This window comes from Pelobates fuscus, chromosome 2 (genome assembly GCF_036172605.1).
Source record: "Pelobates fuscus isolate aPelFus1 chromosome 2, aPelFus1.pri, whole genome shotgun sequence".
In the NCBI taxonomy this organism is placed as follows: Eukaryota; Metazoa; Chordata; class Amphibia; order Anura; family Pelobatidae; genus Pelobates; species Pelobates fuscus.
The window spans coordinates 30,783,377-30,927,555 of NC_086318.1; the positions used below are offsets into that span (position 1 = coordinate 30,783,377).

The 144,179-nt window shown below is 39.8% G+C and overlaps 1 protein-coding gene across 1 annotated transcript; it reads right to left on the bottom strand.

Moving 5' to 3' along the window:
• Window positions 1-3,504: 3,504 nt before the first annotated feature.
• OPN5 (opsin 5) lies at window positions 3,505-59,819 on the bottom strand. The gene is made up of 7 exons (XM_063442047.1): window positions 59,585-59,819; window positions 42,266-42,419; window positions 21,783-21,902; window positions 16,234-16,404; window positions 11,181-11,515; window positions 8,280-8,506; window positions 3,505-5,205 (listed from the first exon to the last, which is right to left on the bottom strand). The coding sequence occupies exons 2-7, from the start codon at window positions 42,411-42,413 to the stop codon at window positions 5,166-5,168; spliced, it is 1,041 nt and encodes a 346-aa protein (XP_063298117.1). The 5' UTR covers window positions 42,414-42,419; window positions 59,585-59,819; the 3' UTR covers window positions 3,505-5,165.
• Between the last annotated feature and the right edge of the window lie 84,360 nt (window positions 59,820-144,179).

Consider the following 144,179-nt stretch of genomic DNA (forward strand, 5'->3'; position numbering starts at 1 on the left):
TGGTGGGAAGATGTGTGCCCAGGTAGTGTATGCTTTGTGATTTGTAAGTGAATGGGTGGGTTAATTTTAAGTTGTCCAGGGATGCTTGTGGGATTCCCAGTGGGAGGGCCTCCATTTTCTCAAGGTTCAGTTTACAGCCTGAGAGTCGGGCGTAATCTTGTAGGAGTGCTATTAGTGGTGGCAGGGAGTGGTCCGGGTCAGTGATGTCGTCGGCATATGCCGTTATTTTATACTCATCATTTCTGACTTTCAGTCCCTTGATTGCTTGGGAGTTACGTATGTTCTGGAGTAGAGGTTCGAGTGAGAGATCAAATAGGAGCGGGGATAATGGTGTTTTTCAAACTTTCTTCCATTTCTCCATGTTTTTATATTTTTGAAGTTTTTTTGTTATACATAAGAATGGAACTACTTTATCTGATGAGGAGCGTAAACTTTGGCAATCTTTGGTAATAGTAAGCTTTAGTAAGGTTCCATCTTAGTTTCTAAACTAATTTACCCAAAGGCCAGTGAGAAAGCCAATAGAATCTGTTCAAACCGTGGGTGTCACAGGTTCAAATCCTGGCAGAGTTGTCTCAGCCCTTCATCTTTCCTAGATAGGTAAATGAGCACCATTACATTGGGTAATAGTAACATCCCCTGGATGTTGGGCTAAGGGAACATCCCCAGGATGTACTTGGAAATCTGAATGTACCTTTCCTGGTTAAATACTTTGAGATTATTATTATAATACATCAGACATCATGGATAAAATAGAACAAAACGGCTGTGCCTGAATATTGAGACTTGCCACAAGGAAAAAAATAATTGTAAATTAAAATTGAGCAAAGTTCAAGGGGAAGTACAATCATTAGGATACTGGGGTCATAAGAAAAGAAAACATTAAAACAAAATGACAGTGCCGCTTTAAAGTTTGGAAACCTTCTATTTGGTATCTGATTTTAGAATTAATGTAGACAAATCTGCCTCTATATCTGAAAGTTACATGAGACTAGGGGACTAGTTTTTCTTTTGGTGGACACAAACCATCTAATTTAAAGACCAAGGTTTTCTCATCAAGAGATGAAAGTAAAATCATTTCCTCCTATGACTCTCACCACCAAAAAGATATGGAGAAATTGACCCTATCATTCCCTAGCAGATGTAATCTGTTTGAGATTACATTATCTCTAAGACTCCTATATCCCATCCAGAAAACCCTTTTTTTTTTTTTTTTTTTTTTTAAAGATAAGACATAAAGACAAAAAGCAAATGCCTTCCAGCAGCTTATTTATTTCCATAAAAATATGAATGTTTTCCTTTTGCATCATACTGGAAAATGTATTTTAAGATATTGCATAGGGCCTATTTTACACCACCATTGAACTTTAAAGTTGGTTTGTCTTCGGATCATGTTTGCCGCGAGTGGAATCTAGAGGCAGATTTTATGTAATGATTCTGGACTACTGTGAGGTGATTCCCTTATGGAGAATGGTGGAGCTTGATTGGGTTTTGTTCGGCATGGTCCCCATCATTCTTCATGTCCTGAGATTGTTTTGTAAAAAAGTCCTTACAGTTTACATGCATTTATTTGGAGGTCCAGGTATAGGGATTGCAACATACTAAGGGGTGCTAGTCTGTTTGTTCTTACACTCTAGTGATTTAATACATTTAAAACAATTAATAATACAATCTCCCTGAAATGTTACATTAATGGGTCACTCCACCCACCATGACTACTTCAGTAAGTTCAGGAGTCTGGATGTGCAGTGTTTGTTGAATTGATTTTTGGGATTTCCTTTTAACCCCTTAAGGACCAAACTTCTGGAATAAAAGGGAATCATGACATGTCACACATGTCATGTGTCCTTAAGGGGTTAACTTCCTATATGTTATTTGAGGAGTTATTTTTGATTAGGACGATTAAATGGATTGTATGGGAATCCTTAGAACACAGAGACGTTGTGGAACACAAACGTGTTGTGATGTCTAATACATATCAGTATGCTGCATTGACCCATTTATGCTCTCTTTTGCTTCGTTCAAATATTTTTTTCTAAAATGATTGCACGGATGAAATTTGTCTTAATGGAAACACCATATGAGCGAAATTTAGATCACCTGAACCACAATGTTTCACCATGCACAGGTCAAGTAGATACCACAAAATTAAATTTAAGGGGAGACATTAAACACAAATTACACGCACAAACAGGTTTGCATTTATTAACACAATTCAGACATTGTACAAAAGAAGCAACAGGTTTCAAATATCTGAATAAAATAAATGTACGTGTATCCTTTCCCGACATTGTTTGTTGATGATATACATAACTGTTTTCTGCACGCATACACACAGACAAACATACAAACGCACTAAACGCAAGCACACCAATTACTTTTTTTTTTAGGATATCTGTTCCTGCTCTATGAGGAAAAGGGATCTTTAAATCAAAAAGTGGCATCGTCTGTATATTGTGATAGGTAAATTATCTACATGGTTTAAATGCTCTGTATACTCAAATGCAGCTCATAACACTGCATACCTTTCAACATATAAACATACCTTGAAGAGCACTATGATTTATATAGGGTACTCTTCCTTATTTAATTTAACAACACACTTTATTTAGTGTTAAGCTCTTTATTTTTTCATTTTTATTACATATACATGGTACCCTCTAGGTATTAAATCCTATAATATTCAGCAACGGAAACAATGTAACCACTGACTTAATTTCCTAAGTAACGAGTTAAGATGAATTAACCAAATGTAAAAAAAATAAAAAACACAAAATAAAAAAAATTAAATACAACAATATTCTGTAAAGGTATGTTCCCAGTGTGGAAAACACTTTACGTTATTTAACAGGATATAACATTGTGACACAATAAATCTATTAATTAAAAACACAGACATGTATTTTACCCCCAAGGCAGGTTATGATAAATTATTATAATTAGACATTTTATCTTGTTCTGAAGCACTGTATACCGGAAATTCTCTACATGAAAATGCATATATTTATTCTAGAATACCTGAGAGGAGGGGTGGATTATTTGGGGTTATAGCTTATCAAAAGAGTTCTATATTTAGAAAATAAAAGTGCAAATCGACTCCATAAGTAAGTCACTTACAGATTCTCTAACACCAAGTCCTATGTTAGTATTTATGTATGTATTTGTATATATGTTTGTAATGTAAGGGTTCGTCTTAAACTATGTAAGCTTTTTTATAATATGGATATGTTTTATGTTTCTGCTAACATGGTTTAAATAAAAAAAGAAAAGCAAAATAAAGATTAAATATAAAAAAGTGCAAATCGACATATTGCCACATATACATATAACTGTATTATCCAATGTTTATGATCCAATAGTATTTTTTTTACAAGATGGACATTTTGCAATATCGCAAATTATTTTTTTAAAAAAATCATTATCAACGACAAATAGCTCAAATCAATTCTTTACACTCTTTAAATACTACATGTGCAGAATGAAAGTGGTAGATATAATCGTGTCCGATCAGACCCATCACAAAAGCATAACTTAAAAGGTGACATTGGACTCTACACCATGTAAGAACCATAAATGTACATCACACTAATATTCAATTAGATTGTAATTTATTCAAGACCAGATTTATATCTTACCGTCCTCTAGGTACAAAACTTTAGTATTTATGTATAACTCCATTTATTAATTGTCTGGTTATAATAATATAAACTTAATAAACAAGAGAAACAAAGTAACTTTTCATTAGTTTTAGATATGTCATAGGGTCTAGATGCATCATCCCACTTATTAGTATTTATGTAATCACCTTGAAGAGGAAAGTGGGTTGAGTTGGACTTGCCGTACTCCGAACCTGTGATCCTGCAAAATTCTATTTATTATACTTATTACGGCAAGTCACATCCAGTAGGTTTTGCGATTGACTACAGAGTTAAGTGATGATGCAAGTGCATTTTGTTATCCACTAAACACTTGTAAGTTTTGTCCACTAATCAGTCCCTCTTTAACCTTGATCTTCACTCATCAATGGCCACCGCTAGTCTTAGGCTGGAAGGGTAGATGTCAAAACATGGTATCTTTGAATTTATTTTGACCTACACAAACGATCCCAAAATTGTCCTATAAGCTTAATAAAATAGCGACCTACAAAAGTCATTAACAGTATTAAAACAGAGATAGTTATACTTTATTGTAGAACTATTACCATATTACGCCCCAGTCAGCAAACAATCATGTTTTGTGTTGCCCTACAACAACTGTGGATGACTATTTGGCCACTCTAATACTGTATCCAAGATCCCATAACATGAAGAACCAGCTACATGGACTGATGCAGTCTTATTTATATGAAATACCCATTCCCAAAGCCCTAGAGTCCAGTCGTTAAAGATATCCCTGAAATTCAATTCTATAGGAAAAATCCTACCATCTAATCAGTTATGTTTTCTCATCGTAACATTCCATTTCAGTCTTCGATTCTGATTGCCTTCATTAACCACCTTTGATTCCTTTGTATATCACATGCGTATATTGTTTGAATGAGTCTACCTCTAGATGCATTGTATTTGTACTTTTAACTCATGTGTGATTGCAACCCACTTTTTAGATTTTAATTTTGTCTGAGCAAGGTCATTTTCACCCCTCGCCCATTTTGTAACGTTCTGAGAATATTTTATTCTTTTATAAATAATAACACAAATAGTGACAATAATCAGTTACAATGTGTAAACTGTTCACATTTAAAAGAAAATGAAAAAAATAAATAAAAAAAAGTTATCTTCGGTAAACAAAAATGAGAAATAGCATCAACAAGCCTTACTTGCCGCTCATTCATAAGGAAGTCATCGTTTGCCATCATAGCTCCTTCGCAAAGTGTTACTGTCATGAATAAAATAGTATGTGACAGCTCTCTATTCCCAACAGTAACTTAGTGCAAATTATTTTGCTATTGATATAAAACAATTTATACTAATATTGATCAGCAAATATTATATATATTATTATGGTGCTACTTTACCAGAATCTCTCTTATTTAACGTTTTTCTTTTTCCATAAAAATTTACAAACTTAGGAAAAATAAACACTTATATAAAATAAGCAGGATTTGTGTGATTGAAACTCCTTGAGAAACCAATCAGTCTTCTGGTTAAATCGTGTTTGTCATTGATGTTTCATTCTTCTGAATTGATTGGTTTTCCTATTGAGTAGACCCTGCAGGGGAAACAAAACAAATAATCAGCATTATACTCTAGAAAAGATAAAAAAAAAACCACAGATTATAATAATTCACATTTATTAAATTAATATCACCTCCCTCTAAGCATTATTTTATAAGTGTACCGGTCGTGTTAAAATTCCATGGTGCCTCATATATAAACTACATTGTATGACCTTATAGATAACCAACTATATGTTATCTATAAATTGTGCTTGGAAAATTACTGGCAAAGGTTTTGATTGCATTCTATTTATACAATTCTATTTTTATAAAAGACTGCAGATGATTTGTGTTGATATTAAACACAACAGCTATCATTTACAAACACAATGGCATGCCTAAAAAAAATTCAACAACATAACCTCAATAAGTGCACACACTGTCGATTGGCACAATGTCGACTAATGAAACTCAAGATATCATCCACCCCCTCTAACACTTGATTGACAGGCATCAATTGGTTGCCCACCATGTTTATTTTTAACATTCTGAAAAGGGAAGCAGAACGGAATGAAATAGAAAGGAGGTGGGCTGGGGGGGGGGGGGGGGGGGTTATGGGTAAAACATACCAAGGTCATTCTCTTTGACACTAGTAAAATAATAGGGGTCCAGGCACTCCTTGGTTCAAGACAGGCACTTTATTAAGAACCACAACAGCAACGTTTCGACCCCAAAAGGTCTTTGTCATTGTCCAATGAGTGCCTGGACTCCTATTATTTTACTAATGTTTGGAAATCTGGTGTTTGATTCCGGCTCAGAAAGCACCCTGGCTTAGATTTGTGGGAGTGAGTGCAGTTCCACATATACTATTCAATTCTCTTTGACACGTCAGACAAGAAAGCTACAGTATGCTAATATTTCACACCTACAATCGTTATCCATCTCAAAATGCATGTGTCTTAACAGATGGCATTTATCCTATTAGGATCTATTATTATGCCACACATGTTGAGCTTGGCCCATGTTTTATTTGGATCTGAATCCTTTCATGCGACCAACCAGTGGTTTTGCCTATGGCATGTAATCACACTTTATCCAGGGTCTTGGTTAAGTGAGCCTTAAAACGATATCTCTCAGCACCATCTCTAAATTAGTGTATTTGATAGAATTTGGCCTCACATTCAAGCCATTTTTTCCTTGATCTAGTTGCCTAACTGTGATAAAAAAAAATTAAGGACAAATTTAGTATTGCAGCTTCCAGTAGTTTAACTCCAATCCCTTACCCACACCTCCACTTTTCACAAAGCACCTTTACTGCAAGTACGGACATACTTTGACGTACCTTGAGTATGATGTACTCTGCTCAGCCAATGAGAGACCAATGTGAGCTGGTCCTGCCTCACAAATAATCACCGCTCTCCACTTAGCATTGCTACGCAGTTTTTTTTTGTTTGTTTTTTTAGCAAAACTTAAGACATTTGAATGTGGAGTAATCACAGCATGAATATGAGTCCATCCCTCTTCATCTCACAGGAATCACTGACTAGGACCTTATTTACAACCTTTTCCATGACTTTTAATTGGCCAGCCATTACTTGTTAAAGTGCCTCTTGTTAACGTCAGTGTGTAGATTAGCCAGCACGCTACCAAGTTAAACATAGGACGGGCCCACAATAAAACCCTGCGAGGGGCACTAACAGATTTGATGTCTCTTCATCAGTTTAACCATGATTATTGAAAAAAAAAAAAAAAAAACAGCGGTGAGATGGGTGGCCTACATTTTTTTTAAGGGGTGTAGCAGTAACTCTTGCACTTCCAGTTCTGGTGGATCTGAATCGTATAGGCAACCAGCACACCAATCAATAACTGAATACATGTTTAACATCATCATAGACACGTTTCTCCTTCAATTATTCAGAATGTTTCTCCCTCCCTCATTGTATCTACTAGCATTTTGTGATTCTCTTTACACTCTCCTACATAGGACTACCTCTTTGACAAGCTGTTTTTGCATATAGAAGTACTGTGAATCTCTCTCTACCTGATCTTATGGCAGACTTAGGTGTGAATGTTTTCAAGATTCTGCCAGTCATCAGTTACTAGCAAGGTCATTTTTGCGCTACAATCCCCAGACTTATTTTTCCTATTGAAAATATTTATTGTGTTGTGCGTAAGAGAACAAATGTGACAACAGCATATGCAAGCACATTAATAGCCAACAAAGGGTTACACATACATGGCAGTAAGTTATGAGCGCAATTTTTAGTTTATGACAGCATAGTTCAACAAGCTAGGCAAACATGTAAAAATGTGTGACGCATGGCTGATACTCAGACATAGAACATGCACAAGGCTAGATCATTATGATTTGTATTTTACACATGCTGTTAATGAGTGTATGCTCTACATTGTAAAATAGTAAAGTGAGCGAATATGGGGAACATACTGGGTAAAATATAATGGTAAGGTGAAATATAATGGTAATATCCTACTGGAGGGGGACACGCTGGTGTAGTGCACTGAAAAGCGAGATAAAGGTAGCCCTAGCAATCGAAAAAGAAAGAAAAGGAAGCAAATTAGAACCAAAAAATAAAATACAACACAGCTGATAATGCAGCCATCCAAGCCGCTTCAGAGAGCTATGGTGAAAGTCCCAGGCCACCCGGTGTGAAGTTGGAAGGATCTGCCCATTCCAGAGACAGGTAAGCTTGTAGCAGGCAGGAGAGTATCGGCATAGGTTATACAGAGAGGTTGCCTTCCCCCCCTCCCCAGCCTGTTTCTGGGCCATCACCTCTGAGCAAGGCCAAATCCATCCCCTGTGAGGGGCAACGGAAGCCCAAACTTATTTGTATGACCCAATGCTTGCATTACATCAGTTGCAAGCCTGGTGAATTAAACGTCTGTCCTTTTGCCCTAACCTAATATTTCCTTTATAAATTATATAAATATGCCATGCATATTGAGGCAGTTTGAAAGCATGTGTGAATCATTAATAGCCAGTTACAAATAAACATTTTAGCTGGATTTACCTCCCATAACTGTATTAAAAGGTATATAAAAATCTCAATGTTCAGATCTTTTATTAGCTTAAGTAAATTATGGCAATCGTGGTATTTGCCTACTATACCTGGAATTGGACTTCTGCAGGGATGTATCCTTTCTACAACAGGGACATTTGTAGTCTATGACTTGATAAATGATTGGATTGTACATAGCTGCAGATTTTGCAAGAAGAGTCGGAATCACCGAAATTGGAATGGGAATCGAATCCTCCTGTCCAAAAGCTGAAACCACAGACACCACTGCATAGGGAATCCAAGCAATAAGGAAGCCTGCACAGATCAACATTGCCACCTAGTGGAAGAAATACAACATGGCAACATCTAATTACTAAAGTAGTGATTTATTTAGCTTATTCTATAAAAGTAACACTCCACGCACCATAGCCACTACTTACTGTGTTTCACGATTTTTGTTTGAGATAAATATAAAGGATCTTTTTCATGAACTTACATTTTATTTCAAATTATTATACTTGGCATTCCAGCGATCTGGCAGCGATCTGACAGCGATCTGGTAGCAAAATGCTGCAAAATGTTTTGTTTGTGATACATTTCTAACTACATTCAGTGTATTGTACCATCAACAGAACTGCATCATCAACGTTGTAATTAATCAATGCTGTGATCATTCTTGTAGTGACTTAAAAAAGAATTTCTATTACAATAAAACGTGATAAGTCCCAGAATTCACTGCCTAATTATAAACAAAAGAGACAATACACATGTGATACGTTTTAAGCCGATCTGAAAGAGTCAATTAAACTTTCCACCACTGCATTATATTTGAATAATTATTGAACTGTTGTACCCTCTTACTTAAATTGTATCAGCATTCCCTTTTTATTTAGTCTTATATAAACAGGATGTTGTTATTGTACAAGCGGGAATACAGAATGTTCTTAAAAATAACTTTCTTGGTCTTCTAAATAGTTCCTTCAAAACTCATATTTTTCTTAATAACATATCACAATTTCAACAAACGTATGTTGATCAAGGGCATTTCTGGGGGGTCGGGGGTGGCGACAGGAGCTGAAGCCCAATGTAAGGTCCTGTAAAGCCCTGGGTCTAATCTTTACACCATTTCATTGCTAGCCCAGAGTCCCCTGTAACACAGAGAGAAATACCATCTTCAGATATATCAATTTGTGACAGTGTCACTTCAATGCACCACATTTGGAGTTAGTTATACAGTATTGTGAGCAGTGTTAATTTTATCGGAGAATTTAAATTCAGTTTTAGTCATAGTCTTTTGACTAAAAAGCCATTTTAGTTTTAGTCGTATTTTAGTCATCTGAATTGTTTTAGTTTAAGCCTTGTTTTAGTCGACTAAATCTGCAATAGATTTTAGCCAACACAACTAAAATCTTATGGGTTTAGTTAAAGCCTCTGTCTCCTTTGCCTTTTTACCAGCCCCTCTGTGTCTCTTTGTGTCCCCCCAGCCTCTGGGTGCCTCCCTCCCAAGTCCATGTCTGTCTCTTTTGCCCATTCCCCAGCCCCTCTGTGGCCCTTTGCCACTCATCCTAGCCCCTCTGTGTGTCTCTTTCTCTCCATAGCCCATTGAGTGTCTCTTCACTCCAGTCTCTTTCTCCCCCAGCCCATCTATGTCGCTTTGTGTGTCCTCCACCCATCCATGCATTTCTTCTCCTTCACATGTCTCATTCCCCCAGCCACCCATAGCTCTCAATTCCTTTCCAATCACCTCCCCATGTCTCCTTCACCCCAAGCCCCTCAACGTGTCTCATTTTTCCCAAGCCCTTCCATGTGCTTATTTCCTCCAATAGTCCCTCTATGTGTCTCATTCTTCAAGCCTCAACATGTGCCTCATTCCCCCAGCCCCCCCTCCTCCCCCCCATGTGTCTCATTCCCTCCCCTCCCTTCCCCATATGGTTAGTGCCAGTGTTAATTTTAACATCAAATTTCCATTTAGCTTTAGTCATAATTTTAGTTTTAGTCTAGTTTTAAATTACTAAATCTCAAACATCTTAGTCGACAAAGTTAAAGGGACACTATAGTCACCTGAACAACTTTAGCTTAATGAAGCAGTTTTGGTGTATAGAACATGCCCCTGCAGCCTCACTGCTCAATCCTCTGCCATTTAGGAGTTACATCCCTTTGTTTATGAACCCTAGTCACACCTCCCTGCATGTGACTTGCACAGCCTTCCATAAACACTTCCTGTAAAGAGAGCCCTATTTAGGCTTTCTTTATTGCAAGTTCTGTTTAATTAAGATTTTCTTATCCCCTGCTATGTTAATATGTATCCTGTATGTGATTAAAGTTCAATTTAGAGATTGAGATACAATTATTTAAGGTAAATTACATCTGTTTGAAAGTGAAACCAGTTTTTTGTTTTTTTTCATGCAGGCTCTGTCAATCATAGCCAGGGTAGGTGTGGCTAGGACTGCATAAACAGGAACAAAGTGATTTAACTCCTAAATGACAGTGAATTGAGCAGTGAAATTGCAGGGGAATGATCTCTACACTAAAACTGCTTTATTTAGCTAAAGTAATTTAGGTGACTATAGTGTACCTTTAACAATGATTGTGAGGGTATTGTCAAGGGTGCTGGATTTTAGGAGTGTGGAGAAGAGCTGGGGATTAATACGGCAGGTGTGTAGATTATAAATACAGGTCCATGTAATACTCTGATTTCAGTCAAAGATTTGGTGACACAATGTAATTCATCAAGCACATTAGGGTTTAGGACTGAACTTAAGGAAAAGCATTGGATATGTTTTAGAAGGGTGTTTAGTCAACATAACCATATAGCCGACTTAAACCCCTGTGCTGAAGACCTTATTTTTGTGCCACCTAAATCTACCCCATGTGCTGAAGACCTTGTTGTGCCACCTAAAAATGTTCCTGGCAATGCTGTAAAAACACAAATCATTAAATCAGACATGATAAACATCTAGAGAGACATCTAGATTCAATACAACCAATCAGTACAGCTATTTGTAACATACCTTGGTCAGTTTGATCTCCAGAGTCTGGTTTTTCTGATTCCTGGTATCAAAGTGAGCAATTTCTTTGGCAGAGGATTTAACTTTGGCAATGATTTTTGCATAAGAAAATACTATCACCGCAGTGGGGAAAATAAGGCAGAAGAAAAGGATTGTGATTACAAAAACCTTCCCACTTAGAGACTGCTGAGCAAGTGCCCAGTTCAAGGTACAGGATGTTCCGAAAGGTTCCGGGGCATAGTCCCCAATGCCAACTAATGGCAAGGTAGCCCATAAAGAGGCATAGGACCAGATGAATATTAAGCTGATAATAGCATGTCGTCTTTTCAGCCAAGTACCTACAGATAAAAGAGAGAGTATGCTTACACAAAAATAGCCCAAAACAACATTTTAGATTTTAAATACATACAATGTGCCATTTGAATGAAGCCAGTTATTGGATTTTGACAGGTATGCACCGTGGTTTTTATAGGCAAAGGTTTCTGAAAGTTGACATTTAATAGCTGATAGGGTCACTCCACTCCCAAAACATAAAAGTTTTTTGTTTTTTTTTAAATCACGTTTTAGTAGATATAACCCCCATGAAAACTTGGATGTATGTAATTATATAATTTATCATTGAGGTTAAATCTTAAAACAGCTTGCAAAACATGCAGATCTCTTGTCTGCAGTCCTTGCAAATCCTCCCCTTCTAGCCCCGCCCAGACTTTCTGTGGCTGTCCAATCACAGACTTTCCAATGCAGCTCAATGAGAGGTTTAGCAAGGCAGGTGCTCTGGGCAATTGCTGCCGCTTGAGTTTAGCTCCACTGAGCTAACGAAACCAGGAAGTAAAGGACCTGTTGTCTGATGACAGCCAGGGAGGTGTAACCAGGTAAATGAGAGAGTGTCAATTTCTATTTGAAATCTAAACCTTTTCCAAAATGAAAAAATAAAGAGGACACATTCTTCACACATAAATCTTTACAGCAAGTTAAAGTGCTTTATGGATCTGGAATGTCACTCCCTAAAATACAAAAATAAAGGGTTACCCAAATGGTAGAAGCAAATATATGACCATGATGTTTCCATCGTGGACTCTCCAGCAATGTGATTGGCTGGCTATGCAGCAAGCCAAGCAAAATACACCAAAGTTAAAACAGCCAATCGAAATACACTAAAGTTTGCTTTTGAGTTTTTGATGGATTTATTAGTTAAATCACTCATTCATTGACATCTAACGCAGCCAGCTGTTTACAATGCTTGGGGAGGTGAAGACAGAAGCTGCGAGGGCATATAAACTTTGCAGAGGATGTAGTGGATGCCTTCCAGCTGAAGTGGTAGAGGTTAACACAGTGAGGGAGTTTAAGCATGCGTGGGATAGGCATAAGGCTATCCTAACTGTAAGATAAGACCAAGGACTAATTAAAAGTATTTAGAAAATTGGGCAGACTAGATGGGCCGAATGGTTCTTATCTGCCGTCACATTCTTTGTTTCTATGTTATTTCCAAGAGCATTTAAAGACTTGGATGAAGGCACTGGATATTGAAAGTATGAAATTATGTTCAGCAATATTGTTTTAGTATTATCAATAAAACACATCACATCCTTAATAAATTATTATATCAATAAAACCCCTTTCATCCATAATACACATTTATTATAGGCAGTTTATTTCAAGGGGAGTGTAACATAGTGGCAGTACAGAGGGGTTATTTGGGGATTAAAGGGACACTATAGTCACCCAGACCACTTTAGCTCAATGAAGTGGTCTGGGTGCCAGGTCCCCCAGGTTTTAACCCTTCAGATGTAAACATAGCAGTTTCAGAGAAACTGCTATGTTTACATTGCAGGGTTAATTAAGCCTCTAGGCTGTCTTCCTGACAGCCACTAGACGTGCTTCTGCAACGCTGGATGCGAAAATCGCATTCAGCGTGCAGAACATCCATAGGAAAGCATTGAGAAATGCTTTCCTATGGACGGTTTGAATGCACGTGCGGTTCTGGCCGCGCATGCACACTCCACTCCACTCGGGAGCTGCTGTCGGCGGGGGAGGAGAGGCCACTAGTGCCGAGGGAGCCCGGCGGCTGGATTAAGGTAAGTAACTGAAGGGGTTTGGGAGGGGGCCCTGAGGGTGGGGGGGACCTAAGGGTTATATAGTGTCAGGAAAATTAGTTTGTTTTCCTGGCACTATAGTGATCCTTTAAGATGGGAAAGACCTTGGATGTAACTGGCTACATCATGGGCGTCCGTAGGGGGGTAAGAGGGGGCACTTGCCGCCCCTCCACCCCCTGGATTTTTCCGCTTGTACTGCTATTTTTGGTTTCAGTGTGAGAATACACTGCAATACCGGCGCCGGCCAGTAGGTGTGAATGGAGAAAGGCAGGAAGCTACAGCTTATCCCTGCCTCTCTCATGACTGAAACCCCAGGGGAGCAGCACAGAGGTAGCCTACAGATCAGGTAAGTGAGGGATGGGCGGCAGCCTACAGATCAGGTAAGTGAGGGATGGGGGGATAGGGTGGCAGCCTACAGACCAGGTAAATGAGGGAGACAGCATAGAGGAAGGTAAAGTAGAAGGAGCAGAAATGAGCAGAAAGGTTCTGCAAGGGGCAGGAGGGGTCAGCAAGGAATAGAAATGGGCAGCAAGAAGCAGGAAGGGGTAGGAAAGGTTTGCAAGAAGCAGGAAAGTATAGTAGAAGGAGCAGAAATTAGCAGGAAGGGGCAGCAAGGAGCAGGAGGGGTCAGCAAGGAGCAGGAGGGGTCAGCAAGGAGCAAGAGGAGTCAGCAAGGAGCAGGAAGGGTCAGCAAGGAGCAGGAAGGGTCAGCAAGGAGCAGGAGGGGTCAGCAAGAAGCAGGAGTGGTAGCAAGGGGCAGGAGGGGTCAGCAAGGGGCAGGAGGGGTCAGCAAGGGGCAGGAGGGGACAGCAGGGTTCAGCAAGGAGTAGGAAGGGGCAGCAGGAAGGGGAAGGGATGGTCTGCAAGGAGCAGGAGGGGTCACCAAGGAGTAGGAAGGGTCTGCAAGGAGCAAGAGGGGTCAGCAAGGAGTAGGAAGGGTCAGCAAGGAGCAGGAAGGGTCAGCAAGGAGCAGGAAGGGTCAGCAAGAAGCAGGAGTGGTAGCAAGGGGCAGGAGGGGTCAGCAAGGGGCAGGAGGGGTCAGCAAGGGGCAGGAGGGGACAGCAGGGTTCAGCAAGGAGTAGGAAGGGGCAGCAGGAAGGGTAAGGGATGGTCTGCAAGGAGCAGGAGGGGACACCAAGGAGTAGGAAGGGTCTGCAAGGAGCAAGAGGGGTCAGCAAGGAGTAGGAAGAGGCAGCAAGAAGCAGGAAGGGGCAGCAAGAAGAAAGAAGGTGCAGCAAGGAGCAGGGAGGGGCAGAACGAATCAGAACGAGCACAAAGGTAAAATAGGAGAAGGAACAGAAAGGGACAGAAAGGGGCAGCAAGGGGCTGCAAGAAGCTGGAAGGGGCAGAAAGAAGCAGGAAGGAGCAAGGGGGGGGGTCAGCAAGGAGTAGGAAGAGGCAGCAAGAAGCAGGAAGGGTCTGCAAGGAGTAGGAAGGGGCAGAAAGAATCAGAAGGAGCACAAAGGTAAAGTAGAAGAAGGGTCAGCAAGGGGCTGCATGAAGCTTGAAGGGGCAGAAAGAAGCAGGAAGGGTCTGCAAGGAGCAGGAAGGGTCTGCAAGGAGCAGGAAGATTCTGCAAGGAGCAGGAAGGGGCAGCAAGGAGAAGGAAGGGGCAGCAAGGAGAAGGAAGGGGCAGCAAGGAGAAGGAAGGGTCTGCAAGGAGCAGAAAGGGATCAGAAAGAGAAAAGAGCAGAAGAGCGCAAAATAAGCAGAATGTAGCAGAAAGGTAAAGGAGCAGAAGGAGCCCCAGAAGAAAAAGAAGACTGTGTCAAATGAAGGAGAAGAAAATGAGATTGGAGCACTTTATTATGGACAACACATCATAAGGCGTTGGTACCTGGGCCTGGCAGGGAAACTTTGGACCTTCTCATCTCCCCAAGTAAAAAAAAAAAATATCAGTGTTAATGTGTTCACTTTAATTTACTGAGTGTCAGGAAACACAGAGGGACGCTGGGTAGGGGAGCCGCTGATTGGCTAGAGGATCAGCTGGCACTCTAAGCCAATCAGTAGCTCCCCATTCATAAAAACGTAAAACATTTTTATGAATCTGGAACTAGCGATTGGCTTAGAGCTTCAGCTGACCACTCTAGCCAATCAGCGGCACCCATGCCTGATGTCAATCTGCACTTCCTGACACTCCGTTTAAGAAGCCGAATACCACTGAGCGACCTGCAGATCTGGAGCTGGAGGAAGCCTTTGGGGGTAAACCATTTGAGAGTGGTTTCACCCCTTAAAGGAAAGAGAGCACCCAGCGGCCTCCTTGCATCATAGCATTTCCATTTAGATGAAGTTGTTATGGTGACCAGAATGTTCCTTTAATTTGAATAAAGGAACACTATAGTGTCAGGAATACAAACATATATTCCTGACACCATAGTTGTGAAAACGCTGTTTACCCTGGCTTTATGTGAAAATGACTATGCTCCTTCCCTTTCATGACACTGTCAAAAAGGGGCCAAGCATGGATGTCATTACAATTATGCCCCTCCCCCCCCCCCTTTCCCTGGAAAAATTCCTGCGGACTCCCATGGGCTACATACAGCATGCAATCCAGCTTCAGACAACTAGGATGAGGAGACCCACACTTGTGTATCCTTTGGCAGCTGCTATTTTTTTTTTTTTATGTGTTTATTTATTGCAATACTAGACACACGTTTTGAAAAGTTATTATAGAAGGTCAAATCGAATTTTTTCAAACAAAAGAAGTTACGAAAAAAATAAAAATGGTCAAATGTCAGGTTAAACATATTTAGAAGGAATTTTACAGACTGGCAAATGCAAAAGAATGCAAACATTATTATGTACGAAGTGGGCATAATAGAGTAATACAGTAAACACAGTTGGTATGTCTTTAAATTGGGTATCAGTATTTAAATGATCACTATTGGCTAAAATGCAATTTATGTGATATAAACTTGTGTATAACAGAATCTTGGAAGTTATATTGAAATCATCGTACTCACCATATCTCAAATGACAAATTTTCAGGTACCTATCTAAACTGACGACAGTTAATGTAATAAGGCTACCACAGCCAAAAAGAAATCCGATAAATCCGTAGCATTTGCACATTGTCCAACCAAACACCCAGCGATGACTGAGAAAGGACACTATGCAGAAAGGTTTTCCAGTGACTACAATGAAATAACACATATTAACAGTTAATACACTAATACGTTACCAAAAATATGCAAACGCTTAAGGTATATAACTAGGTATATATATTCAGTGATAGCCTCAAAACCCTCATTTAGAACAATTTCTTCCTGAAAATGGAAAAAAAAAATATCACTTTAATGGTTTATCGGGAAGTCTTTGTAAGAGTACTTCACATCGGGGAAGAGGGGTTTGGCACCCACAGATATAGTGTATTACGGCGAGGCTTATTTACAACCTCACGTAGGGAAATTAGCAAAATAATGGTGGAGTGGATATCTCACAAAGCATGAAGTAGCCCCCCTAATGAAAGAATGGATAATTAAAGGTACACCCTACTGCCCAGATACAAAATGAATAAATATCACTATCAATCTTTTTTAATTGGGGGAATATATAAAGACAGCTTGTGAAAGCTGCAGGTCTCTTGTCTTCAGCCTTTGCAAGCCCTTCAATTCTGACCCCGACCGGACTTTCTGAGACTGTCCAATCACAGACTTCCTAATGGAGCTCAATGAGAAGTCTTTGCAGGGCAGGTGCTCTAAACGATCGTACGGGGATGCTGTATCCCTTGTGCAAAGAGAACTTGCCAGGATTTAGGTTCTGGACTGTCCTCATTGGTGGGATTAGTGCCTTGGAACTGGTTTTCTCTATAATGGCACAAGTGAGCAAAAAAAGTATTTTGAGACCTGAGCGTGAATTTACTGAAGGGCAAGCTACTGAGTTCCTCTAAGCTTTTGTCGGGTCTCAGAGTTTTCATATTCTTTGTTTTTGCTGCCTCTTGAGTTTAGCTTCACTGAACTATCTGAACCAGGAAGTAACAGGACCTATTTTCTGCTTGAAAGCCAAGGGGGTGTAAGAAGTTTGGTTAATAAAATCTAGAGGTTTTTTTTTAAAGTTTTAAATAAAACCAATTCAGTTTTTCTTTATTGAAGTTTCAAAACAAAAACCAATTCAGCTTTGTAGATCAATATAAGCTGTTAGGTACACACATACATTTACAAACTTGTTAGGGAACACATTTTAGTCATTACACAAATACAATGCCTCCCGCACATTCAAACACATATTTTTCTCTCTGGTCACATAACACACTTACACATATATTTCACTATTTTATATTTCTGTTTCATTCTTTCCCATCCTAATCCTTCTTCCCATTTAATTAATCCTCTGCTCCCCTTTTCCCAGATCCCTGTTCCCTTCCCTACCTCGATCCTGCACCTGTCCCCTTTCAACACTGCACTAACCCAGGGATAGGCAACCTTCGGCTCTCCAGATGTTGTGGACTACATCCCCCATAATGCTCTTGCATACATAATGCTGGCAAAGCATCATGGGAGGTGTAGTCCAAAACATCTGGAGAGCCGAAGGTTGCCTATCCCTGCACTAACCCATTTCATTCTGCAATTTCTTGTTTTGCATTCATTTCACCCATTTCAATTCCGTAGATCCATTCTGTTGATTTACTGTATGAGTTTTGTTGGGTGACGTAGCAGAGAAGAATCGTGTCATGGTAGTTATCTTAGGACAAGGAATTCAAAATATGTTTCCGAAACTCAACATTCCAACGAGAAAAGCAATATAAGGAGTTGGAGGAAAAGCCTCTCTTGATTTATCCATAGTTATATCCAAACATTAAATATATGCATGGCAAGTAGGTAATACGACAAAGATAAATGTACTGACTACATATGAATGGGGTGAGAAAGAAAAAAAGGACAACATTTCCACATGCCTGTCTCAAACACACGCTCTATAAACAGCTGCGGCAGTAACATATATTTGAATTATAGAAACAGACAAAAACCATTTTAACCCCATGAAGACCAATACCAAGGCCTTTTTGTCACTTGTGCCATGCATTTATTCTGCTACAATTCTACTACAACCCATAAATTCAAAACTGCTACACAAAAGTATGTATTGGAAAAAATACATCCCGCAGGCTGACTAAGAGCATTTTGACACTTTATTTAACCATTTTATCACAAACCTTGCAATTTAAAACAATTTCCACACATTTTATTTTGGGAAATTCACTGACCGCACATGTCCCGCCACTGTAAACATCCCGTATTTTATTTCCACTACTGTTCTCGAGTAAAATTATACACCACATATATATATATAAATATATTTTCCCCCTAATCCTACCGGTAACATTGTCCTTAATTCCACCCTTAATAAAACCCCTAATCCAACCCTTATTCCGACCCTTAATGCAAACTTTAAATCAACCTTTAACCCTAACCATAATCCAATCTTAACCATACCCTTAATAGTACCCAGTGGCATCACAAGGGGGGTGCGGACTGCACCAGGGTGCATCTCAGGTGGGTGACACCCCAACACCACGCAGGGCTGGTGCATACATAAGGCCGCCTTATGGTGCACGGGCCCGGGGGGCGCATGATTGGAGTGACCGGCAGAAGGTGGGCACACAGCGCTCCCTCCTACTAGTCACTCAGTGTAGCGTGGCCGGGCGGAGCAGACCGTGGTGCAGGAACTTCTGTTTCCTGTACCCGGACAGACTGAAAATAAGTGCTTATTGAGAGACCACTTCCTGTCAGTCCAGCCGAGTACAGCAAACTGAAGCTCCTGTACCGGTCTGCTCCGCCCGACCACGCTACCAGAAAGGTAGGAGATACACCAGGGATGGGGTGGGGAAAACACTATGGGACAGGGGAGGGGGGGAGAAAAGAACACTATGGGACAGGTGAGGGGGGAGAAAGAACACTATGGGACGGGGGGAGAACACTACTGGACAGGGGAGGGCAGGGGAGGGGAGAAAATACACAATGGGCAGGGGAGGGGGGCAAGAACACTATGGAACAGGGGAGAGGGGAGGGAGAAAGAACATTATGGGACAGGGGAGGGGGAGAGAAAACACTAGGGGGGAGAAAGAGGAATATTAAAGGGGGGCAATAAGGTACAGGGGAAGGAAGGGAAAAAGAAAACAGGTGGGGGGACACTAAAAGAGAAGGAGAGGAACATTAATAGAAATGAGGGGGCACTAAGAGACAGGTAAGGGGGGAACTAAGAGACAGGCAAGAGAGGAACACTGAGGGACAGGGGAGGGAGAGGAACACTAAGGGAAGGGAAGGAAGGGAGAGGAATACTAAGGGACAGGGGAAGGAGGGGAGAAGAACACTAAGGGACATGGAGGGGGTTGGGGTGACACCATGAGTTACCGCACCAGGTGACACCAACCCTAGTGACGCCACTGATAGTACCCATAACCCTATCCATAAGCCTATCTATAATCCCAAACCTACTATCACCCTCTAATCCAAGTCCTTATCCCACCCCATTGGGATTTTTCAGCTCACACAGTACAGAGGACTATGTACTGTGTGATTGCAGCATGAGAGAGAGAGCTCCCTCTAGTGATGCAGCTTCTGACATAGGGATCAGTGATGAGCAGCTGGCAAAGCTGCAGGGGGTAAGCAGGGTCTCCTGGACTCAGAGGTATATTACCTTGTGGGAATCTTATCATTTTTAAAATTATTCCGGAAGTGCGATCGTGCTACTGCGTCATTTAAAGGAAGGGCCTATGATCATGTCATAGTTTATTTTTGACTGAAGAAGCAGCAATTTATAGACATCTGATCTAAAGATGATATGTTGAATTTAATTATTTCACAGTCTATAAAAAGAGAGGCAGGAACTAAATGATGATAAAACCCTTTACCTCTTGCATGTGTGTGTGCCATATGTATGTAAAACCAGTAATGAAGGTACTCACATAACACACAAACATTTGTCATAAATATTTAAGCAAAATGTAAATGTATGGCACTTTTTATTTATTTTTTTGTTACATTTCCATTTATTTTTTTATAGTATGCCATATCAAAATGTGCTCATGATTCATCAAGCCTTTCTGAATTGTAATTGAATGATGTGTTTGAAAATCCAAAATATAGTCAGAGTTTGTTCAGGTATGTATTTAAAGGATTTTGATTTGGTTGAATCAATTCATTTATAGACTTGTGAATGGAAAAATTCCATTCGGTCGAACCCCATCGTTCAAAAATAAAATCATTTTCAGGACAACCAAATTTCGTGCATGTGACTATTCTGCTCGGCATATTATTTCCTTATCCATATTTGTGGATAAGATATATTTTCTTGATGCCAGTATGACTGTATGTAATGAATAATTCAATAGACAGTAAATCCCACAGCAGATATTTAAAGATTTCTCCAGCAGAAAGGTGAAGTAAACAGTGATTTGACAGAACTCCAGGGAATATAACAACCACAGAGAATATGGAAATTAATCAAGTGTTTTGAGATCTATTAGCAATATATCCATTAGGTGGCAGCAATACCATTATCAGACTCACAACTAGCTTATTTTAAGCCTGGTGAGAAATTTCTCCAAGTTAGCCAATCACTTAAGTTCTTTTTTTCTACTAGCAATAGAACGGAAATTCTGGGGGAATCATTGAAATGCCTACCACTTACGATTTCTTGCAAGATTTCTTCTAAAGTTGTTTTAAGTCAGGGATAGCTTAAACAGCTGATTTGCTATAAAATAACTTTGACTCACCTGTTCTATCCCCAATCTCCCACTGCCTGCTACCCTTACCACTAATATTGTCCATGCCGCTTCCTGACACACAAATGTAAGGTATCCACATGTCCTCCTACCATGTTTCCCAAAAAATAAGACATCGCCAAAAATAAGCCCTAGTCGCTAGCTTGCTAATCTATGTTCGGGGAAGTTTCCCTGAACATAGACTCACAGTATTCTATTAGCGAGTAAGCTAATCTATATTCAGGAAGGTTTCCCCAAATAGATTTGCAGGATTCCATGCCCTAGTGAACTGGTCTATGTTCGGGGGAATTGCTCTGAACGTAGACATGATTTCTAGCACACATTTTTCACCGAACTAAGACCTTCCCACGAAAATAAGCCTTGGTGCGTTTTTCGGGGGGGAAATTAATATAAGAGCCGGTCATATTATCGGGGAAAGACAGTCATTTTAAGGGGCAAGATGTCCAGATTACCTGGCACAGTGTTCTAAATAATAAACTAATCTTAAAATGGCCCTTAATGTCTGCTATTTAATTGTAATTAGCATATTCAGTGCAGTTGCCGATTCCCACGTGTCCCCCCTCCCATCTTCTATCCATCGAATTAGACATGGGTTAGGAAAATTCCTTTATACCATATCATACCTGGAGTATGTTTGGTCTTTAAATGGTTAAAAACATAGAAAAACAGCACATTAATTTCGCCCGACAGACCCCTGTAATATGTTTTATACAACAGGGCAGCACATACAGGTTTTCTTTCCATTATTTGAACATTTTGTGCACACGGTAGAATGGTCTATATCTTTACCTGAAATCCCCAGGTCACACACTGCTAAATTGATAGTCATTATTTCAGCAGGTCGCAATTTCTTTTTTCTGCTGAAAGCCATAAAAATGACATAACCGTTCCCAAAAGTAGAAAGTAGACCTGTAAAAAAAAATATATAGAAAGATAAAGAGACTAGAAAGGCCAAATGAACAGAAAATGAAAAAAAAAAGAGAGAGATAAAAAATAAATTGGTCATTGTGCCGTCAAAGTTTTATAGATCCACCAGGAATCCCCAACCTTTGTCTCCTACATTAAATGGCACAATGAGCCAGCCAACATCGAACCAACAATGATAAAAATACATTTGGGATTTACACAGGTTTGTCTGTTTGAATAATTCAGTTTAGCTTTATCGGATTCTTATTGTAAGTGTGTGCATAATGCATGGTTGGCCCTTTACTTGGCACACATTCCAATGCACATGATGCTTTGTCTAGCTAAGTATCTTGTGTAAGAGGAGCAGTCAAAATAAGCTGCAATGCAAATCAAAAACTGTCTTTATTAGTCTTGACCTCATCTGGACTTTTTTCACATACAAAATATAATAATCTCTTGTAGGAACACCTTAAGCATCAAACCCACTGCGGTTCTTTGCAGTGTTTAGAGTGCCATGACTCTATGAATGACATCTCCTGGTTTTCTAAAAAAAAACGAAAAAAAAACATTTGAGCAGTTTTATAAAAAAAAAATTCAATAAAAACAGTACTCTCTATGGAACCAACAGCAGCAACCCCCCTACCCTGCAGCTGTACTGTAAATGTGGAAATGACATTTAATTATCATGTGTGAATCCTACGAACCTTGAATAGCAATGAAAGGTTGAGAGCACTGGGTCAATTTAGGTCGATAGATGATAACTAGAACTGATACTAACAAACCATTTATAGAAGAACTATTTATTGTAGCTATTTATATGTTAACAAATACAAACATCCACTTAGAGAAGGAAAAGTTGTCTAAAACAGCAAACCCAGTTCTCCTATCCATTAATGGCTCCTGGGTTCGAGAGGGTAGATCGTGTAACATTGTGTCATGGAAACACTGCAGACAGGTTTGGCTTAAGTGGTTTTCTCCTCCATTCACAATGAAGAAGAGGAAAGGAAATATATATTAATACATGCCCGGTCACAGTGCACATATGACAATATACAGAGCTTGGGTAAATGATGTAATTTGGTGCCATTCCTTACTAAAATGACTTATTGGGTTTATCGCCGCTCTACCAATTCTTGTGTTATTCTGGTCCTGGATGGAAAGATAAAGCTGCAAGGGAGGAGATGTCATCTAAGGTTTACAAAATAATTGCATACAATTGGAAAAGAGAGATTGAGAGAGATGAACGGAGTACAAAATGAGAAATATAGAGACATATGGCTTTGGGAGATAAGGATATATTTAGATGTAAGACTGTATAAATATGTATAGAGGTGCCAGTGCTTGGGAAGCAAATGCTAAAGAAATCCAACATGCTTCTCCCCCTACATTTTCACATCTTTTTAACATTACCTAATATTGGACTGGACATTATTTTGTTCATTAAGTTTAATATTGTAAGTTCCACAGAGCTTTATAATGATAGAAGAGTGATAACTGACAAGTAATTGATAAACACAGACAAGAGGTTGGCCTTGCCCAGGACTCTTACTGGTGAGGTGGTCTAACAGGATGCAAACCAGGGTTTTTAGTTAAAAGTCAGGAATTAGCAGAACTCTAACCAGCTAATTTCATAGCCAGGCTGTCTACATGATTCATTGTATATTAAGTGCAATAAACGGCAGTGCTGGTGATGACCAGTTTGTTGGCACAGTGCAGCATCTGCCAATGCCATGTTCAACTTACCAATGATTTAATGCAGACTTTCTGGAAGGAATCCATGAGAATCCATCCATCCAAAATGCAGGTCTTAGATATGAATTGCAGAAATTGGAGTACTATAAACGAGGTGTGTGAATGCATATAAACTGATGCTCACATATTCTTCTTTTATTATTACTAAAAATAATTAATAAAAGTGAAATAAAATAACATTCTAAGCAAGCTAAAAAAAAACAACCTATATACAGTTATTAGAAAATGAGCCACGTGGTGCCTGTTTTATACACGCGCTCTTTAAATTTAATGCTAAAGAGCAATGTGACTGACCATTTCTAATCTTGGGACATTGTTATCAAAAGCTGCACATACAGAGTAAAAACCCTTCATTTCCAGAGTTGTAACTGCACCTCCAGGAAACTCATTGGCCAGCTTGGAATGAGTGTTAAATCTATGCATATTCACTGTTTGCCATCAGAATGCAAAACATACTTGCCCCTCGCCTACATCCCACCACATTCGTAGCTTCCACAATGAGTAGTTGCATCACTGGAAGAGAATGGAACTGCAGGGAAAACTTGACATCAAAGCTAGATCAAGGTGAGATTTACCATTACATCTTTACTATTTTTTTCTTTTAGGAGGACCATGCCAGCAAGGGTTACTTTAACCAAAAACCGTTTTCTTAAAACAGAGTAAAAATTCTTTGCTGCCAGACTTGTAACTGCACCTCCTTCTTGGTTGGAGTAATCCATTAAGACAATTACCGTCAGAGGGTCTATCTGGTATGGAGAGAGGCATGAAAAGGCCAGCATGTTTATGAGAGAGAGACTGCCTGAACATAGTCCTGAATATCTGACCTAGAGGACAGCCACCAGAACTGTCTAGAAATTTTTTAATACGTCTTTTATACCTGGGTGTCCAGCAATTTTAGAATCATGAAATAAAGATAAGACACATTTCCTATCCTCCTCCTGAACAAATAATAGATCAACAGGTCAATCAGGAGGTGCCCGAGTCTGATACGGTTTAATCCTGTCGAGTAATATAGAGGAAACAGCAAGACGAGTAGCAGCAATGATGTTAGCTGGTGGAACAATGGTCTCAGGAATAGTGGACTTAGATCCTAAAGGTTCAAATTGCCTAGAGATGGCGTCAGCCTTACCATTACGATAACCTGGTCTGTATGTAATGGTGTATTGAAATTGGGATAAAACCAAGATCCATCTAGCTTGTCTAGAGGATAGACGACTAGCTTCAGCTATATACAATAGATTATTGTGATCAGTATAGGATATTTAGAACTTTCCAACACTGTGACTAGAAGTTTCCTGTTCCCTACATCATAATTCTTTTCAGAATCAGAGAGAGTTTCTTTAAGAAGAAATAACAATGGTGAAGAGCTTCCTTAGGATATTTTCTCTGAGACAAGATTGTTCCTACACCAGTTTCAGATTCATCTACCTCTAAAATGAAAGGCAATGAAGGATCAGGATGAAGTAATATAGGTGTGTTAGAGAAAGCAGTTTTCAGAGTCAAAAGCATTGATAGCCTCTGAGTTCTAGATATGGGGATTAGCTCCTTTATTGGTCAATTTGGTTATGGGACTTATTATAGAAGAGATGTTTTTAAATAATAAAACCCAATAAATCTTTGGAAAGCCTTGAGACCCTGAGGATGTTGCCATGAGGAAATGGCTTCCAACGTGGAAGGGTCCATACTGAATTCTTTGTCGGATATGATATAGCCAAGAAATTGTACTGTGGACTTATCAAAAAGACACTTCTCTAGTTTACAGTACAACCCGTTTTGAAGTATTCTGTGTAACACCATCCTAACATGAGATTCTGATGAATGAATGAGGATGTCATCTAAGTAGACAACAGCACAAAAAGGCAAGACATCATGAAGATCCTTAATCAGATCTTGAAATACTGCAAGGGCATTACATAACCCAAAAGGCATTACCAGATATTCGTAATGCCCACTGCGAGTATTAACAGCCGTTTTCCACTCATGCCCTTCTTTGATTCTTACTAGGTTATAAGCACCCCTTAGGTCAAGTTTTCGTGGAAACCTTAGACCCCTTAACACGATTAAATAACTCTGTTATGAGTGGAATGGGGTAAGCATTACGAACAGTAATCCGATTGAGATCCCTGTAATTAATACAAGGTCTCAAGTGACCCTCTTTCTTGGAGACAAAAAAGAATCCCACCCTGGCAGGGGATGAGGATCGTCTAATGAAACCTTTCTTTAAAGATTCCTGAATATATTCCTCCATGATTCTATTTTCAATGTCTGAAAGAGGGTAGACTCAACTAGGGGGCACAGTACCCTTTAACAATTCTATAGCACAATCATATGTGTGATGTGGGGGTAGCTTATAAGCCTCCCATTTCTCAAATACTTCCGCAAGAGCAGCATATTGCGTAGGTACAGATACAGACAAAGGAGAGGCGGTTGGTACATTCAAAGTACAAATAGGACGTACTTGTTGAAGGCACTTAGCGTAACATTCCTTGCCTCAGTACATTATGCCTGCTTTTACCCAATAAATAACAGGGTTGTGTCTTAGTAACCAAGTGAAACCAAGTACAATTGGATAAAAGGGAGAATGCAATATCTGACATACATAGTTCCTGAGTTTCATGTGTGACCAGAGGTTTGTCTAATGGTCTACCATCTATGGCCATACCAGCCAAGGGTGTAACCTGTTTTATTAGAATCAAGTTAGCATTAGTGACAAAATCTTGGTCCATAAGATTGTCCGCTTCATCTGAATGTATCAAAGCTTCAGTGGTGATAGTGTTACCATTGGCATATAAAATGACAGTAATAGTAAGTTTGGTGTTGGTATTGGAAGTAGAAAAATATACCACGTAAGAGCACACAAATAAAGGATCAATAAACCTGTATTTAATAATCCAAAAAAATTTAATATAATAAAGCAAAAATAAAAAACAGATGATAAATACAAGAAATTAGGTTCTTCAATAAAGAAGTAAGGACAATACCAATCCGTTTAACAATCTACAACACAGAAGACAGTGTACATAATGAAAAATACAAGAGCAAAAACTAAAGCAGGATTACAATTCTCAAGGGACGATCCTTAACGTTTCTGCAAAAATGCCTTTCTCAAGGGAGAATCCTTGATTGACAGGGGCATTTTTGCCTAAAGGTTGGGGGCGGGGGCTGGTTTTTAGTATCAGGATCCTCTCTCGCTTTCTATAACATTGTACCATTGTGTGTGCATTGCTTCTGGTGTCCAATCCTGTTTTTTGGGGTTGATTTTTTGCTTTCGCATCTTTTATTACACTGTGCACGTTCTTCTGTGTTGTAGATTGTTAAACTGACAGGTATTGCCGTTACCCATTTATTGAAAAACAAATTTCTTGTATTTATTATCTGGTGTTTTTGATTTTGCATTATTATATTTTTTCTTTGGAATTATTAAATAGTTTATTGATCTTTTATACAGCGTGCTCCTATGTAGTATTTTTTGTTAATGTATTTATCTAGCCCTATTTTTTGCTTTTTGTTACTGTGTTACCCTTTTCTTGATATCCTATTCACACATTTTAACAGATGTATTTTGTCATTAACTTCCGAAACTTGGAAGTACAATGTTGTCCTTTTTCCTATTCATGGATATTTGTATTGAAACTGTTCTAGATCTGTCAAATACAAACAGCATAAAATGCCAGGAACCAAGAGTCGTGTTATGGCATTCTTATGCAAAGCCAACATTGTATCCTCCTACGGTGAGGTACGAGCTAAATCAATATATGTGGCCGGCAGGTATCTGTACACTGTGGATATAACATAATAGCAAAGTCAGTCACATACAGCCCAGCACGATCATTTCAATTTAAAACATCACAAAAATCATGCTGGCAATGGCATCTTTGTTACATCCAACCGTTTCAAGAGTCTATTGCTAAAGTGATGTTCTAAACACATCATGCAACATCTACCACCAGCAGTTAGATAAGGAAAAACACAAGTCTTTCCTTTTTTTTTCGTGGCAACATAATCATAATGTTTAATAAGCTTGTTTGCAATTTAGAAATAAAAAAGCAACGTATTGGTTTATCAAACAGAGTAAGTGTAAGATTCTAAGTAGATAATGATAACAAAGACATTGTGGTTAATTTTAATCATAGGCTTTAACCGGAACATAACAAACAAAAATTATAAATGTACATACTCAATCCCAATTTAGTGTGCATGACGTCTACAGCTGAACTCATTAGAACTGTAGTGATAAAGGTATATGTGTCATAGAATAGACATTTTCCTTAACACAGAATGTAATATTAATTGAGAAAATATGCCTCAATAGAATTTAATTTCCTTGCTTGAAGGCTGATTAGGATACTATTATTATTTATATATTGCCAGCAAATTCCATAGCGCTGTACTATCTAAGTATACTACACAATGCTAGTGACTGATCCTTAAAAGACAGAAGAAAAGAGGAGTGTAGTGGGGGGAGGAGGTGGGGGCATACGTGCCAAGTGTACCCAGGATATAGATCAAAACATAAAGGATGGCAGAAGAATATATAAAAGGTAACTTTTAATAGGTTATTATTAAAATAAACACCAATAGGACTAATACCACCACCTTAATATAAACAAAGGTGGCCAGTAGAACCACTCTTGTGAGTTAGGAAAGAGATCTCTGTATCAACTTATACTAACTAAAGACTTTAGTATATATATTCCAGTGATAAGTTTCGTATATAACTGGCCAAACCCCAGTACTGGTATCTGAAGTTTGGAATAGGTCTCTAGGCTAGTTTGCAAAAATGTTGAGCAGTTATGAATCCAAGGGGGGGAGGTAGACCTAAAATCATCAAATATGTCCAAGCTAGTGTTTAAATAAATAAATGGACAGAGAACTGGAAGGGTTACTGATGCTTCTATCTTACGTTCTAATATTGTAAAATAAAAGATAGAAATTAAAAGGGTAGAGGTTAATACTTATAACCTAAATTCCCTATCCTATGCCTTCGAAGGCACCCCTTAGTAAAATGCCTCAACACTAAAATAAGTAAAACTCCATTATCACCCACTTAAAGTTAAAATCTAATGGTCTAATGGAGTATAGTAGATAGATTAAGAGATGATTTTTAGAGATAGATCATAATAATGCCCTGGTAGCTATGGTAGTAAGAGCACTCTCGTTATTTGGTCATCAACAGAGTGTTCTTGTGGGAGCCCCTGACGCATTTCGCCTTGTGACTCATCAGAGTTACTTTGTTTTTATTAAGGTGGTGGTATTAGTCCTAGTGGTGTTTATTTTAATAATAATAATCTATTAAAAGTTACCTTTTATATATTCTTCAGTCATCCTTTATGTTTTGAACTATATCCTGGGTACACTTGGCACTTATCCCCCCCACTACACTCCTGTTTTCTTCAGTTTTTTTTGTAATTTAATCAATAAAGGGGTTACCCCCCACATTACAGGAGTCTTACTCATACACAATTCAACTACATTTTTTCTGAACCTTAAAGGAACCCTATAGATTTATTGAATCAAGGCATCTCTATGTTCAGCACCTCCATGCAGTGTGTGGAGACACTGTGCAGCACTGACACATGAAGCACTTTAGTGGCCGTCTGAGTGACTGTCCCTAGAGGTGTTACTGGGTAGCAATGCAAATTGTTCTCTGAAAAGGCAACATTTAAATTGAAAAGCCTGCAGGGACAGGATATAAACTCCAGAACAAGTACATTAACCTTTAAAGAAGGAAACTAATATTTTATGTAAATCTGTTGGCTTGCTACATTTATTTTTATGCACTGTATCAGTCAGTACTCATCTTACACACAATACTGATTTCTTTCTAGCCGAATATTAGGACTTCAGACACATTTACTTGTGTGAGTATTTGAATTGGTGTTTATTTTTCAATATTTAGAGGATTTAAAAAATTCTAAGCAAACATAATGGAACATACTTATCTCTATTAAATCTGTCCTGGAAGCTTGCTATTAACAGCAGATTGGGGGATGTCATTACTCCGTAGCAATCTGCATGTTTTATGGTCACTGACCTCGGTTTGAATTCAATCTGTAATCTCCTGTATTGTCTTTCTAAGCCTTCTTTCTCCTAGTCTATTTTTGCGAGGTCTTTCTAGTCCTCCATTACAGTATACTTATCTATGTTTCTAATTTTTTCACAGGCCTATCTCTGTTATTAAATGTGTCGTCTCCAAGAGGCCCCATTCCACCCCACCAAACTTCAATTATCCAGTTATTTCAAGAGAATGTCCAGTTTGCCTTACAGTACATCCACTTGCAATTCCGATTATATCCCTATTAGTAAATGAATGACATGCTTTGGATGAATGTATAGGGTTGCATGTAACATAAATATTGCTTGTTTCATAAAAAGAAAGTCCTACTGTTCAAACATGCCAATTCACAAAAGAAGCCATTGCTATCAAGATATTACCGACCCTTTAAATACTTTCTGTCGTAGGTCACTCCAATCATTTTCTTTTATTCTCGAGGGCTCGGTTTAATCTATACTAAGAGTCCATTAAGCACACTTTTATTAGGTTAATTAGTTTAATTAGTTAACTAATGTTATTAGAATGGTGAAAAGATTGCATGTTTGGTCTAAAGAACGTACAACCACTAAGAACAAGTTACAACATCCTATGATTTAAGAAAGATAAAGGAGACACAAACAAATATATATTAAAGCTCATCAATAGTAATGTCGCGAACACGAAATTTTAGGTTCGTGAACGGCGAACAGGAACTTCCGCACACGTTCGCGAACCGGCAAACCGGGCGAACCGCCATTGACTTCAATGGGCAGGCGAATTTTAAAACCCACAGGGACTCTTTCTGGCCACAAAAGTGATGGAAAAGTTGTTTCAAGGGGACTAACACCTGGACTGTGGCATGCCGGAGGGGGATCCATGGCAAAACTCCCATAGAAAATTACACAGTTGATGCAGAGTCTGGTTTTAAACCATAAAGGGCATAAATCACCTAACATTCCTAAATTACAATGGATATGGATTGACACCTGACATATGACATATTGACACCTTGACATATGGATTGACACCTGTCCTCAGAGACCCTGATACACACTGACACAGAGCAGAATAGGGACTGTTCACCTTACATAGGGTCACTTGGCAGGTATGGATTGACACCTGTCCTCAGAGACCATGATACACACTGACACAGAGCAGAATAGAGACTGTTCCCCCTACATAGGGTCACTAGGCAGATATTGATTGACACCTGTCCTCAGAGACCATGATACACACTGACACAGAGCAGAATAGAGACTGTTCCCCCTACATAGAGTCACTTGGCAGATATGGATTGACACCTATCCTCAGAGACCATGATACACACTGACACAGAGCAGAATAGAGACTGTTCCCCCTAAATAAGGTCACTTGGCAGATATGGATTGACACCTGTCCTCAGAGCCCCTGATACACACTGACAAAGAGCAGAATAGAGACTGTTCCCCCTACATAGGGTCACTTGGCAGATATGGATTGACACCTGTCCTCAGAGACCATGATACACACTGACAGAGCAGAATAGAGACTGTTCCCCCTACATAGGGTCACTTGGCAGATATGGATTGACACCTGTCCTCAGAGCCCCTGATACACACTGACACAGAGCAGAATAGGGACTGTTCCCCCTACATAGTGTCACTTGGCAGATATGGATTGACACTGTCCTCAGAGCCCCTGATACACATTGACACAGAGCAGAATAGAGACTGTTCCCCCTACATAGTGTCACTTGGCAGATATGGATTGACACTGTCCTCAGAGACCATGATACACACTGACACAGAGCAGAATAGGGACTGTTCCCCCTACATAGGGTCACTTGGCAGATATGGATTGACACCTGTCCTCAGAGCCCCTGATACACACTGACACAGAGCAGAATAGGGACTGTTCCCCCTACATAGTGTCACTTGGCAGATATGGATTGACACTGTCCTCAGAGCCCCTGATACACATTGACACAGAGCAGAATAGAGACTGTTCCCCCTACATAGTGTCACTTGGCAGATATGGATTGACACTGTCCTCAGAGACCATGATACACACTGACACAGAGCAGAATAGGGACTGTTCCCCCTACATAGGGTCACTTGGCAGATATGGATTGACACCTGTCCTCAGAGACCATGATACACACTGACACAGAGCAGAATAGAGACTGTCCCACCTACATATGGTCACTTGGCAGATATGGATTGACACCTGTCCTCAGAGCCCCTGATACACACTGACACAGAGCAGAATAGGGACTGTTCCCCCTACATAGTGTCACTTGGCAGATATGGATTGACACTGTCCTCAGAGCCCCTGATACACATTGACACAGAGCAGAATAGAGACTGTTCCCCCTACATAGTGTCACTTGGCAGATATGGATTGACACTGTCCTCAGAGACCATGATACACACTGACACAGAGCAGAATAGGGACTGTTCCCCCTACATAGGGTCACTTGGCAGATATGGATTGACACCTGTCCTCAGAGACCATGATACACACTGACACAGAGCAGAATAGAGACTGTCCCACCTACATATGGTCACTTGGCAGATATGGATTGACACCTGTCCTAAGGATCCCTGATAAACACTGACACAGAGCAGAATAGGGACTGTTCCCCCTACATAGGGTCACTTGGCAGATATGGATTGACACTTGTCCTCAGAGACCTAATTGTGTAATAATGGTAATAATATTACCTATTATATAATATTGGCAGGGGCAAGGAAATTCCCTCTAAATAGATGGGTATAGGCAGAGAGTATGGAGACCGGAGTGATAAAGTGTCAATAAGGTGATATAAAGTTAAATGTATCACAGACACACAGCCACCCTTTCTCTTAGCTAGTTTCCAGAAATGCTGGATAGGTAGAAGGGCTATAAAGACTCAGAGAGGTCTAAGAAGAATCCTCTAAACTAGCCCTAACCTCCTTAAACACCTTCAAGGGTGTTCTAAGCTAAAGCTCAATCTAAACGTTTAGATGACTGCCTGATTTCCCATCACAGATGCTGGTTAGGAATAACTGTGTGCAAGACAAAGAGTGGGTCTAAGTGCCCATAGTGCAGTAAAATTTACCTAGTGAAGTGAATAACGAGCTGGCGCCCAAGAGAATAACGAGCTGGCGCCCAAGAGAATAACAAGCTGGCGCCCTATCAGGGGACGTGTATATGGCATCGATTTTAGGAACCGGGAGATGGAAAAAGATGCTTGGTCGGTCCTCCTACTTTAAATTTGGGGCACTGCGCGTGCAATCTAATGTACCACGAGATAGGAGTGGTTTGTTAAGTAGTACTATTCCTATCAGTTTAATTTATGTGCCTTTTTTTTTGTTTGGTTTTTGAAGCCACAGTGCAGCACCAGAGGGCCGAAAAATTAGGCATGTACGCATGCCTGAAAAATGAGGTATTGTTGCAGCCGCTGCTGTAGCAGTGGCCATAAAAATTGATGTTTGTTTCCCAGGCAGAAAGTGCCCTAAAACATTGCGGCTTGAACCCTAGTTGGTGGCGGATAAGTCACGCAAGTCATCCGGCATTCAGAGCTAAAATACAGCAGCGTGTGGACCATTTTTAGCCCAAGGCAGCTCATCTCATCAGGCCTTTTTAAGTCAAATGTATCGCCCACTGTCAGTCCCTTCGGGATCCATCCCTCATTCATCTTAATAAAGGTGAGGTAATCTAGACTTTTTTGACCTAGGCGACTTCTCTTCTCAGTGACAATACTTCCTGCTGCACTGAAGGTCCTTTCTGACAGGACACTTGAAGCGGGGCAGGCCAGAAGTTCTATCGCAAATTGGGATAGCTCAGGCCACAGGTCAAGCCTGCACACCCAGTAGTCAAGGGGTTCATCGCTCCTCAGAGTGTCGATATCTGCAGTTAAGGCGAGGTAGTCTGCTACCTGTCGGTCGAGTCGTTCTCTGAGGGTGGATCCCGAAGGGCTGTGGCGATGCGTAGGACTTAAAAAGCTGCGCATGTCCTCCATCAACAACACATCTGTAAAGCGTCCTGTCCTTGCCGGCGTGGTCATGGGAGGAGGAGGATTACTTTCACCTCTTCCCCTGTTAGATTCCCGTTGTGCTGTGACATCACCCTTATACGCTGTGTAAAGCATACTTTTTAATTTATTTTGCAAATGCTGCATCGTTTCCGACTTGTTGTAATTTGGTAACATTTCAGCCACTTTCTGCTTATACCGGGGGTCTAGTACAGGTCGTTCTCCTTCAGCCTTTTTATACGAGGGTCCCTCAGCAGGCACATCAGCATGAAAGACCCGATTTGCACAAGGTTGGATGCCGAGCTACTCATTTCCCGTTCCTCCTCCTCAGTGATCTCAATGAAGATATGTTCTTCCCCCCAGCCACGTACAACACCACGGGTACCAGATAGTTGACAACGAGCACCCTGGGATGCCTGTTGTGGTTGGTCTTCCTCCTCCTCCTCAAAGCCACATTCCTCCTCTGACTCCTCTTCCTCACAATCCTCTTCCAGTGTTGCCGCAGGTCCAGCAAGCGATGCTGATAAGGCTGTTTCTGGTGGTGATCGTGACCACAACTCTTCCTCTTCCTCTTCACGCTCACCTTTGGCCTGATCCAGCACTCTTCGCAGGGCACGCTCAAGGAAGAAAACAAATGGTATGATGTTGCTGATGGTGCCTTCGGTGCGACTGACTAGGTTTGTCACCTCCTCAAAAGGACGCATGAGCCTACAGGCATTGCGAATGAGCGTCCAGTAATGTGGCAAAAAAATTCCCAGCTCCCCAGAGGCTGTCCTAGGACCCCGGTCATACAAATATTCATTAATGGCTTTTTCTTGTTGGAGTACGCGGTCGAACATTAGGAGTGTTGAATTCCAACGTGTCGGGCTGTCGCAAATCAAGCGCCTCACTGGCATGTTGTTTCGCCGCTGGATATCTGCAAAGTGCGCCATGGCCATGTAGGAACGCCTGAAATGGCCACACACCTTCCTGGCCTGCTTCAGGACGTTCTGTAGCCTGTGTACTTATGCACAAAGCGTTGTACGATCAGATTACACACATGTGCCATGCACAGCACATGTGTCAACTTGCCCAACTACAATGCCGCCAACAAATTTGTTCCGTTGTCACAAACCACTTTGCCGATATCCAGTTGCTGCGGAGTCCACTTTCCACCTTTGCTTTCAGGGCGGACAGGAGTGCTTGTCCAGTGTGACTCTCTGCTTTCAAGCAAGTCAAACCCAAGACAGCGTGACACTGCCGTATCCGGGATGTGGAAGAGTACCTGGGGTGCTGGGGGGGTGCCGTTGATGTGGAGCAAGACGCAGCAGCAGAAGAGGATTCAGCCGAGGTGGTTATGGAAGAGGATGGAGTAGGAGGAGTAGAGGAGGTGGCAGCAGGCCTGCCTAAAAGTCGTGGCGGTGTCACCAACTCCTCTGCAGAGCCACGCATTCCATGCTTGGCAGCCGTCAGTAGGTTTACCCAATGCGCAGTGTAGGTGATATACCTGCCCTGACCATGCATTGCAGACCAGGTTTCAGTGGTCAGATGGACCCTTGCCCCAACACTGTGTGCCAGACATGCCATTACTTCCTTTTGCACAATCGAGTACAGGTTGGGGATTGCCTTTTGTGCAAACAAATTTTGTCCGGGTACCTTCCACTGCGGTATCCCAATAGCCACAAATTTTTTGAACGCCTCAGACTCCACCAGCTTGTATGGTAAAAGCTGGCGGGCTAATAGTTCAGACAAGCCAGCTGTCAGACGCTGGGCAAGTGGGTGACTTTCTGACATTGGCTTCTTACGCTCAAACATGTCCTTGACAGACACCTGACTGTGGGCAGATGAGCGGGAACTGCTCAAGGCGAGAGACGGAGTGGCGGATGGTTGAGAGGGGACAAGGAGGACAGCAGTGGTTGACGTGGCTGAAGATGCTGGACCAGGAGTAGGATGGCGGCTTTGAGTTTGTGTGCTGCTTGTACGTGTTGTACCCATAGGCGTTTGTGATGTGCGATCATGTGCCTACGCAAAGCAGTTGTACCTAGGTGGGTGTTGGACTTCCCACGACTCTTTGGCACAGGTTGCAAATGGCATCGCTGTTGTCAGAGGCAGACACACAAAAAAAATGCCACATTGCTGAGCTCTGCATTGACGGCATTCTGGTGGTGGACACAGCATGCGTTGATTGGCGTGCTGTCGGGCTGACCCAGGGTGCCGATGCATGCTGTCTGACTGTGCCACTAGCTCCTTGCGATGACCTCCCCCTGCTTCCAACTCGTCTCCTCCTCCTCCTCTCTGTCTCCTCATCTGAACTTTCGCCCTGTTCTTCTTGCCGAGCGGGCACCCACGTGACATCCATGGACGCATCGTCATCATCAACCGCTTCACTTGTATCTGACAACTCTGCAAAGGAAGCAGCAGCGGGTACAACATCATCATCATCACACCGTACGTCCATGTGTGTAATGCTGCCTGCCTGAGACATATCCCTGTTATCCACATCCTCTGGCAATAATGGTTGCGCATCACTCATTTCTTCAAACGGATGTGTAAATAACTCCTCTGACATACCAAGTGAAGCGGCTGTGGTGCTAGTGTTGGTGGTGGCAGCAGGCTGGTGAGTGGTATCTTGAGAGGTGCCCGAAGCTAAGCTGGAGGAGGATGGTGCGTCAAGGTTCCAAGCGGAAGCTGTAGAAGATTGGATGTCCTGTGTTAGCCAGTCAACTATGTCCTCAGAACTTTTCAAGTTCATGGTACGTGGCTTCTGAAAACTGGCCATTATTCTAGGGCAAAAGGGAATCACAGCACCACGACCACGATGGCCCCTGTGGGGTGGCCTGCCTCTGCCTGTCATTTTTTTTTGATTAGTGGTACTATGCGTGCAAGCTACTGTGACACCAGATATGAGTGGCAATGTGCACTGGCAGAGGTTGGCAGTACACGCTGTAGGCCTGACACACCCGCTTGAAGACAACTAACTGCTATTCAATCTATAACATTGAAAAAAGTTTTTGGGTTTTAAATGCACGCTATTGTGACACCAGAAATAAGTGGCAATGTGCACTGGCAGAGGATGGCAGAGTACACGCTGTTGGCCTGACACACCCGCTTGAAGACAACTAACTGCTATTCAATCTATAACATTGAAAAACGTGTTTGCTTTTTAAAGGCACGCTATTGTGACACCAGATATGAGTGGCAGAGTACACGCTGAAGGAATGACGCCCACTTGAAAGACATTGACTGCCATTAGCTTACAGTGAAAAACTTTTTTGCTTTTTAAAGGCACTCTATAGTGACACCAGATATGAGTGGCAAAGTGCACTTGCAGAGGTTGGCAGAGTACACGCTGAAGGTCTGACACCCACTTGAAGGACACTGACTGCTATTAGCTTACAGTGAAAAACTTTTTTGCTTTTTAAAGGCACGCTATTGTGACACCAGATATGAGTGGCAAAGTGCACTTGCAGAGGTTGGCAGAGTACACGCTGAAGGCCTGACACCCAGACGCTTGCAGACAACTAACTGCTATTCAATCTATTACAGTGAAAACATGTTTTCGTTTTTAAATGCAAGCTTAAGCTATTGTGACATCAGATATGAGTGGTGGCACTGGGCAAGTGGGCACAGTATCCACTGTGAGCCTGACACAGAAGCTGGCAGACAACCAATTGCTATTCAATCTATTACAGTGAAAAAAAAGTTTGTGGGTTTTTAAATGCACACTATTGTGCCACCAGATATGAGTGGCACTGTGCACACTGGCAGAGTACACGCTGTTGGCCTGACACACAGACACTTGCAGACAACTAACTGCTAATTAATCTATTACAGTGAAAAAAAAAATTGTTTTTAAATGCAAGCTTAAGCTATTGTGACACCAGATATGAGTGGTGGCACTGGGCAAGTGGGCACAGTATCCACTGTGAGCCTGACACAGAAGCTGGCAGGCAGGCAACTGCAATTACATTACACAGCAAAAAAAAAAATGCAGACTGATGTTCTAGCCCTAAAAAGGGCTTTTTGGGGTGCTGTCCTTACGGCAGAGATCAGATGAGTCCTTCAGGACTGTAGTGGACACTGAATACCCTAGCCTAGCTATCAATTTCCCTATCAAATGAGCAGCAGCTACAGTTTCCCTCCTCTATCTAAGAATGCAGCTTCAGAATGAATCTAAAATGGATGCTGTACAGGAGGTGGGAGGGTCTGGAAGGGAGGGTCTGCTGCCAATTTGCTGGAATGTGTCTGCTGACCGTGAGGCTCAGGGTCAAAGTTTACTCACTGATGACGAATAGGGGGCGGATCGAACCGCGCGTGTGTTCGCCCGCCGTGGCGAACGCGAACACGCTATGTTCGCCGGGAACTATTTGCCAGCGAACAGTTCGGTACATCACTACTCATCAACCATGAAATACATTCTATGTGCATTATTTACTAACATGGGGTAAAATGGCTAAGGCACAGGGGCAAGTAATGATGCATGACGTACATTTCTCAGAGTTACTGGAGTTGACATCTAACAAATTGCCCAATGTGCATCAGTCACTTCTGCAAACCCACTGTGCTTTCTGATTGGACAGAGATACTTGGGGTCCGGGACAATATATGCAGTGTAATTGGAAAGACACTGACTGTTTTGCAAAAAAGCTGTCCTGTATCCATTTTACAAACCATTAGGGTGTCCTTCCCCTATGACAGACACGTACTGCAAAGCCAGATAGGGAGTAATGATTTGAAAAGTGCTTTATAAATGAGAATGTTTGAACAAGGACTCTTTCTGATCCCACACAGAGTAAGTATTCGTTCCATGTATTAAAAACCCTTGCCGATCACAAGGCGGTCATGGCTTTTTCCTGCAAGGCATTTTAGACTAATGAATGTTTTCAGATAGAGTTTGAAAATGCAATGTCTTTGTTAGTCTGTCTTAACAACAGGAAAAATGTTATTGAGAAACTCAACATTAATGGCTTTTTTGTTTTGTTTCTGTTTTCTCTTTCTACGTGTTTATGAATACTAGCTTTCTTTTGTGTAATATGTCAAGGAAAGATTACCAAACTGAATTATGGCATGACATTTCGCTGGAAGAAGAATTCTGTTGTGTGTTATATGCAGGAGACAAATAAGGACGCCATGGGTTCTCAAAATCAACAGCCAATAATGATAACATTCCGTAATTAATATGACATCAACTTAAGTTGCTAAATTCTAGATAATTGGCGTGCATTTTATTTTGCTGAAACCTTCACACAGTCTAACATAATCAAGACAATATTGTACTGTTTAATTATTTTAATCATAAAAAATGTGAGAATTGTAGTTAACTCTTTAAATTTTAATGCAAAAATGTAAAACTAGGATTGAAATTTCATTAAATAAAAAATATCATGGATTTTTTCTAAAACGAGTAGTCATGGAGTTTGAACAAAAATAGGCAAGTTAGGAAACAAAATGCTGCCTCTATATGTATGCAAATTGTACATTAATTCTCTTGTTATGCATTGCATTCCTCAAAATGCTGTCAACTCTAGAGGAGGCAGAAAATGAGAGTTGCAAGATTTGTGTTGAATTTAAAAATGTAAGCTGAAAAATTGTACACAGCGATACTTCCAATCATGATCAGAAAAACAATCTACTTAAATATTACTCTGATATTTTACTCCTTGTCTGATAGCAATTTAATTCTATTTAGTGTAAAAGAAAAAAAAAAAATCTAAAGTGAAAAATAATAAATTAAAAACATGTTCCATAAAGTTTTTATAGACATTAAAGCAGACATTTAACAGTTTTTATAAACTTGTTCTACAACCCTCCTTAGTTGCCCCAGTTTTCTGTTTGTTTTTTCAAAATTACATTTTATATTTTTTTTAGTTATACATTATAGAAAGTAGGACTACTACAGGTCCACACATGCCAAAGGAAGGACATAGCGTGAAATTTCATAACATCTTAGGAACACAAAGATGGCAGCACCATGAGAGAAGACAAGGCGTAACAGGAACAAGAAAGGAAACGTTAAAGGAACAATATAGGATAGGGAACACAAACATGTATTCCTGGCCCTATTGTGTTAAAAACACCACCTATCCCGCCTACCTCTCTTTTTTTCCCCCCTTTTTCCTCCTAAGTTTAGTAAAATCTTACTTTTATTCCAGTCTGCTGCTGCTGGCTCTGCCCCTGATCTGTCTGCTTTGCTGACATCATCAGAAGTGTTGATCAGACCAATCACAATGCTTTCGCATAGGAAAGCATTGGATTGGCTGAGACTATCAAGGAGGCAGATCAGGGACAGCGCCAACACAAGCCAAACACAGCCCTGGCCAATTAGCAACTCCTCATAGAGATGTATTGAATCTAAGCATCTCTATGAAGAAATTGCATCATCTCCTCAATTACTAGTAAATAAAATAATGACTCCTATATCTTTAATCGCTTACATTTCCATTGAATATTTGCTCACGCTGTCACATTTACATCTCACACTTATGGCTAAGGGCTCTAGAAACTTTCACTGGCCAGTAACTAACAGCAGTCAAAATCCAGTACGAAAAGAGAGCAAGGGATATTACTGAGAGATGTCTAACCCCAGGTCTATTCGTATAACATTTGTATATTGTGGATAATTACAGATGTGTGACTTAAATGATATCACAAGACTCAGTCATGCATCTGGCATGGTATCAACTATTTAAATTACCCTATGGAAAAAAAAATCAGAATATCCTGTTAGATACATGTTTATCTTCTTAAATTTCATTTAACTATTTAGTTATTTCTCAATAAAAAGTGGTAACGTTTAGAATAAATGTATTAGTATAATTATTAATATATGCTTTGTACTGCATGTTGGTGTGCTATGCCACTACTCCAAATTTTACATTTCAGCTCAATTACAGAACCCAAAATATTCTGATTTCAGTTACATAAAACTCCAGACAAACATTAAATCATATCCCAAACATGCCATTTGTTTTCCTAAAATCTGTCAATCTAAGCTTCCAATTAGACGATATATTTGGAGAAAACAATCAATGCTCTGAATAGACTATAAGATCTAGATACAATGTTGAAGATGGTGATGTACAGATAAGTGCCCGAAGGACACAATGCCCTGTACAATATTAAATGTCATTCATAAACCCACTGCTGCTTCCAGGGAGGCATGTGACGATTCCCTTAACAAATTCAAAAGGTTGTGTCAAATCATGTCTGTCGTATTCTATGTTGTAAATTTTAAGATTTTCCTCTTCAACACAGGTCACGTTTATACAGGTTAATGTAACCACAGGCATTTTAATAGACTATCTCTGATCTGTCTATAATTGTTTTTACGTTTATTAATGTAAGTGATCTGTGGGTTTAATACAATGATAATTACATTGTATCCCATTGTACAGCACTATGGAATATATTGGCGCTTTATAAATAATAAAATAATAATAATAATAATATTATTGTTATACCTTCAGTGGAATTGATTTTGACTTTTGGCTTATTAGGTCTAATGAAGAATGGTTCATCAACGCCAAAACCCTTACATTCTGTCAATGTGTATCAATAGAACTGCTACCTAGCCTTTGGGGATGGGGAACAAACTAATTAAAATAGTGCAATTGTGATGGAAATTGCTAAAAGAATTGGACAAGGCCATCCTGTTGATTTTCATTACTCCAAATGTAGTACTTTGTGACAGAATTTCACCAATTTGACATGGATATAACAGATACTATTATACCAGATAATAGTAACATGTCTTCATTATATTCCAATTTAATTAATGTTATTCCTTCTAAGAAAAAAAAGAACTAAAGAATAGTTAAATCCTGGGAGCATTATCTAAAAAAAATATTTCTGATCTACTTTAATGTGTTACGTCAGTGTTCATGGTGCAAGCAGCCTGTGTGTACAGCTTTTCAGTATTAAATTATATTTAGGCTAGCTGCAAGTGCCCCTTTGAAGGTACACTAAATCATAGTCACCAGAACAACTACAGGTTAAAGTAATTGTTCTGGTAAGTATATTGTCTCCCTTCAGGCATTTTCATGTAAACACTGTCTTTTCATAGAAAAGGCAGTGTTTACATTGCCCCTAGGGACACCTCCAAGTGGCCACTCCTCAAATGGCCACTGGAGGGGCTTCCTGGCTCAGGGCTGCACAGTAAGCAGCCCTGCCGTTCAGCGTCCCCACGCTCTACATGGGGACGCTGAATTTTCCTCACAGAGATGCATTGATTCAATGCATCTCTATCAGGAGGTCCTGATTGGCCAAAACGGCATTTGGCCCCGCTCCCATGACGATTTTAGCCAATCCAATTGAATTGGCTAAAAATTGGCCATTTTGATTATGTCACAAAGCGGGCGGGGCCAGCGCTGGCAGCCCCCTGAAGAACTGAAAATAAGGGGAGTTTTAAACTTTTATAGGGGTGCTAAGGGAGGGAAAGCCACCTAAATGGTGGGTTTAGCACTATCGGGTCAGGAATACATGTTTGTTTTCCTGACCCTATAGTGATCCTTTAACTTGTTTTGGAAGGATAAGCTGCTGAGTTGACCTCACTAGGAATTGACCTTGTGACTGTATCTAGTCGTGCTAGTTTCCCATCAGCATTCTTACCAATAAATAGTAGATAAATACCAGCAACTATATCAGCTCCCTGGGAAAGTTTGGATGTAAAGGGATCTCCATCAATTGAAGAGAGGGGAACATAATCTCTGCTCTCCAAAAAACTGTTGTTCAGTGCCATTCTGGTTTCTACTTTCATGAGTGCCTAAAAAGAAACAAAAATAATACATTATATTTCTAATTTATCAAAGAATGATGCACCAAGAATGTTTTTATTCTTTAAGGGACACTATGGTCACCAGAACATCTACAGCTTAATGTAGTTGTTCTGGTGAGCATAATCATCCCCTTCAGGCATTTACATGTAAACACTACCTTTCCAGAAAAAAGGCAGTGTTTACATGGTCCTTAGGGACACCTCCAAGTGGCCACTCCTCAGATGGCCACTGGAAGGGCTTCCTGGCTCAGGGCTGCACAATAAACAGCCCTGCCGCTCAGTGTCCCCACGCTGTGCATGTGGACGCTGAATTTTCCTCATAGAGATGCATTGATTCAATGTATCTCTATCATGAGGTCCTGATTGGCCAAAACGGCATTTGGAGCTGCCTCCTTGTCGAGTTTAGCCAATCGGGAAAGCATTGGATTGGCAAAAAATCGGCAAGTTTGATCATGTCACCAAGGGTGCGGAGCCAGCTCTGGCGGACCCATAGAGAGTTGAAATAAAGGTGAGTTTTAACCCATTCCAAGGGGGCAAGCCACCAAAATGGTGGATTTTCACTATAGGCTCAGGAATACATGTTTGTGTTCCTGAACCTATAGTGATCCTTTAAAATATGATGTTTTCAGTAATAACAGCTGCATATTCTCTTCTTTGAATTCCATCATTTCAATCTCTTACAATGATAAAAATGAATTAACTCCTTAAGGTCACAACTTCTGAAATAAAAGGGAATCGTGACGGAATACTTCTGTCATGTGTCCTTAAGCAGTTAAAAATATTACATTGCACAGATCAGTAAATTTAACATAAGGGTGTGCTTTTTTAAAATGTTTTATTAACAAGTAGATTTGTCAAAAAAATAAGTAAATTTGAAAATCTGTATTTAATATTTTTTTTTACCTAATCTTTTATCGTATTATTACCAAGTTATTTTCTTTAACCCCTTAAGGACACATGACATGCGTGACATGTCATGATTCTCTTTTATTCCAGAAGTTTGGTCCTTAAGGGGTTAAAGAATTATATTTGAAACATGGGAATCACAGCTAGTAGATAAACGCCTTGATTGAATATTGCTGGACAAGCTTTCTCATTGATTTAAGATTTTTGGATAAAGTTTATGAAAATGATTTATTAGCATGAAACAAAATGCATGAATTTTGTTAGGTTTTGGCATTTGTTAAGATATATAGTGTTATTTTTTTTATACATGATTTCTTCTTTGATATTTTAACATTTTGAGAAAATAATTTCAAAAAAAGTTTATAAAAATGATTAAATCATTTGCAACGCTTATCCAACAATATTAAATGACATGATGGCAATAATTAGGAAAATGTAATATGTGAAATGTTTATTCTGTAAATGAAAAACCATTTAATTTACTTGTTCATCTTTTGCACTAACCAGGTTATAGAATTAATCTTAAAATAAGTATATATAATCCCAGGATACCTGGCATATAGCTCTTTATCGGTCTTCAAAGCTATAAATCCCATAATCCTCAGCCAGGATTTTGTGTTGCACTAGCAAGCTAAGGGTCATGGAATTACAGTACAATGACAGATGGCTGTGGGTTGCCACCCTCTCCTGAGTTTATGTGTTAATATTTGAAAAGTTACACTTTTCCAGAATTTCTTAAAGTTGCAGTGGTAAATATATTATTAAAATGGCACCTGAAGCAGAATAACCTCATCAAAATCAGAGTGGCATTTACATCTGCCTGTCCAACTTCAGGCTGCAATGACTGGCTGAGCACATTGTTGGCAGGTCTTTGCCTACCAAAGTTAAGTGGGCAAACGCCAAAGTCCACTTCTGTTCTTACCGAGCAGCAGAGGGGCTAGACTGTAGATATACTCACAGAAAATGGCTTGACACAAACCAAGGTGAAATCACCCAGGGATTCTTAGAACCAAAACTGCTGTAATGAGCTGGACATGTTATTGTGATTAGTGTGACCCTACAAGGCTAATGGAAATATATTTATTACATATTGAGTCTACCTATCTGTTTATTTACCTATCTATCTATCCTGGGTTTAGTGTTAATTTGGTTGTCAGCTAAATTTAATTTACTGCTAAGTGAACAGACGAAAAATATATATATTTTTCGTAAAGACTATGTAAATATCCAAAACAAAATGAAAAAATCCACAACATATGCAAACAAAACATATCACTACCTTCATTTTAAGGTAAGATCTTGGGTGTTAAATAATTCTGGATCATTTATTGATTTGTTTGGCCAATAAATATGAATGCAGCACCCGTCCTCAACAAATTAAATGGAAAAGTCAGGAAATATAAGTGTGACTGTAGAAATGGCTATTAAATATACAAATCAGTATTAGAATATACTTTATAATTTAAAACTGGTATTTTAACAAACATGAACCACTTAATTATCACATAACCCTCATGGCTTTAACATATTAGCAGGGTTAGTTCTCCTCTGGTAAATTCCCCAAGATTCCCCTGGATGCTCTCTGTCAACCAGGATCACATTTAGTAGCCCCAGAGTATCAGATGAGCTGTGTGCAGAGTTCTAAGTGAGGGCTGCATACAAGCCATCAAATCTATTTAAATCCCTATAGCTGAGTGATTGTGCTCTGCTGTGGTAATTCACTCAGGATCCTGGAGAATGCTGATCTTTGTGGGATCAGAGAGATTTCCCCAAGAAAAAGATTTCATTCTGAAAAAAACATTTAGGTCTCCTTGCATGCCTTCCTGCTGACAGTGATCGACACCGGCTGTGCCTGCTACCCAGCACCAATCACTGTGTGATCAGCATAGACGGCAAGCATGAACGACCGCATGACAGGGAGATCTTCCTCTCATGCTGCAGTCTCACGGTACAGAATGCTCACGGAGTGCTCTGTACTGCGTGAGCTGGGAAATCCCTCTGCTTGATATCAGTATTGACATCAGAAGAGGGAATGCACTTTAGGGTAAGAGTTAAGGTTGGCATTAGAATTAGGGTTGTTGTTAGAGGTAGGATTAGAGGTGCCTTATTTTTAGAAATAGCACCAATGTTTGACACAGCTACTCTTATGCTATTAGTGAGATGTTGGCTTTTTCCAACAGCACAGAGTAAGGGTGTAGCTAGTGTGTAAAAAACCAATGTCAGATACCTCAGGGAGTATCACAAGTGGTACCCCTTAAATTAACACTTCATCTTATGAAGTTGTTATAGTGCCTTCAGTCATAGTATTCAATGATTTTCTATGGCTCTAAGATGATGAAACTCAAGGAGGATGCCCCTGCAGCACAAAGGGAGACTTTAATCTGGAGAAAAGGGGAGTAATTTATTTTATATCATTTTCTTTTCTAACAGATAGAGGGATGAAATAAATATTGATATCAAGATTGTAATGTTAGGAATACAGATTCCCTATCTGTTGTAAGCCTTTTGTAACGTTATCTATAAGTATCCGGTGTTCCCACAGCATCCTTTTTGCACCCTATTTTACATCTTGTTACATTTTTTACACTCAGTTACATCTGTTACTCTGCTATACCATGCTATACCATGCTTGAAGCCTCCACCTTGCCACTAATGTTATGCCTGATGTAACCCTATGTGTTAGCATTCGATATGCTAACATACAGTAAAAAAAAGACTTCAATTATATTGGGAAGCGGTTTGGAAACTGCAAATCTATGCCCAGACGGAGAGTCTGTGCTGAGTCTGCACCCGAAGAAAAAAACAAAACATATTTTAATATATAAAACGTATTTTATAACTAACTTCCCACCATCAACAGAATACGTCAACCTATGCACAAACCATAAATAGTTAAAGTGCTCGCAGTGCCTATTTAATCTAAAAAAAAAAAAAACACAAACACACACACACAGCTAAGAAAACTTTTTTGGCACTATCCCTTTAAAAACTTTTCACCAGTATCCCAGGAGGTTTAGCTATATTTGTGGAATTCTAATCACTACCAAATCACGACCAAAGGAAAGATTACAAGCTCAAATGAGACTAACGCTGTAGCTTTCGATTCCTTTTTGTCTCTGTAACTGGACGTAGCTGTAAATCTGTAACTAATTACCTTTTTCAAAGAATATATCCTTTAACCTAACTAATCTTTTATCCCCATCATTATCAAGTTATTCTCATTAAAAATAAACAAATAATAATAATTTATTTGAAACATGGGATTTACAGCTAGTACATAGAAGAAGGACAGTTTATTGTGTGAATTTTTCTTTTACGACAACTCTAAAATGTACATTGCAAAAACTTAAAACGTATATGATTTAATGCATGCATCTTTACAGGTCAGCCTCTTCGAGCCCCAGCATATAAATGTCCTTGCTCACGAAAGAATTTCATTTCAGAACACCTAGGCAAAGGATTATCATTTGTTTTTCCAGTGTATTCATTTGTAGGTTTGTTTGTGCTTAATTTTTGGGTATTACGTTATCCCGCTGGGTTAGGTCATTATGGTTTTTTATGCCAATGGATTTAAACATCTTTAATCACATCAAAAGGTAAGCAGCAAAATATTTGACATTTATTGTAAGGTGTATCACATGCAAAGATTATTACAGTGAGGATTGGAAGGGGCATGACTTGGAGGTAGTTGTTGTCAAATTCATCTCTCATCAACAATATTTCCAATTCATATCCCTTGAGAGTAATCCACTCTGCGTTGTATATTAATATTAAATGTAACGTCCCTTTGTCACTTTGTCAAAAACAACATATATATAAAATGTTATCCCCTTGTCCAGGTATGTTAGTCTAGTATTACTATTAAATAGTCAACACCACCGTTCTTACCAAAGATAACCGTTAATTAGCATCTGCTTAGATTATAGTGCATACAAGAACAAAGTAAAAGAGTTACAATATTATAGATCTACAATACATTTATAACACTCAATCATTCCACCTATCTAATAATATCAGATGTACTGTGTATGTGTTCCATGTAAGACTTACCAACCTAGTCTAATGTGTTATGATCTCTTCTATATTTAAGGGGATCTGTTCCCATATTGTAAATAGCTGGTCTAAATGATATGTAGATTAGATTGTATTTCCCAAGGCTAAAAGCGTTGTCCATCTTGTCGTTTTATTTTCCTAATAAAGTAGCTGTGCTCTTTAGGTGCTATTCCCTTCCCTCTATGCTAAGGTGTGATTCCTACGCAGACACCCATTGAAGACTAAATGGTAAGTAAATGTAAATTACTTTCCCAAGGCCCAAAGTGTTGTCCTTTGTGTCTCTTTATTTAATTATGCCTTCCAGATATTGTATCTTGCCCTCTATTTAGATAGAGACCACTTTGATGATGTAGGCTCCATCATATCCTGTAAACATTCACAAACTGAATCAAGAACATGCACTGATCAGCCACAACATTAAATCTACCTGACTGTTATAGTGTAGGACCCCTCCCTCATGATGCTAAAACAGCTCTTATGTGTCAAAGCATGGACTCCACAAGACCTCTGAACATATCCTGTGGTATCAGCACCAACACATTGATCCTTTAAGTCCTGCAAAATGCGATGTAGGATCTCCATGGATAGGATTTGTTGTTCCAGCACATTATTATTATTATTATTTTATTATTTACATAGCGCCAGCAAATTCCATAGCACTGTACAATGGGTGTACTAACATTAACAGACACGTAATTGTAACCAGACAAGTTGGACACACAGGAACAGAGGGGTTGATGGCCCTGCTCAATGAGATAACATGCTAGAGGGAGTGGGGTATAGTGACACAAAGAGTATAAGTATGCTCACTCTGATTGAGATCTGAGGAATTTGGAGGCCACGGCAACACTTTGAACTCTTTGTCATGTTCCTCAAACAATTTGTACCATTTGGCAGGGTGCATTATCCAGCTTAGAGATGCCACTGTCATCAGGGAACTCCATTGCCATGAGTGGTCTGTAAGTGTAAGTGGTCTGCAAAAATCTCTAGGTTGATGGTACATGTCAACATGACATCCACATTGCCCAGACACAACAATGCCTCTGCCAGCTTGCCTTCTTTCCATATTGCATCCTGCTGCCATCTCTTCCCTAGGTAAATGATGCACACAACCAGCCATCCACTTGATCGAAAAGAAAACGTGATTCATCCCTCTAGGCAACCTTCTTCCATTTCTCCATGGTCCAGTTCTGATGCTCATGTCCCAATTGAAGGCAGTTTCGCAGTGGACAGGGATCATCATTGGCACTCTGGGGGCTATGCAGGCTCATACGCAGCAAACTGCAATGCATTGTATATTCTGACATCTTTCTATCATGGCCAGAATTTAAATTTTTTAGCAATTTGAGCTACAGTGTGATCGGATGAGGCAGGCTAGCCTTTGCTCCCCATGTGCCTCAATGAACAGTGGGAGCCCATGACCATGACATCGGGATCACCTGGCAAGATTTGTGATAGATGCACTCACCGGAACATGCATACTTCTAAGTATACTTCTAAAGGTGCTGGGGCCAATTCATACAGCATACAAGATCCAGCCGACTCGCTCATTCACTAAACATCAATTGCAAGTCTCACAGAAAGCAATTATTTTATTTAAAAATCACCCCACTTGACCAAAAAATTATGGATGTATAGTTACAGTATTTGATCATACATTGCATGAGCCTGCAGGGCAAATTTGTCCTGCAGAGTGTCCCAGGAGGAAGCATTTCCCAAGTAAGTGGATTAATCTCATGAGAGCAGGCATTAGGCAGCTAGAGTAGGACCTGCCAAGAATGGGGTACGTGGACGTTGTGGCAGGCTTATGCAACGTGTGATCATTAACCCTGTTAATCATAAATTATTGTTTAAATGTTAGTACAATACACACAGCGCCAATGTTTTACTAAATAAAAAGGCCTCATTCATTTTCATATCACTTCTTTACGTCCAAAGTGATATGACTTACAGACAGATATAAATCTGTTAAAAAGGTTCCATGGAGTTGTGTGTTAATACATAAAGAGATGTATACATTATATTAAAACGTTTTATAGGTTCTAATGAAAGAAAGTATTCAAGAGGTTTTTGTTTCTAATAGGATACAGTGATCTGCTCCCTGTATTGCGTGCAAAATGAAGTTCTGGGAAACATCGTATTTATTGAACAAAATTAGTGAGATCCACTCTGTACGTGGCATAGGTATCTACATTCACTCATTAGGAATTAGTGAGAACGTTTCTAAAAAATAAAAATCTAGAGGATGGAGGTAGACAGTATGATTTTTTTCCCCTTTTTTTGCTTTCTTTTGCAAAATCTGGACAACATTAAACATACAAATTAAAGGGTACACCTAGCAGGCTGTGGTTATGGTGCCAGGAGTATATAAATGGTTTGGTACTTGATCCCCTACGCATGTTAGTCTGGTCCTCCCTATGATATATCTACAGTAGAAGTTCCTCTAAATATATCAATTTCAGGCCATATTCCCCTTCTGCAATAGATATATCAATGCTGTCCTTATTTGAACCTAATGAATTCTGTTTGAACAAACACTGATCCGATGTCACTTAAGTGGAACTACCTCTACAATAGTGATATCAGAAGATGCCAGAACACAGGTACACAGAAAATCCAGGTAAGTAACAAACCATTCAGTGGATGGCAACAGGGAGGACTCCAGCAGTAGTGGTTATGGTGATTAAAATGACCCTTTATGCCAGATAAGTTATTTGAACATAATCTTTAATAAGCATAGATGTGCCCTTAAGTGCACGAAGTGTCCCTTTATAGTGAGAATATCGGTCTGTCTACCCATTGGTTATTAATAGCAGTTAACAAAAATTAATAACCCGTTCCGTCTCAAATGCAATTAAAGGGACACTCCAGGCACCCAGACCACTTCTAGTAGACAGCCACTAGAGGTGGAGTTAACCCTGCAAGGTAAATATTGCAGTTTATGAAAAACTGCAATAATTACACTTGCAGGGTTAAGGGTAGTGGGAGTTGGCACCCAGACCACTCCAATGAGCAGAAGTGGTCTGGGTGCCTGGAGGGTCCCTTTAAGGCGTGAGAATACTGTGAATCCTTTCAGCCATAAGCGTATCTGCGTGCTCGGAATGTGTATGTATTTTGGATACTTTTTTTTTTTTTACAAGATCCTTTCCTTTGCTTTCTATAAAGTAAAATACTAAAAGAAAGTGTTATTAAGAATAATAATATTAACAAAAACAATAGCACAAGGATGATCCAGTTATATCAGATATCTAGGGAATGGTGAAAGGTATACCAAGAACAAAGCTAAACAAAAAATAATGGATATGTGTAATAAAAAAAAAAGATTAAACAAAATAATATATTGAAAAAAGAAACAAACAAAAAAACACCACAGACAATATAACCAAGTCCCCAGATATTTGGCTGGTGACACACACGCAGCTGTTTTGGCTTGGTAAGCTAGTACATTGGGTTTTCATGTAAAGAAAACAGATTAAGCTGATGGGGAGGAGATGGACAGATTCTCATTTGAAGGTAACTACAGCCATAAATCAGAAACCCTTACATCCTTTCAATACCTAGCCCCGCCAATCGCAAGGCACAATAGTAATTAGACATTGTCTTTAACATTAAAACAGTGAATGCAATGATAATGTACAGCCTGTTGGCTTTGTTTGTGTCGGTAATTACATCCATAAATAATAAACCGTATATAGCAATTAAATCCTGTTGAAAGAACTGGAGCTCCCTCTATTTTAGCACAAACTAATAGTTGAATAAAAGTTAGCTATTGGTTGTGTTAAATTGAAATAAAGTATTTAAATGAGTGCTGTGCACCTGGAACATGCATGCACACAGCATATACCAATAGATTGTGCAAGTCCTTTACATGTCCGAATTCTTATACAGACGCCCAAGGCATCGTGGTGGGCAAAGTCACAGCAACAATGAAGTTCAGCAGAGGTTAGTATGTATTTTATTTACCCTCACTACGTTATTCACCCAGGAACACATTACAATAGCATCTTGCTGGGATGAAGCGTCGAGGATCTATCACTTCTCGTAAAGTGACAATTCCTCTGTAATATGCTGTCCCTCATTTTAAAGGGTATAGATCTCGTATACAGAGATAGCAATAGCCACACCCCTCTTCCATGTCTGCCTCGCCTCCCACTGAATATCAAGGACATTATCAGTTTGGCCACACATTAAGGTGTTTAACAATGAACCGGTAAACCTATATGGCATTGCTTCATGCTAGTCGGTGGTTCTGAAATTGGACACACACACTAAATATATATATATACATACACAACCACATACATATATACATATACACATACACACACACATATATACAGCCCTAGACACATTTCTTTGCATGTAACTTTCTAAAAATTTCCATTAAAGAGAAATCTAATGTTTAAACTATCTTTATTGCACCTTCTGTTTAATTTAGAATTTCTTATCGGTTGTTCTGTTAATAGCCTGTAGGAGCCTCCTGTGTGTAATTAAGGGAACAGCTTAATGTAGTGGTTTTGGTGTCTATAGCCTGTCCCTGCAAGCTTTTTAATGTAAACATTGCCTTTTCAGACGGCCACTAGATGTGCTTCTGATCTCAGCACCATAGTGTTTAGTATCTCCACGCTCTGCATGGAGGTGCCGAACGTTCTCCATAGAGATGCATTGATTGAATGCATATCTATAATAAGATGCTGATTGGCACAGCCAATTATTGTATTTCTCAATAATTTGGCAAAATCTAAAACAATAGGTATATTTGCTACCTTTGGTTAGTTTATTGAAATATTGTGTAGATATACCATGCACTTTACAGCTTGATTATTTCTACACAGAACTTAATTGGTCCCCGATCTTTAAAAGAATCAATACCTGCAGGGCAGGCCTAGACCTGTATACCAGACACTGTGATTCAATCTTTCTTAACACTTGGCTCAATCAGAATTCATAAGAAAGCTGCTCATTGGGAATATTTAATTCAAATGGAAATGTAACTGTGCTGAATGTGTAACTTTGCTATACATTATGTGACTTACATCTGATACATAATGTGCATGCACAATAACCAGCACATTCAATACATAATTTATATGAAGGATATACAGCGCAAAGAGCACATAACAAAGAATATAAAACCCATTTATAGCACATCTCCAGCATAGAATTGTACTTATACAATAAGCCACACATCCATTACTTAACACCGAAAAAGTAAATAAACAATGCATATATACAAAGTGCAGGACACCAGCTATACAATGCATATACACACATAATGAGGAATATAATGTGTTGGAGGAAAAGTCAACCTATCCAAGAAATTATTGATTTATCTATCTGTTTTTCGAAAATATTTTTCCAGCAAGGATTCTCTCATTTTCAAGTTTGTCCTTGAGCCACAATGTATATAAAGTAGGTTTAGCACATACAAGAGATAATGTATAGAAACCTATCGTGCATGTTTTATACCCATGCATTGAGAAACACATCGAAAGAATAAACAATATACAGAAATGTACATACAAAACATGAGTTACATAATGTATGTAAGAACAAGGTATATTGCCAGCACATCAGACATCCAGTATAGGGCAAAGTATATAACCAGCACTAGTATATTACCAGCACACCACATCCAGTACAGAACAAGGTATATCACCAGTACACAACAAAGTATACTGTCCGCACAGAACAATGTATATTACCAGCACACCACATCCAGTACAGGACAAGGTATATTGCCAGCACACCACACATCCAGTATAGGGCAAAGTATATCACCAGCACACCATATCCAGTACAGAACAAGGTATATAATCAGTACACAACAAGGTATACCGTCAGCACAGAACAAGGTATATTACCAGCACACCACACATCCAGCACAGAACAAGGTATATTGCCAGCACACCACACCCAGCACAGAGCAAGGTATATTGCCAGCACACCACACCCAGCACAGAGCAACGTATATAATCAGCACACTACACATCCAATACAGAACAAGGTATATTGCCAGCACTCACCACATCCAGTACAGAACAAGGTATATTGCCAGCACACCACATCCAGTACAGGACAAAGTAAATCACCAGCACACCACATCCAGAATAAAGTATATCAGCAGTACAGAACAAAGTATATTAGTACAACACACATCAATATATATATATTGAACAACCAGTGCACCACATCCAGTACTGAACAAGGTATATCACCAGTACACCACACATCCAGTACTGAACGTGCATTTTAATGTGTGACTCCAGTATAACCCATCATGTTTTTTTGGGTTTACCGGAAGTCATGCATTAGAGTCTTAATAGACACTATAAGGTGTTAGGACAAATGAAGAGGATATGGTTCTTGGAAATATATATATATATATATAAAATCCAGCACACTCACTTATCCACTAAACAGTTTTTTTTTTTTTAAACACCTAATCTAGGCAAAATAATGGAGGTTTAGTTACATTATAAGATCATGCATTGCATAAGCCTGCCACAACGTCAATGTACCCCATCTTTGACAGGTCCTACTCTAACAGAATAATGTCTGCTCTTATGAGATTAACCCACATACTTGGGGGGTGGGGGAGGAATTCCATCTGGGGCTCTCTGCAGTACAAGGATAAATAGGGTCCTGAAATGAGGCACCTGTGACATTGAGGGGTTCAAAACCTATTTGTGCATGTTCAGGGATGGGGGATAGAGGTAACAATGTGATAGATAGTTGCTGTGATAAAGGGGAAAAAGGCAATAATGGAGGGTTGGAAGGCATGATTGGGGACTAAGGACTGTGATGAGGGGATGGTGCAGTGGTTGGTGGATAGTGGTTGTAATGGGGGTAGGGGCAGTAGGTGAACTAAGTCAGGAAAAAAATGTAATTAAAAAGAAATAAAGTTTATTCCCCTGAGTCTTATCTTTGGCCAAGGAGAGGGAAATCCTAGTCCCTGATGGTCTGGTGGGAGAATCATTTTGTCTGAATCTCCAGCCTATCCTGAGGAATGTAGCAGAGCGTTGCCATGACCAAGTTTTCCCTCCTCAGCATCTGGACGGCTATAAATCCTATTCTCTGGGCCAGCAAAAGGAGCTGGCCAGGGAGATGCCCTGATCTACCCTGTCGGCCTTGGCCCATGGCCATCGCAGCTCAAACTGGTTTGCCTGATGGCCAGTCTGGGCCTGGATGGGACGAACGCCTGGGATGCGACACCTACATGATGACATTGCAAGAGGTGTAGAGCAGTAGAATTGAGGTAGTCTCAGCATGTGAGAAAAGGTAAGTATATGAATTATTTTACTAATCTGTATTACTCAGGGAGGGAAGGGTACTAATCTAATTAGGGATGGGGGCTTTATAGCATTAGAATACAGGCTTAGTGCTCCTTTAACCCCTTAAGAACGGCGGGCCTGCCGTCCTATTCACTTACCCGCTCGACGGCAATCGCGGTGGGGGGACTTACCTGGCATCCCAGGGAGTCCCCCTGCTGCCATTGTGGCCCTCTTGGGCCATGTGATCATGAGGTCCTTGCGAGGACCTCACGATCACATGGACAGCATAGCCGTCCACAGCAGGGGGAGTGCCTGTAATTGCAGGTAGTCCCCTTGCTGCCTGTAAAAAGCTAAAACCATTTAAAATAAAAAAAGCTAAAACCATTTAAAATAAAATATATTAATATCAAAATACACGTAGAATGAATGATATTGATTGAATATAAAATAAATACGTTAAATAAAAAAAATAAAATATATATATATATATATATATATATATATATGTGTCATTTCATTCCAACTGTATTTTGATAATATATATTGATATTAGAATACATGTATAAAATATATATATATATATATAAAGATTACTTAAAATATATATATAATAATTCTTTGTATATATTTATGTAATATTTTTACATAATTAGGTAATTTTATTAATTACAGTTTGCGGGACATGCCTGACAACCCAGGCAAAAAGTCCAGAGAATTTAATTTGCTAGCACTATATTTAACCCTGTAACTTCCCAAAACACCAAATAACCTGTACATAGGGGGTACTGTTTTACACGTGAGACTTTGCTGAATACAAATATGTGTATTTTATTGCAGTAAAAGCAAAGAGTATTATGAAATTCAGTTAAAATGTCATCTAGAACTAAAAAATATAACTAAATTTCTTATTTTTCCCATTTTTTTTATATTTTATTCATATTAAATTTTGTTTCATACCTAAATATTTGATGTTAAATGAAAGCCCTGTATCCCCTGAATAAAATTATATATAAGTGTGGGTGCACTTAATATGAAAGAGGTGAATTACGGTTGAACAGACATAGTCAAATTCCAGGTTTTGTTTTGATCACAACGTGTACATTTGGCTCAGTCCTTAAGGGGTTAATTATGTGGTTATAAATATTGCTGTTGAGCTAAAACTGCATCTCGAGCATGTGGGTTTCTTTCACGTCTTATTTCCAGCATTTTCCATTTGCAGATGGTTCTGTATTTTTAAAAATGTTACATACTTAAGTTTGGTATAAATCACATTGAAATCAGGAAATGTGCAGCCTTGGCTCTATGTGAGGTTATAACTAAGTAAGCAATTCTATGGATGGTGATTGTAAGCATGTTTGAGCAGTGTCCTCATCAACCTGTTCCTGTAACATTTTGTAATTGTCTCGTTTATTTTAAGACTTCCCACTTTATAATAGTGTAAAGCTCTGCTGAATAAGATGGTGATAGAAAAATATGAATAATATAAAATAATAAAATGTTGCTATAACAAATTCCTACATACAGAAAAGAAAACAGAGGCTCACATACTCTAGGAGAAATCCAAGTATAGAAACAAAACTAAATTAAATTAGGGTGAGATTTCTGAATTTCAAGACCATGGGGGTCAACAACAAAAACAACCAACAAATTCAGCAATAAAATATAAATATATAATATATATAAAAAATTTAATCCAGGTAAAACTATTTCAGGGTATTCCAGCAGTATGTCTAACAGTGTGGATAATTGTACACCTGTTTGGCCTCTACCATAAATCACCCAATAACATTGAGAATTTACTTTAATTGGAAACACACTCTCAATTATATCTAACAGGTGCATCTGTTCATATCTGACTATAATGATCTTTCTTATACATAAAGAAAAGGAGACAGATAAATAGACTGGTGAATTGCTCTAAAGGCATGTTCATCATCACCATCTAATTGTACTCCAGTGATGATCATTTTAGAAGGCGTCACCATGACCAGTCCCAGAGTTCATATTACTGGCGGAATAGTGATAATCTCTGTACAATTGCATTGTTATACACCTGAGGTGGGTCACCTGGCAGTATGTAGGGTGGACAGGTCAAACAAGGAATAAATTCAGTAATCAAAATCAGGTTCAACTGCATGACAAAAAAAGACAAATTTGTTGTCTGAAAAGTTGTCTGAAGCCCAACCAGTGTAAAAGTCTGATAGTCTCTTCAAACTAACTATTTAGCAATATACGATTTTTAAAATACATTTTCGATTGTACGTCCTTCACTCAGTCCTATATGTAAATCGATTGTATTACATCAATACATGTCTTATATCAGGTGCACAGAATAAAACTTTGGGGGTTATGTTTTAAGAGAGTTTTGGAGACCTAATTCTAAAAGTGAGAAAGCAGGAACTTTTACGTGTTCCCATGGCGATTGTTTCAATTTTCCAAGTTTCCCCTAGAATAGTGTGCAATGTCTATGGAACCCAGAAAAGTTACCGTTAAATATTGGTATTTATTTTTTATGATTGTGTTATTATTGAAAATTCATTAATTAAAACAAACCATTTGAAATAACCAGAACATATACCTACTGTTAATTATAATCCACAACGTGTGCAGTAAAATATGTAACACATAATACACAGTACTATTCTGCATGGTGCACAACTTGAGTTACATAGTATGTAAAAACTGACTGTTTTCTTCCAAATGCTTTACGTTCCTAAGAATAACTCGGACTTTCGCCCTAAAATATGCCACATGGATCATACCGAATATAGGGTTAATGATATAGTGTATATGTAATGCATTACAGAGTCTCCATCATTATCATCTTGGCACACAATGGGACTTTTTTCAAGACTTTCCAAAGTCTACTAGTTGCTCCATTGTGAGGACCAAAAATAAAAAGATGTCTCTGTTTTTTTCTACACACATTCAGTATAGAGAACATCTAATTATAGAGTAATCAGTGAAGAAGTGAAGCTACATAAACAGCACTCAATAAATATTATAATTCCAGCTCTAAACGCAAAACTACAGAAATTAGGAGGAAAATAGAGATAGTTTTCTGGTATCTAGGATGATAGTTACAAATGAAGCAATTTAGCCCAGAATTGATTTTCCATTCTAAACAAATAGTGTTATGAAAAATGTCAGCATATATTACACACTATTAGATCTATGTTATAGCATCTGTTCATCAGATATCAACAAGAATACAACATGCATTCAACACACACAGTTTTACACAATGTAAACAATGCCATCTATGTGTAGCAGTGGATACAACACATACACAGTGTTACATAATGCCATATATGTGTAGCAGTGGATACAACACACAGTGTTACACAATATAAACAATGCCATCTATGTGTAGCAGTGGATACAACACACAGTGTTACACAATATAAACAATGCCATCTATGTGTAGCAGTGGATACAACACACAGTGTTACACAATATAAACAATGCCATCTATGTGTAGCAGTGGATACAACACACAGTGTTACACAATATAAACAATGCCATCTATGTGTAGCAGTGGATACAACACACAGTGTTACACAATATAAACAATGCCATCTATGTGTAGCAGTGGATACAACACATAGTGTTACACAATATAAACAATGCCATCTATGTGTAGCAGTGGATACAACACACAGTGTTACACAATATAAACAATGCCATCTATGTGTAGCAGTGGATACAACACACAGTGTTACACAATATAAACAATGCCATCTATGTGTAGCAGTGGATACAACACACAGTGTTACACAATATAAACAATGCCATCTATGTGTAGCAGTGGATACAACACACAGTGTTACACAATATAAACAATGCCATCTATGTGTAGCAGTGGATACAACACACAGTGTTACACAATATAAACAATGCCATCTATGTGTAGCAGTGGATACAACACACACACAGTGTTACATAATGCCATATATGTGTAGCAATGATAACAAAATACAGTGTTACACAATATAAACAATGCCATATATGTGTAGCAGTGGATACAACAAACAGTGTTACACAATGTAACCAATGCATACACACAGATCATATGTCATGTAACCATATTTTAAATCAAATGATGCAGTATATACATCACAATTAAATATACTACAGTGTGTACAAAACATTAAACACCACAATACTGTTTTATAAAGTGTGTACAGAACATGAAGCAACACAATACTGCTTTATACAGTGTGTACAAAGCACAGTACAACACGACAATGCTTTATACAGTGTGTATAGAGCAATACTGCGTTATACATTGTGTATACGGTGTGTATAGAATACTAAACAGCATCATACTGCCGTATACAGTGTGTACAGAGCAATACTGCTTTATACAGTGTGTGTATAGACTAGTAAACAACAATACTGCTTACTGTTTGTGCAGACCAAAAAACAGCAAAAAGCTGTGTTATGCAAAGTGTGCAAACTATAAAATATCACACAATGATGTCAGAGAGAGTACACAGTATGGACACGATATATACACCATTGTGTAAAGCAGTGTGTACGGATTATGAAAAAAAAAACCTAATGGTGTATCACAAAGTTTGTATAGAGCATAGAAAAAAAAGCATATTGTGTCACACAGTGTGTACACACCATAAAACCACACAGCGTTGTGTACAGTGTGTACTGCTATTGAAACAACACAATATTTTGCCATATTCTTTCAGAAAGGCAGGATACACACAGCCTGATACACTGTCAATATACCATGTGATACATTGTGTACAGCACAGAACACACAGCGTGTAACACTGTATACAGTTAGGGTATATCACACATGGCAGATTATTGCTGGATATCTGATGCACACTATACAGACAAGTCAATATAAATAATAGCACATGGCCAGCATGCAATCATTGCTGGTGACACGGTCCTTACCTCTTGGGTCCTGGCATGTTACAGACTGCAGATTCAGCCCAGTTACCAGCACCAGGCTTGTACCAAGATCAAGGCTCTCACCAGTAAACCAGCAGTCCCAGTGCTCAGCTTTGCTGCCTCTGCTGTGGTGTGAGAGAGAGCTTCAATCCTGCCCTTCACAATAAGTTTATTGCATGAGGCTTCTTCCATCAAACTTCGCTTTATATAGTTTGTGTGCAGACAGCTATGTCTCACTCCAGTGCACAGACTGCTCCTCTTGGGGGAGAGGTGTAATAATTGCAGTGTGTTTGTAGTAGGTTGTGGCCCAATCACTGACCAGAGATGATTCAAGGAAGGGCTGAGATTTGAACAAGTCATCAATAGATTGAGAGGAGGGGAGGGTTATCCCTGCAATTCACAGCACAGGCAAAGGAAAATTCTGGCTGCTCTTATGAAATCCCTCATTGATGGGCAAAAATGGATCATTATTTAGTAATGGGCAGTAAACATCTCATCTGCTAAAACTGATATTACACTAATTACTGCAAGAGAAACAGTCTATTTGCAGGATAATCTTGATAATTGATTGCCTTGAAAAAGACTTATGACTGGGATATTGACAAGTACATAAAGATGTCAATCTCTTCTATTGCAAAACTAATAGACTTTTTTTTTTATCTGTCTGCAATAGAAATAGCACTAAACTGCAGGGTCTAAAATTTACCAGAATGAATGGCTTATACCTTATATAAAAGCCATCTAAAATCCGCCTGTTACACTGTACCCCTAGCTGTCATGGACACAGCCAGAGCCACAGGTTGCAAATTAAATTAACAACTCAAGCACCATAACCACTACAGCCCCTTGTGTTGGTCAGGTTTACAAACTATTTGTGAACAGTATACAAATAGTAATACCACACTCAAATATCCATTGTGCCTAGGTGGCTTTATTGTGTGCAAGAGATACATGTAACTTGTAATATAGATCCTCTGATGCGATGTTTATTGATATGGCAGCTATTGTCAGGTTATTTTTGTTTATATTAAACAAAGTTAAAAACAACAGAAGGGGTAGCGCCACAAAGTAATTATCCCTAAGGTACAGTAAAAAAACAACTTAAATAGGGAAAATATGGTTATATACACGAAAATGTCCAGATTATAAAGTCCAGAGGTAGGAAAAGTCCAAAACTAGTATTCCAATTTGGATACAAATATACATTAGCCAGGGGTGGTATCCGAAGGTTTGAGCAGTATTCTTCTATGGGGTTGTCAGAGATTATCAGCAGTGGATCCGTATATGGAAAAAGAAAGGAGATGATGGTGCAGTATGTACTAGCAGGTAGATTGTCATGCTCTCGATCAGGTAGGAGACGATTGCCACAGTTAACTGAAGAGGCTTTATTTGTAGGTTTTGGCACAACAGCAGTATAACTTGTAGAATAAATATGGAGAAGGAAAGGGAGAAATAAACGTTAAGGCAATATGCCCTATATAGAAAACAAACAAGTGTGCAAAATATTAAAGCTGAATAAAAGTATAAGAAGAATAATAAGACAGATATTAGGAACTAAAAGGAGTCAGGGAAAGAAAATAGCACCCTGTTAATAAATGTGTTCAGCAATGTCCAGATAGTGGTTATGTAAGGTTATATAAATCAGGTAGGCAGGATAAAGCAGAGTTGTAATTAATTCAGGTTGGAATGAAGCAGGGTTGGTATGGTGCAGGGTTGAAAGTAATCCAGGTTGATATGAAGCAGGGTTGGTATGGTGCAGGGTTGGAAGTAAACCAGGTTGGCAGGATACAGCAGAGGTGGAATGAAGCAGGGTTGGTATGGCGCAGGGTTGGAAGTAAACCAGGTTGGCACGATACAGCAGAGGTGGAATGAAGCAGGGTTGGTATGGTGCAGGGTTGGAAGTAAACCAGGTTGGCACGATACAGCAGAGGTGGAATGAAGCAGGGTTGGTATGGTGCAGGGTTGGAAGTAAACCAGGTTGGCAGGATACAGCAGAGGTGGAATGAAGCAAGGTTGGTATGGTGCAGGGTTGGAAGTAAACGAGGTTGGCAGGATACAGCAGATGTTGTATGAAGCAGGGTTGGTATGGTGCAGGGTTGGAAGTAAACCAGGTTGGCAGGATACAGCAGAGGTGGTATGAAGCAAGGTTGGTATGGTGCAGGGTTGGAAGTAAACCAGGTTGGCAGGATACAGCAGAGGTGGAATGAAGCAGGGTTGGTATGGTGCAGGGTTGGAAGTAAACCAGGTTGGCAGGATACAGCAGAGGTGGAATGAAGCAGGGTTGGTATGGCGCAGGGTTGGAAGTAAACCAGGTTGGCACGATACAGCAGAGGTGGAATGAAGCAGGGTTGGTATGGTGCAGGGTTGGAAGTAAACCAGGTTGGCAGGATACAGCAGAGGTGGAATGAAGCGGGGTTGGTATGGTGCAGGGTTGGAAGTAAACCAGGTTGGCAGGATACAGCAGAGGTGGAATGAAGCGGGGTTGGTATGGTGCAGGGTTGGAAGTAAACGAGGTTGGCAGGATACAGCAGATGTTGTATGAAGCAGGGTTGGTATGGTGCAGGGTTGGAAGTAAACCAGGTTGGCAGGATACAGCAGAGGTGGAATGAAGCGGGGTTGGTATGGTGCAAGGTTGGAAGTAAACCAGGTTGGCAGGATACAGAAGAGAAGCAGCGTTGTAAGTAATCCAAGTTGGTAAGGAGCAGGAAGTGGTAGCAAATCAGGTTGGAAGCAATGCAGGTAAGTCAAAGGTTGTTTCAGGAGCCAGGATCTGAAATATTTCCAGTATGAACATCAACTTCAATGTAAGGCCACTTGCTCTGTTGGGTGTGGCCTTTTATAGCAGAACTTGATGACAAGTTATCCAGGTGAGAGTCTGATGTGACTAGTGGCTAGGGAGGCCACTAGAGATGATAAACAGGTACTGGATTTAAAGGAACAGTATTAAATGGAAAAAGTCTTGCTAGTCAGGCTAGGAACCTGACAGATATATAAAATATAAAATAGATAAGATATAGTCCTACTCACGTTTTATGGAGCTAGAACTAGCTCCTGTTTAGATAGCATGCAGTGGTACAATCCCTACTTTAAAGGATACGTGAATATAGCTTCTCAATTGGGTGAGGACCACAAAATATAAGAAATGACAAATAGTGCTCACAGTTTAAAATACTAGAAATATGAATAGCAAATATTGTACTCACTTGTTCCAGAGCAGGCAAACTGCTCTATGGATAGGGTGTGGGTGGAATAATCCCCACCTAGGATATTACCTGAAAGTGATGTTTACTGGAAATTAAATCAGGTGCCAGGCAGTGCAGGATAAAAATAATAAAACAGTAACAAAAATAAAATGTAGAATAAAAAGGATAAAATAAATGGAACAGGAAGTAACCAAAATACCTTTATTCATACACAATAAAATATCCAGATAAAAACCACAACGCATTTCACCTTAATAGGCTTTTTCAAGCGAAGATAAGAAAAAACTAACCTGGCATGTTAGGATTTATATAGGGAGTGTGGGTAATTACCTAAAATACAAATTTGGCGCCAAAATTACATCATATAAAGAATGAAAAAAATGGAAATAATATTATTTATTAAAATTGATAAAAATAAAAAAGAGCTATAGATATATGGATGATGAATTTTGTTATTATTCAAAATGAGACTAAATTTATTAAAAACAAGACTTATATTTAACTTTATTACAAAAAGTGTAGTGGTCACATGGTTTGTCATATATATATATATATATATATATATATATATATATTTGTCATTTCATTTTATATTTTATGGTCCTCACCCAACCGAGAAGATATATTCACGTATCTTTTAAAGTGGGGATTGTACCACTGCACGCTATCTATACTAGAGCTAGTTCTAGCTCCATAAAACGTGAGTAGGACTATATCTTATTTTATATTTTATACTCTCCCTGCTAGTACATACTGCACCATCATCTCCTTTTGTTTTCCATATACGGATCCACTGCTGATTATCTCTGACATCCCCATAGAAGAATCCTACTTAAACCTTTGGATACCACCCCTAGCTAATGTACATTTGCATCCATATTGGAATACTAGTTTTGGACTTTTCCTACCTCTGGACTTTATTATTTGGCATTTAGGGATAATTACTCTGTGGAGCTACCCTTTCTGTTGTTTTTACTTTGTTTACTGTCTCCATAAGCAGGGAAGAGGGATCCCGACTTCTTGGGTTAGCTGCCTCCAAAAATATTATTTCTAGCAGGTGTTGTCAGCGCTGTCCCTTTCTCTATATTGCTTATTTTGTGTCAGTTAGAGAGTGAGTGTTTGACTGTCAGTGAGTGTTTTTGTGTGTGTTTGTGTGTGTGAGTGTGTGTGTCTGTCAGTGAGTGAGTGTATGTATGTCAGTGAGTGTCTACGTGTGTGTGTGTGTGTGTGTGTGTGTGTGTTTGTCTGTCTGAGTGTGTGTGTGAGTGTTTGACTGTCAGTGTGTGTGTGTGTCTGTCAGTGAGTGTTTGCCTGTATGTGTGTCTGTAAATATGTGTGTCTGTCTGTCAGTGAATGTCTGTGTGTCTGTCAGTGAGTGAGTGTATGTCTGTCTTTGAGTTTCTGTGTGTGTCTGTCAAGTGAGTGAGTGTGTCTGCCAGTGTGTGTCTGTCAGTGAGAGAGTGACATGAGGGGGCGGCAAAATGGATCTTTGACTAGGGCGGCAGAAATCCTTGCACCAGCCCTGCCTCTACTGCAGAGCTTAGCTCAGTAGAACTAACTGAGGCCTCTGGTAGGAGCTTAGGATCCTCCAGAGTTTAAGAGAAGAGGCAGGGAGCCGTGGCCAGTGTGCCACTCCTGACACTATAACCACTGCCACACGCCTTAAAAGTTATGGTCATTGGAGTTTTCTTTTAATTTAACTGCAACGGTGCTGTGCGCACAGATGCCATGAGTGTGCATGCTTGTATATGGCAGTATGGTTAAAAAACACCAGAGAACTTGTACTGGTTCACCACTTTCAATTCATCTAGTTGGACATCATGCTGTAGAGGTAAGTGTTTTCTACTTATCTCATCTGAACATCTCATTCCAGTAAGCACTTCCATAGAATATGTTCGGGTGAAGGATTGAGGAAGAAGTTACATTTCATCTTTAAAAGTGAAATATCAGGTTGACCTTTCCAGATGTCATTAAAATACATCTTATCACACCTTTCTCTGCATCTTCTCTGATCTACCTGAGAATGCTTTCCTTTCAGGACCAACAGTGGAAAATGCTGAGTGCTGTGCAAGCGTGTATGGAACTATAGTGACTCTACCTGTTCTCACAGTAAATAGAAGCACGGCTAAGCTTCATTTCTATAACAAATGCACACGTACAGATTTGCTGGTAATTTATCAAGCACAATGTGTAGATTCAATGATATGCACAGGACAGCAAGGCTCTAATATGAATATGAATAACCCTATATGATAATTGCACAAGCTAATTAATAATTTAAATCAGCTGTTATTAGCACGGATTCCCCAGATGGCCTTCGATTATTAAAGGTGACTATAGTTACCAGAACCACTATCGCTTACTGTAGTTGCTCTGGTGTCTATAGCCTGTCCTGTCCCTGTGTTTATTTAACCCCACTGCACAGCTCATACTAATAGCCACTTCAGCAGCAAAGCACTCTCACTAACAGAAAGGATGTCAGCTATTCACACAGGCTAAGAGCTGCCACTTAGGGTGATATGTAAAATACAGTTCCGGTTTTATTCTCTAGATGGAGCCAATGAGCTCATATGTACTCTTAATGCCAGTAGTTCTCCCTTATGCCCCGTTTCCACTGAGCAGTACGGTTCGGGTCGGTACGGTCTGGTATGCAATTTGAGTGTTTCCTTTATGAAAGTGGTCCATACAGCTGAACCAAACCGTACCATTCCTGGGCCTCCTTCAGATGTTGGTCTGTAGGAAATGGTATGGTACGGTTAGGGCAGAGCTCACGACAAATGACACGCTAGGTATTTGGTCTAAAACCCGCATTCCCCCTGGCGGTCCGACTTGCAGTGGAAATGCTCGCCTGAATAGGCTGGACAATTCTAACCCTTCCGAACCACACTGATCAGTGGAAACTAGGCATAAGCTCTGACTTACAGCCAGCTCTCTAGAATGGGAAATCTCCCGAATCTAAGTCTCGGGAATTCCCCCGAACATAGATTTGAAGGGTTCCCTGCTCTAGTGGACTGGTCTTTGTTCGGAGAATTCCCCCGAACATAGACCTGCTATCTAGCACATCCTCACTTACTGACCAATTCATTTTATGAGCGAGTCCTAGCAACAGAACTCGGTAAGTGAGGAGTGTCTGTACAGTAAGGCAAAAACCTTTTAAATTGTGGATTTATTAGAGTGTATTGTCCCTAGATAATATAGCTTTTATTGCTGGTAGTACATATTTAACATATTTCTTCATTTAAAAATATATTGAATACAGTGTTAAAGAAAGTGTTCAACTGTGAGAAGGGCCTCTTAATATCATATCCAACATTTAAAATATAAAGCTAAATAGAAATGATTGTTCCAGTTCCTTAGCCTGAAGATAACCAAATCTCACAAAAATAGCAAAGACCTTGAAACAAAGACAAATATAGTGAATTGTTTATACATTGCCCTGAGCCTCAGACATTGCATTTATTCATTTGCCCTAGATAAAGCCTACTATAGAAAAAAAATACAAGGTCATGAAAGTTACATTTTATATTTTGTCTATTCTAGATTTATTTTCAATAAAAATGCCCATCAAAGCATACGTATACAGCACTGACATTCAGCATGAAGACGCTGAACTGTCCTCAGAGATGTATTGTTTAATGCTGATTGGCCAATGTGGCGTGTGTTCCTGCCCCACCTACTTGACGATCTCAGCCAATCCAGTGCTTTCCATATGGGAAAGCATTGGATTGGCTGAGATCATCAAGGCGGTTCTGGGCGGGGTCAGTGCCTGTAGACCCGTGGAGAGCTGGAATTTTTTTTAACCCTTTCTAAGGGGGCACCAGGGGGGCGGAGGGGGGTGGCGAGCCACCTAAATGGCAGTTTTAACACTATTGGGTCAGGAATACATGGCTGTGTTCCTGATCCTATAGTGTTCTTTGAGAAGATAATAATGAAAGAAAGTACTCACAATACGATTGGATGTGTAAATGTATGGATGATCTGGTGCAAATAAACCATGTGCCAACAAAAATCCAGCTGAATAAAAAATGATGAATGTATTGCACATTGAGAATCTCCAAAGTAATGAACAGACTTAATCCTTGTCACTGTTTATTGTGGGAAAAGATAATAGAAATGACCAGATAATAAAATAATAACATTTAAGGAAAATAAATCTAAATGCAGGAAAAACAAATAATGGGGAGGACACCCCTACGCAAGAAAGTACGTGTTTCACATGTTTAACAGGAGACGCTTCTTCCTCATTTTTCATTCATATGTATTTTCTAAATAATTAAGTTTCAGTTTTTCCAAATAATCCTTATTTAATGTTTGGATTTGAAATCAGCTGAAAGATCTCAGGAAATTATTTTAAGGTGAAAGAACAGATAGTGCCCATCTTACTTCAACAGAAGACCTCTGATAGGGTATTTTGCACACATTGTGATGATAGCAATCACGCTACCTGCACTGTTGTCAGAAAAAAGGAGGTAACTGATACAATCGGATGTGTTATAATACTATTTATTGTTATTGTGCGATTGCAGTTGCTCAATTTCTAAATTATGTGAAAGTTTAGATAATCAACAGACAGTAGAATGTTTGATGCTTTGATAATAGCAAGTTATTTGCAATTATTTTGCTGAATCACCCCAAGCTTATATACCAAGGGTACTAAGAGAGAATTGCTCATTTTATGTGCATTATTTTGATAATGCATGCAAACATTAGAATATTTTTCCAACAAAAATAAAAGCTAAAAAAACATATACAAGCGTAACAATGCTACACTTGTAAAGTTTTATATATTACAAGGAGCACTGACCATACACTTAAAGGGACACTATAGGCACCAAAACAATTGTAGCTTAATGAAGCGGTTTTTTTTTTGTGTATAGGTCATGTCCGTGCAATTTCATTGCTCAATTCTCTGCCATTTAGGAGTTAAATAACGGTTTATGCAGCCCTAATCGCACCTGCCTGAAAGGGATTTATGCAGCTTTCCTAAGCTATCTAACCATATGTAACGACAAAAATAAAAAAACAGAAGAAACTAATAGTGTAGTGTATTAGAACTTTAGTTAGTATAAATACGATTTAAAAAATGTGCACACACACTTTTATGGAGCTTCAATGCAGCTCCAACTTACACCCCTGGGCGGAATGATCCCTGCCTAAGGATAAAGTGCAGTGCTGATTCTTCACATGGTCGTAGTTTTAAGGGGTATCCTCAAAGAAATAAAATAGATCAAAATCGTAATATAGTGTAGTGTATTGAGCTTTGGAGCAGAGGTAGGTACAAATATAAAATGCGCACTTACATGTAATGAAGCCGTAAGTTTGGCTTAGCAGAGATTCCTTTATTGCATGTGTGCAAGGAGAGATTCAAAGAATACTGCCCTTCTCTATATGAAAAAGAAAAAAACACACAACTTAGAGACAGTTAAACAACACAGCTTAGAAACAGCCAGAAACAGCATAGTGACAAAAGATTAGTATCTGGAGGTATGCAATAAAAACACAGTACCCTATAATTAGTTGCCTATAAACCTACCCATTCTGCTATGGTCAGTTCAATCACTTCTGAATCAACCACTTCTGACTATTCACCCTAAGGTGATATTCCACCTTTACCTGTTTCCATTATGATCAATGAATAAAAAAAAAAAAAAAAAACAACAGTTTCTTATAAAACTACTTATAAAACTACACAAACACACATCCACACTTAACTCTTCATACACACAAAGTCACACAGAGGGCAAACATGGCTAATATCGGAATATGATGGTGGCTGAGGAGCTGAGGCACTTTCTCAACATTCACAGTCCTCCCTTTTTATTCTTAACAGATCCTGTGAATGAATCAATTAATAAAATGTTCCATGACAAGATGGAGTTTGTTGCATAGTGATCCATGTGTTCATTAATTTCTGTTAACGTGAATCATCATACATTGCATTATCCAGAGTTTCCAGGTCTTTGAAATTAGGGAATTCTTCACCTTCCACCAAAGGCAATGTGTGGCTACTGCCAAAACACTTTACAATCAGCGCCATAGACACATACAATGACAAACAAAGCCACAATCAGACCAGTCACCTGTTTTGCTCCAAGTGAACCCAGCAACTTTTCAAGATCTAATGGATCACTTTTTCACTAAGCTGACATAGTTTATTCTGAATTCCTCTAATTTTATCTGTCTTCTTCTATGTCTCCACTTCTGTCTTTAATAAATACACAGCATTTCTCCTTAATTAAAGCACACACTCATGCTTTTGATGCTAAAATATAACCCGTGGCCATTCTGTTCTGTAAGACCATCATTCTAATGTGGGTTTGTTCAGCACTTAATTTGGAGATGGCATCATTGGAGTAATTCAAGGCATTATCTAATACTGTGGCTAATTAGCTAAAGCCAATCCCACTTGTACCTCGGTAAACCTGGAGAGAAGGACCTTTTCAGTTTTACTGGTTTTAATACTAACATCCCTTTGATTTCTCAGTCTTCCCTTAGGTAGATCATTGTTCATTGTAAAGGCAGGCAATATGTGCCCTAGATAACAACTTCCTTTCCAGTTGCAGGGTAATACTCTATAAGTCCACTTATCGCATAGCCAATAGATACCACGGGGTAAGCTGTGATTTCTGCAATAATCGTTATATGGGACCCCCACTGCCTTTTCTTTAACACTTAGTGTATTATAGTCGTTGGTGCAAAAACATCCTTCTGACTCACACTCCTTAAAATTATATCTGACACAGGTGCTACTTTTATTAAGTTTGGAATTTCTTATTAAGTTATCTCCCACCTTTCTTTGTTCCCATAATCCTCCTTGATCAGCTACGTTAATCAGGGTCAATCTACTTGGTTTACCAGAATACTCTCCTACCTCAGGCTGTAAAAACTAAACCCATTCTTTATTCCTTGAGAAATCTCAGACTTATTGTAGGGGTGCTCAATATAAGGAGTGTCTGCAGTATGTGGAACAAATCCACATACCCAACATGGCTGATCTACTCCTGTACCATTATATAACATTCTGCATGAGTCAATATATGAATTATCTTTCTCCTATGGTACACCTTCTCCTCCCTTTTGTGTCTGACAATATAGTTGACAACTGCTGCTCTAAACTGATACAAGTACACTACAGAGATGCACAACACTATAAACAATATAGCAAGACATACAAACAAATTAAGACCTTTCCTCCAGATTGGAAGAGTTCAGCACAAAAAATTTTTTTTTCCTTGTTTCCAGATAAATTAGCTGCATGGCTTCACGAGTGGACTCTTGGCACCTCGGCTTTCCCACGTGGGTTAGTCAGCTGGTTGTGCCCATTGGAAGACTAACTTGTTGATTTCCTTGGTACTGGGACGAGCTTTAAATGGCTAAAATGAATCTAAGAAGCAATCTCAGCTACCTTGACATCTGTATTGATAACAAGCAAAACTTGATATAGGCCCTTCCAACAAGGTTGGAGAGCTTTCTTTCGTTTGAAACTTTTGACAAATACGTAGTCTCCTGGTTGGATTTGATGAGTAGGTTCGTTGCCTTCTGTGTTCATGCATACTGCTTGTGCCTGTGCTTTGACAGACTTAAAGGATTTCGTTAGAGTCTTACACTACACGCTAGTCATGTCCTCTATCACAGCAGGATCATGTACTAATATCTCTTAGAGTATTAACAGTAAGTATAGGATGTCCTATTATGAGCTCGTTAGGTGTAACTTTTATGGCTGTGTGAACTGAGTTTCTCATAGACATTAATGCTAAGGGCAGAGTTTCTGTTAAATACTTTATATATAAAAACATAAGGGCAAAGCATATAAAAATAATAATAATGGGAAAGCCTCTGGCCAGGGCATATGGGTTTCTGCACATATCATACTAATCTTATTCTGTAACAAGGGGTCAGTCGAATACATGAAGCTCACCAATCAGCTGGCATAGGTCTGATCATAGCTTCACTAAACAAATGACTCAATCCATGTGCCAGTTTGATAATATAGGGCGCCAAGTAGGGTGGTAAACGTTGATAAATATGGTGGCCCCAAAAATATTTTCTTACACCCCTCCCTTTTATTCACAATATTGTTTTCTCATTAATTTTGGGGGGGGGGGAGGGAATTGTAAATCAATGAGGCTGGTTAGTGAGGTTTATTACAGCTATTGCACTAGGCAGCATGAGAGCATCTAGCAATCATTTAGATCAATTACAGGGAAATATCTGGTCTCTGGGGAAATAGAGAACAGGATAGAAGCAGAGTTAGAAACAAAAGGGAAAACTGGTTGAACAACCTTATTGACAGCTCTCAGAACCTGTAAAAAACAATAATTAGGGGGGTTTAGAACCTGGCGTTACAACAGACAAAATTGGAATATCACACAAACAATTGTGTATCACAGAGACAACACACTGCAAAACAGGTCTGCTAAAAAGAGATTAAAGTGACACTATAGTCACCAGAACAACTACAGCTTATTGAATTTGTTCTGGTGAGTAGAATCATTACCTTCAGGCTTTTTGCTGTTAACACTGTCTTTTCAGAGAAAATGCAGTGTTTACATTACAGCCTAGTGATAACTTCACTGGCCACTCCTCAGATGGCTGTCAGAGATCCTTCCTGGGTCATGGCTGCCTAAAATGCATCCAAACATTCAGTATCTCCTCCATCTGCATGCAGACAGTGAACTTTCCTCATAGAGCTTCATTGATTCAATTAATCTCTATGAGGAGATGCTGATTGGCCAGGGCTGTGTTTGAATTTTGCTGGCTCTGCAGCTTATCTGCCTCTTTGTCAGTCTCAGGTAATCCTATGGGAAGCATTGTGAAAAGGAAACAGGCACAAAATAAGCAGCTGCAGACTTGAATACAAGTAAGATTTACTAGATTTAGGGAGCCATGAGGGTGCCAGGGGGGGATAGATGGTTGTGTTCCTGACCGTATAGTGCTCCTTTAACTCTGGGTAAAGTGATACCTAGTTTTAATTTTATCTTAACAGGGGACTCTTCCCAAATCAACTCTGCTGTTTTCAGCTAGAGGGATATTTTTCTAAACCCATACACATATTAACTCTTTATAGAGAACACATGGGGTGGGCGGTAGCACTGTTACATGGCTGTGTAATACAAAAGTAAATACAAACATGCAACGTTAAGCCCTGCGCTCAAACTCCCATCACTCTTGGACAGAAGCAATGACTATAGTCAGAGCCAGATTAAAAGCCCATTGGGTCTGGTGCGGACAATTATGATGTGCATAATTACAGAATCTTATCGACAGAAAACACGTAAACAGTCATAACTTCCATGCATCATGTATATGGTGGAGGTGATACTGGAGGAACCTCACAGGATGCAACTATAAGAAAACACATACCCTTTGCTAATATCTCGCGCTCATCTTCCAAGTAAATCCATATCCCAAAACAGCATGTCCGGTGAAACAGGATATCGGCGGGGGGGAAAGGGTGGGCCACTGATGCAAATCACATAACCAGAACCACCCAGAGGGGCGAACATGCCCAAAGAGGGAGGTGTGTCTGTCTAAAGAATTGGAAGACCAGCCTGGCAATGATGCATGTCAGGCTGCCTGACAATCATGCAGGCTGGCCAACTAAGGGCATACAATGCAGACAGCACCCTGAGCTTGGCATAAATGCGTCCAATGATCCGCTCACTTCACGTTCTAAGGACTGTCCGCTAGCACTCACTTGTCCACTCCTCTCCTTACCTTCTTACTAGCAGGCAGAAGACCCTATTATACATTCTGGGACAGTGAAAAGGTGGATGTAGTGAGTGTTGAGGAAAGGGAACATGCTACAGTGTTAGAGAGACCGAAGCAGCATGGGTATTTGCATAGTGCGCAAAGTCAGCTTTACCTTAACTAATTTCATTGTCAGCCAGTCCACACCAGTTTTCTTCCCCTACATCCATTTTAAATGTCCATACTTAAGCTAGAGCAAGTGAAAAGTAGTTAAAAAAAAAAAGTTAGTTTTTTTTTTATTAATTCAAAGGTCCTTTTCCATGGGCATGGGCCTGGAGCTGCAGCCCCTATGTTAATCCAGCTCTGACTATAGTACACATCAGCCTCAATACATACAATAAAACCAAATAAAAAAGTCACTTGCAAACTACCCCAATTCCTTATGCACATTTAAATAACTGTAGGGTTTGTTTGTTTTTTGTTTTATATAATTATATATATACACATTATCTTGCACACAGGCTGCAAAATTCAGTGGCTCGGTGCACTACCAGGGCTTCAGTATCCAAATTGCAAAAGTAAATGGCTGCAATCTCGGTCTTAAGTAAAAATTTACTTTTATTCCATAATCTTAATAACAGGATCAACGTTTCAGTCCTCTTCAAGGACTTTCATCAGGATCATAATGAAAGTCCTTGAGGATGACTGAAACGTTGATCCTGTTTTTAAGATTATGGAATAAAAGTTCATTTTTTATTTAAGTCCGAGAGTGCAGCCATCTACCTTTGCAATATACATACACATATATCCACATACACATATATCTAGTATCATGTGCGTAGGTAGAGGGTAACTGTATATGGGCATAAACCTGACCCTTTTTAAGCCCAAACTTTTTTCCCAATAAAAAAAACACACCAGATTTGCTTTGGATTAAAATAGGCCACAGCGTTATTAAAATATAAATATATAACTCTTTAAACTTCAGCTTTATAACAAAACACTATATACATAATAACTCAGCAAATAGATACGTCACTGAGTAACACCTTCAGGGCCGGTGCAAGAATTTTTGCCGCCCTAGGCAAAAGAAAAAATTGTGCACATCCCCCACCGCTCCCCCCCATGTGACACTACAATGCCCTACCCACATGATCTGCCATATGAACTAACGCCAGTGCTGCACACAGTGTGTGTTTACATTAAAAAGCCTGCAAAGACAGACTATAGACACCAGAACAACTACATTAAGTTGCAGTGGTTCTGGGGACTACAGGGAGTGCAGAATTATTAGGCAAGTTGTATTTTTGAGGATTAATTTTATTATTGAACAACAACCATGTTCTCAATGAACCCAAAAAACTCATTAATATCAAAGCTGAATATTTTTGGAAGTAGTTTTTAGTTTGTTTTTAGTTTTAGCTATTTTAGGGGGATATCTGTGTGTGCAGGTGACTATTACTGTGCATAATTATTAGGCAACTTAACAAAAAACAAATATATACACATTTCAATTATTTATTTTTACCAGTGAAACCAATATAACATCTCAACATTCACAAATATACATTTCTGACATTCAAAAACAAAACAAAAACAAATCAGTGACCAATATAGCCACCTTTCTTTGCAAGGACACTCAAAAGCCTGCCATCCATGGATTCTGTCAGTGTTTTGATCTGTTCACCATCAACATTGCGTGCAGCAGCAACCACAGCCTCCCAGACACTGTTCAGAGAGGTGTACTGTTTTCCCTCCTTGTAAATCTCACATTTGATGATGGACCACAGGTTCTCAATGGGGTTCAGATCAGGTGAACAAGGAGGCCATGTCATTAGATTTTATTCTTTTATACCCTTTCTTGCCAGCCACGCTGTGGAGTACTTGGACGCGTGTGATGGAGCATTGTCCTGCATGAAAATCATGTTTTTCTTGAAGGATGCAGACTTCTTCCTGTACCACTGCTTGAAGAAGGGGTCTTCCAGAAACTGGCAGTAGGACTGGGAGTTGAGCTTGACTCCATCCTCAACCCGAAAAGGCCCCACCAGCTCATCTTTGATGATACCAGCCCAAACCAGTACTCCACCTCCACCTTGCTGGCGTCTGAGTCGGACTGGAGCTCTCTGCCCTTTACCAATCCAGCCACGGGCCCATCCATCTGGCCCATCAAGACTCACTCTCATTTCATCAGTCCATAAAACCTTAGAAAAATCAGTCTTGAGATATTTCTTGGCCCAATCTTGACGTTTCAGCTTGTGTGTCTTGTTCAGTGGTGGTCGTCTTTCAGCCTTTCTTACCTTGGCCATGTCTCTGAGTATTGCACACCTTGTGCTTTTGGGCACTCCAGTGATGTTGCAGCTCTGAAATATGGCCAAACTGGTGGCAAGTGGCATCTTGGCAGCTGCACGCTTGACTTTTCTCAGTTCATGGGCAGTTATTTTGCGCGTTGGTTTTTCCACACGCTTCTTGCGACCCTGTTGACGATTTTGAATGAAACGCTTGATTGTTCGATGATCACGCTTCAGAAGCTGTGCAATTTTAAGAGTGCTGCATCCCTCTGCAAGATATCTCACTATTTTTGACTTTTCTGAGCCTGTCAAGTCCTTCTTTTGACCCATTTTGCCAAAGGAAAGGAAGTTGCCTAATAATTATGCACACCTGATATAGGGTGTTGATGTCATTAGACCACACCCCTTCTCATTACAGAGATGCACATCACCTAATATGCATAATTGGTAGTAGGCTTTCGAGCCTATACAGCTTGGAGTAAGACAACATGCATAAAGAGGATGATGTGGTCAAAATACTCATTTGCCTAATAATTCTGCACTCCCTGTATAGTGTCCCTTTAACCCCTTAAGGAGACATGACATGTGTGACATGTCATGATTCCCTTTTATTCCAGAAGTTTGGTCCTTAAGGGGTTAATGTGAGGTAAATTAGAGATTAGTGCCATTAATAATATACTAGATTGCCTACTTACAACCAGATGAGGATGATGGTGGGCTCTGGCTGCAGTCTGGCTCCACTGGTCTGGTGTAAAACATGCTCTCTGGTAACTGTGGTCACAAAAGTCAATGTTCTGGGGGAACGTGAAGCAGCTCAATTTTTGGGGGCCCCTTGCACAGCTCAAGATCTGGGCCCCCAGTGCCTGATGGTGAGTATACCCATAAGGCCCACCCATAAGTCCACCTACATGCTCCACCCATGAGTTCACTCACAGGGAGTGGAGTGTTTAGGGGATGTGTTATGTGTTAGTATAGAGGATCTAAAGTGTGTGCTTATGAAATGTAGTGTATAAAGTTTGTGTAGGTGATGCTTTGTGTAAGGGAAGCATGGTGTGTTTCTGTGTGTGAAGGGATGCATTGTGTGTTTCTGTGTATGTATAGTGTGTGTAGTGTGAAAGAGAGAGTTTGTGGGGTAGGATAGGAGCTGAGTCCTACCAGCCCCTTTGTGCTTCTCTTTCCCCCCTTCCTCAGCCTCTCTCCCCTCTTTTCTCTTAGTGCTCTCCCCTGCCCCAATGTCCCTTAGTAATCTTCCCTGTCCCTTAGTGATTTCCCCACCCCCTTCCATATAGTGCTCTCCCCTCCTTTCCTTTAGAGCTCTCCCCTTCTGTCCCTTAGAGCTCTCCCCTCATGTCTACTTGTGGTCTCTCCTCACCCCCCTCTCTCCCTTAGTGGTCTCTTTGTGTCTCCTAGTGGTCTCTCCTCACCCCCACCCTTAGTGGTTTCTCCTCACCCCACCCTCCCATAGTGGTCTCTCCTCCACCCCCCCCTCACTTAGTAGTCTCTCCTCACCCCCGACCCTAGTGGTCTCTCCTCAAACCCCCCTCCCCTAGTGGTCTCGCCTCACCTCCCCCCACCATTAGTGGTCTCGCCTCACCTCCCCTCCCTTAGTGTTCTCTTCTCAGCCCCCTCCCTCCTTCAGTGGTCTATCCTTACCCCCCTCCCCTCCCAACCTTAGTGGTCTCCCCTCACCCCCTCCCTCCCTTAGTGGTCTCTCCTCCCCTCATGGACGCGCCGGCCTGGGCAGAGCTGCAGCCGCCTGAAGCTCTCAATAGAGCACTCAGGTGACTGCAGCATTTGAGGGGCCAGCGCTCCTGGTGACGCCCCTCCCTAAGGGGCACCCTAGACGACTGCCTAATTCGCTTATAGGAAGCACCAGCCCTGACCACCTTGCCAACCAAACATAATTTAAGGGCAGCTGCAGGGCCGGACTGGCCTACCGGGATACCGGGATATTTCCCGGTAGGCCGCCTGCCCTGGGGCCGCTTTCAGCGTGGCTGCACCTATCCACAAGCCAGAAAAAAAAATCTGTTTTGGTTCATCCTGTCGCAGCCGCACAGCGAGCCACGGCCAATGCTCCAGCGGCCGAGGCCCGCCGGATGTGAACAGCATCAACATGAGCCGGATGTGAGTAGCAAATGCGCGGCGGCCGGTGTTCTGACAGAACACCTGCTACAGTGCGCAGCGTAGCGGTGGCATCTTGCCAGATCTGCAGAACGCTCTGCAAGACAGAGCTGAGCCCAGACAAGACTGCCCTATGACTGTCTGCATGATCTGCAAGTACAGTACAGGTAGGGGTATTGGCACTTTGTAAGTACCCTTGTCTTCACTCCTTTATCCTGTTTTTTTTATTTAATAACGCTTCTGTTTAAGATATATAGTCTACTAAATAGTTGTCTAGAGTGTTATGGACAACCACTCGTGAGACAAGCTGCATGGCATTCTAAATATAAAATTAAATGGACATATATATTTATGGACACTAGCAATAAGTAATTTAGTTATTGTATCTTAGCCCCTATTAACCCACTACACCCCCTGCCATTTTACCCTGTGATAACCCACTACACCCCCTGCCATCTTAACCCCTATTAACCAACTACAGCCCCTGCCATTTTACCCTGTATTAACCCATTACACCTCCTGCCATCATACCCCTTATTAACCCACTACAGCCCCTATTAACCCACTACACCCCCTGCCATCTTACCCCATTTTAACCCACTACACCCCAAGCCATCACACCCCTATTAGCCCTCTACACCCCCTGCCATCTTACCCCGTATTAATCCACTACCCCCTGCCATTATACCTCCTAGTAACCCACTACAGCCCCTATTAACCCATGACAACCCCTGCCATCATACCCCGTATTAACCCTCTACACCCCCTGCCATCTTACCCCCTATTAACCCACTACACCCCCTGCCATCTTACCCCGTATTAATCCACTACCCCCCTGCCATTATACCTCCTAGTAACCCACTACAGCCCCTATTAACCCACTACACCTCCTGCCATCTTACCCACTATTAACCCACGACAACCCCTGCCATCATACCCCGTATTAACCCTCTACACCCCCTGCCATCTTACCCCCTACTAACCCACTACACCCCCTGCCATCATACCCCGTATTAACCCTCTACACCCCCTGCCATCTTACCCCTTTTAACCCACTACACCCCCTGCCATCATACCCCTAGTAGCCCTCTACACTCCCTGCCATCTTACACACTATTAACCCACTAAACCCCTGTCATTTTACCCTGTATTAACCCACTCTGCCATCCTGCCCCCTATTGACACACTACACACCCTGCACTTACACACACACTACGCACATTCTATACCCCTTTAAATACACACACACTACATCTCCTGCACTTCCACACAAACACATTACACACACTCTAAAACCCTTATACACACACTCATCATTCACATACACACAGTACACAAATGCTATACCCCCTAAACATACAATACACTATCCGCACTCACACACTCTATACCCTGTATAAATACACACTATACCCCCTGCACTTACACACTTCACCCTCTATAAATACACACTATACCCCCTGCACTCACACACTTCACCCTCTATAAATACACACTACACCCCCTGCACTCACACACTTCACCCTCTATAAATACACACTACACCCTCTATATCCCTCATTCACACCACACCCCCATGCATTCATACACACACAGACTACTCTATATACGTATATACACACAATTTACACACACCCTTTTGGACCCGCCTCTCACAGTGGGCTGCTCTGCCATTAACTGCCCGGGCTGAATTTTCGTTCCAGTCCGGCCCTGGGCAGCTGCCCCCTCCCCACTCGTTCCAACCAGCACAAGGCCTTTTCTTGGGCCTACCATTGCGTAATGCTAACCACTAGCCAGTTAGTTGGCTCAGTGGGCACGTCCGTTATCCATCTCTGTGTCAGGGTCTTACCTGAGTTGGGAGTCTGTAGCGCAGATATGTTGCTCACCCTTGCAGATAGCCACAGGTCAAGGTGGTCAGGTAAGAATTCACCCGGCCTGTGGGTCTGTGCACGGGGGCTGTGCAGGATAAAGTACCAATACGCAGTACAGGCAAGGACTGAACCAGCAGGATAGTTGAGGGATAGCCGAGGTCAAAGGATGCCAGAGGTCAGGAACAACGAGTCAAAAGCCGGGGTCAATAATACGAAGCAGATAAACAGGAACACTGGTACAAAACAGGAACACAAGATCAAAGACTTGACACTGAGCACAGGGCGAGGCTGGGTTTAAATACCCTGCTGATGACCAATCAGAGTCAGGTGAGACACAGCCAAGTCAAGGTGCAGCCCCCGGTGTAGTAGCCATGCCAGGATGAACAGGACCGGAATCAGTAGTCACTGTATAAAGCTGCTGTGGCTCAGAGGCAGAAAGTAGGACTGAGAAGTTCCCCGGTTCAAGTCCCCTGTTGGGAACTCCAGGAGCGACCACGTCTGGCTGTCTGTCTAACTGGTGAGAACCGTGACACTCTGTACCTGAGGTTAGGGGAGGGACAGCCCTATCCATCCACTTTCCATCGACCGCTGGTTCAACCGCCACACGCCAGCTGGGCGCACACAATACTGCCACATGCCAGCTGGGCGCACACAAGCCCACTGGACTCCCACCACGCCCACTGGGCAAACAAGCTGTGACAATCAAAACACACAAACAAACATAAAACAATTAAAGGGACGGAGGGAGGAAGGGAAACTGTTCCCAACTGATAATTAAAATTGTGCTATACTGTAAGATGGCAACCTATTTCAACTAGCCCACCCATCCAACCCAAACTACTCCACCCACATCTCAAAACCACTTTACCACATTCCTCTGTATACACTCCCCTCACATTCACATGCCCCAGTTTCTGCCTACGCCCTGCCTGGTTCCTCAGGGTCTTTTTAATATTTAAGTGGAAGCTCAACTGCTGCATCAAGACAAAAACCTCTTACTCTTAGGTGAGTCCTACACTAATAATTCACTTTGCTGTTTTCAGTCAGAACATTGGAGAATGTGTCAGAGACAGGAGAAACAGGGATGTCAGTATTAGCTAGTCACTCTTAAAGGAACACTATAGTCACCTAAATTAATTTAGCTAAATAAAGCAGTTTTAGTGTATAGATCATTCCCCTGCAATTTCACTGCTCAATTCACTGTCATTTAGGAGTTAAATAACTTTGTTTCTGTTTATGCAGCCCTAGCCACACCTCCCCTGGCTATGATTGACAGAACCTGCATGAAAAAAAAAAACTGGTTTCACTTTCAAACAGATGTAATTTACCTTAAATAATTGTATCTCAATCTCTAAATGTAACTTTAATCACATACAGGAGGCTCTTGCAGAGTCTAGCAAGCTATTAACATAGCAGGGGATAAGAAAATCTTAATTAAACAGAACTTGCAATAAAAAAAGCCTAAATTGGGCTCTCTTTACAGGAAGTGTTTATGTAAGGCTGTGCAAGTCACATGCAGGGAGGTGTGACTAGGGTTCATAAACAAAGGGATTTAACTCCTAAATGGCAGAGGATTGAGCAGTGAGGCTGCAGGGACATGTTCTATACACCAAAACTGCTTCATTAAGCTAAAGTTGTTCAGATGACTATAGTGTCCCTTTAAATATTATTGCCCTGTCTGTACAGTGGGGGTACCCACTGCGCTCTCTGTGGACCGGTTACATTGGAGAACTCACTATCAAAGCTATCACTTCCTAGTCTTTCATCAATATTTTCTTTCTTTGGCATTTGTAATTCCTAGCTATATGACCAGGGATATCACAATTATAACATGTCAAATTTCCATCAGGTTGCTGCACCAACTTCTCAGTATTGTCTCTTCCAGCCACAGGATGTAAAGCAAAAACCACTCATTGCAGCTCTCTACTCCTTAACTTCAACAACGTTCTGACCTTCTCCATCTTTCTCAAAATGCTTTGCAGCAGAGACAACATACTTTAAACGTTTCTCTTCCTAACCAATCACCACTCGTTTTACTCCATTCTCTTTATCTTCTGGAGAAGGCAGCAACTATCAGAGGTTCTGCATTTCTCTCTGGGTCATTAACACCACTCTACGCTTTTATGAACTTCTTACGTTTATCAGCAAATTCCTCAACACTTTCATTATTTTTCTGTGTAGCAGGGTTCATCTTAGTCCAGTCAGTGTTCTGAGGAAATCCTTCAAGAAAATCTTTAATAATATTATCATTCAATGTATTACATACGGCAGCATTACACCCCACAAATTTAACATCAGTATCCCAATTCACATTCTGTACCACTTTAAAAAATGCTGCTTTAAAACTAGTCAGCTCTGCACTGGTTAAAGTCATCTGCCACAACTGATCATAATCTCGCTTAACAGGGTCATAAACAGTCATCAATCCTTTTAAAACATCACAAAACTTACTAATATCATCTCTGGGACAGGGAAACTGTTGTTTTAGAACTAGCAGCTCTCCTGGTGCCCAGGGAGGATCAATAGTAAGGGGAACACCAGCATTATCCCTGTGTCCTATATCTCTCATAGGGTACATGCTTTCTGTACTCAAAGCAAATAGTTTTGCTTTAGCAGATCTATCCGAATTTCTTAAATCTTTGTTAAACATTTCTTAAACATCAACAGAAGAATAAGTGGAAGCAGTAGTTTGGGATGAGGGGGGTAGAGATGAAAGATGGAGTGAGACAAAACATTTGATCCTCAATAGCCATATCATTGTTAGTAGCAATGGAGCATACAACTTATTAATATGAACCGCATGCTGAGAATTTTTTTGCAGTTTTTTTTTATCAGTTTCCTATTTCCTAGCAGGATAAAGGGATCAGGCGGCTGGCTAAGGGTGTTGGGAGTTTTTAAGTGGAGCAGACTCATTATGCTTTCTCCAGGTAGTGGAACCTTCCCCAAACCTTATACAAAACACTCTCCGTTCATTTTTGGAGACATGTGACATGTCTTTCTTAAAAGCCATAGAGTCCTTTAGGATTCCGTACTTAAGGACGAGTGAGAGGACCAACAATAAAGGATATTGTTGTCTGATTTTGAGGCTATTTCCCACTTATGCAGATATTTTCCCATTTCTTTGTCATGCTTCTTAATCATGGTCTCTAGAGAGGAACCTAGGGTAACTCTTGAGAAACTTAGTTGGAGTTATCACTACACAGACACACATTTATAATAGCAGGTTAGGCTATGCACTCTACAATAGCGGGTTAGGCTATGTACTCTACAATAGCGGGTTAGGCTATGTACTTAAACACAAATTTACAATACCGGTTAGGCTATGTACTCTACAACAGCGGGTTAGGCTATGTACTCTACAATAGCGGGATAGGCTATGTATTTAAACACAAATTTACAATAGCTGGTTAGGCTATGTACTCTACAATAGCGGGTTAGGCTATGTACTCTACAATAGCAGGTTAGGCTATGTACTCTACAATAGCGGGTTAGGCTATGTACTTAAACACAAATTTACAATAGCTGGTTAGGCTATGTACTCTACAATAGCGGGTTAGGCTATGTACTCTACAATAGCGGGTTAGGCTATGTACTCTACAATAGCGGGTTAGGCTATGTACTCTACAATAGCGGGTTAGGCTATGTACTCTACAATAGCGGGTTAGGCTATGTACTCAAACACAAATTTACAATACCGGTTAGGCTATGTACTCTACAATAGCGGGTTAGGCTATGTTTTCTACAATAGCGGGTTAGGCTATGTACTCTACAATAGCGGGTTAGGCTATGTACTTAAACACAAATTTACAATAGCTGGTTAGGCTATGTACTCTACAATAGCGGGTTAGGCTATGTACTTAAACACAAATTTACAATACCGGTTAGGCTATGTACTCTACAATAGCAGGTTAGGCTATGTACTCTACAATAGCGGGTTAGGCTATGTACTTAAACACAAATTTACAATAGCTGGTTAGGCTATGTACTCTACAATAGCGGGTTAGGCTATGTACTTAAACACAAATTTACAATAGCTGGTTAGGCTATGTACTCTACAATAGCGGGTTAGGCTATGTACTCTACAATAGCGGGTTAGGCTATGTACTCTACAATAGCGGGTTAGGCTATGTACTCTACAATAGCGGGTTAGGCTATGTACTCTACAATAGCGGGTTAGGCTATGTACTCAAACACAAATTTACAATACCGGTTAGGCTATGTACTCTACAATAGCGGGTTAGGCTATGTACTTAAACACAAATTTACAATACCGGTTAGGCTATGTACTCTACAATAGCGGGTTAGGCTATGTACTCTACAATAGCGGGTTAGGCTATGTACTTAAACACAAATTTACAATACCGGTTAGGCTATGTACTCTACAATAGCGGGTTAGGCTATGTACTCTACAATAGCGGGTTAGGCTATGTACTTAAACACAAATTTACAATAGCTGGTTAGGCTATGTACTCTACAATAGCGGGTTAGGCTATGTACTTAAACACAAATTTACAATACCGGTTAGGCTATGTACTCTACAATAGCGGGTTAGGCTATGTACTCTACAATAGCGGGTTAGGCTATGTACTTAAACACAAATTTACAATAGCTGGTTAGGCTATGTACTCTACAATAGCGGGTTAGGCTATGTACTCTACAATAGCGGGTTAGGCTATGTACTCTACAATAGCGGGTTAGGCTATGTACTCAAACACAAATTTACAATACCGGTTAGGCTATGTACTCTACAATAGCGGGTTAGGCTATGTTTTCTACAATAGCGGGTTAGGCTATGTACTCTACAATAGCGGGTTAGGCTATGTACTTAAACACAAATTTACAATAGCTGGTTAGGCTATGTACTCTACAATAGCGGGTTAGGCTATGTACTTAAACACAAATTTACAATACCGGTTAGGCTATGTACTCTACAATAGCAGGTTAGGCTATGTACTCTACAATAGCGGGTTAGGCTATGTACTTAAACACAAATTTACAATAGCTGGTTAGGCTATGTACTCTACAATAGCGGGTTAGGCTATGTACTTAAACACAAATTTACAATAGCTGGTTAGGCTATGTACTCTACAATAGCGGGTTAGGCTATGTACTCTACAATAGCGGGTTAGGCTATGTACTCTACAATAGCGGGTTAGGCTATGTACTCTACAATAGCGGGTTAGGCTATGTACTCTACAATAGCGGGTTAGGCTATGTACTCAAACACAAATTTACAATACCGGTTAGGCTATGTACTCTACAATAGCGGGTTAGGCTATGTACTTAAACACAAATTTACAATACCGGTTAGGCTATGTACTCTACAATAGCGGGTTAGGCTATGTACTCTACAATAGCGGGTTAGGCTATGTACTTAAACACAAATTTACAATAGCTGGTTAGGCTATGTACTCTACAATAGCGGGTTAGGCTATGTACTCTACAATAGCGGGTTAGGCTATGTACTTAAACACAAATTTACAATAGCTGGTTAGGCTATGTACTCTACAATAGCGGGTTAGGCTATGTACTTAAACACAAATTTACAATAGCAGGTTAGGCTATGTACTCTACAATAGCGGGTTAGGCTATGTACTCTACAATAGCAGGTTAGGCTATGTACTCTACAATAGCGGGTTAGGCTATGTACTTAAACACAAATTTACAATAGCTGGTTAGGCTATGTACTCTACAATAGCGGGTTAGGCTATGTACTTAAACACAAATTTACAATAGCCAGTTAGGCTATGTACTCTACAATAGCGGGTTAGGCTATGTACTCTACAATAGCGGGTTAGGCTATGTACTCTACAATAGCGGGTTAGGCTATGTACTCTACAATAGCGGGTTAGGCTATGTACTCTACAATAGCGGGTTAGGCTATGTACTCAAACACAAATTTACAATACTGGTTAGGCTATGTACTCTACAATAGCGGGTTAGGCTATGTACTTAAACACAAATTTACAATACCGGTTAGGCTATGTACTCTACAATAGCGGGTTAGGCTATGTACTCTACAATAGCGGGTTAGGCTATGTACACAAACACAAATTTACAATACCGGTTAGGCTATGTACTCTACAATAGCGGGTTAGGCTATGTACTTAAACACAAATTTACAATACCGGTTAGGCTATGTACTCTACAATAGCGGGTTAGGCTATGTACTCTACAATAGCGGGTTAGGCTATGTACTTAAACACAAATTTACAATAGCTGGTTAGGCTATGTACTCTACAATAACGGGTTAGGCTATGTACTTAAACACAAATTTACAATACCGGTTAGGCTATATACTCTACAATAGCGGGTTAGGCTATGTTTTCTACAATAGCGGGTTAGGCTATGTACTTAAACACAAATTTACAATAGCTGGTTAGGCTATGTACTCTACAATAGCGGGTTAGGCTATGTACTTAAACACAAATTTACAATAATGATCATTAAATAGAAAAAAAAATATTTCTTATAAAACTACTTGGAGCAAAGGAACACAAACACACATCCACACTTAACCCTTCATGCACACAAAGTCACACAGAGGGCATACATGGCTGATATAATAATAAGATATCTGTTGCGGTGCTAAGGCACTTTTTCAACATTCACAGCTTTCTCAAAAGTGTTAAGTGTACTGAATATACTGTTTTATCTATTTTTACCTTGCTATTTGCTTTTTTTGTTTTTGTTAACATTAAATTACTTTTTTATTTGACCTGTTTCTGCTGCTGCTAGATCCTTGGGCTACATCCTTGGTGGTGATAATACCACCTAAGCATATTGGATTGAGCAAACCGTACATTGCTGTTAAGCATGTGCGTATGTTTTGTATCTTTTAATTGTGCTTTACACTCCATATTTACAGTGTACACTATTGTGGTTGTATTTGTTATTTTCCTTATTTGTATCCAGAGAGAAAAAGTGTCTACACCTATATCCCTGAGTGGGGATCATAGCACTTCCCATGCTAATTTGGAGTGAAACTTATGGCTCCATTACATGTGATCGCACATTTTATATTTATACCTACCCCTGCTCCAAAGCTCATTATGCCACACTATATTATAATTGTTATCTATTTTTTTCTATAAGGATACCCCTTAAAACCATGACCATACGAAGAATCAGCACTGCACTTTATCCTTAGGCGATGATCATTCCACCCAGGCGCATAAGTTGGAGCTGCATTGAAGCTCTAGAAAAGTGTGAGCGCTCATTTTTTATCTTATTTATACTAACTAAAGTTAGTTGCGTATCCCTAAATAAGGACTACTTTAGGCGCTACACCTACATCCTGTTTTATCCAGCTTTTAACTAGACAAGATAGACTCCGCCGTTGATATTTGAGCTGCCATTGGGTACTGAATTATAGTTGTGTGTTACTTCCTGTAAAGAATAATCTAATGTTTAAACTTCCTCTATTGCAATTCTGTTTAAGTTAGAATGTCTTATCTTCTGCTCTGTTAAAAGTGTTCTAGAACCGGCACATATGTGATTAAAAACCTCTAAAATAGGTTAACATATAATTGAAAATAAAAACTTTTTGTCATACATTCTGGAAGGGAATGTGTGGCTACGGCTGCATAAACAGAAACATAAGTGATTTAATTCCTAAATGGCAATAAATTGAGATGTGAGACTGCAGGGGCATGATCTATACACTAAAACTGCTTTGTTAAGCTAAAGTTGTTTGATGCCTATAGTGTCCCTTTAACTGAAGTCTTATGCATCTTGCACTGAAGATTTCAAGTCAAACCTATGAAAAGCACATAATGCATGTGCATTCTCGCTCAGAGCTAATGGCACATTCCAGGAATTTATACAGTTGATGTTTCCTAATTTACTTGCAATTTTTTTTGGGACAGCACAAAATAAATAAATGCACATAGTGTTACCTTGATATTATTGCATGAAAGTTTTCCTGGTTCTTATAGTGTCCTTTTACAGTTTGCTTCTATTTTTGTATATTCGTGTATTGATTCAACTTTTCACATTAACATTGAATGCCATGAGTCACACTTGAAGCACTTTGGGACTAGATTTAGTGGGAAGTGCTAAGTGACACTGTCCAGTCCCAGACATCGGATGCAGATTGACCTAGAAGAATAATTTTTAGATAACAGTTTGCTTATATTTTTTAGCAATATTCATTGCACATTTGTCCTTCCTCCATCCGAATTAATGTGGTAGTTGTCTGCCAGTTCTGTTTTTTTTTTTTTTGGGGGGGGGGGGGGGGGGGGTAATTATTCTATATTCCAATTGCATTGAGGATTATTTTGTTCTGCAATTAGCGGGGACATTTCATTGGTTCCCATAGTGACTGCTACATTTTCAAAGTTCTCACAGAATTATTCTTTATATATAATCACTTCGGGGTTAAGAATGCACAAGCAACTTACACCCTAAATGGTAGTGAATTAGGGATAACCACACACGAGAAGGATTTGGGAATTGTTACATACAACAAATTAGGCAGTGATATGCAATGTCAATCTGCAGTTGCTAAGGCCTGTAAGGTTTTGTCATGTGTAAATAGGGGCATACATTTTCGGGATGAAAATATAATTTTGCCTCTTTATAAATCGCTGGTAAGACCACACCTTGAATATGCTGTGCAATTTTGGGCACCTGTTCTAAAGAAGGATATCATGGCACTAGAAAAAGTGCAGAAACGAGCTACATAACTGATAAAAGGAATGGAGCATTATGGTTACGAAAAAAGGTTTTAAAATTTAGATCTCTTTAGTTTGGAAAAACGGCGCCTCAGAGGGGATATGATAACATTATACAAATATATTCGGGGCCAGTACAAACCATTATCTGGAAATCTATTTATAAAAAGGGCTATACATAGGACGCAATGTCACACATTTAGGCTGGAAGAAAGGAGATTTCATCTAAGGCAAAGAAAAGGTATTTTTACAGTAAGAGCAATAGGGATATGGGATTCTCTTTATCAGAGCCTAAACAGATGTGTAAACAGCAATTGGATAAATACTTGCAAAAACATAACATACAGGGATATAATTTCTAATTAGTGGGGTAATAGCTGCTCCTAATCCAAGGAGACATCTGACTGCTATTTTGGGGTCAAGAAGGATTTTTTTTCCTAGTTTGTTGCAAAATTAGAAGCTCTTCAGACTGGGTTTTTTGCCTTCTTTTGGATCAACAGCAAAAACATATGTGAGGAAGGCTTTCAAGCCTCTGCCATTTAGGAGTTAAATCCCTTTGTTTATGAACCCTAGTCACACCTCCCTGCATGTGACTTGCACAGCCTTCCATAAACACTTCCTGTAAAGAGAGCCCTATTTAGGCTTTCTTTATTGCAAGTTCTGTTTAATTAAGATTTTCTTATCCCCTGCTATGTTAATAGCTTGCTAGACCCTGCAAGAGCCTCCTGTATGTGATTAAAGTTCAATTTAGAGATTGAGATACAATTATTTAAGGTAAATTACATCTGTTTGAAAGTGAAACCCGTTTTTTTTTCCATGCAGGCTCTGTCAATCATAGCCAGGGGAGGTGTGGCTAGGGCTGCATAAACACAAACAAAGTGATTTAACTCCTAAATGACAGTGAATTGAGCAGTGAAATTGCAGGGGAATGATCTATACACTAAAACTGCTTTATTTAGCTAAAGTAATCTAGGTGACTATAGTGTTCCTTGAACTTGATGGACGCAAGTCTCTTTTCAGCTATGTAACTATGTAACTTTCTAATTTACTTCCTCAAAGTTACTGTGTAACCTGCTGTGCCTGAACTGTACAGGAGTGTTTTGTCAATTGCTAAATAATTTGTATACATTTAGAAGAAAATGAAAAATAGGCTAATGCAAGGAAATAGGTATGAGGACGGACTCTTCTGCTGACTCTATACAGGTTTAACCTATCATTTAGTTATTCTTTTACTTACGTTTTAGGGAATTTTGACATAGCGTTTCTTTACTAAAACATGATGGGCAAGCCAAAATAGCAATGCTATCAGAATTGTTTTCTAAAGTGTTGGCCTAACTTTTGCCCATTGGCTGTTAACACATCATTTGTAGAACATTTTCTGAATATTGATCATGCTATTGTTATAACGGCACTATTAATTTGTACATCTTGCATAGTTTTTTTGTTTTTACATTTAAATTGTCTTTATTCCGATGCAGTGAATTGAAAATTTAGATTAAATAATTCACACAAAAACAGTTGATTTGGAAAAACAATCATAAACTCAGTTATAATCACAGAGTATAGTTTGAAATTCTGCTCTCGATTCTTAACAAATCAGTGTTTAGTAAATACCCCCAATGTGTTTAAAGCACTCACTATTCTTCATTCCGTCATTTGAGTTTCTTTCAACATTTTCAATACATCAGTCCTCTAAAACAGGGCTGGGGAACATGGAGAGACGCCCCTGCTGTCTTAGGCCAGTGGGGTCTCCGGGCAGCAGAGGCGGCTCTCTAATTAGGCGATTTAGGCGACGGCCTAAGGCCTCACGGCTGCCTAAATCGCTTTAGGGCAGAGTGATTTGTCAGGCCCATTGGATTGGACCCGACATCTGGAGGGGTCACGGTGGCTTGCCCTGTGCCGCTGGGTGTGAGGCCCCTCCCGCCTGCCAAGAGAGCCAGCCTTCAGACTGCAGCTCCGCCGGGTGTGAGTGAGAGGATGACAAGGGGCAGGGTGAGGGGGTGACAGGGGGCAGAGTGAGGGGGTGACAGGAAGCAGAGTGAAGGGGTGATGGGGCAGATTGAGAAGGTGACAGACTGCTTGTCTTATTCAAGCTCCTCTGCCGGCACATCATAAAAGGAGCAGGATTTATAATCACTGTCCAGAAAGAGTGACTCCCATCAATAACAGGCAATGACAGTATATTGCTGGCCTAAAATTGATGTGACTCTAATCCTTTCCCTAACCCTTGTACTAACCTTAATCAATCCTATAAAATCTTATTTTTATTTTTGTTAGCAAACGGCAGAAACCTGGTCCAACAGTGGAAGAAAAAAGTCTAAATCGTGTAATATCGTGTGAATATCGTTTAGAATACTAAAATGGACTGATTACACAGGTCTAATGGTAAAACCATTACTGAAAATATTTATGCTGTTATTGGACCTTTGCTAAATAGAGGAAAATAAATATACACAGTGCTTTATAATTAAGCAACCCCACATTTATCTAGCTTTGTGGGATTCATAGACAGGAGCCGATTGCAACCATTAACATACTACTAGTCTATAGCGACACTTTTTCATTAATTTTGAAAGTCCAAAATGGTTTATATGCTTAGTTAGAATGACAATCAATCTGTGAAAGACCTCAAATCAAATATAATTACAGTGATTGTCTAGTAAAAGACGTGAGAGCTCATCCCCTTCTATTTTATACTCAATTTCTGTAGATATCATCTATTGACCTGAGACACACAACACATAAAATTTACTAAAAAAAAATCAATTTAGTGTGTAGATTGCTGGTCATGAATACCTAAAAAAAAAATAATACAATTATTTAAATGTACACAATTTTCATTTAATGTATTAGTCCATGTGGTGATAAAACATTTTAGAGAATACATAGTGTTCCTAATCTTATTAAAGCAAAGTCTATAGAATAAGTACAGGAGAAGACAGGTTGTTGTGTACAGTAGGTATGGCATTTGCAAGTACAATTGGTCAAACTCTCAGATTATGGGTTGTAAGAATCTGATGGTATCTGGGAGTGTCGTTTCCTAAAACTATGACCAGGGTGTGAAAATAATATGGAATATAATGGAATATACAAGCAGACTATTAAGTATTGGGACTACTCTTTTTTTATATTCAGTATATATTCATTATTATTGTTCCATTCTTCACTGTTAGAGTGTGTGCAAGTGGATTAATATTAATATTTTTATTCCTCTTCTTTTTGTCTTTTTGATCTTGTTTAATTTTATCCTGTTATTTATTTATTTTACATTGTTATTATACATTTATCTGTTTATAGCGTGACCTATTATTGTGTTTTTGCCATTTTTCCTTTGAGGTTATTAGAGGGAACCTCATACCCATAGGTTGCAGCTTTCTATTTGTCCCCATTCCTATTAGATCACTCAGCGCTGATCCAATACCTATCCTTGTGAAAATAATGTTTGTATGTAGGCATAATGGACAAAAAAAATGTTTTATACGGTTATTCAGTAAAATGAAAATTCAAAGTGAATTGGATTGGCTGAGATCATCACGTCTGATGATCTCAATCACTGGGCAGCTGTGAGAAGCTCTAGAAAACCTGTGACCTGCACGGCACTGGAAAAAGGTGAGTAAACTTTTAGTAACACCTTTAACACCTTTTGGGGGGGGGGGACCTAAACTGTTATTTTAGAACTATAGTGGCAGGAATACACATTTGTATTCATGACACTATAGTGTTTCTTTAAGTAAATAACCCTTATAGTGACCATTTATGCAAAATAATCGCAATTACTCTTAACCCTTTAAGAACCAACCTTAATTTGTTTGTTTTTAACTTAAGGACCAGAGCAATTTCACATTTTTGCTCTGTGTGTTTTCAACCACACATTCCATCTGTCTCAAAGTTTTGGCAATAATAATGTGTGCATAATAAGTGCAGCTTGAAGAAGATAATTAAACATAAATTCATTAAATTGTACCGATTTGCAGAGTAAATAGTATGTCTAGGATTTCAGCTAATTTTTTTTAAATTAATTATAGATCACAAAATACAAGAAGTGAAATAACATGCCAACGTGGAGTGATTATAGAATTTGGTAAGTTTGTCTTGTAAGGTTAATAGCCATCACAGAAAACAAAATGACCTGACAAAAGTATATATTTATATAAAGTAGACATCACAGGCTATTTACCTAAGGATATTTTCACGCTTATTACGTAGCCATTTAACTGACAATCTCTGCTAAATATTGTAGTAACATTTATTGTGTTCTGATTTTTAACATACACCCATTTAACATGGTTTATTTAAAAAGTATTTTGTAAACCTGATGGGAGCTACTACTACTATATACCCCATATTATGTTAAGCTACATCTTCTGAATACAACAATACCCTCAATGTATCGTGCCTTTGCCACTATCCTGTGAAGTTACAGTGCAATATAAAGGACATGACCGTTTCAGCTTTTACAGTTAGGCTAATCAAATCCATCTATAAAACTTACATGTCTCATTTAGAGTTATAACAGTTTGACTATTAACATTACCCCACAAAAGCCTACTATTTGTAAAAAATAAACACTCCAGAGTATGTCATATGGTGTATATTGTGCCCTAGTGACCTATGATTATATAGTAATTTTAGAACCAATATCTTTCAAAGTTTCTAGTATTATGTTATTCTCACTTTTTTTTACGTGCACATTGCAATTTAGCAATTTATTTTGTAAACATGGCATGTGCTACTGTAATAAAAATCACTAAATTGGGGCGGGGCCTGGCAGCAAACATGGCCGGTCGCACGCTTTAGGAGCTCCTGCTAAGACAGGCACAAGAAAGCCACGATCGAGTGAACAAAAAGCACCAATGGCAAACGGTGACCAGAAACGAGCACAGCACTACAAGAGCAACTGAATGGTACCGGACCGACACCGGTGCACCACAGATAAACCCGTTCCGGCCATGCGGCCTAAACCTGAGCGATGTCTTGGACCCGGGGACAGCTGACCTCCCAGCACTGGACAGGCTCCCAAGCGTGGGCACACTGAAGCCCTGCTACTCCCCCCTCTGGACTGGCGGGGGATATCCCGGTCCTCGCAGGGGTTGAATAGCCCCATGAAGCTAACAACCCAAGCGACACAAGCCCTGTCCACAAGGGACCACCAGGGCCAAGCTAAAATGGCGGCGCAGAAGCAGCGCAGAACAAGGCACAAGATGCACAAGCCACCCAAACACATAACAGTGTTCTTTCAACAGCTTTGTGCGTACCTATGGGCAAAGTGTAAGGCTAAGAGACAGCCCTTCCAACAAGCGGTGAAAGCGGCGGCGAAGTGGATCCGCCCGGCGGTTCAGCGCTGCCTGAGGGGAAATCCCCCACATGGTCCCAGTACAGCCTTCCGACAGCTAAAAAGACTGGGAGCAGACGGCGACACAGGTACCCGCAGGCGACCACACACAAGCGAGCCCTCCACGAAAGCGACACCTACAAAGGCATCACCAAGCCTCCTTCCCAGCACCCGGCAAAGCACGACCCAGCTCCCTGTGGACACAGCCACAAAGAACGGAACGGAGCGGCTGCATACACTTCAGAGTGGTACTGGAGCTGGCCCCTATTACAGAGAGACTATGCCCAGGGGATCTGAACCTACCGAGCGGAAAAGACGGCGGGTCTTTCCCTCTATGGGAGTTGGCTGAACGGCCTAAGACAATCTACCATAGTAGAACTGTTTCCATCATCCAGGCACGAACTCTCATATAATCGTTGAGTCTTACTCCATGCCCAGCTTAATGGGAGAGTTTGCCGAAAGCACATTTTCTACTGCCCAGTGGTATTTCTAGGATGTTTGCCTCACCAGTTTTAGATTAGCTTGCTTCTCCTAACTGTTCACATCTGGTAAAACTATATGCTAGACGTCACTTACTAGCATAATGCTTGTAGCCTGCTATTTACAATTAAGCACGACACAGTATGTAACTTAGCTATGTCTTAGCAAGCATAGTGACTACAAAGTACAGCTTAGAACAAATGCGATCCCTATATGTCTTAGTACCCTACTGCGATATACTCTGCTGCAAAGATAGCGAGAAGCACTAAGAGATAATCCAAACCAAATGCGCAGTCTTATTGAATATGATGGTTATGCTACAGTTATCAGCTAAGTTAAACAATTTATTATTTTTACAAACACAAAATAGGATGCAACTTTCTGTTACTTGGTTATAATACAAAAATGTGCAATGTTTTTTCCTGCCGAGCCAAGGGACACTAATGTTGGCACTCTGCATGCCCTAGCTGTTATGGCAGAGCTTGCTGTTTGTGAATATCCCTGCACAATAAAAATAAGTTTTTCTGTGAAAACACAAAGCTAAATTTCTAACCTGCCCATTGCAATCTTTCAAAACAACCAACAAATAGAAAATTGGTCTATGATGCATTTTGGGGCATTTTAGTAGCTCACATATTAAAATTAATCCATAAATGCATGCCATTTGCAAAATTTGACATTATGGGAACTCTCACATGATATATTTTGAGCTTTATTAAGGATCCATTTTTTAACCATTTTTTAAAATCTTATGTGTCCCATCATAATGAAATTAACTATGCTCAGCAACATCATTAGAGTACAAAAATACCCCAACATGTTCCTTTGCAAAGTAACAATATTAATCTTAATCCCAGTCTAAATCCTTAATAATAAACCAAACCATAATCATAATCCCAAATCTAACCCTAAATGTAATAATAAACATAACCTTAATACCCATACCCTAATTCTATTCCTAATCCTAATTTTAACCTTAATTCTCATCTCAATCCTAACCCTATAAATAGTGTTAGGATTCCTTCTGCTGATGTCAGCTAGCCCTAATCCTAATCCTAACCCTAATCTGAACCCTAATCCCAATCCTAAATTGAATTCTAAACCCATTTTAAATCTATAACCCTAATAATAAACATAATACAAAACCCAGTATTCATTCTAAACCTAATCGTAAACCATAATTGTAATGCCTAATTTAATCCTAATCTCAGAGGTTGCCCTTTGCTAATATCATTACTGATATTAGCATTGTGAACTTTAAGATAAAACAGAGTGGTATGTTGCTGCTGGCTACTGGCTATTGTCAGTATGACATCTTTATATATTTTACATTAAAAATAGAATGCCCAATGCAAAGTCCAGCACTGATCATAATTACATTGGGGCATTAAGGCAGACCCTCCAGGGTCTTTTCATGCCATAGGGGTTTCCAAATCACCAGGTCCAGTGAGAGATTTACTGAGGCTGAGCTTGATCACTCAGATGGAGTGTTCTCTATGGATTTAAAGGTATGCATGCAGTGCTGACTATCAAATCTAGGGCCAATACGAATAGCCCCAACTGACAGAGGGAGCCCCTATTCATACATGAATTTCCAGGTGTGAGCATGGATTAATTCTGCTCATACGTGTTATTACTCCAGTCGGGAATTTGTTGACCTTGACGGAAAGGATTTGAAACCACATCCTCTTTGGAGACTGTCATGGAGGGCATTGGAAAGTTAGACCAATTGATATTCTGCCACCAATAAGCCTTTGCTCCTACTTGAAAGATCACAGAGACATTGGAACATCCCCAGTGTCCTTCAGATGAATTCCCTAAAAAGCAAAATATGAAAACTTTACAAGGAAATTATATATTGAAGTTAAAACAAAAAACAAAAATCCAGATTGGCTATTTTGGCATATAACAGTGTTTTTTAAATCAGTTCTGCATAATTACTAGTATAGTGAATAACTCTTAGGTACCAAACACAAAAACAACGAAATGCACATGAGAAAAAAGTAGAAAGAAAAAGGAGCTACTAATAGAATACATTTGAAAAAGTGCATAGTGTGTGGATGTACTCATAAAATATAGTATTGATAAGACTGCCTGTTAGCATGACCAGTCTGTGGAAGTACGCCAGAACCTCTCAGGGACCAGGAGGTTTTAGTGAATAAGCATTGTAACAAAAGTGACTCTGATGTGTCACTTATCACAAGAGCCCTGCAGCTGGGACCAAAAAAAGATTGTCATACAGACTGTCATGCTGAGATATCTGCATGGGTGATCTAGATAGCTCGTTGTTGTCAGGGTGGACATGCACAGCATGGGAAGGGTACTGTAACAAATATATTTATGGTTGTATATTTTGAGATGAGTGTTTAAAAATCCTAGTACATGTAAAATAAAGTCAGTTGCTCCTGCTTGCAACAATAAAAAGCTTGTTTGTCTATTTCTTGAAGTAACTATTCCTACAGTCATCTATCACCCCATATAGAGTGTTACTAGTTCAGTAGTTGCCAGAAGCACTTAGCGGTAGATTATCCTGTAGAATCCGGAGTCAACTCTGCAGTACATACTGCATTGCCATTTGATACGCTACCTAAGCTGAGTTCTAGCATTCTGTAGAGCAGTTAGTGGTGCAGGTTAGGTAAAAGAACTCCACGGACGAGAGCGCGCCTGAACTGTTACACCTTCAGTGCCAGAGATGCCAGGGCCATATCATCAGAGGCATCATGCCAGGAGCACACATATTCTAAACTCCCTACTGGCATTGTCTCTAAAACAAGTCGTTGAGGAGCCAACTTGTAAGGAGGCCATACTAGATTTAGTGTTAACAAATGAAGATTTGGTATCAGATATTACTGTAGGTGAAAGTTCAGGATCCAGTGATCATCAGTCAGTGTGGTTTAATATAAGAACAGTGACTGAGTCACACCACACAAAAACAAAAGTTTTATACTTTAGAAAAACAGACTTTTTCTAAAATTAGAATATGTGTAAAGGAGTCATTATCAGACTGGAGCAATTTAAATGGATTCCAAGAGAAGAGGGATTATTTAAAAGTTGCACTGCTGAAGGCAACAGGTAATTGCATTAGGCTTGTCAGTAAAAGCAAACATTTAAGAAACCACTGTGGTACTCTGCAGATGTGGCCAAAATAGTAAAAAACTAAAAGTTAGCATTTAGTAATTATAAAAAAAAAAAAACAGAGTGAGGAAGACAGAATGATCTATAAGATTAGGCAGAAAGAGGCTAAGCAAGTTATAAGAGCTTGCAAATCACACAGAGAAGAGAAAATAGAACAGTCAGTAAAAAAAGGGGGACAAAACTTTTTTTAGATACATAAATGAGAAAAGAAAAGTAAAACAAGGATTAGTTAGATTAAAAACAAAAGAAGGAAGGTATGTAGAAGAGGATAAAGGTCTAGCTGACTGCCTCAATAAATATTTTTGTTCAGTATTTACAGATGAAAATGAAGGCAAGGGACCTCAGTTAGGAAAAAGGACACATGAGCCATTTGTTACATGTGAGTTTACAGAGGAAGAGGTTATATTTCAACTGTCAAAAGTAAAGACAAATGAGTCAATGGGACCTGATGGAATACACCCAAAGTTATTAAAAGAGCTTAGTGGTGTACTAGCAAAACCATTAACAGATTTATTTAACCAATCATTGTTAACAGGAGTAGTCCCAGAAGTTGGCGAATGTTGTGCCCATTCACAAGAAAGGTAGTAGGGAGGAGTCGGGCAACTATAGGCCAGTAAGCCTTATTTCAGTAGCCGGGAAAGTAATGGAAACAATATTAAAGGATTGGATTGTTGAACATCTAAAACCACATAGATTTCAAGATCAGAGACAACATGGGTTTACTTCAGGGAGATCATGCCAAACTAATCTTATTGATGTTTTTGATTTGGTAACTAAAATAATAGATCAGGGTGGTGCAGTAGACATTGCTTACCTAGATTTCAGTAAGGCTTTTGACACTGTTGCACATAGAAGGCTTCTCAATAAACTGCAATCTTTAAGTTTGGATTCCAATATTGTTGAATGGGTAAGGCAGTGGCTGAGTGACAGGCAACAGAGGGTTGTAGTCAATGGAGTATATTCGAAGCATGGGCTTGTCGCCAGTGGGGTACTTCAGGGATTTGTACTTGGACCCATTCTCTTTAATATTTTTATTAGTGATATTGCAGAAGGTCTTGATGGTAAGGTATGTCTTTTGGCTGATGATACTAAGATATGTAACAGGGTTGATGTTCAAGGAGGGATAAGCGAAATGGCAAATGATTAAGGGAAACATTTAGAGTTGTGGCAACTGACATTTAATGTGGATAAGTGCAAGATAATGCATCTTGGACGTAAAAACCCAAGGGCAGAGTACAGAATATTTGATAGAGTCCTAACCTCAACATCTAAGGAAAGGGATTTAGGGGTAGAATATGTAAAAGAGCAGCAGGAAATGCTAGCAGAATGCTTGGTTGTGTAGGGAGAGGTATTGGCAGTAGAAAGAGGGAAGTGCTCATGCCATTGTACAGAACACTGGTGAGACCTCACTTGGAGTTTTGTACGCAGTACTGGAGACTGTATCTCCAGAAGGATATTGATACCTTAGAGAGAGTTCAGAGAAGGGCTACTAAACTGGTTCATGGATTGCAGGATAAAACTTACCAGGAAAGGTTAAAGGAACTTAACATGTATAGCTTGGAGGAAAGACGAGACACGGGGGCTATGATAGAAACATTTAAATACATACAGGCAGTGCAGAATTATTAGGCAAGTTGTATTTTTGAGGATTAATTTTATTATTGAACAACAACCATGTTCTCAATGAACCCAAAAAACTCATTAATATCAAAGCTGAATATTTTTGGAAGTAGTTTTTAGTTTGTTTTTAGTTATAGCTATTTTAGGGGGATATCTGTGTGTGCAGGTGACTATTACTGTGCATAATTATTAGGCAACTTAACAAAAAACAAATATATACCCATTTCAATTATTTATTTTTACCAGTGAAACCAATATAACATCTCAACATTCACAAATATACATTTCTGACATTCAAAAACATAACAAAAACAAATCAGTGACCAATATAGCCACCTTTCTTTGCAAGGACACTCAAAAGCCTGCCATCCATGGATTCTGTCAGTGTTTTGATCTGTTCACCATCAACATTGCGTGCATCAGCAACCACAGCCTCCCAGACACTGTTCAGAGAGGTGTACTGTTTTCACTCCTTGTAAATCTCACATTTGATGATGGACCACAGGTTCTCAATGGGGTTCAGATCAGGTGAACAAGGAGGCCATGTCATTAGATTTTCTTCTTTTATACCCTTTCTTGCCAGCCACGCTGTGGAGTACTTGGACGCGTGTGATGGAGCATTGTCCTGCATGAAAATCATGTTTTTCTTGAAGGATGCAGACTTCTTCCTGTACCACTGCTTGAAGAAGGTGTCTTCCAGAAACTGGCAGTAGGACTGGGAGTTGAGCTTGACTCCATCCTCAACCCGAAAAGGCCCCACAAGCTCATCTTTGATGATACCAGCCCAAACCAGTACTCCACCTCCACCTTGCTGGCGTCTGAGTCGGACTGGAGCTCTCTTCCCTTTACCAATCCATCCATCTGGCCCATCAAGACTCACTCTCATTTCATCAGTCCATAAAACCTTAGAAAAATCAGTCTTGAGATATTTCTTGGCCCAGTCTTGACGTTTCAGCTTGTGTGTCTTGTTCAGTGGTGGTCGTCTTTCAGCCTTTCTTACCTTGGCCATGTCTCTGAGTATTGCACACCTTGTGCTTTTGGGCACTCCAGTGATGTTGCAGCTCTGAAATATGGCCAAACTGGTGGCAAGTGGCATCTTGGCAGCTGCATGCTTGACTTTTCTCAGTTCATGGGCAGTTATTTTGCGCCTTGGTTTCTCCACATGCTTCTTGCGACCCTGTTGACTATTTTGAATGAAACGCTTGATTGTTCGATGATCACGCTTCAGAAGCTTTGCAATTTTAAGAGTGCTGCATCCCTCTGCAAGATATCTCACTATTTTTGACTTTTCTGAGCCTGTCAAGTCCTTCTTTTGACCCATTTTGCCAAAGGAAAGGAAGTTGCCTAATAATTATGCACACTTGATATAGGGTGTTGATGTCATTAGACCACACCCCTTCTCATTACAGAGATGCACATCACCTAATATGCTTAATTAGTAGTAGGCTTTCGAGCCTATACAGCTTGGAGTAAGACAACATGCTTAAAGAGGATGATGTGGTCAAAATACTCATTTGCCTAATAATTCTGCACTCCCTGTAAAGGGAATCATCACAGTAGAGGAGGAGACTATATTTAAAAGAAAAACTACCACAAGAGGACACAGTCTTAAATTAGAGGGGCAAATGTTTATATATAATTTCAGGAAGTATTACTTTACTGAGAGGGTAGTGGATGCATGGAATAGCCTTCCAGCTGAAGTGGTAGAGGTTAACACAGTAAAGGAGTTTAAGCATGTGTGGGATATGCATAAGGCTATCCTAAATATAAGATAAGATAAGACCAGGGACTAATGAAAATATTGAAAAAAATTGGGCAGACTAGATGGGCCGAATGGTTTTTATCTGCCGTCACATTCTGTTTCTATCATAAGAGATGAAGAACATGCAGGTGTGGGTGTAGATGTTCTCCTAACCTAGCTATCAAAAACTCTCATAAGCATCAAAGTCATCTAGAAAATCTGATTTACTATGGAGTCACGCAGCCTATAGGAAACATGACACCCATGGGGTATCCTGGAGAACATTGTAGTACTGGAACTATAACTTAAGGGAGGATTACCAAAAAAAAAACATTTTTTTCTTCATTCAGAATTCATAATTGTACAAAATATATATTGTGTTTAAGAAAAAATCATCAGAGGGGGAAATGAACAAACAATAAAACACAAATACCATAAAAAGGACATAAAGGGATAAAACTGGTGAGATTATCAAAATTATAATAATTACTACAAGTAGAACAAGAAAACTAGCAAGTGGCAGGATTGGTCTCTTGATTAAAGTAATTGAGGAGTGACAGATCAATAATGTCATTAAGATTGTCATGCTTTGCATCCAAGTAAGTTGAAGTATAAATAAAATACGTATAGACTTTCGATAGCTGGTTAACCTCATTTGTTGAGTTGAGGATGTATAAAAATTGACCATAAAGAACTGGGAAAGGAGCAGATTTATGGGTTATATTCTGTTAGATCATATTCTCAAATCTCGAACTTCACATTGTGCCCCAAATGTTTATTTAAAATATCTCCAGACAAGTCCCTTGCAAGGTACACCAATCAAGGTCTTTATTCCATAGCTAAGCAGTTCCTTCAAAGGATAAAACCAAAAGGTCTCAACTGCAAGAAAAAAAATATATCTAGTCCAAAAGTGATGCTTTAAAATATGCCAGAGGTGTCTTGTGACCTCATTTAAACTGTATGTGTCTTGTTGAAATGGAAGATTCCTCTGGGACTTCACTATAAAGCAGAAAATAAACACAAGATATCCACTTCACAAAGAAGACTTAATTGCCCCCAATGCGTACACCCAAAACCGTCAAATGAGTTACATTTCTCATAATGTTATTTTATCCAGATTCCATTTACAAGCCAAACAGATGGCTGCACAGCAGTAACTTCCATTATAGCAGAAAACAAATAATCTGGACAATTAATAAACTCCAATATGTCCATTTAACTCAATATCACAAGTTTCAGAGCCTTGCGGTGCTTGTTAGTATGAGTGTTTTGTATCAAATGAGTAGGAACAATCAATATTCTAAGAAACTCAAGCGTGCTTAGTTGGGACCAGCAGAATCCGCAGTGAAATCAGTTTAAAAGCATAAAAAATACTGCAATGCTTTATGTGCTATATTGATGCCACTTAGAAGGTAAGGTCACAGAACATTTTCCATCTTTATGTCATCATCTCTCTTCATTTAAAGTGATTTGGATAGAGGAAAATAACTTACGTGTGGACAGAAAGAATATTAGGTGGTCGACCTTAGTGTGTCTCTAGCATATGAAGACACTCTGCATATGGCTGCATTTTATGATCTTACAGTGCATATACAATGTAAAAGAAAAAGGACTAAAGTGAAATGGTTGTTCCACTAGAGATGGAAAAATTGGACATCCATTCCACCGAAAGATATCTCTAGATTATTAGAATAATTATTATTAGGTAATAATAATACCTAATAATAATTATTCTAATAATCTAGAGATATCTTTCGGTGGAATGGATGTCCAATTTTTCCATCTCTAGTGGAACAACCATTTCACTTTAGTCCTTTTTCTTTTGCTTTAACTATTATGTGGGGTTCATGCCCTTGGATATCTCTGTAACCCTATAGGAATTTTGGATGTGGGCTCTGTCCACTTCTAATATTTTCTTTCTTGTCTCATATACAATGTAATACATTTAGTGATATTTATTTTTAGATATTGACAAAAAACTTCCCTCTCAAAACTAGTTTTGAAAGCAACAATTCTTCAAATTTTAAAAGGAAATATATATTTGAACTAAGTGTTGAGAGGAATTAGATCATTTCGAAATGATGTAAATGTAAAAAACAATAAAATAAATTAGGCAAACTCATCCTTACCTGATCATTCATATGCGCCTTGGGTGAAACAATGTTTAAAAACATATGCAAGCGCCAACCCTGCTGGGTGCCTTCACGGGCCGGAGAGGAGATCAATGATCTCCCTCACCAGCCCGCTGGCACTTTGTGCTGGGTAGCCGGTGGGGAGGGAGAGAGGAGACCCAAGAGCTCTAATCTGAAGCTCCGCCAGGTCTTCTTTCTTCTTCCACGGTCTTCTTTGGTTACCACGGCAACGCTCTGTTCACGCAAGAGTGAACTCTAGCCCAGGAGCTGCAGACTAGAGTTCACTCCCCACTAGAACCGCCATGGAGTCTCCACCGGACCACCAGGGCTTCACAATTGATATCCCCCCTCCCTGGGCAATGGTAAGAAGGATATATCATTTAATATAAATAAAAAAACAACGTATTTGTTTTAATCAGCCCTCTCGCCAACACACAATACCTCCCTACACACTCACACAGTGCCCCCCTATTCACACACTCCCTTCCCACACACACTGCCCCCATACAATCACTACCCCCATTCACACACTGCCCCCCCACACACACTACCCCCTATTCACACACTGCCCCCATGCACACACTACCCCCTATCCACACACTGCCCCATGTACACACTACCCCCATTCACACACTGACCCCCCACACGCACTAACCCACACACAAACACTACCCCCCATACAAACACTACCACCCAATTCACACACTACGACCCCACTCACATACTACCCCCATTCACACAGTGCTCCCACACACACACACACCTCCCTTTACACACACACACACACACACACACACACATACGCACACACACACTGCCCCCACACATACACTGCTCCACACACACTACCCTTCCATTCACACACTGCCTCCCATACAAACTACCCCCCATTCTCACACTACCCCCCCATTCAAACACTGCTCCCTTTCACACATTGCCCCCATGCATACACTGCCCCCATACACAACACTGCACCCCTTACACATACATAAACTATCCCACATACACACACTGCCCTCCCCCATACACACACTGACCCCCATACACAAACACTGAACCCCTCACACACTACCTCCCATACACACATGGCCCTCCTCACACACACTACCTTCCATACACACACATTGCCTCCCATACACACAAACTGCTCCCATACACACATACACTGCACCCCTCACACACACACAGTACCCCTTACACAAACTGCACACCTTACACACACTGCCTCCCATACACAATGTGCCCCACTTAAACTCACACATTAATCACTTACACACTGCGTCCCCCGTACACACAATTGCACCCCTGGCACACTCACTTCACCCCTCACACACATTGCACCTCTCACACACACGCACACTATACTGCCCTATCCCCTACTACATGCCCTATCTCCTACTACAGCCCCTATCCTGGCAGATCCCAAGTAAGTTGACAAACTGTTCTTAAACGGTTTGGCTACGTACTCTGGGTGGGCACCATGGCACTCAAGGCACCAAAACCACTACAGAGAGCTGTACTGGTTATTGTGCCTGTATTGTTTCTTTAAATAATCTAGCAGTGCCCTTCCCGAGATTAGGTTCTGAAACAGGCCCTGGACAGGTGTATTTTATACAGGTAACGAGCTGGGATTAGGAGCACTCCCTTTAAGAGAGTGTTCCTAATCTCAGCTCATTACCTGTATAAAAGATACCTGGGAGCCAGAAATCTTGCTAAATGATAGGGGATCAAATACTTATTTCACTCATTGACATGCAAATCAATTTCTAGCTTTTTTGACATGTGTTTTTCTGGATTTTTTTTTTTTTTTTTTGTTATTCTCTCTCTTACTGTTAAAATACACCTACGAATAAAATTATAGACTGATCATTTCTTTGTCAGTGGGCAAACGTTAAAAATCAGCAGGGGATCAAATACTTTTTTCCCTTACTGTATTAACAAGACCAAAATCTATTCAATTCATTAACGCAATGGTTGTATTAGTGCTTGGAGATTCCATTTAAGAATCCAATAATCCCTTTACTTCAGTAACCCTATTTAAACAGATTGCCTGCAGGAGCTCATTGCACACTTAATGTGTTCCATTAAGGCCTTAAAGACAAGGCAACTGTCCAAGTTCTGAGCCAAAACAAATCCAATAATTTGTGCTGTGTGTTTGTTCCACCATAATTTAAGAGTTTTTCTTTAAGTGCCCCCAATATATTATCTATTGTTGTTTTAAGAACAGAAAGGGCTTTTTTTAAATATCCTATATGTATACCTAACATATCATTAAGTATGAATAAAATGTTGGAAATGTTCTATGGGGCAATGTGATAATGGGACATAAAGGAAAAAAACTATTTTTCACATTTATGTTTCATAATTTTGAAATATTAAGGGCAACCCCTAAAGCACTTCTTTTAGGAGAACTTTGAGAGGCCGTGAACAGTCAAGATGGTGAAAGCTCTCCTCGTAGCACTGCTATATGGGAGGCCTCTGCAGACGACAGAGAACTTCGTTATATGATCCGGCATCTACCAACTAAAGCAGACATCACTGATATGCTATAGAGACTGGAGATCAACTTTGGAAAAAATGACGCATTCTAAGCACAAATGACAAACAGCTAGGTGGCAGAGTGAATGACCTTGAGGAGGACAAGGTGGCCTCAGTCTCACGTATGAAAACCTTCCAGAACTGTTTTGAGAAACACACCTCTCTCCTAAAGGCTCTCCACATGCACCTGGAGGACGTTGGCAAATTACTCCACAGACTCTACAACTTTGTAAAATAAACAAGTATAGAAACATGTGGACAGTTTCTAGAATACAGAGAGCTATTTGTTTTTAGGGGTTACATTTGTATCTCAGTTTCGCTGTCTGTTCCAGAACTATCAAGCACTTTTCATTTCTTTCTTTTTTTTCCTGCACTACTGTCAGCAAAGTTTTCCTGCCAAATTTTATCTTGTGAAGTTAAGATATTGCAATATACACTTTAGCCTTTGTCAGAACAGGTTTATGGGATACAAGCTACAAAGACTGAGAAGCCCTGCTCAAGACTAGAAAGCACAATGTGTGAAATCAGGTTCTAACCTTTGACCTAAACCAGTGGTTGCCAACCTTTTTTCCCTCAGTACCCCTTCTCAGCCAATTTCCATAAATTGTACCCCTCCCCTCCAATTAGCAAAATGTTTGTAAATAGTTGCATTTCTCTCTGTCCCATTTCCCCCTTTTCTCTGCCCTAGGCTCTCCCTGCTTCTCCTCCGCCCCAGGCTCTCATTCTTGTCCTCTGACCCAGACTCTCCCTGTTTCTCCTCTGCCCTAGGTTCCCCCATGCCCTAGACACACAAACTGTCACACATGCAGACACACATAAACAGACACTGACACACATATAGATACAGATATACACATGCCTGCAGATACACAGATGCAAACACTGACACACATGAAGATACACACACTGACATACATACAACTACAGATGTACAGACACAATACATACACATACAGACACACAAAAATATACACACAGATACACACACTGACATATATACAGGTGCACAGATTCACACAATGACACAAAGATACATACCTTAACACATATGCAGATAAAGTGAAACACAGATACATACACTGACACATATGCAGATACACAAACCCACAGATTCAGACACACAATGGCACACAGATACATACTCCGACACACAAACAGATACAGATACTCACATTGACACACAGACATATATATATACAGACATTGTATGTGTGTAAGGGTATGTATCTATGTGTCAGTGTCTGCATCTGTATCTGCACGTGTGCCAGTGTATATGTGTGTCCGTGTCTGTGTATCGGTGTGAGTATCTGTATCTGTATGTGTGTCAGGGTATGTATATGTGTGTCATTATGTGTGTCAGTATATGTACCTATGTGTCTGTGCATCTGCATTTATGTCAGGGTATGTATCTGTGTGTCAGTGTGTCTGTGTTTCAGGGTGTGTATCTGTATCTGTGTCAGAGTCTGTATCTGTATGTGAGCCAGGGTGTGTATCTGTGTGTCAGACACACAGATACATACCCTGACACACATACACACCCTGACACACATATAGATACACACCCTGAAACACAGACACACTGACACACAGATACATACCTTGATACACATGCAGATACACAGACACATATATACATACACTGACACACATACAGAAAAATACCCTTACACACAGACACACACAGACACTTTTGCATAAAAAAAATGTTCTGATCCTTATTCACAAAAGGTGATTGTATGCATTTGGAAGCAGAGTCCCTAGCTTTTACATACTACCCCCAGTGAGATAGGTAAATGTATGTAAATCCTACAGACTCTGTAATAACAATGGGAGAGATGACACCTTATAAAGTGCATGCAAAGATGGAACTAACATATTGAGGGCTCTGGTGCAAGATTGTTTGTGCCCCCCATCACAAGGATGGCCAAACAGTAGATCCCCCTCTGCCGTACAACTCCAATAATGCTTTGCCTACCCTTGCAGTGTTATATTCAGCACTTGGCAGCATTTGTGTGTTTGAATAGCATATTTTGTATGCAGTATGTGTAAGCAAATGTAGTATATGAATGCATTTGAATACATGTATGCATTTGTGTGTAGTGTTGGTATATGAATGCAGGGGTGTGTTTATATAAAATGTTGGTGTTTTAATACAGAGGTTTATTTGTATGTAGTGTTGACATTTGAATGCAAGGGTGTATTGTGTGTAGTGTTGGTGGTTGATTATTGAAATGCATGCACGTATACACATACACTGCCACACACACACTGATACACATACACACACACATATACACAAACCAATAAACGCCTGACACACATGCAGATAAACAGACACATATACAAATACTGACAGACAAACAGATACACAGACACAAAAGGACACAAACTGACACATATGCAGATACATAGACACACATGTACAATCATTAACACACATACAGATACACACTGACACACATATAAATACACAGACACACAGATACACACACATGCATACAGACAAACATAAACAGACGATGATACACATTCAAATAGACACACACATACACACACTGACACACAGAGGTACGCACACTGACAAACAGACACACAAGGACACACAGAAATACATGTTTCCAGACACACAATGACACGCATACATACACACATAAATACAACACACATATAAGCACATACTGGTCAAAATTGTAGCTATCCTTCAATTTCTTACCTTTTGGGTACAGGAGGGCGGCTTCTGAGTCTCACATAGTCTCACTGGCTCACTGTAGCTGTTTGCATCACCCTCCTCTCTGCCATTCCCCCCCTCCTTTCTCTTTACTGTTTGGCACTGTCTCTGTGTTATCTGGGAGGAAGTGAGCAGCTCTCACTTCCTCCTATGTTGCGAGAGGATGAGAGGACCCGGGCACACTGTTAAAGTACTGCAGTGCACGAATGGGCCCCTGATGACACATGGCTATTGGATGGTCCTAAGTGCATGGGTCACGCAATGGGCTCCCTGAGTGTGCGGATCGAGGTGTAGCCGCACCAACAGTAGTGCCACTGCTTCTGTCATGATTTTTCTCTTTCTGTTTTTCTTTTCTTATGTCCCTGTCTTCTAATTCTAATGCTATTTTCTAGAAAATGTCTGGTCAACGTAAGCAAGGGACTAGCTTTTGTTCATTATATTGATTTAAGCTAGACAACTCCAGTAATCTTTCATCTGATATTGATAAAATGTGTGTAGGGTGAAAAGCTCAGTTAATGTCAATAGCATGAGATTGATTTAACCCCTTAAGGACACATGACATGTGTGACATGTCATGATTCCCTTTTATTACATAAGTTTGGTCCTTAAGGGGTTAAAGGATTGCTGGAAAATACATTTGTAACATCTTCAAGTTTCTGATCTTGGTTAATAATCTCTGATAAAATGATAGGCATATTTGTAATGTTTGTTCAAAGCTAGTACAAAATGATGTCAACATCACATCAAAGGTGATTGGGAGTTGGCTAGCTTGAAGGAACACTGTAGTGTCAGGAATACAAACTAGATAAATAGACAGACAGACAGAGATAGATAGAGAGATAGATAGATAGATAGATAGATAGATAGATAGAGAGATAGAGAGATAGATAGATAGAGAGATAGATAGAGAGATAGAGAGATAGATAGATAGAGAGATAGATAGAGAGATAGAGAGATAGATAGATAGAGAGATAGGTAGATAGAGAGATAGATAGAGAGATAGATAGAGAGAGAGAGATAGATAGATAGATAGATATTTAGATAGATAGATAGATAGATAGATACTGTATAGATAGATAGATAGATAGATAGAGAGAGATAGATAGATAGATAGATAGATAGATAGATAGATAGATAGATAGATATTTAGATAGATAGATAGATAGATACTGTATAGATAGATAGATAGATAGATAGATAGATAGATTGATAGATAGATAGATAGATAGATAGTGTAGACACATTGTAACTGGCCATGTTGTTTTAACCAGCAAATCAGAGCTAAATACTAATTGTTCCACTCCTGCTATGCCTTTTATAAAACAGCCATTAGAAAATTAGACAAACTGCATTCTGAAGAGAGAGTGCATTTCAAAAATGAGAATTCAAAATATACGCTTCAAAATCTTTATTTTATTAATCTCTCTTTTTTTATATTTATATACGTCCTACTAATCTCATGAGATTTACAGAGCACTTACATACTATTAAATTAAGCTAAATTCCTTTTGTAAATGGAGCATTATAAATGCTATCCTCTGTGTTTTAATAAAGATAATCCACATTTTTGATCTTCCTTCAATATGCTTATAGTCCGGAAGACTGCTTAAGGTCACTCATGGTAATGTATTCATACCGTTTCTATTCCTTTATATTTGTAGATAAGCATGCATTGTGTACAAGCCAATGTCCATACATCAGGGTATGATTGATTTTGTTTGTCTTTCTGTTCGATTTGTTGTAATACACACATTTATGTCTTGTTACATTTTTCTGAATCTATTTGATCCTTCTTAGCACAGAATTGACATCCCTTCACATCCCGTCATTATACCCTCTCTGAATGCTTCCCCAATTTAATGTCGGCAATCATCGACTCCAACTACGCCTTCTCAACATTTCTCATCATGTGCAATGAATCAGAAGATGAGGAGCACTGGGATGTGATCACTGTATCTTTAAAGGAATACTGTCATTAACTTGTGATATATTTTCTTGTCTTTATTTGTACCCTTCATAAGCAATTCCTGAGGTAACCTTCTCATGCTCGCTCCCTGACGGTTGCCATTTTAAGTGATCCTGAGTTGTGAACAGTAAACAAAGATCGCTTTGCCCAGCTTCTAACATGCTTACACTGACAGTCAGCAGTCACTGCTGGGCACAAGTGTGTAATTTATGCAGTAGAAGCCAGCGTGTTTTGTATAATAAAACACTCGAAGACCCCATAAAGAGCTCACAAAGCTTCAGTTTTCTATACATAGTACAAACTGTGCCACCTTCTACTGAGAAAGCCAGAGAAGGGTGAGGATTCCACGAGGTCCTAGGCAAGTTACAATTTCCCCTGCATTTCGCCTCCATCACGCAGAGCATCCATAGGAAAGGATTGAGAAATACTTTCCTACGGACACTTTGAATGCACGCGCGGCACTTGGCACGCATGCGCATTCGGCTCCGCTGACGTCGGACGGGGGAGGAGAGGTCACCAGCGCCAAGAGAGCCCAGAGAGGTCACCAGCGCCAAGAGAGCCCAGCGCTGGAGTAAGGTAAGCTGCTGAAGGGGTTCAGTGCCACAGGAGGGGGACGCTGAGGGTGGGTGCACAAGGGATGCTTGTTGGGGCCAAGCAAATTCCTTGTTTTGGGGCTCCTGTCTAAACAATGGACCCTAGGTGGCTTCCTTATGGTTATTCCTGCTCTGGAGCAAACATGTTCTCAAGGCAGTGACTTCAGTCAAGTAAGCATTTCTCCCAATAACGTGTCAAATGAAATGTCAGGACTATGAGAAGGAACATGTGAAGGCCATCACAGGAATTAAAAGGTAATGAATATACATGCTTAAATAATTCACAAAAAAAAGGAATAAATACAAACTGTTATTGGGCAAAAAATATATCATATTAATGACCGTTTTGTTTATTTGCCTACAGACTCTTAATGTGGTCATTGCAGTGGGGCCACGTATGATTCGCATTGTTGTTCTAAAAGTTTTATATTCATCCATTGCATGCATTTTCGATTCCTTGTTTTGCTTTATCGAATTGTTATGCTCCCCACGTGGCCTTAGGTATTCTCTAGACAAAATAGGAATTTATCTTAGCTGCTCTGTAGTGGAGATGTAGTATGTTGAAGCTTTATTATTATTTGTGGCAACTGGTCACACGAATTCTGAGCGACTGGGGGTTCTGCAAAATCTACTTATTTGCCATAAATAAATATAAACTCAAATATTAGTGAGTTAATCCCGAAATGACCCAGTTCTCTATTGTTTAGTTAGTCTAGACCTAGTGACCTGAGATGTAAGTTTGTTTCTAATCTTAATTGTAGCATTGGAGCCTGTAGTGATATCGATTTAGCCTATAAAATCTTCCTAACCGGTCATTTTTGTCTTTGATGACGTATTGATGTTCTGTCTCTTTTGAGTGTCCTAAATGGTTCTCATCACAATCTGCTTGAAAAGGAATTCTGGAATTTTAAAAGCAATATATATTATCCTTCACAGAAAACTATAACTTTCATCACATTTCACAACCTAAGAAATATATGGAGACAAAAGAGCACAATACTATTAGAAATACCAATTATTAAGATATCAGAAATATAAAGATAGCTGCTAGAAAACGTTAAGGAAATTCACAAACCTTTAAAAACATATAATAACAAAATAATGTCAGCGCTTATATAATCCCCAGAAAAACAATGTCTCTGGGTGGTCTTAATATCATCATATTATCATCATATTAATGTAGTGAAAAGTTAAAATATATATTCGTCTTGTCGTAATCCAATAAATCAGATACTTGGATTCAGAGTGCTATATAGTTCCAAATATACCTCAAAAGATACAAAAAAACAGATTGTAACATAACACTGTAGATTTATTTGTAAGTAAAAAAAAAAAAAAAAACCTAAATGGAAACTCTTACACAATAAAATAGTGGTTTAAATAATCATGTAACCACTTTGAATAGCATGTATCCAGAGGAGAATAGACAAGCAGTCCAATAACAAGGGTATATTACCACTCCGTCAGGTAGCTGGTATGTAGCAAGCCCTGAAACACCAAGCTAAGTAGAAATAGAGCGACCAGAGGGACGCCAAAATGAGATGCCGCTCAAATGCTCTGTATCCTCCGTAATGGATACCTGCAAAAAAGCTCCATTCTACGCGTTTCGCCCAAGCTTAGCAGGCTTTTTCAAGATGGGGAGGTAGCCATGCTCATTGGTCCTTATACATCCACAATGGTTCAAGTTTGGATGTGTGTTCAACGGATAGTTGGTCCTGTGACAGACCTTTTCTTTTGTCTTACAACTCTTGTTAAAATGTTTAAATGTATGTGTTTTCGAATATATTCATGGACATATAGCAATTCAAATTAGTGTCGATGCACATATTACTGAACATGAAATATAATTAACATAACAATTCATATTTTATAGTAAACAATTGTTATGAGAAAGAAAAATAAAAAAAAAAAATACATACTCAAAATGGGATCAGTGTAAATAAGGGATATTGTGGTGACAATTAAAATAATTATAAGAATACTCATTATTGAGAATTAAAATGTTGGTTAAAGATATAAAAACCACGTATATAAAAAACATATATATATATATATATATATATATATATAACAGTTATATGTAAAAATTATGCACAGAGACTTCTGCTGATGTCGGCAGACAGGGGCAGGTCAGAGGCAGACAGGAGCAGAGCCAGCAGCTACTGACTTGAATACAAGACCATCAACTGGATGATGCTTTTGGACAGATCATCCATGGAGTATATTGCACTAAAGTAAATGTTGCGGTTTTAGCAAGCGCCAACACTACAAACATAATAGGTTGAAGGTTTTCAAACAGCAGCCGCTGTCCTAGGCTGTAATAATCTTTGGACCAAACATATGGTTTTCAGGGAAGCTGATACTGGAGGTGTGATGGCAAAGGCTGTAGGGAGTGCTGCTTTCACCCATACAAGCAGCAAAAATATTTCGTAGCCAGCTGTCAATGAAGACTGATTGCACAAAGGAAGTTATGCTGATTAAAAATCAAAGATGGAATTGTTCATCAAAGTCATTTCAAAGAAAGAAAGTAACCAGACCATACAGGCAGAATTTTTAGCTCGGCAAATAAATGACTTCATGGATCTCAAGGAACAGTTGGCTCGACTACATATATATTTGGATGTCGATTTATCAATAGTCCCTAACTCTATTATATATAAAATCTCTATTATATATAAAATCATTAAAATGATTAGGTCTCCCCCGCAGGCTGACGTCGGTGGGGGAGGAGCGTGGGCAACAACTGATTTGTTTTCCTGGCACTGGAGAGTCCCTATAAGGGCACTACCCTTTCTGAAGCCACTCTCAGTAGATGGCAGAGGGAAGAGGGAGTATCGGCAGAGAGCGCGAATCCTTCCAAAATGCTTACATCCATGGCCCTCAGAAGCCAGTTTTTGTAGTGGAAAGGATTTTTTATTTATGAATCTCACCTGAATTTTTCCTCAAGCTCCAAAGCCTATTTCTGTTTCATTTTCAGTCTTTCATTTTTGCCCATTTTTCCCAATACTAAATCTATACTTTTATTTTTCACACTAAATTATCTCATTTTTTTTTTCTTTCATCTTTCATTCCTTTATAAGTCTTGTCACTTTTTCCCATTTTTTTGTTCCAAACTTCCTTTTTCATTCCAACCTACCCCTTTCCATCCTTCCATTGTTGCACCAGTCAGTCCCAACCTCAGCTAATTGCATTACCATTGCAGACGTCAATGCTTCCTTTTCCTGTCTGAAAGATTCAGACCTCCAATCTGATGTGATGTCATATTTCGGTCAGCAGGCCAATAATTGCAGAGGAGATATTTTAAACCTCGTGTCACATCATATTGCTTGCTGACTGAAAGGATGAATGAACATCTCAAAAACTGTAGCTCATAGCATTTGCAGTTTCTAGGTTAACCATTGTTAGGATATTATTTTTGTCAGTCGACTGACAGATATTGTTTCTTTTTGAAAACTGTCAATGCAGCTTTGACTTTAATAGAAATAATATGTTTCTTGGCATGCCTGTCTTCCCTGGATATTTAATTTAATGTATTGGTTTCCATAGTCACCATCAGGGTCACAGATCTATCAGAATTTTCATTGGAATCTTGAGCAACAAAATTACAATATTTTTTAGATTTGTTCTATAACTTATAACTCCTGTAAAGCTAAAAAGAATCATGTACTTGCATCGTTTCCAAAAATATATTCTAAGATTAATAGGACCACTGAAAGTTGTGTCATCTATAATATGTATAGAAATAATATATACTCCATATTATTTTCATTGCTGTATCAAAATATGACAGGGTTAATTTATCCCTTTATGACATAGTTTTCACTAATTGCCAAAATTGTGGAAATCCTTTGGAAAATGTGTATTTCTGTGGTTTGATTTTCTTAACATCAGTCTTTTTTGAATAATGCCATAAAATTATATATTATCAGAATTGTAATTTAATCTAGATTAAAATGCACTGATTTTATTTATTTTTAAAATTCATTGTAAAAAATGTTTTCACAGACAACCATGATGAATCAAAGAAGAGTATAGTAAAGCATATTTCGTAGTCGGGAAACCTTGTGCTGCAATTACAGTCTTACAATAACGTCCCATGGAGTGAACCAAGTGTTTTAGTTTATCAGGTGCTATTATGTGATACTAAGAGTGCATGCTTGTTTCTAGCAATTGGTTTTAATTCCTTGGTTCCTGACTAACAATAAGTTTCTTTAATTGGCTCCACAAACTTTCTATGACATTCAGGTCATGACAATTACATGACCATTCTGGCATTGCAATATGATTTTCCTGAAAACACTTTTTGCACACAGCAACAGCATGAAAAGGAGCTGAATTCTGTTGAAATTTAGGTTTCATTATCAAAGAAAATATCACATAATAAAGACTTTATTTTTAACTAAAGTATATCACTTATTATTTTTGCTAATTACAGTACCATTCAACCCCTGATCATAACACTCACTACCAAACGCCTTCCAGGTGAGGTCCACCTCGCTGGCCGACCTAGCCCCAAGGGAAACCTCACAGTGGATGGCGGCCTCGGTTTCTGAGCCCAGCAGCCTTGTTTCTGTCGAAACGGGGGACCCAGACACCCAATCACCGCTAGAGTTACTGCAGCATGAACTGCAAGCCACACGCACCTCAATGTTCACTAAGGGGGGTGCGACAGTACTGGAATCCTTCCTTAAAGGCACCATGCATGTGGAATTGGCAGGCCTCTGCAGGGATGTCTTCTCACTGGACAGGGAATCAATGCCATCGAGATTACCTCCGGGTGCTCTGACCAGCAACACAATGCTGCAGAACTTGCGGCCTCCCAACAGGGCAACATGCTTGATAACAGTTGCCAAAGAAACAACATCCGGATCCATGGACTGTCAGAGACGGAGACTGATGAGCCCCTGGAGGCCGTCTTGCAAGCCTATTCAATTTTGTCCTTAGCAATGAGGACTCAGAGGGGCTCTCCATGGACCAATCGAGACCTGAGCCAGCTGTACCCAGATGGTGCCCCTAGAGACATCAAGTGCAGCGCCCATTTCTTACACCACAAGGAATGCATCATGGTGAAGGGGAGGGAGAGACAGGCGTGGCCCTTCAGAATGCCCAGGTTAGCCTCTACCAAGACTTCTCTACGCTCACCTTAGATGCAAAAGGGCAATGGCGACGTGGCACAGTGCCTTTTTGCATCTTAGGTGGAGTTTCCCCTTCTCCCTACATGCCCGCAGAGGAAAAGATTGGGCGGTTATCAAGAAGCCAGACAACATCCCAGTCTTCTTCTGAGGACACTGAATCTCCCTCAAGCTGCAGTTCAAAATTGGATCCTCCGAGAGCAAAGAATCAGACCCCGTAGAAGACCTTCCTCAAGATCGCTAGTGGAAGACCAGGCGCATCCACAGCTTGGCCTGCTTGTTTTGTTCAGAGGTCTTTTTTATGTTTTGATCAGTGTCAGTGTAGAATGAGCCTGGGTCAGGGAGGTATTACAGGAAAAATTGTGTTATATCATTCTGGGGCTCTATGGTACTCAGTGTGCTATAAAGGTGTCAACACCTGCTGCCACTTATTAATATGCTGTTTTTTATACAGTATAATGAATTTGTTGTGGAGTTTTACCATTTGTTTGCTGCAGTTCTTTAAAATGTTACACCTACTGTAATATGCACATGCCTATGTCATGCTTGTGTGAGAATGTTTACTTTATTTTCTTCTCCTCCATTTTAATATCCGTCCAATCGGACTCTAATTGTTGTGTATATATTGTGGGTTGTTCCCCAACAGGCAACTTCCCCTTGTTGTTAGTCTGAAAGGTGGCCACCTCAGGCTTGCAGAGAACCCCAGCTTGTACCTCACCCTTCTTTTCCACAATTGGGGGGCTTGCCTCGCTGAGCTCCTCTAATTTTATGGGTGACTATCCTTGTGAGGGCTTGAGTTTTCACTGCAGGGAGTGCTATACTAACTCATCTCACTACCTCTGAAAGGTTTTTTGGGGGGTGTTGCTTCTTTTAGTGGAGACGGGAGTATTCATAGCAAATACATCTCCACCCCATACATGCATATTGTGGGTGACCTGACTGTTGCTAACTTCCCCTTGATGGGGAAGTTAGCCACAGTCCCACTGTCCTACTTAAATATCGATGATTTTTCAACAACAATGCAAATAAATGTGTGAGGCTACTAGCATACATACTGCAGAAACAACAAGATCTGTGCCATGGTATCAGAGACAGGTGCAGGAAGACTTCATCTTTTCCCAAAGATATTGCAAATGGATACTCATCTTTATATAACATCTGTGCAACTGAAACCCCTGAACAACTCAAGAGATGGAAGCTGTCTATATCAGCATACCTTTCAAAACACACAACCATTACGCTACTTCACAAGGAAGGGAAAGAGCCTAAGATATGTCTAAACTATAGACTCATATCCCTACTCAACTGCAACGTCAAGTTACTGACCAAGGTCCTGGCTAGCCGCATTAAGATAGTTATATCCTCAATACTCAATACCATCATCCGGCTCATGAACATTATGCATCTAGAGCAGACCTCGAGGTCACAGTTTGCCATCCTCTCCACAGATACCGAGAAGGCTTTTGACTGAGTGGATTGGCAATTTATGTTCTTAACGCTCTGACAGATGGGATTCCTGGATAAGCTCTACTTTTAGGTCCAGACATTGTACACGGTCCTAACTATGAGGGTGCACATTAACGTGGGATTGTCCAACTCGATCCGGATCTCTATTGGTACTAGGCAGGAATGCCCTCTCTCCCCATTGCTTTTGGTTCTGACTCTGCAACTTTTCCTGAAAGCAGTATGGAGCAACGGATCAATACGTGTTATGCGGGAACCAACAACAAGGTTTCGGCCTATGCTGACAATCTCTTATTTAAATCACGCAACTTCTGGTCTCCCTGCCTAGCTTGCTTCATGAATTAGACACCTTCAGCATACTGAGCAACTATAAGCTCACAATGAAGCTATAAGAGACGATGAATGTCTCAATGCTTTCGACTGATCTTATACACATACAGTCCCAATGCCCTTTTAAGTGTTGCCGAGCCCAGATAAAATTCATGGGGATCTAGATTACCCGTGACCTCTCCAATCTATACCAACTCAGTTTTCAACCAATGCTACAAATATTCATACAAAACATGAAGTAATGGAAGGTTCCACATTTTTCCTAGATCGTTTGCACAAATAGCATAAAGATGAATCTTTCACATCTTAATCCTGGTGCCCAGAGCATCTGTTGCCTCCTTAAATTCGGCATTGATCAAATATGACTGGTGGGGTAGATGGAGGACTGGGCTTACCTTCTTTCTGCGAGTACTATACGGCGGTCCACCTAATAACTGGAACTCTTGAGGCATTTGGCCGGGTCTGGAGAGTAAGATGTAAGACCCAATTCCATCTGTAGTCTGGCTGGGGGAATATGACTCTAGGAAGATGACTCTAGGAATATTCTCCATACCCACTGGGGTGACACTACAGGAATAGCACAAGACCAGGTTCTGATTTTCTCTTTCATATTCCAATGGGACTAAGCACTTCGGCGCTGGGGAACTCTCCTCCCTCTCCCGAAGTCAGCTTTGAATGCGTATGCGCGGGAAGAGCTGCACGCGCATTCCATAGGAAAGCAGTTCTCAATGCTTTCCTACGGACGTCAGCGTCTTCTCACTGTGATTCTCACAGTGAGAAGCGGGGACGCGCCTCTAGCGGCTGTCAGTGAGACAGCCACTAGAGGCTGAATTAATCCTATTGTAAACATAGCAGTTTCTTCATTGAGCTCAAGTGGTCTGGGTGCCTATAGTGGTCCTTTAATATCTTATAAGTGTGGGTGCACTTAATGTGGAAGAGGTGTATTAAGGTTGAACAGACATATATCTCAAATTCAATGTTTTGCTTACGTTTTGTTTTGTGATCAGAAATAGTACAATTGCCTCCATCCTTAAGGAATTAAATGAATGTGTCCTTCAGTGTCCTTCATACTTATTGCAATTTGATTTACTATAGAAGCAAACACTCAATCATTTTACACCGTTTCAGAATTCACTTTTGTAACCATTGCAATTTTCACAACATTAATTATAACCATAGCATAATGGGTTTCTTCTGCTTTCTTTATCGTAACCAATGATTGACTGCAATTCTTCCAGGAGAATAATTGTCCTATTCTCACACAGGGTTACAGAAGTTCATGTCCTGAGTTTACTATGAAATCTGAAAAAAAATGCAAATAAATTGATAGTATATAGAGGCTTTAAAATCAGCCAATACCTTACAGGATAAAACAATGGTAGGAAACGCTTCAAAGACATATATTATTAATTAATTGCGTGCTCAGTTCATATTATATACAATAGATGGAAACATAATATAGATTTTTACTATGAAGAGGCTGCTACCCTGTAATGAAGTGGCTACTCATGGGTAAAATGTGTGGTTCATGTAGCTTTAATGCTGAGTTTAATGCAGCAGGCTGTTGCCAAGGTAACATAGATAAATATGTTCCGGAATTTAAATTGACATACTCCGTGCTGATTTATATATCGATATATGACGTTTTAGAGCTGTGGAGGAAATTATCAAATTCTACAAACTGCTAAGCGTAAACTGGAGTTTTGAACTCTGAATGAATAAATATATTATGTATGTTTTCAGATTGTTTTTCTAAATATCAAAATTGTGAATATTGCGTACCCCTCGTTAGTCACCTAAAAAAAATTGGTCAGTCTGATTTTGAAAAAATTATAGACAGCCTTATAAAACAGATATTGGTCTACTTTTAATTATGGAACTAATAATCTATCCCGATTTGAGCCTTTTAGCCTTGTTTCAATTGTTGAGGAGTTCCATCTAACTCTCAGTGCTTCCCTCCTACGTTCTTTTATTTTGATTTGTGGGTCACTTGACCAGCGAATCAACGCAATCTTACTCCACCCTCACATAACATACATCAAACGTATCTTAATTTGTAATGATTACAACTTAAAAACAGTTATCTCTATCTAATACCTTGTTCACAATGTTGCTTGTATGTTTGCATACATTTTCACTTTGCGGTTACATGATGAGGGTATTATCATATCATGTGACTGCAAAATTTAAAAAATTTCAAGTGCTACAACAAGAGTAAGTGTCCATGTGGCTGTAATACTTTGAAAAAGTCCCATGCTGTGGTGAAATGCATTTGTGTTACTTTTAATACTTTTTCTTATCACTATACCACTTTATTTATTTTATTTTATTGTATTAAATAAAGAAAGATATTATTTTTAATTATCCTGAAGCATATTGTTTTATTTTGGAACTCCACAAATCTTCTGGACTTCATCCTCCACATGAGTGGGGAGTGGACCACCAGAACCTTAAAGATTGAGCAAAACCTGACTTTGTTCCAAAGTTAGAAAGTTAATTTTCATTTATTGAATTTATCTCAATAACAGTGTGCATATATTTGTTTGTTTCTGTTTTACACATATACCATGGAGAAGGCTCTACACAACTTTTGTATATTTGTTGATTGTAAAATTACCTTATTGCCCACCACACACTGCTGCAGAAATTAATTATTTTATCGCAAGTGCAATTTTTTTTTAAGACAGAGGGTTTAAAAAAAAAATAAAATATGTACTTAAATGTATCTATTTGTTTTCCTTTTTTCTATTCAGTTTTTTCTGTGTGTGTGGTGCTGTGTGTGTGAGGGGTGCAGTGTGTATGTGAGAGTGGTGCAGTGTGTGTGTGAGGGGTGCAGTGTGTGTGTGAGTGGTGTAGTGTGTATGTGGGGGAGTAGTGAGTGTGGGGGGGTAGTGTGTGTGAGGTGTGAAGGGTGCAGTGTGTGAGGGGTGCAGGGTGTGTGGGGTGCAGTGTATGAGGCAGTGTGTGTGTGTGTGTGTGAGGGGCAATGTGTATGTGTGTGAGGGGTGCTTTATTTTGAAGTCTCACTTTAGTAAATAACCCTGTTTGACTTTATGTATGAAAGGACAGACTCTTTATTAGGTTCAGGTTTAGAAAAAAAAACAACTTTGATCGGGCAGTGGGTGGATGGGCAGCTAATTTAGAAAGAACACAAGACATGCTTTTAAATTACAATATAAATAGGTAGAAATATAATTTCAAAAATATGGTAGGTGCAAAACTAAAATACTGGTCAGATACTCTCATGATGACTTTTTTTGTAAGATATCTGCTGGTACATTTGGAAATTTCCAGCATAATTTAAATATAAATGTAAACTCTATATGTTCTGTGCCCCATTTGACATCACTGGAGCCTAGCAAGGGCTCATAGAGCCTGTGATTGGACCAGTCTGCTGGCTCAGAGTACATGCATGCCCTCTGGGCCAGCGAGGGAAGGGAAGCGGAGGGAGCTAGTAGAGAGGAAGTTTTTATATATTATGTGTGTGTGTATACAGATGGCAATGGCGGGAAGTGGAAGGGAGAACACAGGAGGCAGCGAGGGGGGTAGAATCAACCCCTTGCAATCCCTCTGCCTGCAAGGAAGAAGACTGCTACATCTTTTGTCAGGGTGCAGTGCATGCTGATAGCAGATGTAAAATCTGCACAGAATTGACATTATGCAACATGGAACACAGTTCTGGACTGCCTATGTCATGTGTGCTGGGAGTGCAAATAGACTCCGGCACACAAGTGCAAGTAAATACTGCACATACATATTCCAACCACCATGGCCACCTCAAATCACTGAAGGAGTCATGGTGGTTGAAGTAACCCTTTAAGTATTGCACGTCACTTCATGTAAATCAAACACCCATACGTTCTAAGGACATCGAAGGCTGCTACTGGAACCTGCAATTATTCTCTGATATGTGCAGAAAAAATGCTTCCTAGCTTCTCCACTTCCTTGATTACTTCTAACAAGCAGTGTACACATTAAGTATCAAGACACCTGTATAGTAAAGTACAGGCCTCAGTCAAGGATTTCTGGTTTTCTAAACCAATATTCACTTGGAAAACCACAACTACCATTGATGTATAGTTGTAGGCAAGTGACGGCATTTGACAAAGAAAAATAAATATCTCAGATAATGAAAGTAAGAGTACATGCTATTGACAATGTTGCATTTATAATGGCATTGACAGCTCTCTTTTAGTCTTTTCTACTCAAATATAACTGTATTATTTGTAACTATAGTTACCACATAATGGTAATAAAATAGCAGCAAAGTGAATATAACAATACGCATCCAGGCTGTCACCAGATATTCCAGCCTTGTTATGTAGTTTGCAGGAATGAGTTTTTATTTTATATTATAACCATACAATATAGATTCATCCCATACTTTACCTTTTAAAGTGGGATTCAGTGTATCGATCTATACCTGATGTCTTCGAAAAAAAAATGTTATTTCCTTAGAAAATGTAGCCTTTAGCTTGTCCATACAGAATAAAAAATATAGCTTTGGCTAAAATATAGACAATGTTCAGATGCAGCATGTAACCATTATTGTAGTATGTATTTGTGTGATGTAGCAGTTAGTACATATGCCAATCTATGGAGTTAGAACCAAGGTCTCCAAAGATTCTAAACAATAGCAGTTTAAACACTAACAATCTACTTGTCCCTTTATAAAATTGGAAGTTAAAATCAATATAGGGCAATGAAAATGTAGATTACTTCAGAAAAGGGGGAAGCCATCAGGTTTCTGGAAGCTCCATAGCTGGACTCTGCTACTGATGAGATGCACAACAGTGCGGTGATGGACTTCCTACAAAACAAACACATGTTTCAGTGATGCATGAAATACCACAGCTTGAGCCTCACTAGAACTGTGCTCATCGGTTCCAAATCGTTTAAGGTTTATTGAGAGTACAGTTCGAGATAATAGGCACATAGCAAGAAAATGATAAATTAATATCACTTCATAAAATAGTGGAAATAGCATTACACATCTCAAAATATCCTTTACAGAGTAAAGAAGCAGATACAAGCCACTATCTAGCTGCGTTGAGAGAATGATCACTCACTGAGATGATTGGAATCATCTATGAAGGGCATATGTTGTCTTTGGAAAATAGTCTGATGTAAACATGCATAGTATGTACAAGGCAAGTATAAAAATGTGAAGACCATCAGTACCATGTATTAACAGCAAGCCAGAATGGGAATGGTAGCCAAGATTAAGGACGAGAACAAAAAAGTTTAGATGTCCAATATGCACCGTATATTTAGGTAATACACCCTTACCCAATACAAAGTGCGAGTCATATACTATAATTAGCAGAGTTAGTACAATTCCCTCAATGTAGAGTTCTAATCATTCTTACCAAATATCAATAAATACATTTAGTTTTTATTTTCCCTTTTCCTTCCTTTGTTTTTGAGAAATCCCTGGCAGGTTTTCATTTGAATGAATGAGGAAAGATTCCCTATCAACTATCTATTAGTACCAAATACATTCATATATCTATTAGCTGACTATTTGAAATACCTATTAGCATTTGACAAAATTAATGCAGCATTTTAATTGGAAATGTAGATGTCAATGCCTTAGGCATTTAAAACCTTTAGTTAAAACTTTGGTCTGTGTAGCTGTAAAAACTTTTTGGGATAAATTAAAAACCTCTATATCATTGGTCTTTTTCTCCTTACTTCTGTCGTTATTTCTCCCTCCTGCTACTCTGTGTCTTTTCCTTGGAGTATATCTTGGGGGGTTTACCCAACTTGGTCTTTGTTCTAAAAAAACATTTGTTTCTTCTCTATTCTCCCTTAGGGGTTCAAACCTATTTTCCAGAGGTATCTGGTAAGGTTTTTTTCTTATGAAAGGTAGGGTTTCTGTTAGGGCTCATTCTCCAATTTCCTATCTCTCTATTTTTTTCTGTGGGGTATGGTCGATTTTTTGGAGTAATAGGGTTGTGTGGTCTATTGGGTCTTTAAATTTCTTTTACATTCTCTCTAGCCTGTCTAGTAGTTTCTTTCATTCTCATCCCTGAAGACGTCCTGTTTGGACTTTTTTCGATTTGGGGATTTAGGAAAATATCTAGAGTTTCTCTTATTAAAGTCTTGCTGATTTGTCTTTCTGGATATCTATGGTTGTTGGGGATCCTCATAACTCAGTTGTTAGCATAGTCATTCATATCTCTATGAAACTTTCTTTCTTTTTCTTTTTTTATTCTGAAGGACTTTTGTAAAGTGCCAAGATGCCCATTATAAACTCTCTCAGGAACCCATATAACCACTGCAAATAATCCCAATTTAAATTGTCAAAGACCATCTCTGCATATAATTCTAGCAGAAGACCTCACTTGCAAGTAGACTGTAGGTGTTCGAGAATATTAAGAACTCTCCCTGTGTTATGTGACTTTTGTCCGGTTTTAATAAACCCTGATTGGTCATAATATATGGGTTCCAATAGGAATGTGGCTAGCCTGTTGGCCAACATTTTTGCGTAGATATTGTCTCCATTAAGGAGAGAGATACACTTGAATTTCTGGCAGGCAGTTGGTTTCTTCCCTGGTTTTAAATGCGTGACAACATGTGCCACCAGAATTTCCTCTGATAATGAGCCCTGTTGGATGCTGAAATTGAACAATCGTGTTATAGTAGGTTAGCAAGGCTGTCCGACCTTGGAGATATATGGATCAGCATTTCATTAGTCGCTTCCAATATCTCTTGGGCATCAAATTTGTGATGCAACTGTGAGAATGCAAATTATGATAAGAAGGGGCAAGTAAGGGGGAGCAGAGAAAACAAAGAGGAGCAGAGAGCAGAGCAAGTAAGGGGGAGCAGAGCAAGCAAAGGGGAGCAGAGAGCAGAGCAAGTAAGTTGGGAGCAGAGCAAGGGAAGAGGAGCAGAGAGCAGAGCAAGTAAGGGGGAGCAGAGCAAGCAAAGGGGACCATAGCAAGTAAGGGGGAGCAGAGAGCAGAGCAAGCAAAGGGGAGCAGAGAGCACATCAAGTAAGGGGGAGCAGAGGAGGCAGAGGGGAGCAGAGAGCAGAGCAAGCAAAGGGTAGCAGAGCAAACAAAGGGGAGCAGAGAGCAGAGCAAGTAAGAGGGAGCAGAGCAAGCAAAGGGGAGCAAAGAGCAAAGCAAGTAAGGGGGAGCAGAGCAAGCAGAGGGGAGCAGAGAGCAGAGCAAGCAAAGGGGAGCAGAGAAAACAAAGGTGAGCAGAGAGCAGAGCAAGTAAGGGGGAGAAGAGCAAACAAAGGGGAGCAGAGAGGAGAGTAAGTATAGTGCCCTTGGATCCTTAAGGGAGATCCACAGCCCTCTTCCGTGTCTTTAAAACCCAAGCGGTGGTCAGCAGGGAAAGGCAGGAAAACTTAGAAGGTATTGGTAAATAAATACATTTATTAATGTAAATCAAATAAAACAAAATCTGATCAAGTGATCAAAATAGTGATCAAAAACACTTAAGAAATAATGCTGTGTTCGGTCCAAACCGCGTTTCGCCATAAGCTGGCTTCCTCAGTTGGTGAGTACTGTGTAATGAGACATTCTGTCTTTTATACCGTGTTAATTTTCAAATAGCCGGCATCTGTGTGTCCGGAAGTATTCTCTATGGAAAGTCTTTAGGAATGCACGTTCCGTCCGTCGGCTGATCACATGGTCCAGAATCCGTCAATTGATAGTGTAATTATGAAGGAGACATCAATGTATTTTATATAGTCCCAAACTTTAAACTTAAATATATGAAAGATAAAATATATGAAAGTAAATACAAGATTGTTATATAACTAAAGTTCAGTGTTATTCAAATGCATACCGCAGTCTAAAAATCACTCCAAAAGGAGGATACATCTTTCATTTGAAATTAGATATTGAATACATAACTAAATTAAAACACCACACCACCATATAGTGTTATCATAAAATACTTCTTCATAAGGGAAAATGGAAGGAAAGATAATTAATAAAATATGTAAATAAACATTCCTTTCTAAAACTATAAATGGGACATAAAAAAATACAAAAGTTACAGTTAAGTTAAGAAATGACAAAATTCAAAATCTCCGTGGGGCGCTAGTGTGTTAAAATTGAAAATTAATTTAATTTCTTCAGGGCCAATTGTTTTCGTAAAATCTCCTCCCTTCCAGTTTCTATTGACCAATTTAAGTGCACAAATAGTGAGGTCTTGTGGATTTTGATTATGATAATTTTTAAAATGTTGGGAGACACTATATGTTTCTACGCCTTTTTAATGTTCCTGACATGTTCTGATATGTAAACACCTAATCGTTCTCCCAATATATAGCATGTCACAAGGGCATTTTAACATAGATATAATATTTTTGGAGAAACAAGTTAATTAATCTCTAATGATAAAATCTTTTGTTTGTATGTTTTTTACATATCTCTTTTTGCTTTTAGTTTCTCTACACGCCAAACAACCTCCACACGCATAAAAATCTTTATTACTATTCAGGAAATTATTGTCTTTTAATGAATCTTTATAATTGCTTCTCACTAATATATTCTTTATATTGTTACATCCCCTGTTAGGAATCCTGGATGTTGGTTGTAATATATTTTTGAGAATAGGATCATCATGTAAGAGATGCCAATATTTTTTAATGACACATTGCACTTTTCTATTGCTAACGGAGAAATTGCAAATAAATGTGACTTTTCTTTTATTCAATTCCTCATTCTGTTTTTTACTATAAGAGAGTAGATCTTTTCTTTCCATCTTTTTAATTTCCTCTATACTTATTTGTAGATCGTTTTCTTTATAACCCTTTTCGACGAACTGTTCTTTAATTATGTTTGTTTGTCGTATGAAGTCTTTCTCTTGTGTACAATTCCTTTGCATTCTTATACATTGACTTTTCGCCACATTAGTAAGCCATGGAGTGTAATGGCAAGTATCGAGGTCTATATAACTATTTGAATCAACCTCGTTGAAAAAATGTATCAAGATCCAGCTTAGGGTTGAAACGTCGATCGGGACAGAGTGTTATTTTTTTGCTCACATGCTATAAAATTTATTAGTTTTTTCCACAAAAAATCCTGTGAGTGCACCCACTTCATTTTCTGAATTATATATGTAATATATATATATATATATATATATATATATATATATATATATATATATATACAAGAATAGAAAAATCCTGCACTCCACCAAAACTACTATATTGCCCAGTGCTTGTCCAGCCAAAAATACAAAAATATACAAAAGGATCGCACTCCAGGGACTTAATATAAGACTTAACTTGTATTACCTTAAATAAAAAATGTCAACGTTTCAGTTTGATTCCCTCAAGCTTTCATCAGGACTAATGTGCATATATATATACACACACACACGTTTTATAATTGCCCCCCTACTTTTGTCACTGGCATCCATGTGCCCCCCGCCCCCCCTTAATATGAATGCTGGAGACGCCACTGGATGCAGCTACTTTTATGGTCCACAACACTTCTCTCTTTATTTGACATTCTTTCACGCCCTTCCTTTCACACTTTCTTTAATTGAGCAGTTAGATACCTTTCTCAAGAGATTGAGGCTACCAACAACACTACATATGGAGGATGCATCAGGTCACCCCACATGTCCACTCTTAAGTTACACCAAAATCAGAAAGGGGCTTTCCATGTTCCTGAGGCTATTGGAGGGCTTCCCTCAAGCACGATGTGTTTATACTCTTTATTTTCCTTTCTTTTCTTGTTCTTTATATTTTTGCCATTCTCAGCACATCCTTTATACTTTATTTCTGGCAACGTATTAGTGTCACATGATAAGGGAGATGGGGGTGGTCTTCCTCAGCTAAAATGGTAGTTTACAGTATAGACAAGTCCTATGTTTTAGTATCTGTAAATTCAATGTCTTCCTTATCCATTTTCATCAATTTATTATTTATCTCATTTCTTTTTAAAAAATAAAACCATCCCTCTGTATCCATGGGAGTGATAATGAAAGGGTTAAATTAATATTACGAGTGACAAATAAAGAAATTAATTAAAGGTTTAAAGCAAAGTAAAAAAAAATGTCAAATCATTATATAAAATGAAGTTTCCAGATACATTTGCAGAGGCATCAATAATTGTCCTTTGAATTACATCACGTCAGAGTTCTCCAAAGGAATATGGAATAAAAAAAGGTTTATTTCTGTCTTCAAAACTGCATGCTATTTGCATCAAAGAATAGGATCTCGTTACTTTTAATGTAGTTTAGTTTTGTTGTTGATGCAGTTAGACTTCATCAGTCAAACATGTTTCCTACTGTCTGCCCGAGTCAAGTTGGAAAAAAAAAAAAGGAAAATAGCCAGTGAATTTCATTTTTCCATTTATTTTTCTGTTCAACAAAGGTTTTAATGCATATTTCTTTCTGAGCCCATTAACTATAATGGTTACTCTATAACCAGCAAGACTTGTGTGATACTGTTATAAATGATACCTCTCAACATGGCTAGAAGCATTACCTAATTTTATTGCATTTTCAACATTAGAAAGGCTTGTGGCGAAGGTATCAATAAGAGGCAAAGGCAGTAATTAAAAAGTTAAATTTAGGTCCTTATATATATTATGAATGTAGTCTTGGACCACTTTACACTAATTCCAGAAAGCTGAACCCTCTTTCATAAGATTATTTGTTTAGCAATAGTTATGCAATACCTACCTACACAATGTGGAAAATATTACATGTTCTTTATTACGATAAAAACAAGACCTGGAATTTATTTTTAACAACAGGAAAAAAAGGACATAGGAATTATTTTTTTTCTGTAGAGTATTATCTCGGCTCTGAGAACATTTTTAGACTCGAGTACGAACACAATATTAAGAATTTAAAATGGTTCTTACCGTTTAGGAACAAGATATTTTTGGCAAACAGCTATTTTAATAAATTGGAAAATAATAGATGTTATCTTCCCTGTTTGAGAACACGCAGATCAATGATAATAATAACTAGTCAACTGCAATATACAGGACTGAAGACTTACAAAAATGAGATGATATTTTTCTATTCTAGTCATGCCGAGTACTTGTGAATAACCAGTTATTTTGCTGAATTATTTAGAAATAAACAGATAAAAAGTCATAAGGGTCCTCAGATAGATCGATAATTACAACAAGCCAGGTACCGAGTCCGACTCTATTTTGTAGATTATATGCAAGACCTCATCGGGCAAATACCTTTGAATCATTTAGAATGTTGCAGTTTATGAATGTCGTTTCCTCTGTGATATAATGATATAATGTGAATTTTAGTTATTGGTGACTGAAGCTGTCCCTGTCATTTGATGGTAAATGACCAGTGGTTTCCAATGACTGCTAATAGTCAACAAAGCAATCTCTTTCACAAGATGGTAAGTAACCTGTTGCTGGGAATTGCCGTTAGTGAAGAGTGTCATGTTACTTATTATAGCTTAAAATTGGGAATAATAGGTCATGGTAGATTTGGGGAATTGTTTTCCGGCTGAACAGCAGTTTGGGCAAATTTAGGCTGATCAGGTGATCAGTCAAATTCCTGAACTCTGAGCCAAAATGATCCTAAACCACAGACCAACCGAAAAAACAATGCCAAACATGTTCATTTCAGGTTATGATTCTGAGTCCCCCGTAGCACCACAATAAGAGATGATTGAAGGAAAAAAGCTGATTATTCACAAATCAAGTGAGATATTTAATAAATATATTTTATATAATATAGATTTATTTATTTTTACCGCTCCTCCTCTTTTTCCCTCTGTTACATTTTCTCGCTTGATTTGTGAACGGATAAATGAAAGGAAAATACTCCAATTAGTGTACTGCTGAATATTTACATAATTTTATATTATATTTTTTTATTTACATAATTTTATATTATATTTTTTTATTTACATAATTTTATATTATGCATATATTTTTTCAGCAAACTGATTGGCCCATTTTCTTTTTTTTCTGTTTATTTTTATGAATTATCCATGTACAAATAGGGACACAATATGTAATTATTAACACGCGCTATACAAAATTCTATCTACAAAGCATCGATGTAACAATACATACGACCAGATCACACAGATGACATGAAACATTATCTGTTTTGGGGAAAATATGAATCAGCCAAGCTAAATTTTCTTGCTGTTCAAAAGTTTAGTTAATGGTCAATGGCTAGGCCTCTAACATATGGTAATAATGCTTCTCCATCCATAGACGTTCATGTCATTTTATGATTGTAGCGGAGCTGCACTCCTGAGACTGAATATCTCCGCTGAAGTCCTCTGGAGCTAGAAAAAAGCACTGTGCAGTGATTATAGCCCATTCCCCCCAGTAACTGGACAACACACAGTTCTGGGAGTCAACTGGTTTATTCAGCTCAAAAATACTTATGAAGGTGGAGCGCAAAGTCAGATCTACATTCCCATATGATCCTTTAAATCGTTTCAGCTCAGATGAATATATGGAAAAAAATAAATATAGTGCATATAATAGCGAAGCACAGTTTCAAATAATTACACAATTTATTTACTAGACATAAAACACTCCTAGCACTGAAGATGATTGATATAATTCAATCTCAAATAGAATACTTAAAACATACTATACAAAATAGAAATAAACAAAATAAACAATGGATAAATGAACTGTAAGCCTCTTACAAGATGAAAGTAAGTGAGTGTATGCAGTCCCAGCTGCTACTCACAAACGCTTTGTAATTGTCTGGGCCCAGGTATGGTGTTAGCTGGCAGCCGGCTTCTCCTCTTTCCTCCACGGATATCGCGGTGAAAGCAGACCGCTTTGGTAGTCCAAAAAAAAAGGATCTAAAATTGATACAAACAACATGTTTAAATTAAGTGTCAACACTAATTTTCTTTATTTCTCTTTTCTTGAAAATTAGGGTTCAAGGTGTATAACAAACAGTTTTTATATGTTTGCCAGAAATGTATCAATTAGCTATGTGCAATGTGCATTTTATCAATTAGCTATGTGCAATGTGCAATGTGTATTCTTTGTTGGTTAAACATAGGGTTAATAGAGATTGCAACTTTAAATCACCATGTTTTAATAGAGACTATTAGAAACGATCCAATTAGGAATGAGAGGATCGTATAAAATAACGAACAATTGACAAGTTGACATCACTGCATCACGTCCTGAGGAAGCTTCGGCGAAACGCGTAGACGACGCAGTGACGCACGCCACGCACGCTTGTCACGTAGTGACGTAGAGACGCAAAAGGGGCGGAGCACCCGGGAAGCTCGAAAACCCTTACTGACGCCCAGGACTACCAAAGCGGTCTGCTTTCACCGCGATATCCGTGGAGGAAAGAGGAGAAGCTGGCTGCAAGCTAACACCATACCTGGGCTCAGACAATTTCAAAGCGTGTGTGAGTAGCAGCTGGGACTGCATACACTCACTTACTTTCATCTTGTAAGAGGCTTACAGTTCATTTATCCATTGTTTATTTTGTTTATTTCTATTTTGTATAGTATGTTTTAAGTATTCTATTTGAGATTGAACTATATCAATCCTCTTCAGTGCTAGGAGTGTTTTATGTCTAGTTAACTACTAATAAAATTGTGTAATTAAATGTAACTGTGCTTCACTATTATATGCACTTTATTTATTTTTTCCATATATTCATCTGAGCTGAAGCTATTTAAAGGATCATATGGGAATGTGGATCTGACTTTGCGCTCCACCTCTATAAGTATTTTGTTTGAGTGTTGGTGTGGGTTTTGGGTACACACAGGTGTGTAGCAGCTTTTGGAATTTAAATTGTACATTGGGAGTACACATTTTTGAGGCATATTAGGAACTTTGTATATATTGTTCCTCTTTTCCTCATTTGGTGGTCAGAGAGCCATACATTTTAGCGCTTTTATATTTGAATTGTATTATTCAGCTCAAAGCTCAGCTTTTTATGCATAGACCCACAACATGGGGTCTCCATTGAAAATCACACAAACCCCTCCTAGGCGTCTCTGTGTCTGGGAGATAATGGAATCAAAACTGGATAACTCATAATATTGTAAAGCACTACGGAATCTGTTGGCGGTAAATAAATGACAATAATAATAATAATAATAATAATAATAATAATAATAATCTCTCGGGTACAGGAAAACACATGAAAAATACATGAAATACCCCCAAAACATAGTTATTTTCACAGGAACCCCACAAGTCTTATATCCCCAAACAGCCAGTGTTTGAGCACCCAATATATCCAAAAAGTGCTCAGATCCGTTAGGTGGAACGGAATCGATATTCGGGTAAAGTTCTAAGTGGCTGGCCACGAGGTGATAACCCAAAATCGTTCCAGAGAAACAAGGGCAACAGCTGATCTGCTTTCAGGTTATGTTCGAACACCGACGGACGCTCCCCCTGGCTTTTAGGGAGCAAATGCTCTCCCTGAATGTCATTTGTCTAGCTTGTCGGGAAGTGGAAGGGACAGCGGTACAATCTTTCCCCGGGTTTGTGAGATCGAGTCGCCGAAATGAGTTCTATGCGGTCGACGACCAAGTACCGCTGCCTGTGTTCGGGAGACAAAATGGTGTGTTTGGTTATACGAATGGTGGCCATCCTTAGATATCACTTGAGTTAATCACTTAATTGAGGTTAACAGCCAGGGGTGGTCAGAGTTCTGGGAGGTATACAAATGTTGCTGCGTTTGCCCCAATAAAGCTGCTATTTCTGTCATCCTGGAGTACCTGAACCGTTATTTATTGTAAATGACAAAGGTATTTTTTTTTCTGTTATTTTTTTTTTTTTTTTTTATATACATTTCTTACATAGAGCTCTTACCCATAATGGTTTGCAAGTTAAGAAAAATGAATATAGGTGGGCTGACAGACAGAGGAATATGGGTTCCAATCTAGTTCCCACAGGGTACAATGCAAGACAGCTCATGACGTTACAATGTAGAGTGATGATTTTCACAGAAGATTTAAGAAAAAAAAAAGATAAGTTAAAGTAATATACAGGGAGGGGCGGAGGGGGAGAATGAGACACATGGAGTGGCTGGGGGAGAAGGAGACACATGGAGGGGCTGGGAGGAATTGAGACACATGGAGGGGCTGGTGAAGGAGAATGAGACACATAGAGGGGCTGTGGGGAAATGAGACACATGGAGGGGTTGGTAGAAGAGAATGAGACACATGGAGAGGTTGTGGGGTGAATGAGACACATGGGGAGGCCAGGGCAATTTTTGCACCAGTGACCGGTGGTTTCTACAGGGAGTGCAGAATTATTAGGCAAGTTGTATTTTTGAGAATTACTTTTATTATTGAACAACAACCATGTTCTCAATGAACCCAAAAAACTCATTAATATCAAAGCTGAATATTTTTGGAAGTAGTTTTTAGTTTGTTTTTAGTTTTAGCTATTTTAGGGGGATATCTGTGTGTGCAGGTGACTATTACTGTGCATAATTATTAGGCAACTTAACAAAAAACAAATATATACCCATTTCAATTATTTATTTTTACCAGTGAAACCAATATAACATCTCAACATTCACAAATATACATTTCTCACATTCAAAAACAAAACAAAAACAAATCAGTGACCAATATAGCCACCTTTCTTTGCAAGGACACTCAAAAGCCTGCCATCCATGGATTATGTCAGTGTTTTGATCTGTTCACCATCAACATTGCGTGCAGAAGCAACCACAGCCTCCCAGACACTGTTCAGAGAGGTGTACTGTTTTCCCTCCTTGTAAATCTCACATTTGATGATGGACCACAGGTTCTCAATGGGGTTCAGATCAGGTGAACAAGGAGGCCATGTCATTAGATTTTCTTCTTTTATACCCTTTCTTGACAGTCACGCTGTGGAGTACTTGAACACGTGTGATGGAGCATTGTCCTGCATGAAAATCATGTTTTTCTTGAAGGATGCAGACTTCTTCCTGTACCACTGCTTGAAGAAGGTGTCTTTCAGAAACTGGCAGTATGACTGGGAGTTGAGCTTGACTCCACCCTCAACCCGAAAAGGCCCCACAAGCTCATCTTTGATGATACCAGCCCAAACCAGTACTCCACCTCCACCTTGCTGGCGTCTGAGTCGGACTGGAGCTCTCTGCCCTTTACCAATCCAGCCACGGGCCCATCCATCTGGCCCATCAAGACTCACTCTCATTTCATCAGTCCATAAAACCTTAGAAAAATCAGTCTTGAGATATTTCTTGGCCCAGTCTTGACGTTTCAGCTTGTGTGTCTTGTTCAGTGGTGGTCGTCTTTCAGCCTTTCTTACCTTGGCCATGTCTCTGAGTATTGCACACCTTGTGCTTTTGGGCACTCCAGTGATGTTGCAGCTCTGAAATATGGCCAACCTGGTGGCAAGTGGCATCTTGGCAGCTGCACGCTTGACTTTTCTCAGTTCATGGGCAGTTATTTTGCGCCTTGGTTTTTCCACACGCTTCTTGCGACCCTGTTGATTATTTTGAATGAAACGCTTGATTGTTCGATGATCACGCTTCAGAAGCTTTGCAATTTTAAGAGTGCTGCATCCCTCTGCAAGATATCTCACTATTTTGACTTTTCTGAGCCTGTCAAGTCCTTCTTTTGACCCATTTTGCCAAAGGAAAGGAAGTTGCCTAATAATTATGCACACCTGATATAGGGTGTTGATGTCATTAGACCACACCCCTTCTCATTACAGAGATGCACATCACCTAATATGCTTAATTGGTAGTAGGCTTTCAAGCCTATACAGCTTGGAGTAAGACAACATGCATAAAGAGGATGATGTGGTCAAAATACTCATTTGACTAATAATTCTGCACTCCCTGTAGTAGAGAACTGAAAACAGATACAAGCTAACTTCAAACTACTCTAAGCATTTCAAACTCCTTAGAAATGATAGACTTTGACTGGGTCTTGTGCTTGTTTTGTGCGGAGCATACTGCTTACTGTGACAGCTCAGCCATGAAATGCATTATCAGCACTCCAGCTTTCATGTCCCTTTATAGTTTAATCTGACCTCCCTGCCCACTTCTAATGAACAGCATTGTGCATTCCTGCTGTTGGAACTCATTAGGCTCCTTTACTTTCCTCCTGTCTATCCGAGCTTGACAAGTTTCCCTATAACACAACTTGCAAATGCTGTTTTATGTTGCAGAAAAGGAGGCAGGTTAAATGAGCAATCCCAGGTATGGAATATATTTAACCAAGCAAAGAAAAGGAAAAAAAATCCTGAGCACCCAGCCCTCCTTTCACTAGGGATGCAGCTCTGTACTTACCTATTCTCTAAGACCAGCATGTCAGTGATGCTGTATTTAACCTGCTGTAACTGTTGCAGATCACTGCTCCAGATAAAGTAAATTGTGTTTAATATCTTGATGCTCAGACAGCATTACGAAGAACTAATTAATAAAGAAATGTAATCATCATTTTTATGAGACATATAAATTATAGGAAACAGCAATAATGACGTGGGAATAAAGGCTAGCTAGTAGTACATTTGGGTAAGATTTTTAGTAATTGAAAAGTCTAATTAATGACAAATTACCACATTGATTGCTATATAGGGACCTGCGGCTCAGTTCAGGTAGAAGATACAGATTTTGTCAAGCACAGTGTCTTAATTAGTGGAACCAGAGTAGGATTAATCGTAAGGCAGCCACCAAGGGCCAGGGCTTAGACGGGAGCCCCAGGACCATGGATTTTCTTATTCCCATCAAACATCCGTATCTGAAGAATGAAGGGGGGCCAGCTAAATGATAACCTGTCTAGGACTCCACAGGAACACAATCATTAACTGAGTAGAACCACCAGCTGATTGCCTGGATCTCGTAATAATGAAAAGATTAAGTTTTTCACCGATTAGGAGCACTTTGGAAATAGTAAAAACTATGCCTTTTCATTTGAGATTAACTCAGAAACACCAGGCTCTAATAGGGCTTTAACCAAAATGCTTTATTTTATGAAGCCCAATTTTAAAAACGTCAAAAGAATAAGAACATCTTCGTGACTCAGTAATTGGCAAGAATGATTCTCTGAAAAACCAGAGGATAATTGGAATATCTCTGAATCAAATGTTACTCAACACATACGATACGGAAATTATAATTGAAATATATATTTTAAGTATTTGGATTGGCAGAAGGGTTAGTCAAGTAATATAAAATAAAAAATATATATAAAAAAAACATAGATAGGTCAGTGGCAGGGCCGGACTGGGAAAATAATTCGGCACAGGCATTTTTGAATTACAGCCCCCCACTGAGATGGGGGTGGGTTTGTCATCACCAATGACAAGCATGCCTCCTCTCAAAGTGAGCATGTTGGTTTAATGCGCAGAGCCCTGCTGAAGAGCTCTTGCATGAAAAAGGCCCTTGTATTTGTTTTATGCAGCGCAAGCACATTTATTAACATGCTTGCGCTGTGTTTGCTTGTGACATGTCTCCGGAGTCTTCATAAATAGGATACCAAAGGACAAAAGTGTAAGGAAAGCGTATTGCACATGTGTTTTGAGCCTGCTTATTGGATTGAGTATAGAGTGAGTTGATAGTTGTGTGCTGTTTTGTGTAGATATCGGTTTCAGTTGTGTTGTGTTTGTGGTGTAATATGTATGGCTAGGGGCTGTAGCAAGTGTGTGCATAGGGGCTGTAGTGTATGTGTGTAGAGATGATGTAGTGTGTGTAGGGGTTGTAAAGTGTGTGTATTTGCTTACAGGGGATCTAGTGTGTTCATAGGGAATCCAGAGTGTGTGTAGAGAATTCAGAGTTTGTATAGGGATTCTAGTGTGTGTGTGTGTGTGTAGAGGATCCATAGTTATGTACGGGATCTAGGGTGTATGTATAAGGAATGTAGTGTGTGTGTCTAGAATGTAATGTGTGTAGGGGTGCACTGTGTGTAAGGGATGCTATGTGTGTGAAGGGTGCACTGTGTGTGAGGGGTGCAGGATGTGCACTGTGTGTGAAGGATGCAGTGTGTGTGAGGCGTGTGTGAGAAGGGTGCAGGATGTGTGAGGAGTGCAGGTTGTGTGAGGTGTGCGTCATGTGTGTGTGTGTGTGTAGGAGGTGTGCAGTGTGTGTGTGTGTGTGTGTGTGTGAAGGGTGCATTGTGTGTGTGAGGGGTGCAGTGTGTGTTTGGGGTGATCTGTGGTGTGAGGGGTGCTGTGTGTGAGATGTGCAGTGTGTGTGGTGCACTGTGTGTTTGGGATGCTTTGTGGTGTGTGTGGTGCACTGTGTGTTTGGGGTGCTCTGCAGTATTCCGGGTGCTTTGTAGTGTTTGGGGTGCAGTGTGGTGTTTGAGGTGTAGTGTGATATTTGGGGTGTAGTGTGTGTGTGTGTGTGTGTGTGTGAGGGTGTGTGTGGTGTAGTATGTGTGAGGGGTGCAGTGTTGTGTTTGGGGTACAGTGTGATGTTTGGGGTGTAGTGTGTGTGTGAGGGGTGCAGTGGTGTGTTTGGGGTGCTGTGGGATATAATAAAAATCATATAGATGTTATTTCCTGGATTGGGAGAATACACTCAATCAAGATGAACATTCTACCCAGAATCCTTTTCCTATTCCAGGCCATACCAATCCCTATCACAAAAAGGGATCTCGTCCCACTACAACGGGCAACAAATAGATTTATTTGGCAGAACATGAGACACAGAGTATCCCGCAACAAACTCTATCGCCCCAAAACAAAAGGCAGCCTGGGACTACCCCACTTACACTTTTACTATGTAGCAGCCCAAATAGCCCTATGGCACACCCCCCTAGACACTAGAAGGTGGGTAGACTTGGAATCGTTGCTCATGAAATCAGACCTCCCACAATTCTACATCTGGACCCTGAAAGAGCACAGAGCACTCCCGACAATGGCGTGCCCAGCCATCACCAACTCAATTCAACTATGGGATAAGTACGCCCTTAAATATGAATTAACATCCACATCCTCCCCTCTCACACCCATATACCGCAACAGAGCCTTCACGCCAGGCATGAGACCTAGGGACTTCAGGGGCCTAGAACAAGCCGGCCTCCAGAGGGTTCACCAGCTGTACATTGGCAACACAATAATCCCCTTCCCAGAACTGCAAACTAGGGCAATCTTTACCCCAGCCGACTTCTTCAGATATCTCCAACTCAGAAACTATGCAGCCCAAGAGACGGTGAAAACTGCCGGTTAAACCAAGCCGACCTTTTTCGAACGGATCTGCCTTGCAGAACAATACCAGCAGGGCATGATCACCCAACTGTACTCCCACCTCTGTTCCACCACGCAGGAATGGGGAAATCTACACTACACCGACAAATGGGAAACCGACTTGGGTGAAACCCTAGAGGGCATCGACTGGCAGGACATTTGGGAGGCCAAAACCTCCATCTGTGTCACAATACAGGAACAGGCAGATAAAACAATGTTCCGGTGGTATACCACACCGGTCCAATTGTATCACATGAAAAAAACACCTACCGATCTCTGCTGGCGTAACTGCAGAGAAAAAAAAAAACCTACACCTACATGTGGTGGCACTGTCCCACAATTAAGCTTTTTTGGACAGACATCCAAACACTGATATCCCAAATACTTAGCAGACCGGTAGACCCAAACCCATGGGCATTCCTGCTAGCCAAGCCCCTTGACAACTGGTCCAGACCAGAACAACAATTACTTAACAAAATAGCGCTGGCAGCCAGAAGGGCCCTGGCCCAATCCTGGCTACAACCCACCACCCCCCCCCAATGACCACAGTACTCAACAAAATCAAAGAATGTCACCTCATGGACAAATTGAGGGCACAAATCAGAGGCACCACAAAACCATACACTAAGACATGGGAACCATGGGAAAACTACATCAACAAAACATAAATCAGAGTACTGAACAAAGGACATGATACTCAAAAGACGAACAAGACGGACCCCCCCCCTTTCTGTCTACTACCACCCCCCTCTCCACCACCCCTCCCCCCACCCCTCTTTCTCTTTGTTTTTGCTACTAGGCCGGGACAACCGGTATCCTAGCCTATGGTGCAACACACTTCAGCCACCAAGACAAGATGGCAATCTAAGCGAATTGTTACAATGAGTTAACTATGTTTTTAGTTACAATTTCTTCTCTACTGTTACTACTCATTGTATTACCTATAAAACCACTGACAGGTGGAGAATAAGTACAAATGTTATTCATGATGTGAAATAAGCTCTGCATGCAATGTTCGACTCAAAAGCACGTTTCCATGCTCAAACTATGCACAGGCCTTTCCATAAGCCATACAACTGTGATCTGTGATTTCCTCTGTCATTACAAAATAAAGAATTATAAAAAAAATCATATATTTGTGTATATTTCTTTGTAATTATTATGTTTTTATTATTATATTTATGTTCCCCCTCCCTTCTTACCTTTGCCTGGGTGGGTGGACCTTGTTGCCAGCCTTGGTGGTCCGGTAGGAAGTCCCTGGTGGTTCGGTGAGAAGTGAACTCTACCCTGCAGTTCCTGGGATAGAGTTCCCTCTCGCGAGATTGGAGCATTGCCATAGTAACTGCAGCAAAGCTCCCACCTTGCGAGAAGAACCCGGTGGAGCTGCAGGGTAGAGAGCTCCACCGGGTCCTCTCTCCCTCCTTCCCCTGACAGTAGCCGCATCTCAGTGACTGTGGGCCAGTGGGGAGATAGTTTGTCTCCCCATTGGCCCATGAAAGCACACAGCAGGGCCGGCGCTTGCATAGCACTGGATGGCCAGTCCAGGCCTGGTCAGTGGTATGTACATTTGTAATACTATTACAAAGGTTACATCAGCAATTGGGTAATCAGAAGGTATAAACTAGTAAATTAAATTGACAGCCATGGAGAAGAGCCTATTTTACGCTAAGACCTCGATTAAAATACATTTGGATGACACGTTCACACAATAACAATCTGTTAGAAAAACGTTTGAAATAGTGTATCTACAAAAATTCACATAAACCGTAATGGTGACTTAAAAATAAATCATTTAAAAAGTATATTTAAGTACATTAATAAAGTACATTAAACAAACAAAACTGTTGATCCAATAAAATCGAAAGTGGTTGTGTTTGCAACTTAGAATCAGGAAAATGCATGTATTTGAGAATGTTCTTTTCCTATAGCAAAGAAAGACAAATCCTTGGCTATGGAAATGGAATTCACTCTTACAACAACAATGCAGTCAAAAAGGCTAGAAAGGTTATAGTTGATTTCTTTAGAAAATGGTTTCTCAAAAAGGATATGATAGCATTATTCAAATGGATGAAGAAGTGATTTTGCTCCCAAAAAAATAGAGAATTATTTGCCTAGAGAGGTTTAAAAAAAAAAAATAAATAAATAAACTGCCGAGATAACTGTATATATATATATATATATATATATATATATATATATATATATATATATATATAAAAGGTAAAAGGTCTATCCTAGGGTCATAGAATGATTGCAAAAAAAATTTGGGCATCCTCAGATGGGCATAGTCATCTTACTAAAAGTTTCTAGGGCAGCGACTCCACCTCTACATCTATAAGCCCTACCACTTTTGTAATCAGACACTCACTGACAGTCACACACTCTAACTGACAGTAACGCACACTCACTGATTTGATACACACTGACAGAAACACATTCACTGACAAACACACTGACACACACTCTCAATGACAGACACACACTCTCACTGATTTAAAACACACTCACTGGCAGACATACTTACAGACAAACACACACACACTGACAGACACATTCACTGACTGACAGAGACTCACTGACAGACGCACTCACTGGCAGACACAAACACACTCACACATTTACACATTCTTGCATACATACTCACAAATGGAGAAAACAAAAAACAACAAATACAGGGTGCGCTTATACTCACAAATGAATTTAATTTCTTGTTGTTTTATATTATTTTTTAAACCCATTTAGCCTCCCCGAGAGATAGTGTGGATGATATCCCTGGGGTCCAGTGGGGTTCTTTTCGCTGGAAGTCTCCCTGCACTCTTCCAGTTCCACATTGCTCCCTTGCGCTGTTTAGTGATGCCGGTGCCAGAGGGACGTCATATTTTGGCTCCTGGAATCCTCACAGAGGGCGTGCAAGGGTACTGAAAACATATCAGCTCTCCCTCACTGCCACCTGCCTCCTCCCCTCTCTTTCCTGTTATATTTTGTCAGAGTAAGCACCTGCCATTTTAAGTAAACAGGTGTCTTTGGGGGACACTCTAAGGAGGCCAGCTGGCCACCTCCTGAGCCCCCTGTCACAGGCCTTTGGCCTCCTCCTTGCAGCACCCCCATCTTCTGGCACCTAGGCATGAACATAATGTGAAATAATAATTAAAGAAACTCTCCAAGCACCCTAACCACTACAGTGCATTATAGAAGTAATGGGGTCAGGTGTGACATTGTGCTCTCTCCTGTAAGTAGTCAAACTGTCATACACAGGGTCCAGCGATTACCACCTCCCAACTTCAGTACATCAGTCACAGAGTCGGAAGCTCTCCACCTGAGCTGAGGCTCGCAGTGCAGGGTTTAGCTTAGAGCTATCAGCTGATCTAGAAGGTTCTGGAGTGAAAGCAGAGAATAGTGCCTGATTTATCCCAGGGAAGTAGTCAAACAGGTTTAAAACATGTAACTATTTACAATAGGGGAATACCAGGCACACCTGGCAATATGACCACTGCTCTACGGATTTTGGTGCCTGGAACATTACTATAATCATAGTATTACCTAAGTCAAGTTCAAATGCAGAGGTGTGGACATTTAAAAAAAAAAGTCTACTTGTCCAAGGCACCAAAATGGTCGCCCAATTTCCAATCTCTCACATTGTGGCCATTACCAAGAGTCCTGGACATTCACAGACTTATTCACAAAATTTATAATTTCAGGGAATTAATCTGAATTGAATAATCAAGACAAAAAGTTTCCAGCTCAGCTATTGTCCAAACATTTCTCTGGGGGGGGGGGGGGGGTGGGGGTGGGGGGGTGTGGGGGGGAATAAGACACATGGAGGGGCTGGGGATGTGAAGCAGAAACACAGAGTAAGGCACATGAAGTGGTGGGGGGGGGAGAATGAGACACAAGTAGAGGCAGATGAGACACATGGAAGGGCTGGGGGGGAAATGAGACACAAGGAGGAGCTAAGAGAAGAATGAGATACATGGAGTGGCTTTTAGGGATGAGACACATTGGGGACTGGGGGTAGAATTAGACACATGGAGGGGCTGGGGGGAGAATGAGACAGCTGGTGAGGACAATGAAACACAAGGAGGGGCTGGGGAGAGAATGAGACACATGGTGGGGTGGAGGGGGAGAATGAGACACATGGAGTAGCTGGGGGAAGACTGAGACACATGGAGGGACTGGGAGGAATTGAGACACATGGAGGGGCTGGGGGGAGACTTAGACACATGGAGGGACTGGGAGGAATTGAGACACATGGAGGGGCTGGGGGAGACTGAGACAGCTGGTGAGGAGAATGAGACACAAGGAGGGGCTGGGGGAATGAGACACATGGAGGGGCGGAGGGGGAGAATGAGACACATGGAGTGGCTGGGGGAGACTGAGACACATGGAGTGGCTGGGGGGAGACTGAGACACATGGAGGGACTGTGAGGAATTGAGACACATGGAGGGGCTGGGGGGAGAATGAGACAGCTGGTGAGGAGAATGAGACACAATGAGGGGCTGGGGGAAATGAGACACATGGAGGGGCGGAGGGGGAGAATGAGACACATGGAGTGGCTGGGGGAGAAGGAGACACATGGAGGGGCTGGGAGGAATTGAGACACATGGAGGGGCTGGTGAAGGAGAATGAGACACATAGAGGGGCTGTGGGGAAATGAGACACATGGAGGGGTTGGTAGAAGAGAATGAGACACATGGAGAGGTTGTGGGGTGAATGAGACACATGGGGAGGCCAGGGCAATTTTTGCACCAGTGACCGGTGGTTTCTACAGGGAGTGCAGAATTATTAGGCAAGTTGTATTTTTGAGGATTAATTTTATTATTGAACAACAACCATGTTCTCAATGAACTCAAAAAACTCATTAATATCAAAGCTGAATATTTTTGGAAGTAGTTTTTAGTTTGTTTTTAGTTATAGCTATTTTAGGGGGATATCTGTGTGTGCAGGTGACTATTACTGTGCATAATTATTAGGCAACTTAACAAAAAACAAATATATACCCATTTCAATTATTTATTTTTACCAGTGAAACCAATATAACATCTCAACATTCACAAATATACATTTCTTACATTCAAAAACATAACAAAAACAAATCAGTGACCAATATAGCCACCTTTCTTTGCAAGGACACTCAAAAGCCTGCCATCCATGGATTCTGTCAGTGTTTTGATCTATTCGCCATCAACATTGCGTGCAGCAGCAACCACAGCCTCCCAGACACTGTTCAGAGAGGTGTACTGTTTTCCCTCCTTGTAAATCTCACATTTGATGATGGACCACAGGTTCTCAATGGGGTTCAGATCAGGTGAACAAGGAGGCCATGTCATTAGATTTTCTTCTTTTATACCCTTTCTTGCCAGCCACGCTGTGGAGTACTTGGACGCGTGTGATGGAGCATTGTCCTGCATGAAAATCATGTTTTTTCTTGAAGGATGCAGACTTCTTCCTGTACCACTGCTTGAAGAAGGTGTCTTCCAGAAACTGGGAGTTGAGCTTGACTCCATCCTCAACCCGAAAAGGCCCCACAAGCTCATCTTTGATGATACCAGCCCAAACCAGTACTCCACCTCCACCTTGCTGGCGTCTGAGTCGGACTGGAGCTCTCTGCCCTTTACCAATCCATCCATCTGGCCCATCAAGACTCACTCTCATTTCATCAGTCCATAAAACCTTAGAAAAATCAGTCTTGAGATATTTCTTGGCCCAGTCTTGACGTTTCAGCTTGTGTGTCTTGTTCAGTGGTGGTCGTCTTTCAGCCTTTCTTACCTTGGCCATGTCTCTGAGTATTGCACACCTTGTGCTTTTGTGCACTCCAGTGATGTTGCAGCTCTGAAATATGGCCAAACTGGTGGCAAGTGGCATCTTGGCAGCTGCACGCTTGACTTTTCTCAGTTCATGGGCAGTTATTTTGCGCCTTGGTTTCTCCACACGCTTCTTGCGACCCTGTTGACTATTTTGAATGAAACGCTTGATTGTTCGATGATCACGCTTCAGAAGCTTTGCAATTTTAAGAGTGCTGCATCCCTCTGCAAGATATCTCACTATTTTTGACTTTTCTGAGCCTGTCAAGTCCTTCTTTTGACCCATTTTGCCAAAGGAAAGGAAGTTGCCTAATAATTATGCACACCTGATATAGGGTGTTGATGTCATTAGACCACACCCCTTCTCATTACAGAGATGCACATCACCTAATATGCTTAATTGGTAGTAGGCTTTCGAGCCTATACAGCTTGGAGTAAGACAACATGCATAAAGAGGATGATGTGGTCAAAATACTCATTTGCCTAATAATTCTGCACACAGTGTAGTTACACCTCTGACTCTACCCCCCATAATCTCTCCCTTTGTCCCTCCTATAGTGTGAGTGTTGACTGTGTGTAAAGTGTGTGTGTAGGCTGTGTATAATCTGTGTCAGCTGTGTGTAATGTGTTTGTGAGAGGCTGTGCGTGTGAGAGATGTATGCTATCTATGTATGCTGGCTGTATGTAGTACGTGATGTTTGCTGGCTGACTGTGTGTAATGTGTGTGAGATGTGTGTTTGCTGTATGTAATGTGTGTGATGTTTGCTGCCTGTGCGTAATGTGTTTGTGTGTGTGGTGTGTGTGTGCTGTGTTTTGCTGTTATTATTTAATTATAAAGTGCTTGGTGGTGAAAGTGTTAAAGGGACACTATAGGCACCTAGACCACTCCATCTCTTTGAAGTGACTGAAGTGGTTTGGGTGCAGTGTCCCTGTCCACCTTAGCCCTGCAATGTAAAACATGGCAGTTATAGAGAAACTGCAATGTGTTCATTGCACTGATAAGTCTTCCTCTAGTGGCTGTCTACCAGACAGCTACTAGAGGTGCTTTCTGCAGTTTCATGCGTTCCAACGTCCTCTACATTCCCATAGAAAAGGCCTAATGCGCTCAGAACGCTTGCTTTGCAAGCGCATTAGTTCACCCACATTGGTTGATATCGGTGGAGGAGAAGCGCGACCCAGCAACGAGTACCCTCGGCGCTAGAATCAGGTAAGTGAGAAATAGGGTTTTTTAACCCTTTTATGGATATGGGGACCGGGAACAATGCGTGGGCAGAGGGAAACTTTAGTGTTAGAAATATATCTTTGTATTGTTAACACTTAAATGTTCCTTTGAGGATCCAATAATTCAGTGTGATAATTTTTTTTTTTCATGCTACAAGTAGTTTAAAGATACAGCAAATTATAAAATATAATTGATACTTGTATGAGCAGGAGGAAGCACAGCTTCCCACTGTGATATAACTGAGCTAAAGGTACGACCTTCAAACTATCTGGATATTCTGAATTGTGAGATTGCTTTAAAATGCATGTAATAAGTAACACATTTGAGAAATCTATATATTTATATTCATATTTGCAGTTTGCGCAATAAATACGGTATGTTGCTAATTACAATTATAATTACATTTTGATATGTT

Coding starts and splice junctions, on each gene's coding strand:
- OPN5 (XM_063442047.1), bottom strand. CDS start 42,413: ATGAAAGTAGAAACCAGAATGGCACTGAACAACAGTTTTTTGGAGAGC. Junction 21,903..42,265: donor TATTTATCTACTATTTATTG/GTAAGAATGCTG, acceptor TTTTTTTTACAG/GTCTACTTTCTACTTTTGGG. Junction 16,405..21,782: donor GTGTGACCTGGGGATTTCAG/GTAAAGATATAG, acceptor ATTTCATTGTAG/TCACTGGAAAACCTTTCTGC.